We start from the raw sequence: 134,925 nt of genomic DNA on the forward strand, positions 1-134,925 counted from the left end.
GACATTACTTTGCCAACAAAGGTCTAGTCAAGGCTATAGTTTTTCCAGTGGTCATGTATGGATGTGAGAGTTGGACTGTGAAGAAAGCTGAGCCTGAAGAACTGATGCTTTTGAACTGTGGTGTTGGAGAAGACTCTTGAGAGTCCCTTGGACTGCAAAGAGATCCAACCAGTCCATTCTAAAGGAGATCAGTTCTGGGTGTTCATTGGAAGGACTAATGCTAAAGCTGAAACTCCAAAACTTTGGCCACCTCATGCGAAAAGTTGACTCATTGGAAAAGACCTTGATGCTGGGAGGGATTGGGGGCAGGAGGAGAAGGGGACGACAGAGGATGAGATGGCTGGATGGCATCACCAACTCGATGGACATGAGTTTGAGTAAATTCCGGGAGTTGGTGATGGACAGGGAGGCCTGGCGTGCTGCAATTCATGGGGTTGCAGAGTCGGACACGACTGAGCAACTGAACTGAACTGAACTAAACTACCTATCCTTTCATAAACATTGTGTTTGTTCCATACTCGGAACTTAATTCAGAAAAATCCCATACAATCCAGTCCCAACATACAGACACCCTTGCCTTTGGAAGGTTAAATTAGTAACAGTTTTTGAATCATTTAATCTCCCTTGAAGAGATTTTTTTTTTTTTTTTTTGGTCTTCAATATCCATTGGTCAAAGTATCCTAGTGTTTAAACAATAGGTTCAATAAACAGTGGTAATTACAATGATGAAGAAACAATTCACTCAGTCTTTATATGGCCACCCAGAGTTTTTGTTTGTGGTTAAATTTTTAAACAGTGATGAGGTGTAATCTTTTTTGTATGCATATGGAAACCTTTACTGAGTTTTAGTATCTTTACAATTAAAACTTTCTTTTTGAACTGTTTTAAAACTAAAGGACTGACCAAGAAAATAAAACATTACATTAATGGCACAATTTAGAAATTTTTCTTGGTGCAAAGTTTTAGATGTGGTTGATCAGAAATTAAAACAGTTGCAGTCTAAACAGAACTAAACAGTGTACAGTAAAACATTTTTAAAATTGCTCCTCCATTTTTAAATTGTGAAGAGCAGCACACAGCAGTTATAATCAGCAATGCGATGACAAAAATGTAAGATATGCATTTACATTGAATAATCAAATTTGAAGAATGCCAGGAAAACAACAGATGTTGGTCTTAAATGATCAAAGAAATTAAAAGAGCAATGTTCAAATGCCTTGATCATTTTCACCATAAAAGGACATTTGTTCTAAATCAATGGATCAAATAATGTCAATGTTCACCAGCATTGAGGTATTTGTTCTCATTTTTGCAAAAGAAAAATTTTGGAGGATTTTTATCAGATTTAAAAGGAATTTATCCTGAATTCTCTGGTTTATTTATATTAGTGGAATTTTTTAGTCCAAGAAGCATTTTGAAAGCCATTAGGATAGATCCTAAAGAAAGTTTTAAGAATCCAGGAATTGTGAAATGGAATATTTATGAATATCTATGAAACTTAACTTTATTTTCCTATTTGTGTTTCTGTTGCTTTAAATAATAAAGCAATTACTCACTCTACTATGAATAAAGAATGATCAACCTGGCTATGAAAACACCAGTTTTTACAGTCTCAAGACACATTGGCAGAATGTTCAAAAAGAGTACATGTAATGTTATTATTATAGTGAAAGGCCAAAAGATATTTTTCTATATTTATAAAATACACTAACAAAGTATTAATCCACTATTTCTTCCTTTTTGTGTTCCTTTACCATGCTTTCCCATTTGCCATGCTGCCTTCTTAATCTTTCTTGCTTTTTCTTGATTGATCAAATTACTTTTATTGTTTCTTTTCCTCTACCGGTTTGGAAATTACATATTCTGGCTTAAAAAGTATGTATCCTGGTTTTATCTTTGTTATCCTTAACTTCTAAAAATACATAGCTAATGTTATGTTGATTTAACAAAACCTAAAGTTAATATTTCTACCCATCTTCCAAACGCTTCAGATGTATTTGTTACTATATATGTTTTTCTATGTTTACTTATGGAAAAAAATCCTCAATTTCCCAAGTATCACATTCTCAACCCAAATAATTTGTCTTTATTTCAGTATTAGCCATAGATAGGGATGGGGGAGTAAAAAATGTGATTTAGCAATGTAACTTCAGTATTACATACTTGTTATTGCATGCCTATTATTATAGTCACCAGATAATATGTTAAACTTAGACAAGCTTTTAATATGTTAAACAAAGAAGGGACAATGCACATACGAAAGGAGAATGTATTAATTTCATAGACTATTAAAAAGCAAACAAAAAATAGAAATATCTCTGAAATTACTTGATAAAATGCTCAAGATGAATACAAACCAAATATATAAGAGTACAAGAAGTATGTATGCATGTACATCAGAAACAGGGATAATATAGACATTAGAAAACAAATAATCCTAATTTGTCTGTATTGCTTGAAAAATAACAAAAAATATGTTCATTTGTTTTTAAAGCCCAGTGCAATAAGCCACAGCACTTGATCTGTAGCAGGCAATAAAGAACACGTCTGCTCCCGTCACTATACTGACCCCAAACAGCACACCTAAGACTAAAGCCTAGGCAGAACTAGAGACCACCCTCCAGCCCCACCTTTTCAATTGCTTCCTTTCTACTATTTCTAGGGAGAGCTATAGATTTGATATATAGTATACAATGTTACCAGGTCAAAGTGCTTGGATTTTATTATGAGGGCAAAGGGAATGACATAATCCTAACCCAGGTTTCAGTAAACTGAGGAGATGGAGAAAAAGAGACTGGGGAAAGCAGACTGGTTAGAAAACTAGTTCACCAAACCAGGGGAGACATAATGAAGGTAGAACACCAGTAAAACGGAGACCAGCCAACAGTGGCTTCCCTGGTGGCTCAGAGGGTAAAGCGCCTGCCCGCAATACGGGAGACCCAGGTTCGATCCCTGGGTTGGGAAGATCCTCTGGAGAAGAAAATGGCAACCCACTCCAGGACTCTTGCCTGGAAAATTCCATGGATGGAAGAGCCTGGCAGCCCATGGTGCTGCAAAGAGTCAGACACAACTGAGCAACTTCACTTAAACTTAAAAAAAAAACACAGATTAGGGAGATACTAAAAAGCTGGAATTGGTACAGTCTGGTTACTAAAGATACTGAGGAGAGGAAGAGTTGAAGATGATTCCTTGGTTTCTGGTCTGGTCTGGACAACAAGCACATTCCTTAGATGCAGTCTGGGCTAGGAAATATGAAACCGAAGTTTATCAAGTGGAGAAGTAGATAGAGAAAATATCAGATCACTTTTGCAATCAGCCAATAAAAGAATAAATTCATTCTGTTACAACAAACTATAACTGTGCATAGATGAGATCTAAACTCATTTTTAGAGATAAGGGCACCAAGGGTAAGTAGGTTCAAGAATGAATTCCCAAACAGTTCTGGACACACCAAAGCTTCTCAGTGCTGCTCATGATTTAGCAAATATTCACTATCCACTCTAAATTCATAGAAAGGGTTAACATTTCTTCCTTCAAGTCTATTTAAATAGCTAGCATTTAGTAATAGCTAAAAAATAATCCAGATGACTTCTTTCAAATGGTAAGTTAAAAGGATATGATGATATATCTGTTCATCCTTACCCCTTAAATACAGAGGTATTAACACTTTAGTTCTCTCAGCTGTAATGAGGACAGTTTAGGGGTAAGTACCAACTCACCACTCAAGATAAGAAATAACAATACATTCTTGAAGGACCCAAGATAAAGGGGCCAGGCCAACTAAACATGTATCATCATCACAGGGACTCTTCTCAGGTCCTGACAGCAAAAACAAATAACTACGTGGGGGATGAAAATGCTCTAAAATTGATTATAGTTATACCTACACAACTCCATGAATATTTAAAAACTAGTGAATTGTGTGAGGTGAATTAACTCAATAAAGCTGTTATTTGTTTTTAATAAGTGACTTTTTGATCCATCAATAGCAGGTTTTATAAATGCTCTAATTTTACACTAGGCTTTTCAGGCTTACTAGATTTCAAAGTAAGTAGGAAAACAGAGAAAATGTATATTTTATTGGTATTTAGACCTATCATAGTTCAAATAAAATGGAACAGAGCAATTTATTTATTCTAATCAAATAAAACATATAAACAATTCATTTAAAGTATCTGTTTTACCATCAAATGATTGTGTTCATGCAAATACAATCATCGCACAGTCCTTCTAAGCCCATATAGTAGCACCACCTTTTATTGCAGTACTTGATGTAAATTTCATTGTCAAACATATCTGGCTTTAGCAATGTAAACATCTGCTACAAGTAAACTTTAAAAGGTAAAAGTGAATGATACTAATGAATAAATCAAAAGAGAACTGAGCATCATCACATGATAAAATTCAACAAAATATTAGATAATACTGTTTCAATAAGAACTACAACTTAATACAGTTCACGAAATGGAAGCAAAAACAGAAAGTAGTGTGTAAACTCCCAAGAGTTTAAAATACTGAAGGATATAATATAAAACTTACCTCAGAAAAACAAAAGGAAATAACAAAAGCATGCAGTGAATATTAAATTTGGTTTAGAAGTTACAATAGTCTTTTTACCGCAAAGCCTTTCTAAAATGTACTGTGATGAAACTATTTCTTTTCTATTTCCCCTTATTAAAAAAAATATGTTTAATCACACAGTTGGGTCCTTTGTGGGAATTTCACATGTTATCAATTATGGGAATTATCACCCAAAAAAACTTTCATCTCTAAACTATTTTTTTCAAATGACCAAAAACATTAAATTATCTTCATGAAAATTACCATATATAAAGTCAAATAATTCCTAAACAAGTCATCATAAAAATAAATCTGCCTTAACAGAGTAGGTACAGAAGAAGTGTATACATAAGTGCTGAATATCATGGAAAAATATTCAATGAATAGGTTAAATTGTTCACATTTATCATTACTGTTGATTTTGTTTACTTTCTGATTAAAATTAAGAAACAAGTTTTCAAAAAGTCAGGAACATTCAGTGCCACTTTGAATTTGTCTGCAACATACAAATGAGTTATATTCCTGCAGTGCAAGGCAGACTCTATTTTTACTTTTTAACATAATTAAGTTATAAAGCATCACCGACTAGATGGACATGAGTTTGAGTGAACTCTGGGAGCTGGTGATGGACAGGGAGGCCTGGCGTGCTGCGATTCATGGGGTCGCAAAGAGTCGGACATGACTGAGCGACTGAACTGAACTGAACTGAAGTTATAAAGACCTCAAATTTCTAAAACCAGTTATAATACTGTGGTAAGGAAAACAAATTTGTTCGTATTGCTCTTATACTCTAGCTTAATCTACAAACATGAACATTTTTCCAAATGCTGTCTCAAACCATACTAATACAAAAAGAGTCTACAGAGATCTCTGTTGATTTCCAGAGTAAGTGAAAAGAAGAGAAAAAAAGAAACAAATACTATTTCATTCTCTCAATCTTAATAAGGTCAGCACATCAAGCAGCACTTGACACAGCAAGTTTTTTCAAGTGATCCATAAACACTTGCAAACTAACATCATCTGTGAGAATCGGTGCTCCAGACTCCTAGAAGAAAAGAAAGATATTTTCTATAATTAAAAACACAGGATGATACCTTAAAATATATATGCAAATGTGTAAAAAAAAAATAGACAAGGAAATCATTTTAAGCAGAATAATGTCTATGTTCTTGTATAATAAAGAATCTGACTGGTCTTTGTCCCAGATTCCTGAGGGGGAGACTACATCCTTGGAATTAACCGACAGCAGCATCTGTTATTCATGAGCCCTTCAGATCACACTAGACTTTATGCTGTGAGATGAGATGACTCAGGATAGGGACCAGTCACCAGAAAGATCAACCATGTAATTAGATGGCTGGGCTTTAAGAGAGCCTGACCTCCAGGGAGGAAGGGATGGTGTGGGGTGGTGGGGGGCTAGATTTTCAATCAATCATACAAAACAAAGGCAAAGGCAAAAAAAAAAAACCCACTGGATACCAGAGTCAAGTGAAAATTCCTATTTGAGGAATAAATACATCAATACATCAGCTGGGAAAGTGACAAACCCTGATTCCATGGGAAAAGGAATTATCAGTTCTACAATAAAACTGTAATCATAAATACAGTGCTTTCCTGAGTTCTGTGAGTTGTTCTAGGGAATTTCCAAACCTAATGGGGGTTTGTGGGAACCCATCCTCTTATTCACCCCACCCACCCATCTCCCATCTGAACACTCTCCCTTTCTCACCACACCCCACACATGAAATTGTAGCCAGCCGGTCGGAAATGTGGGTAACCTGGGATTCAACTTTCAGCTGGCATCTGAAGTAGCGTAGGTCTTGTTGTGGACCACATCCTTTAACTTTTGGGGTCTGCACTAACCCCAAGTGGTCAGAGTCAGATTTGTACTGCAATTCATCAATTGGCATTAGAATGGCTCCATATCCAATTTAGTCTTTAAAGTAGTAAAGTATTAATTTGTCTTGAATGTATTGGTGCTTTTATCTCTACTAAGAAGTAAGCCTCCCTCATTGCTGCCTGTTTACTAAAATAAAATTTCAATTACACATATTTTAGCAGAACTGCCAGCTGGAAGGAAGAGAATTTATATCATGTTTTAAATAAAACACACATATATTTTCATTCAAGTCATTTTCATTGATTCTTGTGGGTTCTATGTAATTAACAAGAGTTAGGGAAAATCCCTGACTTTTATTTTAATAAAAACCGTGTTGATGAAATGATCTTAATAATCCAGTCCACTAATAATGAAATTTTATTGTAGCAAGAAAGTTTCCTGGAGTATTTTATATCTGGATTTTTAAACTCTTCACCTGATATCCAATTTCTTATTTATAGGTATATATAAAAGTCTAAAATAAGGAAATTCAGTAATTTTCAGAGGATATCAGCAAATTAGTGGCAAACATGAGATAAGAATTTACAGCTCTTGTGGTTCTTATCTGGCATAGCCACAGACATGCCATAACCTCTCCTGAAAAGGAAAATCAATCTTATTATGTGTTTTCATAGGTGAATTCATAAGAACTTGAAAAACTACATAATGAAGGGAGACAACAGCCCTGGCATTAAGAGCTTAGAGACTGGAGCCAGACAGACTGAGCTCAAATCCTGGCTCTGCTGCTTACTGCCTGTACAACTTTGAAGAAGTGACTTAACCTCTTGGAGTCTTAGTTTCCTCATTTGTAAAATATAGATAAGAACAGAACCTATTGCATGTGGTTGTTATATTGATTAAATGAGTTAAATTGTGTAAAGCAAACAGAACAATACCTGACACACGCAGCTGGCCTACAACATTATTAGCTATTTTAGAAAATCTGTTATTTTATAGGCTGAAATACTTCTTATTCTACATTCACAGTTAACATAGGAAGTAAGGTATCAAAAATGTGACTTAAACTAGTAATAAGCGCATAGCTCCTTTTTTTTCTTCCTGTAATTATACCTGATTTTTCTTCCACTTTACACATTTTCCACCTCAATTCACCCAATCCCAGATCTATTTTTCCTAGTAAAGACAAAATATATATGGGTTTTCTACTTTATATACTGTGACCTTATTTGAAATGATAAATACTAAATGCTCAACTCAATCTTATCAAAAATTTCCAGTTGACTGATCTCAATTTTTCAACTGTACCCTTTTTCTCTTTAACAAACACCCAGGATTGGGCAGAAAGGGCCAAGTTTTATATCATTTAGTATATGAAGCACTACAGCATCAGAGGCCTCCAGCACCATCACAGAAGCAGTGTTGCAGCAGTGCCCCCTTCAGGTCATTCATGGATAATACTTACACTGGATTCTTGATTTCTGACAAAAAGAAAACTAATGTATTAGATTTCATAATTTTTAGCAAAATGCTTGGCTATCATGTTAACTCCCTATATTTCAATCATCAATTTAGCTTGATGGTTAAAAATTCGGATTCTAAAGTTAGAATGACCTAGGATCAAATCCAAACCCTTGTTGTCACAGTTTATGTGATTTGGAGAAAGTTACTTTACGAAAGCATCGATTTCCTCTTCTGAAAAATAAGATTAACAGTACTCACCTCACAAGAGTGTTTTAATAAACAAGAGTTTATGAAAATCTTAGTATAATGACTAAAACAGTACAGATTCAGCTTATTATTATCTATAAAAATATTAACATAATTTCTCTTATAAAAGTCATAGTCAAGAAAAACCTTAGGCTCTTGGTTTCTTTCTCACTTCTAATTATCACATTTATTTAATTTTGACATTTCACACAGCGTTACAAAAAAGGGATGCTTTCAAATTTAACAAAATATAAAGACTGAGAAACACTTATTTAAATACTTCAGACCAAAATTTCATTGTTTTTAGACATATAAACTAATTCAACACAGACTGAAAGATCTTTGAAATAGTTTGGAACCAGTCTAAAAGGAGTTGTTTGTTTTGTTTTCATAAGATTCTATTCATAAAAGATAGGATCAAATGCCAGCTTCCCCCAAAGGTGTAACTGTGACTAATTCTTAAATTTTCCTAAACCAGATGCATTTCTGGAAAAGATTATTACATTTTCTAAAATGTAATAATGAGAAGAAATCCAAACTGCTTTTAACTGCCTCTTTGAGGAAAAAACTTTATAAAATAATCTAAGGAGAGACAGACCTGATAACATAATTAAAACTACCATATAGTGTAAGGATATAATTTAACCGAATGATTGCAAATATTTAAACAAGGTTTTATCAAATGAATAAAAAGAACTCCTTTAATAACAACAAAGCATATTTAAGTTTCTCCAAAGATGATGGCTTTCAAAATTGATAGATGGATGGCTGGATGGATAAATGAATGAGTGAATAAGATAAACAATATGTATGTTTGTTCCTTGGCCTGGGATTTCCTTCTCCATCATATTCACTCAATGAAATGATCTCCCTCCTTCAGGGTCTGGCTTACAATGTTAGGCCTCTAATGTTCCTATTTCCAGGCAGTAATAATTAAGTTTCAGTTTAATTATTATAGGTTATATTATTATAGGTTTTCTTTCCTATCTTAAATATCTTTAGCGAGAGACTGTTTTCTCCAGTGATAACAAGGAAAACTAATTACTAATATTTACTGAGTATTACTGGGCATATCAAGTATGTGTTATTAAACTCTATAATAGATAAGGAAAAGAAAGCATATGGAAGTTTAGTAACTTGCAGAGTTTTCAACTACCAGCCCAGAATGACACATGGATTGATGCCTTTCCACCTCAACTCACCCAATCCCAGATCTATTTCTCCTAGACCAGACAAAATATATATGGGTTTTCAAATTTCTATACTGTGATCTTATTTGAAATGATAAATACTAATGCTCAACTCAATCTTATCAAAAATTTCCAGTTGATTGATCTCTATTTTTCAACTGTACCCTTTTTCTCTTTAAAAATATATCCATGATGGTTTTCCACCTCAATTCGCCCATAGGTTATAATAATATAACCTATAATAATTAAACTGGAACTTAATTATTACTACCTGGAAATAGGAACACTAGAGGCATAAACAAGAGCCCTAACATTTAAGCCAGTTCAACAGGTTCTTTATAAGCCTTCCATCTACATCTCCACGTTGTAATTTAAATCCCCCAAAACAAAGAACAAGTCATTATTTCCAAGAACTAAACCATGCTTTCTTAATGCAGAAAATCAGCCACAAGGAGATATGTTTTATTTGGACTTCATAACGTTAGCTCACAACACTTTGTTAATTGAATTACGCGAACACCAACAGTCATCTGGAGGGGAGGAACAACTACTCCCTTTAGAGAAAGGTCTGTGGACCTGCCCCATAAACCCTAGTCTGCCACAGCCCCCCGCCCTCAGGTATCGCTTTCTGACACTGAGACTGACAGGGGCTCTTATGCGCAGCCAGTTTCACTCATTTGCTCACCTACTCCCTACGGGCAATTGATAAATGACCCCTGATGAATACTGTTTTAAAGTATCCTTTAACTTCCCCTTCATATTGATTATTTACTGTTTTCATTAACTCTATTTATTGATGCTATATTTTCTATATCCTGTGATTTTCTTTTCTTAAATAAGTTCCTCTTAACTTGTGGGATCCAGAACCAAAACCAGTACTCAACTGACTAAAGTATAAAAGAAAGGCTAACTCGTGGACATCCTGCAGTCCAAAGTTCCACATCACAGTATTATACTTGGCTTTTTGTCTCCCCCCACCCCCAACCAAGTGGAAGACAGTGAAGGCTGATATTGAAAATCTATATGCACATGTATTATGTGGAGACAAATTTTTCTCACAGGTGCTATGTAGCCTTTGAACAATTTCCAGGAGTTAGTTCCTTTCCTTGCTATTAAAAAAAAAAAATCCTCCTCACTTTTCAGGACTGTTAGACCATGGACTCAATTTATCTATCTATATCACAAAAGCTTCTTAACTCCTAAAGCATCTCCACAGATTCCCCTACTCTGATCTCTGTTCTCCTGTCCAGATGTATTATAGTCAATATGTGCTAATGATTAAGGTACTGTGGAAAGTCAAAAATGAAAGTGACACAGTTTTTACCCTCAAGTAACTTATATTCTAATAGGAAAAATAAGTGCCATCAGAAATGGATGAAGAAAGAGAGCGGGAATGAAGGGTTAGGGATATTCCATAATATCCAGTCATACAATCACAGAAAAAGTTTCATGGAGTCAGTAAACTTTTAAAACTGAGCCTTGAGGGATGGCTGCTATGTGTGACAAGCAGTGACAGGGGCAAGTTACATGCTCAGTATACTCAGAGTGTGGTAGGAAAGCCAGTTTGATTAAAAAGACTAAATAGTAGCTAAAAGTGGGCAAAGCTATGTGGAGCACACTACAAAGGACCCTCCATAGCAACACAGAGCTTTTAGAAACTCAGTAGGGGGTTATTAAAGATTTCCAGGCAGTGCTTTGACTCAGAACTGTTTTAGGGAGACCTCTCTGACCAGTGCCAAAATGGGAGGAAACGGCTAGAGCGGAGCCAGCAGGTAATTCCAACAGTCTATGTGAAGAGTAACAAGGGCCTAACCTTGATTAGCGATGGGGACAGGAGGGAATGGCCAGGGAAAATAAGTCAATAATTAGGGGCAGAAGGGAGAAAATGTACATGACTAAAGTTCCAAGCCCTGGCAACTCAGAGAATGGTAGGCTCCTCTGTAAAAAACCTCCAAGTCAGTAAGTGCAAGATGGTATGAAAGAGCTCAAGTTGGGGCATGCTGCTTATGAAACGTCTACAGGAAACTCAAGTGCTCTGCACCCGGTGGTTATAAACTCCAGCCTGCAGGTCACTGTGAAGCCAAAGCAAAGATGGAGACTTATAAGTTAGACTCAAATGAAAGCTGAAGCCACAAGAATGGATACAATCACCCAGAAAAAATTCTCTAAAATGTAGAGAAGTCAAGGCAAACTTTTGAGGCACCTCTGCATTCAAAGGGCTTCCCTCATAGCTCAGTTGGTAAAGAATCTACCTGCAATGCAGGAGACCTGGTTTGATTCCTGGGTGGGCAAGTGCCCCTGGAGAAGGGACAGGCTACCCACTCCAGTATTCTTGGGTTTCCCTTGTGGTTCAGCTGGTAAAAGAATCCGTCTGCAATACGGAAGACCTGCGTTCGATCCCTGGGTTGGGAAGATCCCCTGGAGAAGGGAAAAGCTACCCACTTCAGTATTCTGACCTGGAGAATTTCATGGACTGTATAGTCCATGGGGTGGCAAAGAGTCGGACACAACTGAGCAACTTTCACTCACTCACTCACTATATTCAAAGAAAAGGGCCTGAATTCCAATTATTGCTTTATTTCTCTTCTAACCAGCCTGGGCCCCATAGTCAGTTGTTTAACAATGCTCTCAAATATTCTACTGTCTTTGCTGTGTCCATCTTTCTTACCTCTAGTTCTAAATTAGCCCCAGTTCTTCTATCTTTGATGCAATGCCTAACTACACAGCGTGGCTAAAGAACATTACGGAACCATGCTCAAGAAATTGTTAGTAAATAAAATGGACCCTCAACACTGCTGTCTTTTATTCATCCTCTATTGTTTTCTTATATTCCTTATTGCTGTTTTTAACCTGTTCTGTTATCCAGTCCTTAACCCCAGCATTTCTCACTCTAGCAAATAATCTATTACTGAAAAGAAACAGGCTTCTCCAATGAGAGCTTTTCTCACCACCTCAAAATCTTTCTGTCTTCACCCTTCTTCTCACTCTTTGCTTTTGCAGAAAGAAATGTCCTGCCTCCCTACCAGTGCTTAAACTCTACATAATGTGATCACACTGTCTCCTTCTGAGGATCTTAACATCCATACAGTGTTCTATTGTCTCCCCAACAATAGCTCCTTACACTTAGTCTACAAATAAGTTTTGTGCCCTTACTCTAATAACAATCACCCTCCTACTATTCATTCAGGCTAAATTTGCAAAATATTCATTTATACTTAATGACCTCCACTTCTTCACCACTCATTAATTCTTTAACAATCTATCCTCTACACAATGACTATATTAAAACTGCTTAGCTAAGGGCACAAATAACCGCCTAGTCCTCAAATCAAGTATCTGCAGCATCTCAGTATTTGTTACTCCCTTCTTCTTCCTTCTGTAAAGTTCTCCCTCACCACTTAGGACATGGTGCTCCTCTCGGTTTCCTTCCACTTCTGATTACATATAAAATACTCCTACCACTTGTACTTCCTCAAGGTTCTATCTCATCCTTCCTTTGCCTCTGTAGTCTCCTTGGACAACCATCCACTGTGATAGCTTTCAATATCACTTGTCTAATCCTTGCCCTGACCACCAAACCCAAATTTTCAACAGCCTACTCATTTGGGCATCTAGATGATATCTCAAACTCAAGGTCTAAAATGTTTTCTTTTCACTCTCATTCTTACTGGCACATGTTCTCCTCAGTTACCCAGGCTCAGAACGCCTCACTCCCTTGTTCTCCCTCAACTATTTTTCAAAAATTCAAACCTTAGAAAGAAAGTACAATGAATACCAACATAGCGCTAAACTGAAAATCAATGATGAATATTTTGCCACATTTTATGTTTGTATCTATTTTTTCTTTTCTTTTTCTTCTTATTAAATCATTTTTGCAAGTTGAAGACATCACAATATTTTATCCCCGAACACTTTAGGATATATCTCCCAAGATCACGGACAATCGCCTACATAACCACAACACCGTTATTACTCTTAAGGATTACTATACTAGTATCTGACATACAGTCTATATATTTCACAAATCATCCCAATTATGTTCTTTATAAGCTGTTTGCTCTAATCCAGAATCCAATCAGAATTCAGACTTTGCATACAGCTGTCTGGCCCCAGAGTGAGTTTTACTTTCCTGCAACTGGTAACCAAATCTCACTGAGTCTCCTCTCGAAATATAACTCAAATCTATTCTTTTTCACCATCTCATCTTCTTTCTCTCTCACTTGGATTACTTCAGCACAAACAGTTCCAACTTACAGACTGCTTCCAACTAATCTTAAGATTCAGCTGTATTATCCAAGAGCCAAAATTGGCCCTCTGGCCAAAAACCTTCAGTGACATTCCATAACTTAGCAAACAAAAATTCAGCTCCTCAGTCCTCAGCCTGGTATTCAAGAGCCGCCATAACTGACTGCACAATTACATTTCCAGTTTATTGTTCACTGTTCATCTTGACATATACTCTTTATCTTAGTCCATACTGTCGTCTACCTAGAATTCTGTTCCCCACACAATTTCTACTTATTGCGATAATAAGCACTCTAAAGGAAATATCTTTTCCTCTGCCATCATGAGACCCTTTCCCCTCCTTCTCCTCTCTCCCTCAGTAACACTTGAAATTTTCCTAAAAGCACACAACCCAATCTGCCTTGTATTTTTAACGACTTAGGTATGTGTTTTATTTCTAATACTAGACTACAAGCTCTTCAAAGGCAGGGATGATAGCTGGGATCCTGAAGTAACCAATACAGAGTCCTGCAGATTGGACAGTTGATAAGTGGTGATATAGTGTACCAAGAGGCAGAATTTCTACCAAATTAAAATATATTAATAATGATGTCCAGGCCTCCAGACTCTCTTGTTCAACCACAATCCCTGACCACTCCCAGCGTCCTGTGGCCTTTTGTGGTTCACAGCCTAGCATTAAGTCTGAATCATCACCTTCTAGTTCATTTACTACACACTTTATTGCTTTTTGTCTCAAGGGAAACATGTTAGCTTGAAATATGAAAAGTTTCTATATATTTGATATAATCACTTTTGTATTTTCCGTGGTGCCACCAAATGCTAATTCTATTTTAACCTCTTTTTTTTATTATTACTTTTCCAACAGAAACCATTACCAAAAACAAAGGCAAAAAATGTAGCTTTCACTAAAATAACGAACTATAAAAAACACAAAGAAATAATTTCCACGATCTGCTATTTACACTTACCTGTCCCCAGGCATACATATTATTATGAGTCTGTGAGGGGTTAACTTTTGAAAGCAGGAAACGAGCCTTAAAAGCAAAGAAGAAATAATATTATCCATCAAATATAAGATTTGGTCAATATAAGCTAAACAAATACATTATGCCATATAAAATCAATTCTATTTAATATATTTTCATAAAATTAATTTTATTAAAATGAAACTTAAAAAAATGAGATAAATCTTGAAATATGTAGACCACTATATGTTACAAATAAGTGTAACCTCTCCAAATCACACATACAGAATAACACTTACAGTAACAAATACAAATTGTAGAATTCAAAACTCGGCATATAAAGAGTATGTGTGCAACAATTATGACAAAGTTAGTGTGACATTTACCAAACACCTGGTCTGAAACATCAACAAAGGTTCAAAGTCTCCAAAGGTTCAAAGTCTCTACATGTTCTTTCACTTTAAACAATGACTCGCAAACTTTTTCAAACTATAGGCTATTCCATGAGAGCACTTGCCTAACATTTTGCCCATCTATCCACCATGCCTTATCATCATGAAATAATAACCAGAATTGAAAAGGAATATAGCAGTACATGTGGTGAGACATCAATGAGAGAACAAGTCATAAATTATTATTTCACATTAAAAGAACAAGACAGTCCTATCATTTGAAATTTAGTACCATACAACATCTTTTTCTACTTCTAAAGAACATCTCGGAGAAGGCAATGGCAACCCACTCCAGTATTCTTGCCTGGAAAATCCCATGAACAGAGGAGCCTGGTAGGCTGCAGTCCATGGGGTCGCTGAGAGTCGGACACGACTGAGCGACTTCACTTTCACTTTTCACTTTCATGCATTGGAGAAGGAAATGGCAACCCACTCCAGTGTTCTTGCCTGGAGAATCCCAGGGACGGGGGAGCCTGGTGGGCTGCTGTCTATGGGGTCGCACAGAGTCGGACACAACTGAAGCGACTTAGCAGCAGCAGCAGCAGCAGCAGCAGCAGCAGCAGCAGCAAAGAACATCTGGATTCAAATCCCAATTCCTCCATCTACAGTTTTCCTTGGCCACAAGTAACCTAAGTCTCAGTTTTATTATCCGTAAAATGGAAACAATAATAGGACTGCTAGAGAATCAAATGAGAGAAGTTATGTAAAGTGTTACCAGCTTTGCAAATTCTCAATAGGGCATAGTAGCTTCTATTATAAATATAGCAAAACCCTAATAATAATTGCTATCATTTCTGAATAATAGTTACTGATATCTACTACCTACTTTGTAATACTGTGCTAGGCACTAGGGATACATCAATAAGGCAAGGTCTGAATTTCTAGGAACAAGTGAAAAAAGCTTATAATAACCTATAATTAATTTATATACCTCTAATAAGAATTAAAAGGCAGCAGTAAAAGTGATTCAAGAGTTGGGCTTTCAGAGTGGCTCAATGGTAAAGAATCTACCTGCCAGTGCAGAAGACACGGGTTCAATCCCCAGTTTGGGAAGATCCCACATGCCTCGGAGCAACTAAGCCCGTATGCTACAACTATTGAGCCTGTGCTCTAAAACCTGGGAGCCACAGCTAAACCCATGTGCCACAACTGCTACAGCCTGCACACCCTAGAGCCCATGCTCCACACTAGAGAAGCCCCTCAGTGAGAAGCCTGCACACCAGAACTACAGAGTAGGACCTGCTCACTACAACTAGAGAAAAACCCGTGCAGCAACAAAGACCCAGTGTGGCCAAAAATAATAAATAAAAAAAAATTTTTTTAACAGAAAAAAAAATGAGTCTATGTTATGGGGTCCTAACTGAGTCTTCTGTAAGGCCAAAAAGGGCTATATGTATGTTATTTAACCCTCATAACTCTAAAAATTACACATCTTTTTATAATGCCATAATGCTTTCCTATTACATGACATTTTCTAGAAAAGTGAAATGATAGAATGAGGAAAACAAAAATTATGTTACCACAAACTTTATATTCACAGACTTTGTCAGTAAACAAAGAGATCTGAGAAAAGTACACTAAATTATTTCCTAAGTTGTTCATATCTACTTGCTCAACTAAAGCTGGCATATCACCAAAACAACACCCTGGCTCTTTAGTAGAGCTGAGCTGGAGGAAGAAGATGGGAGAAACCACCACCTGTAGTCAGCTAGTCAATGATCTTACTGCTCTGCTCTCAAAACTAAGGCAAGAAGAAAGCACACCTTCCCCTGGAAACCATCTACCCATCTCTTTCCTTTTCATTTGCCTGGGGAAGCAGTCTATTCAAACTGTCAGAAGGCAAACAGGAACAACTCATTGTAAAATCAGCAACACACATGCAAACAAACACAGAGTATTACCTGACTTCCACCATGTTCAGTGTCAATGTATCTCGGCATTGGAAACCTGGAGTGAAGGATTTCCTGGGCATCATCCACTGGGGCTTGCAGAAGGTGGCGGAAATTTTCATATTCTGGCATGTCCTGGTATCCTGACTTGCGCCACTGAGCTATGGTCTAATTTTAAAATGATTAAAGGAATTATTACCTTTTTCCTTGCCTAATCAAAAAAAATTTTTTTTCAAATGAAACATTCTTAGAAAATAAGAAAATCACAGAATATTATCCCATTTATTTTTAAGTTACTAATTTTTTAAAGTTACAATACTAATTTCAGCATTCTTGAGTAAACAGATGCAAAATTAGGATATTTCTTCTTTAAAAGTAAAAAGAAATAATAATGAAGAAAAAATTTTAAAACACTACACTTATCATATTAAAGTTAGCTAAAAGGTATCGCTGGGCTTCCCAGGTGGCTCAGTGGTAAAGAATCCACAAATCAATGCAGGAGACAAGGGTTCAATCCCTGGGTCAGGAAGATCCCATGGAGAAGGAAACAGCAACTCACTCTAGAATTGTTGCCTGGAGAATTCCAAGGACAGAGGAGCCTGGTGGGCTATAGGCCACGGGGTTGTAAAGGGTCGGACATGACTTAGCGACTGAACAACAAGAAAAAGGTATCTACCTAAGCTTATGATAAGTAAAGGGGATTTCTGGTACAGAAGATTTCCTAGAGACTTAAAAATTAATTACTCTTATATTATGAATCTTTACCAATGAGTTACATTCTCACAAGATACATAAAGGTAAAAACTTTAATAATAATAGCAATAATATTATAAAGATAATATACCTGTAAAAGAGCATTTGAATCAATATTTTTAGGTAAATGACTCAAAAACACCATTTCATTAAATCATCCAAAGATTTAACCTGGCTTGATTTCTAAGTTAAGTGAATCAATCAATGCATATATTTATATCTCTATATTTAACAGAGGAACAGTCATCTGAATTTCTGATTTCTCATTTATGCATGTTAACAAGCTATTTGAAGAAATAAAACTACTGAAAGACAAAAGAAATAATCAAAAATCTAGCTCTGTCACAGAGCTAGTGTCACAGGCATTATTCTTATAAGTTAAATAGCTCTAGTAACTGGTATCAATTAAAAATAATAATCAATAGGTCTTTAAAAGTCCCATTATTTAAAGTGATATTTTGAATAAGATCTTCCTTGAGTGCATGCGTGCCAAGTCACTTCAGTGACATCTGACTCTTAGCAACCTTATGGACTGCAGACCACCAGGCTCCTCTGTCCATGGGATTCTCCAGGCAAGAATACTGGAGTGGATTGCTTTGCCTTCCTCCAGGGCATCTTCCTAACCCAGGGATCGAACCCTGGGTTATGTCTCCTATGACTCCTGCACTGGCAGGTGGGTTCTTTACCACTAGCGCCACCTGGAAAGCCCCTTCCCTATTACAGTGCATATCTAAAATCATTTACAGTTATAACACTGGAAAAATATATATGTCCAAGTTACCTGAATACTAGACTATAAGCTTGAGTATAAGTTTATGAAAAAGGAGATCTGTATTTCTCAAAGCATCTAGATTTCAGTGCTCTCTTACACAGAGGAAGCACTTGAATACCGCCTGAATGAATAAATACAGGAATGAATAGAGTTATACTAAATAACCTAGATTAACTCAATTGCTACTCAAGTAGTCTGCTCTTTTCAATCATTTACCTATCCAATTAAGTTATAAATTTTAATTAGCTTGTGCTTTAAATGAAATCTTTAAGATCAACTGAAATTTTTTTTTTTTTACTTTAAATACCTTGTGTGGAATATTTGGAGGGTGGGGATGAGGTCTGTGTCGGGTTTTGGTTGCACCATGCAGGCTCTAGCTCCCTAACCAGGGATAAAACCTAGCCCCCTGCATTGGGAGTATGGAGTCTTAACCACTGGACCACCAGGGAAGTCCCAGAATACTTTTTAAATGGATACATGAAATAATAAAAAGGAAAGCCCGCCTACTGACTTTTCCCTTCTAAGTGTCTTCAGGTAAAACCCAAAAGTATGATATGCTCACTCTTACTTTCACAGCTATGCTTTGTATAAAATTCATTTCTCCAATTATGTGCAGAGAGACGGACAAAATAACCACAGACAGGTCAACTGCAAATTAAGTCTAAAAATTCACAAAAGGAAGAATCACATTTTACACATAACTTAATAAAAGTGGAAATAAAGTTTATCATAGAGGAGACACTAGTCATATAGGTAAAGGAAGGAAAGCTTCTAGCAATATGAATTAAAATATGAATTTACTGAAACTACATGCATAGCTTTAAACACAAGGGAATCTTACCTCACCATGATAAATCAAAATCTGGAAAAATGTGTCCATGAGGAGAATACGATCTGCAAGAATGCTGCTGCTATCAAGAAGAACCGGCTGATGTGAGGATAATAATGAAAGAGGAAGAAGGAAAAATTAATTGCTTAAAAATACAAAATTGATCTTTTTAGAATCTTTTAAATTTTTTAAATGTATTATCTTACTACTTAAAACCTCTTGCTATTATGAATTCTTAAAAGATGTTAGAAATTTAATTTTCTGAGGAATCGCTAAACTGAAGTAACAGTTGAAAACAGAGTCTCAGTTCAGTTCAGTTCAGTCGCTCAGTCGAGTCCGACTCTTTGTGACCCCATGAATTGCAGCACACCAGGCCTCCCTGACAATCACCATCTCCCGGAGTTCACTCAGACTCACGTCCATCGAGTCCGTGATGCCATCCAGCCATCTCATCCTCGGTCGTCCCCTTCTCCTCCTGCCCCCAATCCCTCCCAGCATCAGAGTCTTTTCCAATGAGTCAACTCTTCTCATGAGGTGGCCAAAGTACTGGAGTTTCAGCTTTAGCATCAGTCCTTCCAAAGAAATCCCAAGGTTGATCTCCTTCAGAATGGTCTGGTTGGATCTCCTTGCAGTCCAAGGGACTCTCAAGAGTCTTCTCCAACACCACAGTTCAAAAGTATCAATTCTTTGGCGCTCAGCCTTCTTCACAGTCCAACTCTCACATCCATACATGACTACAGGAAAAACCATAGCCTTGACTAGATGGACCTTAGCCAAGTAATGTCTCTGCTTTTGAATATACTATCTAGGTTGGTCATAACTTTTCTTCCAAGGAGTAAGTATCTTTTAATTTCATGGCTACAGTCACCATCTGCAGTGATTTTGGAGCCCCAAAAAATAAAGTCTCACACTGTTTCCACTGTTTCCCCATCTATTTCCCATGAAGTGATGGGACCAGATGCCATAATCTTAGTTTTCTGAATGTTGAGCTTTAAGCCAACTTTTTCACTCTCCTCTTTCACATTCATCAAGAGGCTTTTTAGTTCCTCTTCACTTTCTGCCATAAGGGTGGTGTCATCTGCATATCTGAGGTTATTGATATTTCTCCCGGCAATCTTGATTCCAGCTTGTCTTTCTTCCAGTCCAGCGTTTCTCACGATGTACTCTGCATGTAAGTTAAATACGCAGGGTGACAATATACAGCCTTGACGTACTCCTTTTCCTATTTGGAACCAGTCTGTTGTTCCATGTCCAGTTCTAACTGTTGCTTCCTGACCTGCATACAGATTTCTGAAGAGGCAGGTCAGGTGGTCTGGCATTCCCATCTCTTTCAGAATTTTCCACACTTTATTGTGATCCACACAGTCAAAGGCTTTGGCATAGTCAATAAAGCAGAAATAGATGTTTTTCTGGAACTCTCTTGCTTTTTCCATGATCCAGCAGATGTTGGCAATTTGATCTCTGGTTCCTCTGCCTTTTCTAAAACCAGCTTGAACATCAGGAAGTTCACGGTTCACATATTGCTGAAGCCTGGCTTGGAGAATTTTGAGCATTACTTTACTAGCATGTGAGTCTAGTCAAGAGGAAATCAGAGATGACTCCTAAGTCTGATGGTGTGCAGCACCACTGAGAGGGGAAAGGCTTTGGACAGAGAAAATTTGGAGATGGAAATATAGTTCTGAATATGAAATAGAAGGAAGTGGCCTGAACTGACACAAATTTGGGTATGAAGATGGCAATTAGAGCTATGTAATTAGACTGCACCACTTCAAGGGAATCTAGAGAAGCCAGAGGTTGAGCCTGGAGCACACCAACATTTAGAGTTCAGAAAGGGAGAAGCCAGCAGGGGGAGTCTGAGAAGGAACAGGCAGTGAGGAAGAGGAAAACCAGTAGGTGCTGTAGGCATTGGAGAAAGTGAAAGGTGAAAGTGAAAGTGAAGTCACTCAGTCGTGTCCGACCCTTTGTGATACCGTGAACCGTAGCCCACCAGGCTCCTCCATCCATGGGACTCTCCAGGCAAGAGTACTGGAATGGGTTGCCATTTCCTTCTCCAGGGGATCTTCCCGACCCAGGGATCGAACCCAGGTCTCCTGCACTGCAGGCAGACGCTTTAACCTCTGAGCCACCAGGGAAGCCCTTGGAGAAGCCTAGAGCAGAAGGTTTTCAAGGAGAGTCCTCACTGTGTAAATGCTGTGTGAGTTCCAACAAGACGAGGGCTTGGTGGCCTTGATAAGAGTTGTTTCAGAATAATCTCAGGGACAAGAGTCTGACTAATATAGGTTGAGAAGAGAATGTAACGTGGGAACATATAAACAACCGGAACTCTCTGCATTTAGCTGTGACTGGGACCAGAGCAATGAGGCGGCAATTAGAGACAATGTGAAGTCCAGGGGCTTTTAACAGGAGTGACACTAAGGTTTCTATGTTAATGAGAATGATCATGAGGAGAGACGTGACAATGCAGAAGAGAAAGAGGATAACTTCAAATGCAAAGCCTTAAGAAATGAAAGGGATTCATGGATTAAATGGAGAGTTTGAAATCTGACAGGAGCAGGCAGTGGGATTCCATTTTTCTTCTAAACAGTTTTTGACATTTTCCAGACGTTTACAACTTACATATATTACTATGAAATTTAAAAAAAAAAAGTATTTCTAAAACTTACTTTCCTCATTCAAACAACTATGAGACCAAATGTATAGCTAGACCAATTAAAAATGCATTTTCTAGAAAAGTAAAAACTATGACAAATTACTTTAAAAAATAGCAACAAAATATAACTTTTTACCCACTATTTTTTTACAAAAGTGAATAAAGGCAGCATTAGAGATCATTAACCAATAGATATTATATTCTCTTTATACTGACCCTTCCTAAAGTTATTATTTTCAAATACAGTCATTACATACTTTTAAGTAAACAAATTGCTTCAATCATGAAACAGAAAAACTATCTATTTGAAAATAGGTTAAAATAATTGGGACAGTTTGCTAAGAAGGCAAAATGGATAGCTTTATCATTTTTCTGAGTATATATCTTTACAATCAACTATATCTTATGTTCCAAAAGACTATAGGAGAATGGGACTGTATTAAAACAAGAGGTTTTGTTTATACAGAATGCCCTAATTGTCAGACACTAAACTCTGGAATACAGTTTCTAGAATCATCATCACCTGTAGACATTGGTAAAGACATAAGACTAGTCATGAGCCCTATAGGATTTTTATCAACCCAATGACTAGACAAAATGATCTTTAAAAAGTCTGTTAAAAACTTTTTTTAATAAGTACAAAGTCTCTTATAGCTGTTTATTTTTTAAAATAATTTCCTAATATAGCCTAGCATTTTATCTAGCATATAGTAAGCACTCATAAATATTAACAGTATATATGAATAACAAGATATTCATGTTTGCATTAAATTCTCATATTTAATAAATATATTTCAAGAAAAACCTAGTTGTTTTAATAGCACACAGCACAGTAACAAAACCAATTTCTTTTTCTACCCCTCTTACCTCTGGTGGTCCACTAAAAGAATAAGCATACAGAATAGGCTGAATCATGATGAGAGACTGGGTCAAGTCTTGACGCATAAAGTGGTGACGATAATATGAACTCTCATCAGGACTATTGTTGAAAACTTGCAAGAAAGGAGATCTTCTTAAATGAAACATAAACTACAAGATAAAACATGCAAGATAGCTTTTACTGATTTTAATATGGCAACAGAAGTTTACTACTATGAACACATTTTATTACAACTATGAACACAAAAAAACAACTTACAATAAGAACATTCTAAATTATATTTCTCAGAATCTTACCCATGATATTTATCAGTTACTTAAAAATGCAACTCAACAACAACTAAAAAGTAAAAGAGATGACTCAAAAGAAAAACAAGACTAGGGACAAAAACCCCTTGTTTGGATCTAAGTCAAGTATTTAGACTAAGGGCTTCCCTGGTGCCTCAGTGGTAAAGAATCCGCCTGCCAATGCAGGAGACACAGTTTCAATCCCTGGGATGGAAGATCCCCTGGAGAAGCAAATGGCAACCCACTCCAGTATTCTTGCCTGGAGAATTCCAAGGACAGAGGAGTCTGGCAGGCTACAATCCACAGGGTCACAAAGGAATTGCACATGACTTAGTGACTAAACAACAATAACTTAGACGAATGCCCTCAATTCCCTCACTATTTCCTGATACGAAGTGAGGTCCAAGAATTCTCAAAACACAAAGGGTTGCCTCCCTTAAGACAAGTGAGTGAGTGACAGTCACTTAGTTGTGCCTGAATCTTTTCAACCCCATGGACTATATATAGCCTGCCAGGCTCCTCTGTCCATGGAATTCTCCAGGCAAGAATACTGGAGTGGGTAGCCATTCCCTTCTCCATTAAGACAAGTAGACTCTGCCTTATTCTAATTCTCCAAAATCTCAACCAGAGACTTGGGGAAGTCTCCCCCTAGAAACATGGAGTTTCTAGGTTACAGATCAATAAAATATTTTCAAAAAATAAGAGTATCTCTGAAAAGAAGGTCGAAGCTTTAAACAAAGTTTTTGTGAGGAGCAAAAATTTGAATTTCCGTATCTCAATATTAATCATCTCTCCAGGTTAAGGTAAAATAAAATACCACTTGTTCCATAAAGATATACCAAATAATCCATTTGGAAGGATTCTTTAAAGTTTCCTTTAAATATTGTGTCTCTCTTGTAGTGTTGAATCTCACTTTCTTTTCTGCATTGTTTACATATATTACAGATCTCACCCTTCAAAATGAAAGCTCCTTGAAAACAGAATCCACGTCAACCATCTTTATTCTCCTAAATTACTTGCACTTCGTATATACTCAGTTGAATAAATATTATCTCTATTACTCATCATATAAACCTATACTTTAAAGAATATCTACCAAAATAACAGACAGATAGACTCCACTATCCAAGTAGAAAGGTTCTGTAAGATAAAGGTTCTTTTCTGTTTATCTGGGATGTCTCCATAAAGCTGTCCTCAGGCAACGATACCATAAGACTAGCAGACTGTTAAAATTACTTCCTTCTGGCAGTACTGCAATTAGTTAGATCCCTTTTATCAGATGGAAAGCTAATCTGCTTCATACCAAATTGTGCTCCCTAATAAGGTTCTGGTGTAAATTTCTACTCACCACAAATATATGCTATATTCAAGGTTATCATGAAAATACTACTTACTTTTCACTAACTATTCAATCATAATACTATTTTCTTAGCTATCTCAAAACTTTAAACCTAACCAAAAGAATAATCCTGTAAGATGAGTAATAAAAGAAAACAGGAAAAGTGAGACCCAACACTACTGTCAACACTAAGAACACAGATCTTTTGTCTACTCACCTGTGGATAAAGGGAGAAAGTTTCTGAAAATCTGAAGGAACTTGGATCATCTTTGTGATACTCGCCAAACTTCTGACACTAAATAAAATAAAACTTGTTAGTAATACATTCTCTGGCACAGAGCTAAAACTTCTGCCTATGTGTTTTCTATTTTTAAAAAGTTATTCTCTTTAGGAGGCAGATACTTGATGCAGGATAAAACCGGGATATTATTTATAGACTTACCAAGAGAATGATTACCAAAAAAGACAGAAATTTTAATTTTGGAAGCAAACAATACATTTGCTTCAGTGCAGAACAACTCATCTTAAAAGTGTTTGAATTTTTTTAAACTAAGTGTCTCTGATAGCAAATGAAGAGCCGTGGGTGATGGCCCAAAAAGCTCAATATGTGCCCCCTAAGACCCTACCTAAAAAAGACAACAGTCTACAGACAGAAAGATGTACTGTCAAGATACCATAGTGGTTCTAAAAGCAAAATGATGGTATAAAATTGGGTACACTTGAAAAAATGCCAAAAAGAAAGAGCTACTGAGGAAAAGAAAATCAAGATCAACAGGTAAACCAGTAAAGAAAGAACACAAAGGCAGAAACTAAAAGGCAATAAAGGAGACACATACTCTAGCAACAGGGAAGTAAACCCTCCATGATAATATAACAAAAGGCATCAAAATAACTGAGATAATCCACAGGAGAAAGTGCGCAGCACAATGCCTGACACTAAGCACTCAGTAAATGGGCGCTTCCTCTTTGTTCTTCAGCAAAGTCTCTGACCTGAAAAGTTTCTATAGTACTTATGTAACTGGTCTGCTTCCTGGCAACATCTATCAGTACTTGCATATGATCGAGAGCAAAAATAACAAGCAGAAAGTAACAAAAGGTTCACTGCTGAAAGTAGTACAGAGCTTTCGTAGCCTAAAATGTTCAACTAAATCATTTACATAGCTATCTGTGCCATAAGGAACACATAAAAGGCATAATTGGTTTGATCACATTTTTGGCTTTCAGGAAAAATCATTTCAGAAAAACAGCTATCCAAAGGATAAAAAAGCTGCAGTCGCAGCACTAATCCTCAGAAAATAGATCTTGGTATCTGGGAATAATAGTATTTCTGACACAATGCGCCCTAACAACATTTCACTGATAAAACTTATAGATTAGGATAATAATTTTCACTGTCCAATACGAAAGCCACTAGCTATGATAAATTTAAATTAATTAAAATTAAATTAAAATCCAGCTTCTCAGTTGCACTAGCCATATCTCAAGTACTCAAGAGCCACATGTCGGCAGTAGTTCCATAATGGACAGTGCCGATGACAGAACATTTCTGCCATTGTAAAAGTTCTCCTGAAAGCACTGGTCAAAAATATAAAATATACTTGAGATCTAGAACATGAAACACATTGAAAAGATTCTTCAGAAAAGCCATGTCACACATCGTTTGATTTTATTAAGAGATCAGCAACTTTTTCATGTTTTTCGTTTTCATTTTTATTGGTCACTGCATTCCTTCTTTTGCTAATTCCTTGTCCATGATCTTTGCTTATCTTTTACCCAAATACTACTGATTTGCAATAGCTCTTATAGATGAAAATTTTCACATTTTGCCATACATGTAATAAAGTTGGTAATAAATTGTGCTAATGGTATTTTTAACCACACAGACTTTTGTTTCATTTGAATGTAATAAATCTTTTAATATTTTTATTTATGGCTCCTGATTATGTTTAAAGTCCTTTTTTATTTAAAGTCCTTTTTCATCCAGAGGTTAAATACATATTAACTTATTTTTATAAATATTGCCTATGCCACAGATAACAATATAAATTTTGTGTAATATACACATACATAAATTTCTAATCTTTGGGTTACTTTTTAAAATTTTATTGAACACTCAAATGCCCTAGCATTAATTACTGGAATTGTGAGGAGTTCTTATTTACAACCCAACCAGAACACTACCACAAATGAGAAAAAAAAAAAAACTGAAGCAAAAAGGAGGTATATCAAAGATCCACTGTTTCAGTTATTTAGTAGTAGTAAGATTGGGCAAACAAAGCGACAGTAACACAATTTTCTCGGAGAAAATAACAACACTTGTAAGAACTTTAGTCTTTAATTCAGCTATTAGTTATGCACAAAGCCAGCCACATAAATGGGCCCAAAGGGTCAAAGCCTAGCCTCTATAAGAAAATGGTAATGATGGAAGCAGTCCTTAAAAACAGCACAACTAAAGTGCCTGGTCCTACCAGTATACCAGAAAAAGTCCAGCTTCACACTTGAAAGCTACTTATCAGTGGGTTTTACACAAGTTGATAACCCAAGTTGTACTATCCAATTTTGTGTCATACGTCATAACCTACAAAAGCAGTGACAGCTCCAGCAAAACGGAAAAAAGTACTTCACTACAAATCATAACCATATGACAAATGTGCTGATTACTTCAAACAGCTTTTAGATTCTCAAAGCAGTAAAGTATTTGTTAAAATTACATAGTCACAATTAGTGAACAAGCTCAGGAAACAAGATATTTCAGAGAAAAATTTATTATCTAGAAAAGAAAAAGTCACACAGTGGATAAGAACCTAATAATGACCACATGTAAAATTAGAGTAAGTAAAATGCTAGGATAAGATGAAGTCTGAGAAATTAGAAAGGTTCCATTGTAAAACAATACAAAAAATGAATGCATTCATGACATGTTACATGATGTTGAAGAGGTTTGTATAATTGGCTTAAAAATAACAGCTTCCCTAATCAAGCAAACAAGTCAGTAGATTTCACCAATGTCATGCCAAGTTGCTAAATAACAGTGAAATCGCAGAGGACTTTTCTGCTGCCCTAAACAAGCAAAGGGCAAAACATATTTAATGCTTTGACCTTCTTATATGGAAACCGAAGTCTACCTTGGAGAAAATATGCTGGCATTTGTACTGATGGTGTCCAATTAACGGTTGGCTCCAAGAGAGGTTTTATGACTCTTGTTAAAAAAAGACAGGCTGATGTTGTCATAACACTGCTTTCTTCACAAAGAGGTACCAGCATAAAAACGCCCTCAAAAGCGAAAGAGTGAAAGCACTGGAAGATGCTACAAAAATGGTTAACTTTATTAAACAAAGACTGGTTCCCTCAATAATGTTTTAAATGTACATGAAAATTTAGACAACACAAAAACTTCCTGCTAAAAAAAGAAATTTGATAGCCTAGCAAAGAGAGTTCTCAATAGAGTTTCCAGACTCAAGGAAGAACTGAAGAAGTACTTTCAAGGAAATTATAGGCCAGAATTTGCTGAGTAAATAGGAAGCATTAACTAAGAACTTAACCAAGCATTCTAGGTCATAACACAAGTAATGGGTTCCTGACATGTTAAAGCCCAAGTATAATTATCATTCTTAACAACTTTACTAACATATACTTTGGTAGCCTAGATACAGATAATGAAGACTTGTCTATGTTTTGTATGTTAATGTGTATAAATTTTATATCCTAATTAATTTCTCTTCAAACTTCCACTAAAATAAAAATAGAAAATTAAAACCACAGCAGTGGAGGAAACTATGTAAAAATACAGTAAAAACAAATACAGCAATTAAACTGGGAATTAATTTGGTATCAGTCCCCCCAAATAATAATAGGTTACATCATTGTGACTCCTTCATTTTAAGGAAGAAAGGCATTTTCATTTACTGGAAGAGATCAATGAACTCTACTATTCATTACTATGCCTTTCTCAGCAACTTGATCAGTAGTCCCTCACACAGTCCTTCAGTTACACTGTCAAGTACCTTTGAAAGAGATTATCAGAAAACACTGACCATAAATAAATGCATACCGATTTAGAACAGTATGTTTACTTCTTACCAGTCTAATGAGCTGTCTGTCTAGCCATCTAAGCACATCTGGACCTTCTTCAGTTTCAGCTCTATAAATCGCCAGCCGAGCCATAAGAATGGCAGCTGCCTCCTGGTCAAAAGATGCAGCAATGTTTTGGATCTGAGTTTGAGCATCTGCCCAGCTAAAAACAAGAAGAAAACACAGAATTGCTGCTAAATTATTATGTTCATGATACCTTAGTTGGCTACTACACAGATTTAAATTTAAAAGATACAGAAAATTACTTCAATATTTCAAAATTCCAATATTACCTAGAAAAATTAGGTTTAAAAAAATCACTAATAGTAGTTTCAGTATAGTACTCACTGTTTTTCAGAAAAAAACATCCAAACCTAATAAAATCCTCTAAAATAACTGCATGTGCCTAGGTGCTTCAGTCCTGTCCAACTCTTTGCGACCCCATGGACAGCAGCCCGCCAGGCTTCTCTGTCCATGGGATTCTCCAGGAAAGAATACTCGAGTGAGTTGCAATGCCCTCCTCCTGGAGATGTTCCTGACCCATGGATGAAACTTGTGTCCCTTACTGCTCCTACACTGGCAGGGAAGTTCTTGACCACTAGTGTCCGCAGAAGCAGTACATTTCCAAACACATTCCTTAAAACATTAAGATCATTACACATAAAAATAACAGCACAGGTATGTGTGTACGTATGCACACAGATACACGGGTTGGTATCACAACAAACTATGGAAAATTCAACAGTTAGAACTGGACATGGAACAACAGATTGGTTCCAAGTCAGGAAAGGAGTACATCAAGGCTTTATATTGGCACCATGCTTATTTAACTTACATGCAGAATACATCATGAGAAACGCTGGACTGGAAGAAACACAAGCTGGAATCAAGATTGCCGGGAGAAATATCAATAACCTCAGATATGCAGATGACATCACCTTTATGGCAGAAAGTGAAGAGGAACTGAAGAGCTTCTTGATAAAAGTGAAAGAGGAGAGTGAAAAAGTAGGCTTAGAACTCAATATTCAGAAAACTAAGATATGGCATCTAGTCCCATCACTTCATGGCAAATAGATGGGGAAACAATGGAAACAGGCTTTATTTTGGGGGGCTCCAAAATCACTGCAGATGGTGACTGCAGCCATGAAATTAAAAGATGCTTGCTCCTTGGAAGAAAAGTTATGACCAACCTAGACAGCATATCAAAAAGCAGAGACATTACTTTGCCAACAAAGGTCCGTCTAGTCAAGGCTATGGTTTTTCCAGTGGTCATGTATGGATGTGAGAGTTGGACTATAAAGAACACTGAGCGCCAATGAATTGATGCTTTTGAACTGTGGTGTTGGAAAAGACTCTTGAGAGTCCTTTGGACTTCAAGGAGATCCAACCAGTCCATCCTAAAGGAAATCAGTCCTGAATATTCATTGGAAGGACTGATGTTGAAGCTGAAACTCCAATACTTTGGCCACCTGATGCAAAGAAGTGACTCATTTGAAAAGACCCTGATGCTGGGAAAGATTAAAAGCAAGAGGAAAAGGGAACGACAGAGGATGCGATGGTTGGATGGCATCACCAACTGAATGGGCATGAATCTGAGTAAACTCCAGGGGTTGGTGATGGACAGGGAGGCCTGGCGTGCTGCAGTCCATGGGGTTGCAAAGAGTTGGAAGTCCATGGGGTCGCAAAGAGTCAGACATGACTGAGCAACTGAACTGAACTGAACTGACATGGGTTGGTATATCTGACTTTAAAAATTTATTTCTTCAATCTTATAAAATCTTCAATCTTATAAAAACAGAAAAATGGAAACACAAAAAATAAAATTTTCTCCCAGACTAAATAATTATCATTTCCTAAACTGGAAAATGAATAAAGTATCAGAATTTTTTCTCATTGGTCTTTAATTCAATTATTAGTAATAAAAATTACCTAATTAAAATTATTATGTATTCTTTTCTCTCCATATGACACAATAAAACCAATCAAAAATAAGTAAAATTTTAGTCTAAGTGATTCATTTGCTATTATATATAAAATAGCACAATTTATTAAACTCACCTGTTCTATAAATTTAATCCAGTCAAGCTGATAACAAGGAGACCCAGCAATAGCTTTTGTTTGTTTGTCTAACATTTCACAGGCAGAGTTTTTTAATACTTCAGCTGATCCTGTTCCTAAAGTACCTCACTTAAAGAAATTCTGGCAATACTTATAGCTTCATGAAAAGCTGAACCACTTTTACGTGACTCAGAGCTCTAAGAAGGGATCCCAAGAAAACTCAGGCAGCAGCACTCAAATTCTTCTCCTTTTTCCCTCTGCTTTTAATTTTTTTTCAAGTAGACAAATAATTGTTTAATATTTTCCAGGTGACTTATAGCCATAGATTATCTCAGTGTAACGAAATACCGAGAAGCAGAAAACAATGAGAATGAATAAAGGAATAAGAACTGATAATTTTAAAGGTTATTTTTAGTGCAATTTAAACACTTAGTGATTATACTAATAGTTTAATTACTTTTTAACTAAAAAAATATCATAGAACTAAAAACAAAGCTGTTGCTTGTTTGGCCACGCAGCAGGGCTTGCAGAATCTTAGTTCCACAACCAGGGAGTGAACCAGGGCCCACAGCAGCTGAAGTACCAATGGTTAGAACCACTAGAACACCACGGAATTCTCAAAAGCAAAGTTGTCTTAAACGGGAATTTCCCCAACTTGTACGACCACGATATTCACTTGCTGAAACATTTTTCTCCTGAAAACAAAATGGCTCAGCAGTGAAAAATATATTAGCAAGCAAACACATACAAATTTACTACTTAAAAGTTATTTAGCCATAAATTTAAAATTTTATTCCTAAAGTTTAAAGGGTTTGTTCACATGGCAAAATGTGTCTTCTGTATTTTCAATACTCTTTCACTATGATTCTTACCAGTAGTTTCAAACCAAACTTTCCAGATCAAAGTTATTTTCTCTATACAACACAGGATAACTTGACTGTATCTCAGGAACTTAAGTCCTTTACTTTCATATGGTTTATTCACTTAACAAATGCACTTGCCTCAGCCCCTAAAGTCATATTTCTAATAAAAGGGAGAAAAATAAGACTCGATTATTGAAAATGGCCAGGATAAGTTAATTTGAAGAAGCAGATGCTTTGGTGAGACACAATGATATAAATGGCATCAAAACACATATGGTATCTCTCTACAAATAGCCTCAAAAATTCGAAGCAAAAAAAATTTGAAGATCTATAAATCCATGAAAAATTTCTTACAACAAAAGTTCCCCTTCTCTTGAAAGATTAACCTCTTTTTAAAACTTTTCATTTTAAGAGTATTTCAAACATAAAAGCAATGAGTAGAATGATCTATATATTCATCACCTAGATTAAACAACTGGCAGCACTGTAACATTCTGTTTTGCCATTCTCTCTTCCTTTGTACACACACACTTTTTCTTTTGCCAAACTTTGTGAGAGTAAATTAAAGATAGATATATCACCTTCTCCTTAAATACCTCAGTGTGTCTCTCCTAAGAATAAAAAAGTTCCCTTATACAGCTCCAGTTACAAAATTAATGAAATTAAACACTGATATAACTCCAGTATTCTTGTCTGGGAAATCTCATGGACAGAAGAACCAGGCAGGCTATAGTCTGTGGCATCACAAAGAGTCGGACACAACTTAGCAAATGAACACCACCACCACCACACAATCTGGAGACTAGGATTCGGGGAAATAGTTCTTGATGGAAATTTGGCATAAAATGGAAACTGAAGTGACCTAGCAATATGGAATATAGACTTTTGTAAGAAATTAAAATTTGAGTATAGAATAATAGTTGCAAATATTCAAACAATAAAGTCCTTGGTTAAAGGGAAAAAAAAGATAAAATATTGTTATCCGATATGTAGATCATATTCAAATTGCCCCAATTGTCTCTACAATGTCCCTATAGCAAAAATTTTCCGGACAGGATTTTATCCAGGATTGCATACTGGCTTTAGTTGTAACGTCTCTTTCGTCTCCTTTAATTTGGACAAGTTACTAACAGTTTCTTTGCCTTCTAAGACATTTTTGTTGTATCTAAGCCAATGGCTTTGTAAAGTATCCCTCAATTTGACATGCTCAGTTGTTTCCTTAAGCAAATATTTTGAATTCCAAATTAAGTTATACATGCATGTGGGGGTGGGATGTGTACATGTTGCTAAGTCACTTCAGTCGTGTCCAACTCTGTGCAACCCCATAGACAGCAGCCCACCAGGCTCCTCTGTCCCTGGGATTCTCCAGGCAAGAACACTGGTGTGGGTTGCCATTTCCTTCTCCAGTGTATATGTTGAGGGGGCATAAATAAATTGACCTATTTGCCAAGAATCAATACTTCAAAATTTGTAGTATGAAGTCTGAACAAACATAAAGGAAAGCTCAATTGGCACATTTTCTTCAAAAGAATAATATATTCCCTTAACATTCATTCAAGGATTTTAAGTCAGAGCCAAGTTACAGCAGGACAATATATCTCATCTCTCTACATACTGCCCTCTACTATTTAACAGGTCATCTAACACAACACCCTGTTGAAACATTAGGCTGTGTCCATCACTCACCAAAATAGTCTCATGGTTTTCAGAAATGAAGCTGGAATTTAAATACATTTCAATACAAGGAGAGCTATTTCCTTCAGTGTGCATTTTCTAAACCATACCTAGATCAGGTTAAGTTTATACTGACCAACACTTCCTACCCAGACAATCAAGTCCAAGACAAACAAAAATAGACCAAAAGCCTGTTCACATCTAGACTCACCTCATCTAAGAATTCTTTCCAGACTAACTTCATTCCAAAATGTCATTCAAAATAGGAAGCCAGTTTTGGGAGCATGACACATAAATTAAATCTCTAACAAATACAACTTACTTCCTAGCAATGGTGGTCACTCGTATACGTCTCTGCCCACTTGAATGCTGATACTGAGTCACAAACTGGATTGCACCACGCCCTCCTTGAGGAATTGGAGCATTATGCTGCATAAAAATAAAAGAGCAGAATCTAAGCACAGTCTATTACAGTGTTGTCATATACTCATGGATTGCACATCCTAGCACTAACAATTCATTCTAAAATCTATCAGGAGGATGCTTATTTCAAGGGCATACAGAACAATGGTGATTCGCCACATGAAAGAGAAATATATTGGGGAGAGGAGAAAAATTATGAAGGATAAGAGGGGATTGAGTCAAGCTAGTAAACCAATTTCAAGTAATATATAATTCAGAGAAACATGAAAAAGCAAAATGAAGGGAGAAGCATAAAGAAATTAAAAGATTAAAAAAAAAAGCATATGTGAGGCAATTCTGCCTAACAGTAACTGGATAAAAAGAAATGGAACTAACATAAAAAAGAATGAAATAATGCCTTTTACAGCAATATGGATGGACTGAGATATAATCATACTAAGTAAGAGAGACAGAGAAACATGTATATCATATGATATAATTTATATGTAGAATCTTAAAAAAAGATACAAATGAACTTATTTATAAAACAGAAATAAATTCACAGACATAGAAAACAAATTTATGGTTACCAAAGGGGAAGGTTGGGGTGGGGGATTAGGGTTTGGGGATTAACATAGACACACTACTATATATAAAACAGATAACCAACAAGGACCTACTGTATAGCACAGGGAACTATACTCAATATTTTGAAATAACCTATAAGGGAAAAGAATCTGAAAAAGAATAGAAAAATATATATGTATAACTTTGCTGTACACCTGAAACTAACACAACATTTTAAATTGACTACAATTCAATAAAAGAAAGAGAACTTGAGCTAAGTTCTCCTCCCCTAGGTACATAAGATGAAAACAGAGATTTTAGGAAGATAATCACATGATGAACAGATGACCAACAGAAAACCATTAATGAGAAGAGAGCAACAGTAATACATGATAATAATCCTCAGAAAGAAACAAGACGGTCAAAAGGGAAACTTTCTTCATGCCCTTTGACAACAGACATTCTTGCTTTGTGGTTGTTGTTACTGTCTGTCAATAAGAGCCACTATCTTTTTCACAAATTTTAACAGTTAAAAAAAAATTACTGCATCTATTTTAGGCAGGCTCACTACTAATACTTTATAGTTCATTTTATGCCCCATAACTACTGGTATATCAATATTTATACATTATATCATTCTTTAATATGATAATGTTCTCCTGCAGCAGAACAAAATATCTTTCCAAATATTGACATCTTTTACCTTCCAATCTTTTTCTATAAATTTTGATATCTTAAACTTTCTTTCAAAAGGACTCATATATCAATATATACCTTGTGACACCTAGCAGGAACTAGATACCTACCTACAAAAACGCATAACTAGAACAGAATTTAAGATTTTATTTATGCTACAGTTTTAAAACAAAAGACTAAAAGCTGGGTTCCCCAAAAAGGTTGGGTATTTTCAGCTCTCCCTGATGTCTCTAATTATATAGGAGTGTAGCCAAGAGTGTAGCCTTGAGAAATAGAAAATGACAAAAGAAAAATTTCAAAACAGAATAATCTTTTGGTCATAGCTCTGGAAATACTCATGGCCTAAATTATGTTTTCAAGTATACATTTCAATATTCAAATATAAAAGTCATACCTGATTGACAACTTCAAAATATATGGCTAAGGTTGTAGTGGGACTGAGTCCACATATCTTCCACTGACAAGTGCCACCTGTTCCTATCTCCTGTAAAAATAAAACAGCATATTTGAAAGCTAGAGAATACAATTTATCTCTGGTGGTGGTGGTGGTGGTGGTTTAGTCAATAAGTTGTGTCCGACTCTTGCGACCCCATGGACTATAGCCTGCCAGACTCCTCTGTCCATGGGATTCTCCAGGCAAGAGTACTGGGGTGGGAATTTACCACTGCTGCTGCTGCTGCTGCTAAGTCGCTTCAGTCGTGTCCGACTCTGTGTGACCCCATAGATGGCAGCCCACCAGGCTCCCCCGTCCCTGGGATTCTCCAGGCAAGAACACTGGAGTGGGTTGCCATTTCCTTCTCCAATGCCGGAAAGTGAAAAGTGAAAGGGAAGTCGCTCAGTCATGTCCGACTCTTAGCGACCCCATGGACTGCAGCCTACCAGGCTCCTCCACCCATGGGATTTTCCAGGCAACAGTACTGGAGTGGATTGCCATTGCCTTCTCCAATCACCACTATATATATATATGTACGGGCTTCCTTCGTAGCTCAGTTGGTAAAGAATCTGCCTGCAGTGCAGGAGACCTGGGTTCGATCACTGGGTTGGGAAGATCCCCTGGAGAAGGAAATGGCAACGCACTCCAGTATCCTTGCCTGGAAAATCTCATGGACACAGAAGCCTGGTGTGCTGCAGTCCATGGGGTCGCAAAGAGTCGGGCATGACTGAGCGACTAACACTTACCTATTTATACACACACACACACACACACACACACACACACACATGCATATATATATAAAGGTGGAAACGTAGAAAAAAATACCAGTGGAAAAAATTTACTTCAGGTTTCTAAATAATTCAATAAATGTCAAATGTATGATTTTTTAAGATCATATAAACATGCCATGAAATAAAATTAAGCAGTTTTCACACAAATAAAATTAATTCAAATCTTTGCTAAGTAAATTATAAAAGTATTAGCATAAGTTCCTCATATTGTAGACATTAAAAGTATACTCAATTTAATGAAGTAATTACAGCTAACATTATCCTTCTATCCAATGATTTAATCCACTTAAAGAGATAGTGATTTAACATACGCATATATGAATACAGGTTCTTTGGATCAGAACTGTGTAATTTAAGCAGTCTAATTTCCAAGAAAACATCTTAGATATAAATTTTTTATATACTTAATTAATTTTTAAAGTGTCATTTCAAAGATGATTGCACACTTTATATTTTATCGCATCATTTTCTTCACAGCTATATGATTCTACCATTTCAAAGCACGTTATACATCTCCTAGATAGAATAATAGTAAAGAAAGGAATTAATTCAGCTTGTGGCTTAGCTGGTAAAGAATTTGCCTGCAATGTGGGAGGATCTGAGTTAGAACCCTGGGTTGGGAAGATCCCTTGGAGAAGGGAAAGGCTACCCACTCCAGTATTCTGGCCTGGAGAATTCCATGGACTGTATAGTCCATGGGGTCGCAAAGAGTCAGACACAACTGAGTGACTTTCACTTTCAAAATCTTGAATTTAATTACTCCAATGGAATCTCTAATGAAAAAAAATGGGAGGATTAATTTTGACTTTCAGAAATCTCCAACTTTCCAAATCATAATATTTGCTTTTCTCCCCCCAGGCACAATGGGCAAGGAATAACTTAGGCATGAAAAATAGAAGACTAGTGACAGTGCAAAAGTTCTAATTTAGGGACGGATGGGAAAAGTAGTACGTGGAAAGAACCACCACAAACAGAGGTATACCAATGGAAGCTGAAGCACGTTCTACTGAAAAGCACCCACACAGTCATTTTGAAAGGAATGCTACATACTGCCACCCCAGGTCTCTATTGGATCTGCCCTGAGAATTAATGATTTTCTTTTTAGAAAAAAAGGTCGTGACTTACATTTTCAGACACACAGGGTCCTTTAGAATTGAGAGACACACAGGGTCCAATAGCTCCTGAAATCTTTATTTCCCTTGAGGTCTGCAAAATAAGAATATACAGTCAGCCCTCCATGTTGGTGGGCTCCACATCAGCATCTGTTTGAATGAGAGCTTTCTGGATACATGTGGCAATTTCTTAAAATAAGACAACAATGAAGTTTGCTGCATCAAATGACTCTTCTTTTCACAAGCAATTTCTCTGTAGAATGCAACACTGTTGGACAGCATTTTACCCATTAATTGAACCGCTTTCAAAATTGGAGTGAGTCCTCTCAAACTCTGTCACTGCTTCATCAACTAAGTTTATATAATACTTTAAATCCTTTGTGGTCATTTCAACAGTCTATACAGTATTTTCACCAGTAGATTCTATTTCAAGAAACCCCACTTTCTTTGCTCATTCTGAAGAAGAAACTCCTCTCCATTCAAGTTTCATCATGAGACTGTGGCAATTCAGTCACATCTTCAGGCTTCATTTAAGTATTTATTTATTTCGCTGCACCAGGTCCTAGTTGCAGCATACAGGATCTTTGATCTTTACTGCAGCATGCAGGATCTTTTAGTTGTGGCACGTGGCTTATTTCAGTTTCAACATACGAACTCCTATTTGCGGCATGTGGGATCTAGTTCCCTGACCAGGGATAGAACCTAGGCCCCCTGCATTGGGAGCACAGTCTCAGCCACTGGACCACCAGAGAAGTCCCCAGGCTCTAATTCTAGTTAGCTCTAATTCCCCACTTCTAATTCTAGTTCCCTAGTTGCTTCCACTATATCTATAATTACTTCCTCCACTGAAGTCTTGAACCCCTCAGAGACCCATGAGGCTTGAAACTTCTTTCACATGCCTGTTAAGGCTGATATTTTTTACCTCTTTCCACAAATCACATATGTTCTTAATGGCATCTAGAATGGTGAATTCTCTGCCAAGATTCATCAAATGAATGGCAGCCATGACCTTATGAAACATATTTCTTAAAAAATAGGACTTGAAAGTTGAAATTACTCCTTGATCCATGGGCTGCATAACGGATACTGGGTTAGCAGGCATGAAAACAACATGAATCTCATTGTCCATCTGTATCAGAGCTCTTGGAGTACCAGGTGCATTTTCAGTGAGCAGTAGTATTTAAAAGAGAACCTTTTTTTTTGAGCAGCAGGTCTCAACAGTGGGTTCAAAATATTCAGTAAACATGCGGTAAACAGTTATGCTGTCATCCAGACTATGCTGTTCCACTTAAAGAGCATGGAGAGAAGATTCTTAAGGGTCCAGGGATTTTCAGAAATGGTAAATGAGCCTTAATTCAACTTACAGTCACCAACTGCATTAGCCCCTAACAAGAGTCAAGACTGTCCTTTGAAGCCAGACACTGACTTCTCTCTAGCTATGAAAGTTCTCAATGGCATTTTCTTCCAGCAGAATACCATTTCACCTACACTGAAAACTTGTTTTAATTAGCTACCTTCATCAACTATCTTAGCTAGATCTTCTGGATAATTTTCCTGCAGCTTCTACATCACCACTTGCTGCTTCCCTTGCACTTTCATACTTTCCTTAAACCTTATGAACCAACTCTGTGCTAGCTTCCGATTTTTCCTCTGCAGCTTCCTCACCTCTCTCAGCCTTCCAAGAACTGAAGACAGTTAGGGCCTGCTCGAGGTTAGGATTTGGCCTAAAGGAATGTTATAGCAGGTTTTATCCTCTACCCAGGACACTAAAAATATCCACAATCAGGCTATTTCACTTTCTTTTTGCTATCATTCATGTACTTTTAATTTCCTTCAAGAATTTTTCCTTTGCCTTCATAACTTGGCTAAATGTTTGGTGCCAAGAAGCCTAGCTTTTGGCCTGTCTTGGCTTTTGACATGCCTTCCTCAGTAAGCTTTTGATTTAAAGTGAGAGATATGGGACTCTTTCACTTAAACGCTTTAGAGGCCATTGTATGGTTATTAATTGACCTAATTTAAAATATTATTGTGTCTCAGGGAATAGGAAGGCCTGAGAAGAGGGACAGAGACAGATGGAGTGATCAGAACATATACATTTGCTGATTAAGTTCACTCTCTTAAATAGGCATGGTTCATGGTGCCCCAAAACAATATGGTATTAATGGTAACATTAAAAATCATGGATGACAAATGCAATAATAATGAAAAGGTTTCAAATATTGTGAGAATAACCAAAATGTGACAGAGACATAAAATAAGCAAATGCTGGTGGAAAAATGGTGCTAACAGACTTGCTCCACACAGGGTTGCCACAAATCCTCAACTTGTAAAAAACGTAGTACCTGCAAAGCACAATAAAACGAGGTATATCTAGCCTTAAAAAGTTAAACCCTATATAAACAAAAAATAGAGTCAAAGGAAATTTTACTTACATGATTTTTTCTTGTTTTAACAATTATCTATGGATGCTCAAGTAAAATTTCATTATATGTTTAATAATGAACAGTATTATGGTGAATAAAATCTCTAACTCCAGATTTCAATATAAAATAACCACTATTTTTTAAGTATATATGGAATTTGACTGATGGGATTTTAAAATTATGATCAAGCCTACAAATTTCTCTCTTGGTAACATACCACACATGTCAAGTTCTAGCTCTTACCTTTATTTCTAATGTACCACCAAAGCCCATCTTAAACTGCCCATGCATATCTTTGGTAAAGACTCTTTGAAAGGTCTGCTTGAATAAAGAAGTGTTGAAAGAGTCGCCCATTACCATGTATCCTCTGCATGAAAAGAACAAGAAACAATGTGATGCCAGTACTTGGGTCCATGTGGTAAAACCAGAAAAGCAAATTATTTCTCAATACTACTAACAACATTTTAAAGATATTTCCTAAAATGTGTTTATTAACATTAATTTTAAAAACTCAATTATATGAAAATATTCCTACCCCACAAATAATCTCAATTCTGAGGGTACCTGAGTGCCCCTAACACTTGTATTTGTCCTCAATAATTTTTTAAAAATCTTTTTAAAATAGGTTATACATCATACATTACAAAATTCAGAAAGCACAAATAGGTACACAGTAACATGTGTTGGATGTGAGAGCTGGACTATAAAGAAAGCTGAGCACTGAAGAATTGATGCTTTTGAACTGTGGTGTTGGAGAAGACTCTTGAGAGTCCCGTGGACTGCAAGGAGATCCAACCAGTCATCCTAAAGGAGATCAGTCCTGGGTGTTCATTGGAAGGACTGATGTTGAAGCTGAAACTCCAATCCTTTGGCCACCTGATGTGGAGAGCTGGCACATTTGAAAAGACCCTGATGCTGGGAAAGATTGAGGGCAGGAGGAGAAGGGGATGACAGGATGAGATGCTTGGATGGCATCACCGACTTGATGGACATGAGTTTGGATGGACTCCAGGAGTTGGTGATGGACAGGGAGGGCTGGCATGCTCTGGTTCATGGGGTCGCAAAGAGTCAGACACGACTGTGCGACTGAACTGAACTGAACATATGTGTCTCTCCTACCCCAGTTACCCAGTTCTCCCTGCTAGTGAAGACAGCTCAGTTAATGGCAGGCATTCTCATTTTTAAAAACAAACGTCTACCTGTGTATGTTTATACGCATGTATTTGTCTCTGTGTGTCACAGTAAACTTAACGGTATTATACACAGTAATGAGAACACAGGGATACTTTGGGAGCATTTTCACTTTATGCACTTAAATACTGTTAATTTTTTTTCCATAACCATGTACTTCTGTAAATTTAAGTTTTAAAAAAACATTAATTGTCAAATAGAAACTATCTGAGATACCATTTCTACCCTAATAAATCAGCAAAGCAGTCTGACAATGTATTCTGTTGAGGAGATTGTGGGAAAAGTAGGCACTTTCATAATTGCTGATGGGAATGGAAAGTGATGTAACCCCAACGCAAGGGAATGTGACAATATATAACAAAATTAAATATGTATGTTCTCTTTAATCCAGCAAACACACTATTAGGAATCCATCCCAAAGATCACTGGGCAAACAAAACCAAAAAGCAAAATATAGGCACAAGTCTATTCACTTAAGTATTTTTACAGTAATAAAAGATTAGAAATAATCCAGATGATCATCTGTTGAACTAGCCAAATAAAATACAGTATATCCACACAGTGGAGTAATATACAATTGATCCTTAAACAACACAGGTTTTGAACTACATGCGTTCACTTACATGTATGTTGTTTGTTTGTTTGTTTGTTTTTCAGTAGTAAATACACAGAACCATACTATCCACTGAGGGTTGAATCTGAGAATGTAGAACTGCAAATATGGAAGAACCACAGATAACGAAGGGCCAGCTATAAATTATATTCAGACTTTCCACTATGCAAAGGGTCAGTTCCTCTAATCCTCAAATTGTTCAAGAGTCAACTGTATAAATCTATTTCCAGGATGTGAGTAAAAAATGCAAAGTAGGAAAAAATGCAAATTAAGGGAAAGTGAAGTCGCTCAGTCGTGTCCAACTCTTTGTGATCCCTGGACTGTAGCCCACCAGGCTCCTCTGTCTGTGGGATTCTCCAGGCAAGAATACTGGAGTGGGTTGCCATTTCCTTCTCCAGGGGATCCTCCCAACCCAGGGATCAAACCCCGGTCTCCTGCATTGCAGGCAGATGCTTAACCCTCTGAGCCACTAGGGAAGCCCAAAGTAGGGGAAGGCATGTAAAATTTCTGTTTACATTACATGGGGGATTAAAAAAACAATTTTAATAAAAAATTAAAAGAGGACACATATACTCATAAACAACATGAGTACAAACATTTATAAACATTTTATACAGTTTTTAAATAATAAAAACATTTTGAGCAGTTTTAAATAATAAAAACAATCAAAAATAAAATTAGGCAAAAGAATAAAACTGATGTTGTATAATTAATCAATGGAAATTTTTTTAATGAGATTGTATTTATTTATTTATTTGGCTGTGCCAGGTCTTCACTGAGGCACGCAGGATCTGGTTCCAGGACCAAGGATTGAAATCAGACCCCTTACATTGGAAGTATGGAGTCTTAGCTACTGAACTACCAAAGAAGTACTCAACAGTAATTTTATTTTTAATATTGCTGAAGTCCTAATTTATATCATCTCTGATGCTATCATAGATTATATGTTGTTAAATTTTGTTCGCTCTTTATTGTTGACTCTTGAACAACCCAGAGTTGGGACACAGACCCTTATGCTCTAGTCAAAAATCTATGTAAAACTTTTTAGTTACCCCTTTGTATCCAGGTTCCACATCCCCAAATTCAACCAACTAAGGATGGTGTAGTAATTCAGTGTCTATTCACTGAAAAAATATCCACATATAAGTGGACCTGTGCAGTTCAAATTCATGGTGTTCAAGGGTCTACTGTATTTATTTGTTACTGGTATACAAAAATATAATTGAAGCTTGTACACTGACCCTGATTTTGAAGTCTTGACAACCTAACATACTGATTTTACAGTCGGCATGTACATTTTTTCAGATTTTCTACTTTTGTAAACATACCATCTATAATGATCTACGTTATCACTACACCTAGTTAAGTATCCTAAATTAATGGCAACATATACTGCACCCTATTATCTGCTCCCTTTTACAACAAACTTTTAGGCAAGAGCTGTCTATACCCTTTCTAGTCAGTGTGGCCCTTGATCCATCAACATTAGCATCACCAAGGGGTCTTGTTTGAAAAGCAGAATTTTAAGTCCCATCCTATCCATACTAAACCCAGAATCTGCATTTTACCAAGATATCCTTCTGATGTGTAAATGTGAAATGGAAGTCTGAGAAGTTCTGGTCTATACCAGCTGCTCACAATCCCCTCTCCTGTTCCTTTTCTTATTCATTCTAAGTCAACTTTCAATGCTCTTAGGAAAGTCACCAGTGACCTTCACAGTGATAAATTACACAATCTTATAATCTCATCCACTTTTACTACTTTAAAAAAACATGTAATATTCTGGCAATTCCCACATTTATATCTACAGATATAAATCCAGACCTGTCTTCTGCCTACCAGGTTCTAATATCCAACTGCCTACTCAACTCCTCCAATGGATGTCTACTGGCATATTAAACCAAACACGTTCAGAACTGAACTCCTAATCTTCTCCCCAACTGTTCCTCCCAGTCGTATCCATTTCAATAAAGAACAGCACAATCCCTTCTAGACTCATTTGCTTTTCTCAAACCCCAGATCCAACCTATCAGCAAATCTTCTACCTTCTGAATATATCCAAAATCCAACCATGTCTCACCACCTGTGATACCATCACTTGCTATTCCTGTATCTCACTGCTGAAGACAACTGAAATCAATTATCCTTTTAAAACATTTAGTCAAATCAAATCACTCCTCTCCCGAAAACTCACTAATGACTTCCCATCTCACTCAAAGTAAAATCCAACAAACTAGGGATAGGAACATATTCAACTTGATAAAAGCATCTACAAAACCCACAGCTAACATTATTCTTAATGGTGAAGGACAAAATGGCTTCCCCCCAATGTCAAGAACAGGCAAATCTATAGAGACAGAAAGTAGTTCAGTGGTTGTCCAGGCTGAAAGAGGAGGGCAAGGAAGGAGAAATAGACAGTGACTGCTAATGGGTACAGAGTCTCTTGCTGGGATAATGTAGATGTCCTAAAGCTAAATTATGGTGACAGTTAGAATATACTAAAAAAGTAAATTATATGCTTAGGGACGTCCACGGCTGTCCAGTGGTGAAGACTCTGTGCTCCCAACGCAGGGGGCACTGGATTAATCCCTGATCGGGGAACTAAGATCCCACATGCCGCATGCCATGCGGCACAGCCAAAAGAAAGTAAAATAAATTATATGCTTTAAATGGGTAAATTTTATGGTATGTTAAATTTCACAAAAGCCACTAAATGCAACAATGACTTAAGAGTATCAAGATGGGCTTTTCAAACAGAGCTTGTGCCTTTTTAACCATATTTTAGAAAAAATTTAAAGTGAGCATCACTGAAAGGAGTATAAAAAACTTAACAGCTGTTGCCCTAGAGTGACAGGATGATGACTCAGTTACTTTTTCCAAAACTGTCATTGGTTTATATTCGTAAACTCTCATTATTAGTTTATAACTGCAAAACTTATAAAAATGTGAATACATACCCGGTAAGGTTAGGACAGCATTTCATCTCCAGGAGACCTGTCTGATCTAATGCACATGCATAGACATCAATAACATGACCAGTGGCAGCAGCACGATTAGCCAATGCTTCAAAATGCTACAACAGAATTTTTAAGATCAGAGTAACGTACAAACGTCATCACCCTATAGCTCTTTCACCACTAACAGATCAAGATGGTCTAAGAAATGTTCAGAGTCCACAATAACTTAAATGGGATCTGTCCTAATTTAACGTTCTATAATGTCTCATAAAATAATACAATGAATTCTAGTAAGTCTGGCACTTTCTTTAACTGCTATTCTTTCTAAACTCCTCAATCAAGTTAACCTTGAAGAAAAGCATAGTGAACATCTTGCTCTTCATACATAAAAATAATAGAAGAATCAACACAGAACTTTTTCTTGGCTAAATCTATACCCAAGTAACATCAAAAATAGAGAGACAATAACAAAAGTGTTAAGATAAACAAATATAAAACTTTTTTTGTAGCTCTAAGAAATATTCCAAGCTCAAAAGGGAAATTAGGTGTCAGGAAAATGGTATCCATTAATAGTAACAAAAATTATCTGTTATTAACTACACACTAAAAATTGAATAATGACTACCAAAAAGAAACATGAGACAAAACAGCACAACTAAGCTAAAATTGTAAACTTCAGAGAATTTTTTCAAAAGGGGGATGGTTGGGAATTAACAAGCAGAACCAACACAAGGGTGTCAAGAATCAAAAGTAGTAAAAATGTACTGACACAAACTCAGGTAAAATTGAAGTTTCATGAACAGAGAACAACTTATGAGAAAATGATGGACTATTCAAATTACGAATAATATTCACGTCTAAAGGGCAGCCTCTTGAAAATGAGAATTAGGAAAATTTAAGAAATTCTTCCTTATGGGAAAGACATTGTTTAACATGAATATTAAAAAGACACACAGGTTTTCTCCCAGGATTAATTTTTAAAGAGACACCTACTGGTGTCCACTATTAAGTTTTTAATTAAAAAGTTAATATTTAAATTTAATTTAAAAATATTAAATTTTTAAAGTTTTTAATACTTTGGCTATCTGATGCGAAGATCTGACTCATTAAAAAAGGACCCTGATGCGGGGAAAGATTGAAGACAGGAGGAGAAGGGGACAACAGAGGATGAGATGGTCAGATGGCATCACTGACTCAATGGACATGAGCGTGAGTAAACTCCAGGAGCTGGTGATAGACAGGGAGGCCTGGTGTGCTGCAGTCCATGGGGTTGCAAAGAGTCGGACACAACTGAGCAACTAAACAACAAAATTAAGTTTTTAAATATTTAAAACCAGAGAAAAAATACCCTAAGTTATCAAGGAAAAAAAGACTATCTCTCTAATTCTGAATGGCAGCTATAGGATCATCACAATATCGGATTTATCATCAAGTAATTACATTCCTCCTCCTTCATCAAATGAATTTTTCTAATAAGGCAAAAAGACTTAAAAATCAAACTTACCTTAGTTCCCTTTTTGACATATTTGGCATTGTCTTTTTCAATGTCATGCCATGATCTTATGGGTGTCTTCAATTCATCTCCAACCACCATTCCAGGCCCCTGAGTGGCTGGACCACCAATGAACATCATGATACGAGCACCAGTGTTCGGAAAAGTACACTATCAGGAGAAAGTAACCCATGAGAAGAGTTTAAAGGGAAACATATGGATGCACATTTCTGATAGTGAATTTTGACATATTCTTTCTAAACAACAGGAAAGCACACATATCTCAAGAATAATCAAATGTTTAAAACAAAATTTAAACATAAGATATATCTTTCTTTTGAAATTCTATTCTAATAGCCATGTTTTCCTAATTTTATTTTTTTTTTCTAATTTTAAAATTATCTATAAACCTGATCCCTATAAGCAAGGTTGTTCCTCTAGACAGGAAGGAGTAGGGAAAGAAGAAGAAAACAGGGCACTCTATTTGCTCCACAAATGAATAATATCATATTCAAAATGCTTTTAAATTTCTATAAGCAGTTATTGAAAAAAAATACAGAGTGCATTTTCAAGCTACTTATTCATTACATTCAGAAAAGAATATATCACTTCTCGGGCTTTTGGCTAAGATCAAGTGCAGAAAAGAATGTAAGTGATATAAACTTTAATAATAATTTTAAAAATCACATACTTAACAAATCTAGGGAAGAGCGAGGAAAACTGCCTTTTAATTTTCATTATCATATATCCTTATATATTGTTTGAATGTTTTTATTAGTTATACTTATTACTTATATGACTTTCTTAAATTAGATTAATAAATAAAAATATTCTTTCCATCCTGGGTATCATCTTGCTGATCTAATACCAATCATGTAAAGCTGAAACATCAGTAAAGAAGAACAAATAAAAGTATACAAACCACACATCTTCATAACTAGAACACAAAAAACACTTAAACTTTGAATTACTTATAAGGAAAAAAATAGACACTAAGTTCCAGTGAGCTATCTCCCATGAAAACCTTCACACAGAGCAAGGGCAGTTTGGGGAAAAGTACAGGGAAGAAAGAAGGGAGCTAGCAACCAGCATAGAACAACTGCCAGATTTAAATTAAAACTTAAAGGAAACTGAAGAAAAGCAAGAAAATACCCGAGAGCATAAAAACGAAGTAAAGAAGAATAAAAGGGCAGAGACAAAGTGGCTGAAAAGGAAAACTAACAAAGATCCAATTTATGTGTAATTGGAGTTCTTAAGGAAGATAAAACAATGAAAAAAACTAACGCTTAAAACTATGATACAAGAAAACTTTATAGAAACAAAAGTTTTGAATACACATATAAAAAATGATCACCAGACACTGGAGAAAATTTACCCACAAGACACTGTACTAATGCTATTAAGATAATAAAGATAAATTGCTCAAGACCTCCAAGCAAAATGATCAAATAATTTACATGGGCAAGAAAATTAGACTGGCATCAGTCTTCTCAAAATCATCAAAGCAAGAAAACAATGGAGCATCATTTTCAAAAACTACCAGAAAGAAAGTGAGAAGCAAGGCTTTCTATATCCTGCCAAGTTATCCTTCAAAGATAAAAAAAAAACCCCACAGAAACAGTGTTTAAACACTAGACAGTTTATGAAATTCTGTACCCTTACATCTTCTTAAGAAATTTACTAAAAGACAAATTTCACACAACAAAGGGGCTAACATACTCCGAATATATAGTTTTGTACAACTTTGATTTGGAAGAATGTTAATGTTTCACTACACATATATACACATGCAAAACAAGAATGGGATTTTTTTAAAAGAAATGTACACAATGTGCAACAAATGAAAAACAACCACATGAAGCGGGGGGAGGGTGTGGATAACTAACCCAGTTCACTCGAGTATAGTGTATTTTGTCTCATATATCCTCAGAACGTTAAATAAACATTGAGCCCTAACTCCTAGGCTTTTTTCACAGAGGTCTGAGCTATTCTGGGACCGAGCAAATAAGTAAATATATTTTGAATAGTCACAGTCAGCTTCTCACGGTCAAAGAAAGAATTAGAAATATGCAAAGTGGGAAGGACAGAATAAATCCTGTGGTACTAAATTAGAATTAGATATATCTGAAAGAAATCTTGATTTTTAATATATATAGTGTTTATGGTTTTCATAGAGACAGACATAGATGTTTGCAGGGGAATGTAGATATATGTGTAAATATATGCACACATAACTTAATTATATGGGTATGTGTGTATATATATATATATATATATAAATATATAGCTATAGAGAGAGATGGAGAAGGCAATGGCACCCCACTCTAGTACTCTTGCCTGGAAAATCCCATGGACCAAGGAGCCTGGTGGGCTGCAGTCCATGGGGTCATGACTGGGAGTCTTCACTTTCACTTTTCACTTTCATGCATTGGAGAAAGAATGGCAACCCACTCCAGTGTTCTTGCCTGGAGAATCCCAGGGACGGGGGAGCCAGGTGGGCTGCCGTCTATGGGGTCGCACAGAGTTGGACACAACTAAAGTGACTTAGCAGCAGCAGCAGCATAGAGAGAGAAGGAAACATACATATAGATATATCTACTTATCTTCTTCTTATACATATCTGCTTCTTAGCTCTTTTCACTAGGACATAAAAGCAATGACATCCTAGTAATAGTGAGCACATGAACCATCAGTTCAGTCACTCAGTTGTGTCCAACTCTTTGTGACCCCATGGGCTGCAGTACGCCAGACTCCCGGTCCATCACCAACTCCCGGAGCTTGCTCAAACATGTCCATCAAGTCGGTCATGCCATCCAACCATCCATCCTCTGTCATCCCCTTCTCCTCCTGCCTTCAATTTTTCCTAGCATCAGGGTCTTTTCCAATGAGTCAGTTTTTCACATCAGGTGGCCAAAGTATGGGAGCTTCAGCTTCAGCATCAGTCCTTCCAATGAATATTCAGGACTGATTTCCTTTAGGATGAACTGGCTGGATCCTCTTGCAGTCCAAGGGACTCTCAAGAATCTTCTCCAACACCACAGTTCAAAAGCATCAATTCTTTGGCACTCAGCTTTCTTTACAGCCCAACTCTCACATTCATACATGACTACTGGAAAAACCACAGCTTTGACTAGATGGACCTTTGTTGGCAAAGTAATGTCTCTGCTTTTTACTCTGCTGTCTAGGCTGGTCATAGCTTTTCTTCCAAGGAGCAAGCATCTTTTAATTTCATGGCTGCAGTCACCATCTGCAGTGATTTTGGAGCCCAAAAAAATAAAGCCTGTTTCCATTATTTCCCTGTCTATTTGCCATGAAGTGACGGGACTAGATGCCATATCTTAGTTTTCTAAATACTGAGTTCTAAGCCTACTTTTTCACTCTCCTCTTTCACTTTTATCAAGAAGCTCTTCAGTTCCTCTTCACTTTCTGCCATTAAGGTGATGTCATCTGCATATCTGAGGTTATTGATATTTCTCCCGGCAATCTTGATTCCAGCTTGTCCTTCAACCAGCCTGGCATTTCGCATGTTATACTCTGCATATAAGTTAAATAAAAGCAGGGTGACAATCTACAGCCTTGATGCACTCCTTTCCCAATTTGGAAGCAGTTTGTTGTTCCACGTCTGGTTCTAACTGTTGCTTCTTGACTTGCATACAGATTTCTCAGGAGGCAGGTAAGGTGGTCTGGTATTCTCATCTCTTTAAGAATTTTCCACAATTTGTTGTTATTCACACAGTCAAAGGCCTTGGTGCAGTCAATAAAGCAGAAGTAGAAGCATGGTTATGTTCCAAAAGAAACAGAGCTAAAAGAAACCAGGGCTTCTAAATGGCTGATTTCAGGTCAAGGGCAGGGAACAAGTAAGATGAGCCTTGAACATCTTACTGTATTAGAAAGCAAGTAAATGTTCAAACAGTGATGAGGACATATAATAAGGACCCAGGAGCCAGCTTGAAAGGGCTCCCATTGCCCAAATCTGGACAATTTGAGTTTCAAAATAAATAATGACAGTAAAGGAATATAATCCATTGGATGAAATAAGAATTCACACTGATATAAACATAAATGAAGAACAGAACACTCTTCCTCAAGTAGAAAGTCAATAAATGTAGAAGAAATGATGGAATTAGAAAGTCACTATTTAGCCCCCCTCCCAATAATAATTGATCAAGCAAGAATCAAGAATGGACGCTAAAACTACTGGGTAAAAGTTTGATGAGTACACAAGGAATCTCCCCATAGATACTTACAATGGGAAAAATACAATGCTACATTGAAGAAACCTGGTTGAAACCACTTTGACCAAGTGATCAAATAAGTAAACCAGCAGTAATAAAATAAGTTAACATCACATCATGGACTTCCTGAGATGCTGCACTAAGCAGATCACAGATCAGTATTTGCATTTTTTTTGCAATATTCCTGCCAAAAGTGCAAAGGCTCAATCCACTCATGAGAAAAGATCAGATAAACCCAAATTGAAAGTCATTCTACAGAATAACTAGCCTAAACTAACACATTATAAAGCCATTGTCCTACAATTAAAAATTTCAAAATTAAAATTAAAAAATAACTAGACTGTACTCTTAAAAAATATTAATGTCACGAAACACAAAGAAAAACTGAGGAACTATTAGAATAAAGGACACTAAAGAGACAAGACAACTGAATACAATACAGAGTTAGGATTAGGATAACTGGTGAAATCTGAATAAAGTTTAAAGATTTGGAAAATAGTGTTCTATCAATGTTAATCTCATGACTGTTAAATGAACTGCATTATAAAAGGAATGTTTTTGTGTAATTAAGAAATACACTTAAGTACTTAGAAGTAAAGGGATATATTTACAACTGATTTTCAAATGGTTTCACTATCTATATAAATATCTAGAGAGAGAAGGACAAATCAAACGTAATAAATGTTAACATTTGAGGAATCTGGTTAAAAGATATAAAGGAATTCTTTGAACGATTTTTGTGACTTTTCCATATGTTTGGAATTATGTCAAACTAGAAAGTTAAAAGAAAAACAAAACTGAAAGTCACAGATTATAACTCATATAAAACAGGAAACCATCAACCCACAGTGGTATTAATAAATAAATGAGTAAATTGAAAGTTTGATGAGGAATGGGATATTTTCATGGTTTTAAAGATCCTCACCATCTAACGTTTATTAATCATAAAGGGAAGAGAAATGAGAGTAATTTTACAGTGGAGACTTCTGCCAGACACATTTTAATGAATGATCAAAGTGATCATCATCAATAATGGGGCAAATGAAAATCACATGTCACCTGATAGGCTATAAAAAGAACACAGCATTACTTCTGTGATCTTCCTGCCATTGATCCAAGACCTCAATCTAATTGTGAGGCTACCATCAAGGCAAACCTAATTTGAGAGACGTTCTATATACTGGCCTGAATCTTCCAACATGCCAAGGTCATGAAAGTAAAGGCAGGCTGAGGAAATGTACTCGAGTGAAGGAGACTAAACAGACATAATCACTACAGGTGCGTGCATGCATGCCGAGTTGCTTCAGTCGTGTCCAACTCTTTATGACCCCATGGATTGTAGCCCACCTGGCTCCTCTATCCATAGAATTCTCCAGGCAAGAACACTGGAGAAGGTTGCCATGCCCTTCTCCAGGGGATCTGCCTAACCCAGGGGTCAAACCTACATCTCTTATGTCTTGTGCATTGGCAGGCAGGTTCTTTACCACTAGTGTCACCTGGGAAGCCCAACCACTACATGCCTCTGAATTAAATCTTTTAAGCAAAAAAAAATTGTTGAGATAATCAGTGAAACTTGAATGAGTTCTGAGAATTAGATGGCAGTAATATATCTGTGTTATGTATTGTATAATTCAATGGATATGAACTTGAGCAAGCTCTTGGAGATAGTGAAGGACAGGGAAACCTGGTGTGCTGCAGTCCATGGGGCTGCAAAGAGTCAGATGCAACTTACAATTGAACAACAACAACACAACAACACATCAGTGTCATGTATTGTATAAAACATCAATATATATATATATACTGATATATATATATATCACATATTTTAAAACCTGATTTTAAAAGCTGTATTGTGGTTATGTAGGAGAATATCTTAGTTTATAGAAAATACAGCTAAAGTATTCAAGGAGTTAGGAACATCACTTAATCACAAACAGTTCAGAGAAAAAAGTCCTTTGCAACTTTTCTAGTAACATTTCAAACTTTTATAAAAAAACTTTTTTTTTTACAAAAACTCTTCTAATTATTAAGATAAGCTAAGATATGTCAAGTTTAAAATTTTCAAATTGTATTTTGTAAAATTCTCCTTATCCTGCTTGGGTAAACATTATTCCAGAAGCTTCTCTACACACAAAAGGATATAGCACAGATCAAACTTTAAATAAAATCATGTATGTGCTGTCCCGGGACCTGATTTTTCCACCCAGCATCATCTTGTGCATATCAGTCCATACATACATGTACGTATTTACATTCCAAAATAAAGTTACTGTCACTACCTCAAGGAGTCCTACAGCTATGGAAAGCGCCACCCCAGAGGAGCGCAAAGGTCTCTTTCCCTGTGGTACAGGCCAGGGGTCCCGCTGAAGTTCTCCCAGAAGGTCTGTGAGATTCATGTCTATCTTCTGTACTGGCTGTAAGAATCTACAACACAAAACAAAATAAAAAGCCATTGATAAATGTTTGTGGGTGAAGGTTTAAGAAACAAATTGTCCACTTTCTTAAGAACAGACAAAGAAGCTGAATACAAGGCAGACCAAATGGTTCTCAAACTTTTGTGTCTATCAGAATCGGTGAGAGGGTTTGTACTAATACAGATTGCTGGTTCCAGGGTTTTGTTTCAGCAGGTCTGGGGTAGTGACCAAGAATCTGCATTTCAAGTAAGTTCCCAAGTGATGTTGTCTACTGCTGAGGAACTCGGTGCGTACAATTACTGTAAAGAAAACACTCAAACCAAGTATTACTTTGGGACTGCATCTTCCGTTTACCAATCTAGTAAGTTTTAGAGTTACTGAATCAATTATGAGAAGATATATATTGACTCAATTTTACTAATACCACCTCTGATTAGTTAAGTTTAGCAGAAAAAGCTACCCACAAAACTAAGAAGGCGAAACTAAAAGTTTATGGGGACCTATTTTTGCTTGGCTGCCCTCAAGCACAAAAATTAAATTTTTTGAACTTAAAAATAGAAAATCAGGAATATATCAAAACTACATTCCAGGGGCTTTCCTGGTATCTCAGTGGTAAAGAATCTGCCTGCCAATGCAGGAGACACAGGCTTGATCCCGAATCCAGGAAGACCCCACATGCTGTAGAGCAACCAAACCCCAATGCCACAACTACTGGGCCTGTGCTCTGGAGCCTGCGAGTCTCAACTACGGAGCCCATGTGCCGCAGCTACTGAGCCCGTACACCCTAGAGCCTATGCTCTGCAATGGGAGAGGCCGCTGCAGTGAGAAGCCCTCACACCAAACGGAAGAGTAACCCCCGCTCACAGCAACCAGAGAGAAGTCCATGCGACAACAGAGACCCAGTACCATTCAGACAAACAAATAAATAAAATGCCCCACACAAAGTTAAAAAAAAAACTATACTCCAATATTTTAAAAAAAATTTAAAGACCGTATCAAAACTAAAGTAACTCCTTACATTGTAATGATGAAAAACCAACCATTTCAGCAATGTGATGTTACCACAACTCTTTAAAAAGTATACTAATTCAGTATTTATATTCTTAAAAATATTTAATGGTATTGGATCACTGAAGGCCTGTGTTCAAGTTAAGGGTGAAGACAGATGTATCAACTGTAAAACTGGGAAGTTCTTTTTGCCATATTTATTACCTATTGGAAGGAGGTGGCTGCTGTACCTGAGGACCACGTGTTGCTTGAGTAACTGGTACTTTAGAGAGCCCCAGCATTTCCTGTAAAGAGATTATTTCTGTGATGTCCGTTTAATTACTCCCACAAAGATGTATTAACTATTTATGGCATGGAAGGTGCTTCCATAGACATTAGAAACACAAAAATAAAGAACACAAAATCTCTTCCCTTGAAAGCAAAAGTTCAGTTGGGAAGACTATCAGGTAAACAGTAATACAATGAAATAAACATCGTAAGAGAGCAAAGTACAAAGTGCTATGTGAGCAAAGGTGGGGAAACGAGCTCAGAATACTTCATTTCTAATAGTCAAAATAAACTACTGTGTAATTTGAATGTCTGTATTCTTAACTTGTATTCATTTATTCCTTTCAGCAGCTATATACTTCAAGTATCTGTTATGGGCCAGGTATGTAATGGCGAAAAATATAAACAGTCCCTGACTGTATGAAAATTTAAATCTGGTGAAACCAACAAAAGTTAAAGCATTAGCTAAATAAGTGTAATGACGCTTTTCCGCTAAGCAGCCTGAGGTAATCCCTAAAAATGGTGCGCTACTCACTTGACCCAGAAAACCCCACAAAATCATGCAAATCAAGAGGTTCAAATCTTCGTGTTCACTTTAAGAACACTCGTGAAACTGCCCAGGCCAGAAAGGGTATGCATACCCGAAAAGCCAGCAAGTATCTGAAGGATGTCACTTTAAAGAAGCAATGTGTGCCATTCCGTCGTTCCAATGGTGGAGTTGGTAGGTGTGCACAGGCCAAACAATGGGGCTGGACACAGGGTCGGTGGCCCAAAAGAGTGCTGAATTTTTACTACACATGCTCAAAAACGCAGAGAGTAATGCTGAACTTAAGGGCTTAGATGTAGATTCTCTGGTCATTGAGCACATCCAAGTGAACAAAGCCCCCCAGATGCAGCGCAGCACTTACAGAGCTCATGGTCGGATCCACCCCTACATGAGCTCTCCTTGCCACATTGAGGTGATCCTTACTGAGAAAGAACAGATTGTTCCTAAACCAGAAGAGGAGGCTGCACAGAAGAAAAAGATATCCCAGAAGAAACTGAAGAAACAAAAACTTATGGCCCAGGAATACATGCCGCAAAAAATAAATGCAAATAAAAGTAAAAAAAAAAGTGTAATAATAAATATGATGGAGAAATAATAAGGAATTGTATAAAGGGGGGTTATAAAGTAATAAACATCTTGCATGTCTATGCTCCTTAATTCTCTGACTTATATGAACATTCTCTGCCCTCTCAACTATCTTCCAATCTATGAACATATTTAAAGTAATATGAATATCTCTCAGCATCTATCAAAATATCTAGACAGAAAAAGATTTTGAAAAATATACCAAGATAATCCTAGTATGTTGCACATAACTCCCCCAGACAAGGCTTTAATTTGCTCCAAAGACAAAAATATCCCAGTATATGAAAATATATATATATATATATTCACAGTTCACCTATTAACTTTCAAGACTTAAAATATCTCCCCTTGCCAAACACAAAGTGTTTAGTTCCTAAGTGACATGCAAAGAAACAAAAGTGGTTGCCTTCTCTCAGTCTTCAGAATGACTCTTCTACAAACCTTCAAATCTTTAGTAAAATAGTTTCAGTTTCACTCTAAGTTTTACAGATACTTCAAAAGTGAAGGGTCTTCAATCTCTATGATTACAGTGTAAGGCAAACGAAAGAAAGCTGAGGCCAACACTACATTTAAAGGCTTTGTTATAATATAACCATATTAGTCATTCATAATATTTTCTGGAAACATATATCTAGAAGGCATTTTTAGACATACATAGAGTGATATGCAGAGGCAGGCAAACTACCATTCTTGTTGCTTACCTGCAGTTGTTTGGCAGACAGATCTTTTGTTCCTCTGAAGACATAGCTTTTTGAAATGCCCTCACATCCAAGTTCATGAACCTGCACCATTCTCCCAAAAGTAATTAAGCCAACCAAAGCTGTAGGTGGTAAAAGGCTTAGTGACATCTGCATAGATTCTTTAAGGGCTTGTAAATCTTCATCTTCCATGCAAGTATCAACCACATAGAGGAATATCAAAGGCATCTGAGGACCACGCTTTTAAAAAATATTGTGATTAAAAACATGTTGTTTTAAATGTTGTTTTAAAAGTATAATACTTCAGCTCAATATATAGGATAATCAATAGGGGACTAATTAAATAATGTATTATACGTTTAGCAATGGAATTCTAATAAAGCCATTTTACAAAGGAAATATTATATATCCAATACATCATCAAGTGAAAAATTAAGTTTATGAGCATTAGCCATGTTACAAGAAAGATATTTTCACTTTCAATTTTACTTAACTGCACGAAGTTTCATTTCTTACAACAAGCATTTCTTTTAAAATAAGAAAACAGTAACTTTAAAGCTTAAAAGCAAAATTAGGTGACTTTTATAAAATAATTATCTTATCTGAATTGCATTGTAAGGGAACTAGAAATTAGTCAGAGTGGACAAATTAGTGACAGACTCAAGTGAGTCATATTCTGCTTTCTCTACAACATTCATAAGACATTACCTTAATACTTAAGTATTAAATTATGTAAAGCTGTTCAGAAAGGGAGGAAAAATTATTTTCCTAACAAGAACCAATTCAAGAGTAATTTCATTATTAGAATTGGGGATATATCATTAGGCTCCAGTATCATATTGACCAAGTATCTGTAACTAGCCTTTCAACTACAAAGCAAAATTGATACTTTACTATTTATTGACCTACTTGATACAGCAAATCAAACCTCCCAGCCCAAAATCCTGGCCACCTTTCAAATAACTACAATAAAAATTACCTTGCTCAAACTGACCTTGACAGTTCTTACCTTTGAAATGCTCAATCAATTCAATGTGAGAATGAAGAATGATGCCTTTTAAGTCAGCTCAATTGAATAATTATTTTGGTATAAAGTACTGCTAAATTACTGGATATTTTAAACTTCCTTAAAGAGTTACTCTTATGTTCTTACCAGAACTACATATTCAATGCTAGAAAACTGAGGTAAAAGTTCAGCAGGTTGATTCAGTTCAGATATACCAGCGTAAGTTGGTGGAAACTAGAGGTAGAAAAAAGCAAAATTTTTTAACAAATTATTACCAAGTAATGAAATTTTAACCTGAAAAGAATTATTTCCTGATCACTTAATTACTTAAAAATACTTTAATCATTTATTTAATCCTATAAAAAATTAGTCTTTATTTTTAAACGTGTATTTTCCTGCATCTATAGACCAGTATTGGTATTACAGCATTAACATCTACAGTTGGGGGCTTTCTTACCTGATTCCTCTGATAACAAAAGTTGCAAGCCCAGAGTTTCGCTCGATAATCCACTTGACTGTTTTAAGAAAAGATACAATAGCTCATGATTCAGCTAAACTGTGCAGAAATTTCAATTTCAATAAAATTAACTTCTTTCTGAAAATGAATTAATTCAAACTGACAGTGAAAGCAATCTTTAAAAGCCATGTATCTTTAGGTGTTGCCAATATTTAATTCATACTTTTAACACATACAAGCTCACCAAAATGAATATACTGTAACTTTTAATATTCAGTAAATACCAACAATAAATGAAGATAATCCTATTTTTTTCTCCAAGTGACTCAGTAACTTCTAAACTCAGCTCTAGAAAACACATATTCAATAAAAATATATATAGTTATTGAATGCCATTATTCTAGGTGCTGATGATAAGTAAATGAGATCAAAGGTCCTATTATCATAAAGCTTATATTCTAGAAATGAAAGACAATATACAATAAATGCATAAATGCAGAAGATACTTTTAGATAGTGATAATAAAAACTAAAGATAACAACGCAAGACATGAGAAAGTATTTAGGAGGGCAACTTTAAAGGAAAGCCTTAATTAAGAAACAACTAAAATGTAACTGAAATTAAAAGAAACCAGTTACAGGAAAATCTGGGGGCAAAGCAATCCAGGCAGCATGTATAGCAGCTATTGCACAAAGTCTGTGGTAGAAATAAGTATATCCAAGAATAGAAAGAAGATAAGGTATAATGTAGGTGAAAATGAAGAACATGGATGATACAGATGAAGGCAGAAACACACACAGGCTAGATTATATAGAGCTTTACAGGTCTTGATAAGGGGTTTGGATTTTTCATTATAAGTGTAATTCTCCACTCTTCTGGGTGGAGAAGAGACTGATAAAAGGCAAGAATGGAAACAGGAAGATCAGTTAGGAGGATAATGAAACCACCCAAGAAAAGATTACCATCTTTTGAAGCACCATGTACTAGCAGAGAATGAGAATAAGAGACAGGATCAGTAATGTTCTTGAGACAGAATCCACCAGATTTGCCACTGGATTGAGTGGAAAGAGAGGGAGTAGAGAGAGGAATAAAAGGCGACTCTTCGGAGTCTGGCTTATATAACAAGAAATCACAACATTTTTGAAACACCATACCACTCCATTATGACTTTACAAATGACACAAAATGAGGTGATAGCCAGCATCAGTATCTAGAGAATACTGATAGAATCTAACAGTTTACATACTGACAATTCTGTATTTGGTTTCTTTTTAACTCACTACAACCTGTATGTGTCTAAAATTTTATAGCTCTTTGATTCTACTTTAATTTGAAAAAATAACTATAAACAAAAACATTTTATATAAATGAACAAGTAAGAAACTACATTTTTAAAATCATAAGGACACTTTAGTGTTTTCCATATACTTTAATTACCATAAAGGATTCAAAACTGCACGGCAAGTGGTCCTACTACAGAGAACAGGTTCATATTGAATGGGCGGCAGATCTGGTCTCTCCCTCAGTGGTGTAAATAAGGCTGCTACTGGAACGACCATTCTTGTAGCTTCCAATCGACTTGATGGCCAGACGTTCCAACTAAATCGGACTCCATCTCGTTCTTCATTTTGTTGGATGAATTCCAAATAGGTTGTCATTGTAGAGCTTGATTCTTATTTCTGTAACAAAATTAAAAGATAGTTTTAAATCCTATTAAGAAAATTCAAAGTAAGTATGTTTTTCCCAGTTCCACTGATACTCATTCATTAGAAATCATAAATGAAAGAAAATAATTATCTCAGAAAAAAATTAGCAAGTGAACAATGACCTCAATTATAACAAAATAATGAATGGCTCTACAGAACCCAAAGCTCATTAGGCCCCAAAAGAAGTATTTTTTCCTTTTTTCATTCACTCTTGAAAAAAACTACAGAAAAAATAATAAATGATAAAATTGATGTCCTATTGATTTAGGTCCAAAATGGGGAAAATCCAGGTCCTAAGTTTTCTGTATCAACCTTGTGAGTTACATCGTTCTAATAAACAGATTGTCAAAAACATTAAATTCTAAAATTCACATGCTTTTCTACGCAGAAGGTAGTAAGCTTCCATTAAACTTGCTAAATCACTTCTTTAGGACTCTAGGGCTTAATTTAAAAGCACGGAAGCTGGTAGAGAAAGGCTCTATGAAACTTATCATGAAGACATCTACACACAGGCAATGGCCAGATTTAAGTTTCTACAAGAGGCAACAAGCCTGGATTGCAACTTGACATCCTTACTTTTTATTGAGACATACTTAGTATCACCTGATTGATATTTAAGTACAATTCCCCTCCTCTTCCTCACTGTTTGTCTCCTCAATCGCTCTGCTCTAAGATCATATTTGTTCTCTAAATCACATCTATTTATTTCTTACATTATCACTTTTCAATAGCAGTCTGAAAAATGTCCCACATTTTTCATCTTAACTGGTCCGATTACAGAGACATGCAAAACACCTCCCCAAATTCCCTCACCTTTCCAAGGGAGAAATTAATCTTAAAATCACTCACTCTAAAACAAATCCTGCCAGGCTTGGTCCCATATTCAACAACAGCATATCTGAAACAAAGTCCTTTTGCAAACCAGCTCTTTATGAAATGGCATTATTTGAAAAGCATTCTCTCCCCTCATATTGTCTGTATAAAAGCATAAAACTAAAAAATTTTGATTCAAACACTAAACTAGGATGCAGACAACATACTAGTCATTACATTTTATTAAGTGGTACAAAACATAAAAGACCATTCTAAAGAAATGTCTCCTTTTCAGCACAACTTACAATCATTGGGAATGTACTTTCTTATGGTATAACTAAAAGTAAAGAAACATTAAGTCACTTTAACCTAGCACATCAGATATATGCCCATTAGCCATTTTATAGATAGCTAAGTGAAACACATTGTAAATTGCAAGTAAAATTTGAGTTCCTTCCAATCAGATATATCTGTTAACAGACAATTAAATGTGGCTTTCCCACTTTTCTGTCCTAAAATCCTCAATGAAGTGTCTTCAACTACTTCCCACGACTAGATTTATTATACTGCACAAATAGCTTAACCTCTCTGATCTCAAATTCTCATCAGTAAAATGAGGAGTTTGGGTTGGAAAACTACAAGGCCCCTTCCAAATCTAAAATTCTGAGCCAATTAAAAATGACTGAACTTCCAAAATGATGTCAGTTAAGACTACTGGAGAAGGCAGAAAAGGAAGACAACATAAATCTATAATTAAATCTTAAACTTCTTTTAACCAAGTTCACTTGGCTAGTTATCCACTCCTTTGAGGGATGGACCTTGAGGAAGCTCCCGGATTCAACATACTCACTCCAGTGATTACAAGCGGATTTACTATGACCTTTCCCTTCCCACCAAAACGGGAAAACATTTAGGGCCGAATGGAAGTACGGAAGATGGGTCCAATCTGAAAACTTAAGTCTATTTGTAATCAAGGCCCAAGGTGTGAGCTCTACCTGGCACTTTTCTCCTTATCCCCTTTAACTCCGAAGGCCAAACTACGAGTGTCAAGTCACCTCGGGTCAAAGTCTAGAGCTCTTCTGAAGAGACAAGGAATGAACCAAGAAGCCAAAGTACCCAGAAGCGGCGATGGGGTGGGGTGGGGTGCGGTGGGGAAGGCAGATCGGCCATGAGCGGAGGGTTGGGTGCTGCGAGAGATGCCCTAAGTGCTGTTTTTCACTCGACTCTCATTTTTCACTCCTGATCGGGGGGAGGTGGGTGAGGGAGCCGGGTTCCCAAGGCCCTTACAGAACTAAGCAGAGGTGGTGGGTGAGAAGGTGACAAGTTCAGGGCTCAAGGCAGCCCCCGACGGGCCGGGTCGCAGCCCCAGGGCTCCCCTACCTGGCCCGGGGCACCCGGAGGGCAGAGTGGGCACCACCCTCGAGACCCCGGCCCGCGGACCCGCCGCCGACCTTCCCCCGCTTCCCAGCGAGCGGTCGCGGCCCCGAAATCGATCCTTACCACAGTGCCACCACGTACGAGATCCGCGCCTGTCGCAGCCTCTACCTGACAAATCCGTGCCCTCCGCCGAGCGGGAGCGGCCGTGGCACCGCAATCCGGGACCGCGCAGCCCCGCCCCCGGCCTGCGCACAGACTTCTGCTGGACCAACATGGCTGGTGCCGCCTCTGCCACGTCAAAGGGAGGGGGAGGGGCGGGGCGGGAGGGGAGGGGAGGGGCGGGAGGGGAGGGGCGGGGATGGGGCGGGGCCACCCTGGGGGCGGGGCGACCGAGCCGCGGGACCGCGGCGGAGCCCGGAGGTTGGAGAAGGGGAGGAGAGAGGGGAGGGGAGAGAGGCGGAGACGGAGCTGGAGGGGCGGGGCGACAGTGACAAACCTGATGCGGATACCCGGGAGAGGCGCCGAAACCCGGTGGAACTAAAACTCGACGGTGGGGTGCGTCGTGGCGATGCGGTCTCCTCTCCCGGGAGTCACGGCGGATCCCAGTCCCCGTGGGCCTCCACGATGTACGAACTTCTGTCGCCAGACTCCTCACCTCGTTGAGAGAAACGGAGGTGTTCCCTAGGACATCCTCTCCTCTAGGGCCCCGGTTGATTCCAGGAACAAGCCGCATCTCCCCTGAAATAGCAAAGTGAGAAGTTCGTTCTTTCACTTAGTGCAATAAACATTTACTGAACATTCGTCTGCTTTGTGCTAGGCACAGTAGCGATGCTGTGATACCGCGTAGGCAAAAAAGGCCAAATATTCGATCTGGAAGAACTTACATACTATTTATACACTATTGATGTATTCCCAGTCAGTTTACCTACCCTCCTACACTGCCTCTGCCACCTCTCCCCCCTAAACACACACCAACACACACATACACACCCTCTACAATCTTTGGTTGATTCATCCTGATGTGTTTTCTGCTTCTCTTTTCAAGAAAAGAATTCAGCAAAATGGGACAGAAACTGTCTGGAAAGACACGAGTTTGATGGTCTGAGGCAACCCCACCCTTCAGTGAGGAGTTTGTTGACTAAAAAAATAATATAGTCACAACTTTAAAGTAGAGAGGTATTTTATTTGGTGGGAATGTTAAGGACTTTGAGCCCAGAAGCAGCATCTCACTAGACCTGAGAAAATTGCTCCAAGGAGGCAAGAGGGGGAGTCATGCTATATACAAGTTTACAACAAACTGAGGCAGGCAGTGTGACCATCAAAGATTATTGTGAGGTAAGGGAAAACAACGTTCAGAAAACTAAGATCATGGCATGGCAAATAGATGGGGAAACAGTGGAAACAGTGGCTGACTTTATTTTGGGGGGCTCCAAAATCACTGCAGATGATGACTGCAGCCATGAAATTAAAAGACGCTTACTCCTTGGCAGGAAAGCTATGACCAACCTAGACAGCGTGTCAAAAAGCAGAGACATTACTTTGCCAACAAAGATCCATCTAGTCAAAACTATGGTTTTTCCAGTAGTCATGTATGGGTGTGAGAGTTGAACTATAAAGAAAGCTGAGTGTCAAAGAACTGATGCTTTTGAACTGTGGTGTTGGACAAGACTCTTGAGAGTCCCTTGGACTGAAAGAAGATCTAACAGTCCATCCTAAAGGAAATCAGTCCTGAATATCCATCAGAAGGATTGATGCTGAAGCTGAAACTCACATTCTTTGGCCACCTCATGTGAAGAACTGACTCACTGGAAAAGCCCCTGATGCTGAGAAAGATTGAAGGCAGGAGGAGAAGGGGATGACAGAGGATGAGATGGTTGGATCGCATCCCCAACTGAATGGACACGAGTTTGAGTAAACTCCAGGAGTTGGTGATGGACAGGGAGGCCTGGCATGCTGCAGTCCACGGGGTTGCAGAGTCGGACACGACTGAGCGACTGAACTGAACTGAACTGAAGGGAAATCAGAAATCAAGTTAAGGAATTTAGCATTCTTTGTATGGGAAAATGCAAGTCTCTGGGCTCACTGACTTCATTCCTTTCATATGGACCTCAACTCTCTGGGGCCAAATCCTGTTTCCTGATTGTTTACATCCTTAATTCCTTGTTCACCGTAAGAAGTAGCAAATGTGGCAGATGGCTGCTTCCCCTAGCTTCTCAGCAATCCTGGGGGGTGGAGGGTAGGGAGAGGGGCATGGCAGCATCTGCTGGACAGAAGGCATTGTGTTCCAAAATTGCTGATGTCTGTGACATTTCTTATTTATTGATATGGCAGGAGTCACTCCATGTCACAGATTGTTCATGAAATTATTTCCAAAAAGGACAACACCTAAACTCTTGCCAAGCTTAGCCGTATAAGCATTTTACTGCACAGAGAAAATGATTAAATTTTTTGTTCTTCAAAGCTTATATTCACAAGAAAGAAGATACATAGCAAATACATAATTTACTTTCTCAAAGCTTGTTTTGTAAGATAAAAGAGGATGTCTTTGGTTGTCAGATATTAAACTCTCCTGAAGAGGAAATGGGAATCAAAGGCCAAAATTCTGTACAGACCTGCAAACAAAGTGGGGTCAGTGTGCCACCTTAACAAGGATTCTTGACTGAAAGTACAGCAAGTAAATAGCTGTAGACAATGATATAAAGGTGGAATACGGACATTCACACACAAAAAAACAAGATCTAAGAATGAGTAGGGTTAATAGAGACAAATGAGAGGATCCACTGGGATCCTGGAATTCCATGAGGAATAAATCAAAGTACAGCACCTTTGGTAATTTCATTCATTTTATGGTCCTCAGAAAGGGAACTTTGCCATCCAACTCAACGAAGTCTAAGAACTCATAATGTTTATGTTTTCAGCTGGACAAAAGGCTGTTGTTTCCTATTACAATGAAATAAATGTTAGGATGGGTAACATAGATCTGTCTTTATGTACTTAAAGATTAATGAGTTTAAGAGTTAACCCTTCTACATATTAGGATCTATTAGATCCAACTTTCGTTTTCAAAGATTTCCTCTTCTGGGAGTACTGTTTGTAAGGATTGATTTTTTACAACTTTTATTCTTTCTTAAAGGTCTTCCAAAACCCAAAAATTCATTTTAAAAAATAGGATTAAAAAAAAGGATAAAATTTTATTTTATTTGCAGTAGTTACATGGCTCCATTGAACTCTTGTAAATCTAGGATACATCATGGAAACTTACTGATCTTATTTTTCCTGTCTTGCAACATTCTGCTACTTCATCATCCATGGAATTATTTCATCATTAATGATTAATTGTTCCAAACTATGCTTTAAAATATACTAAAATAATAAGAAAATGGAAAATGATATAATTACCTAAGATGATAGAATAGTGAAGTAAGTCATCATATTGCATTATCCTTCCATTTTCTTTTTGCAATGCTCCAAGTACTGTAACCTTTCAAGATCTTTGTACTATGCCTCTAGCTTTCATTGAATATAGTTGAGAATTCAGAAGATGAACACAGAAATACAGAGAAATACAGAAATTCCTCTCTAATAATGAGAGCAAAATCTTAAACTAAGAATCTTTAGATGACCATTTCCTAAATGAATGTTTCTAAGTAAAGAATTAATGAGTCAACAATATATTTCTAAAGACAAAAACTGTGATATTCTCATTTAGTTATTCATTCAAAAGGAATAACTTCATTCCATAAGCATCTGCATGATCTTATTTTGCTAAGAGCACATATTATGGAATTCTTTCATCTTTTATGATGTTTATATGGATAATTTACTTGACAAGATTCTTAAAGGGATATTTGCAAATGGCAGTTTTGTATACAAAGATGATAAGAAGGAAACAGATAATCAGGAAATTAAAAATTCTTTGAGTTGCTCATTTATTAAACTAAAAATACAAATGTTTTGCAACTAGGTAGCAAAGAAGATATGTCCTCTATTCAACAAAATGACGAGTCTTTAAAGGTTTCAGAAAATTCTTATGTTTTGATGATGCAACTCCAAAAAAAAACAGAAGTAACAATAAGCAATTCATAGCATGCAGTAGATGTATTTGGAATTTGCAGTCACTATATGTAAGATGGATGTGTTCCAGACACATTATTGCAGGCAATGAGGAGGTAGTTGCGTTCAGAGCACATTGCCCATTTGGGGTATATCTTCAAAACCAGGAAAATAGGGAATAAAAACTGGGATTTTCTATGCTTAGATTACTTATTTAAATTTCCAATAAAGTTGCTCTCTATTATCCTTTAATTCTTTTTTAAATAATGACTTTATTGAATATCCCTTTAATCTAAATATGTATCAGTTATTCATGAAATGACTTGAAGATATAAACTTAAAAAGGATAATGAGTCCAGATGGTAAACGATGAAGACTATTTTTTCTGATATATTGAAAGTAAAGTAGTTTTGATCTGAAAAAGAATAGAGAATGGGAAAAAAAATTTTTAATTGAAGTATAGTTGATTTACAATGTTGTGTTTGTTTTTGGTCTGGTATACAGCAAAGTGATTCTGATACATAGGTATAGATAGATATGTGTATATATTCTTTTGACTAGATCAGTCTGACTTAAGAAAATACAGCTAAGATTCATAGTAGAGAATGTTTTGCCTATGTTCTCTTCTACGAGTTTCATGGTATCATGTCATTTAAGCCTTAAGTCATTTTGAGCTTATTTTTGCAAATGGTGTGAGAGTGTGTTCTAACTTCATTGATTTACATGCAACTGTCCAGGTTTCCCAACACCACTTGCTAAAGAGACTGTCTTTTCCCCATTGTATATTCTTGCCTCTTTTGTTGAAGATCAATTAACCATACATGTGTGAGCTAATTTCTGGGCTCTCTCTTTTCTGTTCCATTGATGCATATGTCTGTTTTGTGTAGTACTACCACACTGTTTGGGCTTCCCTGGTGGCTCAGAATAGAATCCACCTGCCAATGCAGAGGATACAAGTTTGATCCCTGGTCTGGGAAGATTCCCTGGAGAACCCACTGCAGTATTCTGGTCTCAAAGAGCTGGTCACGACTTAGCAACTGAACAACACACAGCACTGTTTTGATTACTCTAGCTTTTGTAGTAATGTCTGAAGTCTGGGAGGGTTATGCCTCCAACTTCGTTGTTTCTCCTCAGGATTGCTTTAGCAATTCTGGGTCTTCTGAAGTTCCATAAAATTTTTAGGATTATTTGTTCTACTTCTGTGAAAAATGTAATGGGCAATTTGACAAATATTGCATTAAATCTGTAGATTGCTTTGAAGAGTATGGCCATTTTAAAGAATGGAAAATTTCTTGAGCTCCGAGAAAGGAGTCAGACAATGACTTGGAAAAAGGGAAAATCTCCAAAAACAATCTTTACGGGCTTTCTATTTAATTATAGACATCCCTAGACCAAGGCATTTTAGATCAATATGTAAACCTGAAGGCTACTAGTTAAACATTTACCAACATGCAACTGATTATAACTGTTTCCTTTCAGTTACATCACCCTGTAAGTCCTAGCACAAAATGACTGTTCCCTCAAATATGAATTGAGCATGAAACCTAAACAATTATAAAATACTATTTTTATCATTATCATTCTTGTGTATTTAGATTGATTGTAAAACTATAAAATCTGACATAAACCTCCCCACAGAAAAAGTCTTTTTTAAAAGCAAATACTCCTAAGATAATTACTTCAAACTGGTATTTTTTGAAAATGTCAGAATAGCCTGGCATACTGCAGTCTATGGGGTCATAAAAAGTTGGACACAACTGAGTGGCTGAACAACAGCAAATCAAAAAAAGAGAGGAAGAAGGAGAGGTCTCATGGTCAAATAAAGTCTGGAAATGCCAGTTATGTAAAATAGGTCTCTTAACTTGTCAAGAGTTTTAATATGTTAATATTCATTGTGAATCTTTAAGAGTGGCATTTGTGTACATTTCCCAAAGATGTTTGACCTTGGACTTTTTCCAGGGACTATCTAGGGGCAAGTGTTCTAAACAACCTATGACTTTGTCTTCGGTCATTAGTCACTTTAATCACTAGTTAATGTGTAACAGCTAATATTTTCCTTCCCACTTTTGAACCCACAGGTTTTTCCAAACTGGAGATTCCAGTAGTACAAAGAATGCAAATTTCTTGAAATTGCATAGGGTCACCAGGAGATGGAGCCTTCGCCTCTACTTTTTCTTTCTGGTTTAATCTGTTTTTTGGTTTTTGTCCTGTGGGATCTCAGTGCTCTCTCTGCCCAAGGATTGAACCTGGGTCACAACAGTAAAAGCACCAAACCACTAGACCAGGGAATAAATGAACCACCTGTAGTTTTTTCTAACATGGATTGTCTTCTATTTGTTCAGATGGTGACATTATAAGACACTAGCCAACTATTTTTGGAGTACTCACTAGAAAAAGTAATACTAAGCATCAGCAGAGTGTCCATATATATTGCATATGTGATATCATAGTCCATATAGTGTTGTAGGCTGCACAGACAACTACAACTGTTGTTGTTGTTCAGTTGCTAAGTGTGTCCAACTCTTTGCGACCCCATGGACTGCAGCATGCCAGGCTTCCCTGTCCTTCATTATCTCCTGGAGTTTGTTCAAACTCATGTCCATTGAGTCTGTGATGCCATCCTCTCTCTCCCCCTTCTCCTCCTGCCCTCAATTTTTCCTAGCATCAGTTTCTTTTCCAGTAGGTCAGCTTTTCACATCTGGTAGCCAAAGTATTGGAGCTTCAGCTTTAGCATCAGCCCTTCCAATGAATATTCAGGGTTGATTTCCTTTAGGATTGAGTGGCTTGGTCTCCTTGCTGTCCAAGGGACTCTCAAGAGTCTTCTACAGCACCACAGTTCAAAAGCATCAATTCTTCAGCATTCAGCCTTCTTTCAGGTCCAACTCTAGCATCCATACATGACTACTGGAAAAACCATAGCTTTAACCCTATGGACCTTTATCAGCAAAGTGATTTTAAAAATCTGAAAAATAGTCTTGGAATGTTATATTAACTTCATAAAATAGTTTTCCATTATACTGTTATCTAGTTTTAAATCACCTTGAATGATGAATCCTTTTCAATTTCAGGATTTCATTTTGCGTATTCTTATTGCAGTATACACATGATAATAAATTTTCGTTCATGTTTGACCTTAATGAAAATGTAGATCTATTTTATTAGTTCCAAAAATGGGCAGAAGACCTAAATAATCAACATCACAATTTATTAGAGAAATTCAAATCATAGCTACAATGAGGTACCACTTCACACCAGTCAGAATGGCCATCATCAAAAACTCTACAAACGACAAATGCTGGAAAGGCTATGAAGAAAAGGGAGCCCTTCTACACTGTTGATGGGAATGTAAGTTGGTGCGGCCACTGTGGAAAACAAGATGAAGATTCCTCAGAAAACTAAAACTAGAGTTACCATATGATCCAGCAATCCCGCTCCTGGGCACAGATCCAGACAAAATTTTAATTGAAAAACATACATGCAGTGCTATGCTCATAGCAGCACTATTCACAACAGCCAAGACATGGAAACAACCTAAATGCCCATTGACAGATGAATGGATAAAGAAGATGTGGTACATACATACAATGGAATACTACTCAGTGATTTTAAAAATGCCATTTGTAGCAACATGGATGCAGCTAGAGATTATGATACTAAGTGATGTAAGTCAGAAAGAGAAAATCAAATAACATAAGATACCACTTACATATGGATTCTAAAATATAACAAAAATGAACCTATCTATGAAACAGAAACAGAACCAAAACACAGAGAACAGACTGGTGATTATCAAGGGGGAGGGATGGAGTGGGAGGATGGGGCCAGCAAATACAGGCTTTTATGCATAGAATGAATAAACAACAAAGTCCTACTGCATAGCACAAAGAACTATATTCAATATGCTATGATAAACCATAATGGAAAAGAATATTAAAAAAGAATGCATAAATATATACATATAAGTATAATGAAATCACTTTGCTGTACAGCAGCAACAAACACACAATGTAATTCAACTCTACTTCAACAAAAAAATTGATAATCTTCAAAAAAGAATTATACATGAGAGTTATAGAATTCTAAACTCAAACAGATCTCAGTGATCAGTTAGTCTAATCCCTGTACATAACAAATGACTGTGAGGATAATAGAGTTTAAGTAACATATCCACGGTCAGGGTGTTTATGTCCATTTAACACCTAGAGGACTTAGTATTAGTTTCATGCCCATCATAGCCTCTTTAAATGCTGGCGAGACTTGGCATTAAAATTTTTAGCTCTTGTTCAAACAGCAATTGTTTCTATTCCACAGAGTGCCCCACCAGTATTATACTTCAATATCATTTCATTCTGCCACTCTGACCAAATCCATAATTATTACTAAGAGTACACGTGATCAAACAAAACAAATGAAATTGTATGATCTGTTCTTCATTCAGTTATAGCTAAAGAAGCAGAACATGGTTATTTTTAAATATTTTTTAAAGTTTTTTTCCTTTTCTTTTATCTAATGTTTATTTGATTTCTAAAGAACATAAGAATTATTAAAACCATGTAGCAAAGACGAGAACTCCTACTTTAAAGGGAAGGACCTAGATTTGTATTTTTACTTTAAAAGAGGAGTAAAGTTTTGGGTTTGGGGTTTCTATAATTAAATTAGACCTTGCTTCAACTTTCTGGCATCAAGTAAGCTTTGTGGATCTGGATTCAAAAACTTACAAACAGCATTCTCAGAGATAGAGACTGACTGTTCATGCCCAAAGGGTGTGACCTTGCATCTAATAGAATTGCCTCTCTCTAATCTACAGCCAGTTCCAGTTCCAGTTCTGTCGCTCAGTCGTGTCCGACTCTTTGCGACCCCACGAATCGCAGCACGCCAGACCTCCCTGTCAATTACCAACTCCAGGAGTTTACTCAAACTCATCTCCATTGAGTTGGTGATGACATCCAGCCATCTCATCCTCTGTCGTCCACTTCTTCTGCCCCGAATCCCTCCCAGCATCAGGGTCTTTTCCAATGAGTCAACTCTGCATGAGGTGGCCAAAGTATTGGCGTTTCAGCTTTAGCATGAGTCCTTCCAATGAACACCCAGGATCTCCTTTAGAATGGGCAGGTTGGACCTCCTTGCCATCCAAGGGACTCTCAAGATTCTTCTCCAACACCACAGTTCAAAAGCATCAATTCTTCGGCTCTCAGCTTTCTTCACAGTCCAACTCTCACATCCATACATGACTACTGGAAAAACCATAGCCTTGACTAGACGGACCTTAGTTGACAAAGTAATGTCTCTGCTTTTCAATATGCTATCTAGATTGGTCATAAATTGCCTGCCAAGGAGTAAGCATCTTTTAATTTCATGGCTGCAATCATCATCTGCAGCCCCCAAAAATAAAGTTGGACATTGTTTCCACTGTTTCCCCATCTATTTCCCACGAAGTGATGGGACCAGATGCCATGATCTTCATTTTCTGAATGTTGAGCTTTAAGCCAACTTTTTCACTCTCCTCTTTCACTATTATTAAGAGGCTCTTTAGTTCCTCTTCACTTTCTGCCATAAGGGTGGTGTCATCTGCATATCTGAGGTTACTGATATTTCTCCCGGCAATCTTGATTCCAGCTTGTGCTTCTTCCAGTGCAGCGTTTCTCATGATGTACTCTGCAGAGAAGTTAAATAAGCAGGGTGACAATATACAGCCTTGACATACTCCTTTTCCTATTTGAAACCAGTCTGTTGTTCCATGTCCAGTTCTAACTGTTGCTTCCTGACCTGCATATAGGTTTCTCAAGAGACAGGTCAGGTGGTCTGGTATTCCCATCTCTTTCAGAATTTTCCACACTTTATTGTGATCCACACAGTCAAAGGCTTTGGCATAGTCAATCAAGCAGAAATAGATCTTTTTCTGGAACTCTTGCTTTTTCCATGATCCAGCGGATGTTGGCAATTTGATCTTTGGTTCCTCTGCCTTTTCTAAAAACAGCTTGAACATCTGGAAGATCACAGTTCATGTATTGCTGAAGCCTGACTTGGAGAATTTTGAGCATTACTTTACTAGCACGTGAGATGAGTGCAATTGTGTGGTAGTTTGAGCATTCTTTGGAATTGCCTTTCTTTGGGATTGGAATGAAAACTGACCTTTTCCAGTCCTGTGGCCACTGCTGAGTTTTCCAAATTTGCTGGCATGTTGAGTGTAGCACTTTCACAGCATCATCTTTCAGGATTTGAAATAGCTCAACTGGAATTCCATCACCTCCACTAGCTTTGTTCATAGTGATGCTTTCTAAGGCCCACTTGACCTCACATTCCAGGATGTCTGGCTCTAGATTAGTGATCACACCATCATGATTATCTGGGTCGTGAAGATCTTTTTTGTACAGTTCTTCTGTGTATTCTTGCCACCTCTTCTTAATATCATCTGCTTCTGTTAGGTCTATACCATTTCTGTCCTTTATCGAGCCCATCTTTGCATGAAATGTTCCTTTGACATCTCTAATTTTCTTGAAGAGATCTCTAGTCTTTCCCATTCTGTTGTTTTCCTCTATTTCTTTGCACTGATCGCTGAGGAAGGCTTTCTTATCTCTTCTTGCTGTTCTTTGGAACTTTGCATTCAGATGCTTATATCTTTCCTTTCCTGCTTTGCTTTTCACTTTTCTTTTCACAGCTATTTGTAAGGCCTCCTCAGAGAGCCATTTTGCTTTTTTGCATTTCTTTTCCACGGGGATGGTCTTGATCCCTGTCTCCTGTACAATGTCATGAACCTCTGTCCATAGTTCATCAGGCACTCTGTCTATCAGATCTAGTCCTTTAAATCTATTTCCCACTTCCACTGTATAATCATAAGGGATTTGATTTAGGTCATACCTGAATGGGATTTCTTTGGAAGGAATGATGCTAAAGCTGAAACTCCAATACTTTGGACACCTGATGTGAAGAGCTGACTCATTGGAAAAGACTCTGATGCTGGGAGGGATTGGGGGCAGGAGGAGAAAGGGACGACCGAGGATGAGATGGCTGGATGGCATCACTGACTCGATGGACTTGACTCTGAGTGAACTCTGGGAGTTTCTGATGGACAGGGAGGCCTGGCGTGCTGCGATTCATGGGGTCGCAAAGAGTCGGACACGACTGAGCAACTGAACTGAACTGAATGGTCTAGTGGTTTTCCCTTTCTTCAATTTCCGTTTGAATTTGGCAATAAGGAGTTCATGATCTGAGCCACAGTCAGCTCCTGGTCTTGTTTTCGCTGACTGTATAGAGCTTCTCCATCTTTGGCTGCAAAGAATATAATCAATCTGATTTCGGTGTTGACCATCTGGTGACGTCCATGTGTAGAGGCTTCTCTTGTGTTGTTGGAAGAGGGTGCTTGCTGTGACCAGTGCGTTCTCTTGGCAAAACTCTATTAGCCTTTGCCCTGCTTCATTCCGTACTCCAAGGCCAAATTTGCCTGTTACTCTAGGTGTTTCTTGACTTCCTACTTTTGCATTCCAGTTCCCTATAGTGAAAAGGACATCTTTTCTAGGTGTTAGTTCTAAAAGATCTTGTAGGTCTTCATAGAACCATTCAACTTCAGCTTCTTCAGCATTACTGGTTGGGGCATAAGCTTGGATTACCATGATATTGAATGGTTTGCCTTGGTAATGAACAGAGATTATTCTGTCATTTTTGAGATTGCATCCAAGTACTGCATTTCAGACTCTTTTGTTGACCATGATGGCTACTCCATTTCTTCTAAGGGATTCCTGCCCACAATAGTAGATATAATGGTCATCTGAGTTAAATTCACCCATTCCAGTCCATTTTAGTTCACTGATTCCTAGAATGTCAACATTCACTCTTGCCATCTCCTGTTTGACCAATTCCAATTTGCCTTGATTCATGGACCTAACATTCCAGGTTCCTATGTAATATTGCTCTTTACAGTGGGTCATAAGGGCTCTCACAAGAGATGAGCTGTATCTTGTGGAGTATAGTAATTTTTAGAGCAATGGTCCATTAATCTGACTACCCAAGATGGACTCTCACCTCCATCCACTTCCTAGCTGTATGATCTGGGCATGTTATATAACCTTTTCTGAGCCAGTTTCTTCATCTGAAAATAAATATAATAATTGTACTTACCGCTTAGAATAACAAAATATCATGATAAACTATATAAAACATTTAGCCCAAGAAAGAGAAAAGCAGTTTCTGAGAACCTGAAATTAGCCTGGCTCTATCTCTGGGTCGGGAAGATCCCCTGAAGGAGGACATGGCAACCCACTCCAGTATTCTTGCTTGGAGAATCCCATGGACAGAGGAGCATGGCAGGCTACAGTCCATAGAGTCACAGGGAGTCAGACATGACTGAAGCGACTGAGCATGCACACATGGTCAGGCCTAAAAAATCACATATAAGTATTTAACCAAGGAACAGGATTCATCAGAATTGTCCTCCTCAAAATTGTCCCTATTTGCTAACAGCAAACCTCCACTGTCCCCACATTACCTAATAAAGCCCAAACCCTACGACAGTGTCTGACACATAATAGAAAACTGATAAACCTAGACAGCATATTAAAAAGCAGAGACATTATTTTGCCAACAAAGGTCTGTCTAGTCAAGGCTATGGTTTTCCAGTAGTCATGGATGGATGTGAGAGTCAGACTATAAAGAAGGCTGCGCACAGAAGAATTGATGCTTTTGAACTGAGGTGTTGGAGAAGACTCTTGCAAGTCCCTTGGACTGCAAGGAGATCCAACCAGTCCATCCTAAAGGAAATCAGTACTGGGTGTTCATTGGAAGGAGTGATATTGAAGTTGAAACTCTAATATTTTGGCCACCTGATGGGAAGAGCCGACTCATTGGAAAAGACCCTGATGCTGGGAGGGATTGGGGGCAGGAGGAGAAGGGGACAACAGAGGATGAGATGGTTAGATGGCATCACTGACTCAATGGACATGGGTTTGGGTGGACTCCGGGAGTTGGTGATGGAGAGGGAGGCCTGGCGTGGTGCGATTCATGGGGTCGCAAAGAGTCGGACATGACTGAACGACTGAACTGAACTTAATTGAAACGTTAATTGGATGACTGAATTTATTAAAGTTTATTAAAGTTTAATGGTATAAAAGGGATCAGACTGTGGCCAACGGGAAAAGAACTGACAAAATATGGTAAGACAGAATTCTAGGGTATGTGCTAAGTTGTTTGAGTCATGTCTGACTCTTTGAGAACCTATGGATTGTAGCCTGCCAGGCTCCTCTGTCCATGGGATTTTTCAGGCAAGAATACTGGACTGGGTTGTCACACCATCCTCCAAGGGATCTTGCCAACCCAGCGATCGAACCCATGTCTCTTATGTCTCCTGCATTGCCGGGTGAGTTCTTTACCACTAACACCACATGGAAGCCCCAAATTCTCGGGGAGTAAATCTTAAAGAATAACGAGGAAAAGATAAAATGGATGGACTAAACTATGTTTCTCACTTGGAATGCTTATGAAAAATTTCAGGTTCAGAGTCCTACAGCCAATAAACAGAGTCAGAAACTCTGGAGGAGAGAGTTATAGGACCCAGGAGTCTGTATTTTAAAGAATTTCTTGCAGATAATTCTTATATACACTAATACTTGAAAATAACTGAGCTGCTTAAAAGGACATAAAGTACAGGGACAAATTTTTCATTTAGCTCTGCAAGTTTGACTTAGCAGATGCTTCTGTCATCAATAAACAGACATTCTGTGCTCACAACCTTCATATTACTCCCACAGCCAAGTACCAATGTAAGAAACATTGAAACATAAAAATCTTTCCACTGTAAACTGAGAAGTGACTGGAAATCTTTAAAAACAGGGCCTCAGAAGCAGTTAAGTATCTTAGAAATAGTTCTTCCTAGGAAGAAATGGTTATTATAGTTTTAGAAGTTCAGATTTCTAAAAAGTTAAGTTTTTCTTCAGAATAATTTCATCAACAAAATAGAGTTTCTTCTCAACTGTCTCATATCTCAATCAAAACATTCAAAAATACTTAGTGCAGGGGACTTCCCTGGTGGTCCAGTGGTTAAGACTTCACCTTCCAATACAGGGGCTGTGGGTTCTATCCCTGGTCAGGAAGCTAACATGCCTCATGACCAAAAAACCAAAACATAAAACAGAAGCAGTATTGTGACAAATTCAATAAAGACTTAAAAAAAATACTTAGTGCAATTTCCTATTTATAACCATATTAAACGTGTTCCAAAATTCATTCCTTAATTCTTTTAAGCCAGATATGTTTTAAAGACCAGACAGTAAGCCTTATAAATGTTTAATTAATTTCCTCTCTCTTGAATGAATTCATTCTTGTGTATTTAAAATTTTAGAACCATTTCAGAATTATTGATGTCCTTTATTACACACTTCTTTTGAAAAAATTTTATTATTTCCTGGGACAAGCTTTGTTCCATTTTGTTATCTCTATCCTTGTTTCCTTCATCCATGTGTAGTTTTGCCATGCACTTATATATGGAGTCCAGTATTAAGAACTGTTCCCTTGTGGTTGACCTAGTAGGTTCTTTTCTACAGAAAAATGGGAGGAAATTGCTAATAAGCTAGTTTCCAAAGAAAAAAGTATGTGTAAGAAAATCCAGAAATGACACATTATAATTTCTAATTTATTCTTCATCATCACCAAAATGTTCGGTGCCAGGAGTGTTTCTCCGCATCTCTTATAAGTTTGTTTCTTCTAAAAACAGTTAGCAAGATTTTTTAACCAAATAACTTTTTAGTTTGCAGCCAGGCAGTTTCTTTCCATGTCTCCCAATTGTTTAGTTAGTATTTATAAGCAGTAATTCTTAAGCACTTAACCTAAAGATTGTCCTTACTTTATCTTCAGTTTAGAAAGTTACATTCTGGTTTTAAAATTAATTGCACTCAATCTAAAGACTGATTTAAGAACAAACAAACAAACAAAAGCCTGAAATTAAACAGACCTTAGAAAACAATTGTATTCACTCGGAGCTTGTTTAGAAAAGACCGAGACATAGTACTTTCATTGTTTCTTGCAAGTTGTGACCTAGCATAAGTTAACTTAATCCATTTCTGCCTTGTTTACTCACTTGTAAAGTGGAAATAATAGGACCCCCTCACAAGATTGCCCCTGAGATTAATAGTGATAACTTCTGGGTGTTGGCATTAACTTTGTTCTTTGCACTATTTAAGAAATCTCTCTTAAAAGGAAAAAGGGATGGCTACTCTATTATACAGTCAACAAAAACAAGACCAGGAGCTGACTGTGGCTCAGATCATGAACTCCTTATTACCAAATTCAGACTTAATTGAAGAAAGTAGGGAAAACCGCTAGATCATTCAGGTATGACCTAAATCAAATCCCTTATGATTATACAGTGGAAGTGAGAAACAGATTTAAAGGACTAGATCTGATAGATAGAGTACCTGATGAACTATGGAATAAGGTTCGTGACATTGTACAGGAGACAGGGATCAAGACCATCCCCATGGAACAGAAATGCAAATAAAGCAAAATGGCTGTCTGGGGAGGCCTTACAAATAGCTGTGAAAAGAAGAGAAGTGAAAAGCAAAGGAGGAAAGGAAAGATATAAGCATCTGAATGCGGAGTTCCAAAGAACAGCAAGAAGAGATAAGAAAGCCTTCCTCAGCGATCAGTGCAAAGAAATAGAGGAAAACAGAATGGGAAAGACTAGAGATCTCTTCAAGAAAATTAGAGATGTCAAAGGGACATTTCATGCAAAGATGGGCTCGATAAAGGACAGAAATGGTATAGACCTAACAGAAGCAGAAGATATTAAGAAGACGTGGCAAGAATACACAGAAGAACTGTACAAAAAAGATCTTCACGACCCAGATAATCATGATGGTGTGATCACTAATCTAGAGCCAGACATCCTGGAATGTGAGGTCAAGTGGGCCTTAGAAAGCATCACTATGAACAAAGCTAGTGGAGGTGATGGAATTCCAGTTGAGCTATTTCAAATCCTGAAAGATGATGCTGTGAAAGTGCTACACTCAACATGCCAGCAAATTTGGAAAACTCAGCAGTGGCCACAGGACTGGAAAAGGTCAGTTTTCATTCCAATCCCAAAGAAAGGCAATTCCAAAGAATGCTCAAACTACCACACAATTGCACTCATCTCACGTGCTAGTAAAGTAATGCTCAAAATTCTCCAAGCCAGACTTCAGCAATACATGAACCGTGAACTTCCTGATGTTCAAGCTGGTTTTAGAAAAGGCAGAGGAACCAGAGATCAAATTGCCAACATCCACTGGATCATGTAAAAAGCAAGAGAGTTCCAGAAAAACATCTATTTCTGCTTTATTGACTATGCCAAAGCCTTTGACTGTGTGGATCACAATAAAGTGTGGAAAATTCTGAAAGAGATGGGAATAGCAGACCACCTGACCTGCCTCTTGAGAAATCTATATGCGGGTCAGGAAGCAATAGTTAGAACTGGACATGGAACAACAGACTGGTTTCAAATAGGAAAAGGAGTATGTCAAGGCTGTATATTGTCACCCTGCTTATTTAACTTCTATGCAGGGTACATCATGAAAAACACTGGACTGGAAGAAACACAAGCTGGAATCAAGATTGCTGGGAGAAATATCAATAACCTCAGATAGGCAGATGACACCACCCTTATGGCAGAAAGTGAAGAGAAACTAAAAAGCCTCTTGATGAAAGTGAAAGTGGAGTTTGAAAAAGTTGGCTTAAAGCTCAACATTCAGAAAAGGAAGAACATGGCATTCCCATCATTTCATGGGAAATAGATGGGGAAACAGTGGAAAGAGTGTGAGACTTTATTTTTTGGGGCTCCAAAATCACTGCAGATGGTGACTGCAGCCATGAAATTAAAAGACTCTTACTCCTTGGAAGAAAAGTTATGAGCCACCTAGATAGCATATTCAAAAGGAGAGACATTACTAAGACATGCCGACTAAGGTTCATCTAGTCAAGGCTATGGTTTTTCCTGTGGTCATGTATGGATGTGAGAGTTGGACTGTGAAGAAGGCTGAGCGCCGAAGAATTGATGCTTTTGAACTGTGGTGTTGAAGAAGACTCTTGAGAGTCCCTTGGACTGCAAGGAGATCCAATCAGTCCATTCTGAAGGAGATCAGCCCTGGGATTTCTTTGGAAGGAATGATGCTAAAGCTGAAACTCCAGTACTTTGGCCACCTCGCGCTTAGAGTTGACTCACTGGAAAAGACCCTGATGCTGGGAGGGATTAGGGGCAGGAGGAGAAGGGGACGACAGAGGATGAGATGGCTGGATGGCATCACTGACTCGATGGACGTGAGTCTGAATGAACTCCGGGAGTTGGTGATGATGGACAGGAGGCCTGGCGTGCTGCGATTCATGGGGTCGCAAAGAGTCGGACACGACTGAGCGACTGAACTGAACTGAACTGAACTCTATTATTACTAGATAATTTTGGATAAATATAAACTGATCTTTGGCACAGCCAAGTAGAAGAAATTCCTCTGGGAAACTAATTTTACATTCATTTGGCATCAGATAAATCTGGGTTGGAATCGGCTCTTCTCTTTTGTCGTTCTTGTTCAGTGGTGTCTGACTCTGCGATCCCATATACTGAAACACGCCAGGCTTCCCTATCCTTCACCATCGCCCAGAGTTTGCTGAAACTCATGTCCCTGGAGTTGGTGATGCCATCCAACCATCTCATCATCTGTCCTTCCCGTCTCCTCCTGCTATCAATCCTTCCCAGCGGCAGGGTCTTATCCAATAGGTCTTCCTTAGAAGAAAGTTACAATTGTCCTTAACCCCTCTTTCAGTCGATTTCCGTCCCCACAAACTTTGCATAATACCACTTACTTTAAAAGACAGTAAAAATTAAATGAGGAAATGCAGGTGATGTGAATTTAAAGCTCAAGAAATGATCGGTACAGTAACTGCTCATTAACTTAAAAAGTACTTACAGTTCCCTCAATACTAACGATGCATAAAAGTTAATAACCCTCAGTCTTAGAAAGGTATAATAATAAAACCCAGAAAAACTTCAGAACCACTTCTACAAGGAACCAAGTTCGCAGTCTTCACTACAGCACCGGACCCTTAAACTCTGGGACAAGCTTCAGGTTTGCTCATGCGCAGTTACGCCCCCTAAGGCCGGCCTCTTGCTCAACTCCGCGCCTAACGCGCCTCTACGTGCGCCTGCGCTGTGGCCCCAGCTCTGGCGCATGCGCTGGGTGGGACGCTCTTCATTGAAAACTATGGCGTGGGTACCTGCGGAGTCTGCGGTGGAGGAGTTGATGCCACGGCTTTTGCCGGTGGAGCCCTGCGACTTGACGGAAAGTTTCGATCCCAGCGTACCTCCGAGGACTCCCCAGGAATACCTGAGGCGGGTCCAGTGAGTGTTGGACCCTGTGCGGGTGGGCCGGTTGTCCTTACGCCCTTGGGCACATCGCCCGTACCCCGCTCGACCCCAAAGTGCGATAAAGCCCCACTTCTGTTCCGTCCCCATATTCGGTCAGAACAAAATCCCTTGATTACATCTTCGTGTGAGCGAGTTTCTGTGAACTTCATTTTATTAAACCTGATTACTGATGACAAGATACATGCTCTTAGATTGCTTTCAGTCCAGATAATTTCAGAAATTTATTGTTTAGAGCTTCCATTGCAATTCTGAAGTTTGTAATTTTATATTGAACTGTAGAAGTTGGATCGCTTGTTATACTACACATGAACAATAGTAATCACGTTTTTTTGCATTTATCACTTGTTTGTAGGATCGAAGCAGCTCAATGTCCAGATGTTGTGGTAGCTCAAATTGACCCAAAGAAGTTGAAAAGGAAGCAAAGTGTGAATATTTCTGTGAGTGTTATTACGCATCAGGGGATTTTTTTTTTTTCCTCCCCGCAAATTAAAAGACTGAGGCTCACCGTATAGTGTCAGAAAGTATCGGACAGGATCAGTTAAAATGTAAGATTTTATTGCTGTATGTTCAGTTAGACAGTTGCTTGTACATTTTCCCCCAAAAGGACAGCTGGCGTTTACTATCTGCAGAGAGACTTTTAGTAACCCTGACATTCCTGGAGCTCGTAACACTTTAGGAGCATGACCCGATCTTCATCGAGTCTTTAAATAGGTTATTTATGCTAGCCTTTATTTTTAAGGTACCTTTAACCAGTTCACAATTATTATTGGGCTGGTGTTTAATCTTAGAGTAGTTTGTATGTTTCGAATTTGACTAGGTTTTGTTTTTTAAAAATAGAAACCCAAGTATCACACTTTTCTACCTACTTGCCCACTGTGAACCTTTTCATTCATTTATTTATCCAGCACATTTTTTAACTAAGCAACTTGTGTGCCAGGCACTGGGAATACAACAGAGGATGAGACAGAAAGTCCCTACCCTTGTAGAATTTGCCCTTTCTCCTGAGGAAGACATTAAAAAAACAAACCGTTATATATTATGTCTATTGCTGTGAAGAAAGTTAACATATAGCGACCAGTAAGTAACGGAGAACTAGTCTGGATGGAGTAGCCACAGAAAGTCCACTTGATGCTGTTTAACCTATGGTGGAAGGAGAGCAGCAGTTTTTAAATTATCACAGTTCCTTTTCCTTTTGTGTTCTAAGTAATTTGTTTATCTGATGTTTATTATCAGGAGATTTTAACTCAGACACTATAATGTTTCATATAATTCCTTTACAGAAATTTTTAGTTGATGACAGGTGGTATCTTGTATACCTGACTTTTGAAATGTTACCATACTCAGTTTTATTTCAAGGCAATATGTGATCAGTTGTGACCTATGTGCTGTTTTAAGAAACAGAAGTAGCCCTTGTAAAGTCAAATGCTTTTAATTATTTGCATTCTGCTCATACCAGAATGTTTTATTTGCATTATGTCTTTTTGCTTCAAATAGTTTTGCTATTATAGAAAGGTAGTACTGGGTTATATCTTTAGGTCTCATACTTGGATTTTGTAGAAACTCCAACTATAAACTGTTCCAGATTGCTTTTACTAAAGCAACTATATAAGGATCTTTTCTTGATGTTTTAAACTCAGACATAAATGAATTGCATCCTTTTTTACATCTGCAAAAAGTACTTCCTTTCTTGTGTAGTCTTACTTGCTTTATTTCTCATTTTTCCTCTTGATTCTGCTTTTACTTTGCAGAGGCCTGAGAGTCTAGTGGTAACACTTAACATTGATTCTAAAATTTATGAACTGATCTCTAGCTTTCAGGATGCCAGCCTGCCCCAGAAGGATACTCCCCCACTCTGCAGTGGCAACAGCAACAAGTGGCACAATTTTCAACTGTTCGGCAGGTAGCTGTACTTTAATCATTTAATCAAATTAAAGCCTTCCTTCAGATTTATTTCTGTTCTTAGACTGTAGTTGGAAAAATTGGGGCTGCTAAATATGTAACGATAAGAATATTCATGAATCAATTACCAAATTATTATTATTATAATCACTTGACATAATACAATTTGAAACATTTTCCAGGCTTTAAGATTGTTAGAATGTTGTGCAGCAATTGATTTCTTTTGAGTTATCCATTCTATGATCATTTGTCTGATTTCTCTTCCTTTAGAGTGTGAACAGACATAGAAGTCACTGGAAATCACAACAGTTGGATAGTAACGTGACCATGGTATGTAAGTTTCTCTCTTTAGATCATAACTATTATAACTATTGATTGTAACTATTATAGCTATTTGAAATACTCCATATTTACTTCCAGTTCTTAAAGATTCTCGTTTAATCCATATTATTTTCATTCTCTCCCATCTACTATTAATAGTAACAGTTCCATTGTCTTTTCGCCTGAAAAGGATAGAATAAGTAATGCAAGTTATGTTTATGACACCCTTAATCCACATCTTGAGAGACTTTGGATCAGTCTCTACAAGTCTGTAAAGGTTCTTCTAGACATTTGGTTTTCAAGAAAGTAAATACATTTTCAGTATTTAGAAAAAGATTGAATAAAGGCTCCTTGGATTTCCTTGATGAGGTAATGGTGCCAGTACCAATGATTGACTTTTTAGTAAAGTTTGTCATGCTTACTGGAAAGTACCATTTGATGTTTTATCAGCTTAGACTAATTTTTTAAAATTTGTAATTGGAAGATAACTGTTTTACAATATTGTGTTGGTCTCTGTCCTACATCAACATGAATGGTTTACATATGTCCCCTCCCTCTTGAACCTCATTCGCACCTCCCACCCCATCCAACCCCTTTAGGTTGTCACAGAGCACCTGATTTGAGTTCCTTGTCTCATCCAGCAAATTTCTACTGGCTATCTATTTTACATAGTAATTTATATGTTCCATGCTGCTCTCCCAATTCTTCCCACCTTCTGCTTCTCACACTGTGTCCACAAGTCTGTATCCTATGTCTGTATCTCCATTGAAAAAGTGAAACTGTTTGTCACTCAATTGTGTCTGACTCTTTGCAACCCTATGGCCTGTAGCCCACCAGACTCCTCTCTCCATGGGATTTCCCAGGGAAGAATACTGGAGTGGGTTGCCATTTCCTTCTCCAGGGGATCTTTCCAACCCAGGGATTGAAGCCGAGACTCCTGCATTGGCAGGCCGATTCTTTACTGCTGAGCAACCAGGGAACCTCTTTAACCTCTTATGGAGTCTCATATTCTGGAGAATCGAATGAAAGCTGTTTATTTTCAGAGAGGGGAAAACACACCTATTCATACAATTTTGCTCAATGTTTCAGGTGGTTCATAGATTTCAGGGGGTTCTTTTGGCCATGCTGTGCTCCCCGTGGGATCTTGGTTCCCTCACCAGGGATCAAACCCATGTAGTGTAAGCATGGAGTCCTAACCGTTGGCCCACCAGGGAATTCCCCACAGATTTCAGATTTTAGAAGCTTCTTCCAGGCAGTGCTTCCTAACATGTTTTAAATGGTGTCACTTTGGGATAAATAGAGGAAGCTGTTCTCATGGCCTAAGACTACCAGCTGCAGTCTGAGAGATTCAGTGTAACCTCTCTATATGCTTCTGTGTACTTGTTGGATGCTCTGCTCTAGGAAACGTGTGAAAGACACTAACATCACTTGCCCAAGATCATTTAACTCATAAAACGTATAGCTGAGATAGAGACCAAACTTTGTCTGATTTGAAAGCCTTTCACTGTACGGTGAGGTGTCCTGGTAAGAAGGAGAGGGTGGTAGGTAGGTAGATACATTTTTTCCTTGCTCAAGGTACGGACTTTTGGGTACCTATATAATTCAAAAAGAAGCTGCACCAGTAACAGGATGGTGATATAATTTTGTCAAAAGAGAAATGACAGCATAATTAATTGATTTAATAAATGAAGATCCTCCATGAAAACAATGGAATATTACATAGCAGTAACATATATATTCATCATGGCAGATGTGAAACATGTAAATAATAAGATGAAGAATTTTTAAAGCAACCTCTGAAGGCAACTATGTAAATATGAACATTGATTGATTGATTGATCTAATCATTTGTTAAACACCAACCATATGTAATAATTAGGATTTTCAGTGCTACCTGAAGCAGAAACAGTCTCTGACCTAATGGAGTAATGGGAAAACATTGTTCCAGGACAGTAGGCTTTTACCTTTTAGGGGTTTTGTTCCCCTGAGGATCTAATGAAAGCTCTTTATCCTCAGGGGGGGAAACTGCATATGTATGTAAAATGATTTGTGAGGTGATGTGCCCAAATAAAAATTGTTCTGTTAACTGAATCACTTTGCTGTACACCTGAAACTAAGTCAATGTTATAAATCAACTATAAATAAATAAAAAATTTTAGGTTCTGTTAAGGTTGAGCTGAAAGGTCATGCTTTTTTCATCTGACAGTGTAGAATAAATCTATTCCCTCTTTGATTGGACAGCCTTTTATGTGAAGTATGTAATTATGTCTCCTTCCTTGGGATAAATAGGCTTCATTCTTATAAGCATTCTTAGTGTATTTTTTTTTAATATCAATTTTACGTCTTTATCACCCTCTTTTGAGCACGTACTCGCTTGACAGTGTTCATTAAAGTATGATCCAGACTAAAAGTGTCCCACATATGGTGTGACCACCTGGGTCCTGTACTGGTTTGCTAGAACTGCTGTAACAAACCACCACAGATGGAGCGGCTTACCAAACAGTAAGGTATTTCTCACAGCTTTGTGGGTTAGAGGGCTAAGATCGAGGTGTCAGCAGGTTTCTCTCAAGGCCACTCTCTCTCTGGCTTGCAGATGGCCATCTTCTAGCTGGGTCCCCTGTGTGCATACACATCCCTAATGTCTTTTTATCCAAATTTCCTCTTTCCCACAAGAATGTCAGTCAGATTGGATTAGGACCCACTCTACTCAACTCATTTTAACTTAATCACTGCTGTAAAGACTCAGTCTCCTAACCAGCACATGCTGGAGGTGAGGATCTCAACATAGGAATTTTGAGGGGACACAGTTCACTCCATTACAAGCACTATATGTTTGTGTGAGGTGGTGGGAATATGAAGGAATCCTCACTTGTTTTTTCATTGTTCAGTATTGAAGAAAATACATAAGTAAATTCTTTTTTTTTTTTTTTCTTTTAGCCAAAATCTGAAGATGAAGAAGGCTGGAAAAAATTTTGTCTAGGTGAAAGGTTATGTGCTGAAGGGGCTATTGGACTAGCTGCAAGTGAAAGTCCTGGAATTGATTATGTACAAGTAAGTGATACTGTGACTAAACAAACAAAAAACAGGTCATAGTTTTGGTGCAAGATTTAGTATAGAGACTTAGCAGAATATAGCTTAGGCCAAATCCAGTCTCCTGACTGTTTTTGTAAGCCCATTTGCTAAACATAGAAGCATAATAGCTTTTTTGTTTTCCAAGGTTGTAAAAAAAATTTAAAAAGCAACTAATATATGACTGATGTATAACAGCCTGTTTTCTAAAACAGTGTGTGCTTTAGCTGTTTAATAATTTTTTGAGCTAGATAGGACTTTTTTTTTAATGATTAGGCAAGGGTCAAACAGTGAGTTCTGAGTAGTCAGAGAAACAAAGGAAAACTCAGGTGCTTAAAAATGCTTAATAAATTGCAAAGGAAGGGTCAAACAGTGAGTTTTGAGTAGTCAGAGAAACAAAGGAAAACTCAGGTGCTTAAAAATGTTTTAATAAATTGCATATTCTGGTGGTGAAATGTTGAGGCTATATTTAATTTATATTTTATAAATATAAAGATTATTTATATTTCATATGACTTTAATAATAAAGTATGTGGCCAGCTGCTTCTTGTCCTTCAGGATTCACCTGCCCCCAAGCTTACAGATGTTCATACATCTGCATTACTAGTAACTCCCTGTACCATGTTGTCTGTTCTGTTGAATAGGTATTTATTGTTTTCTCTTTGGTGCCACGTTTTGTTTTTCTCATTTAAAATTAGTTTATCCCCTAAATGTAAAAGCTCTGAAAATCACTAAAAAAGATCCAAGACCTCAATTTAAAAAACAAAAACAAGCAAAGAATGTAAAGAGACATTTCACAGGAAGGAAATGCAAATTGTTCTTATATGAGAAGATGCCCAAACTCTCTTAAAATAAAAACATTACTTACATCTCCACTGAGCTGGCATTTTTCAGTTAACATTGGTAAAACAAGTTTGACACACTGTTTATAAGGGCTGGGGAAACAGGCAGCCTTACTGCATGGTGGTGGGAGTGTAGAAAGATTCAGATCTCTGAGAGCTAATTTAATGCTGTCTCCTATACAGCATTTCTTCTATTGGACTATAGCCCTAGTGTATGTTACTTTTCAAAATGTTTTAATTTGGCAAAGAATATATATTTATTCAGTTTGTTATTGCAAAATACACTTTAATGCGTGTCCACTTAAGTTTCTCGAAAGTCAGTACTGTTTTCATAATCAAAGCTCCCAACATTAAAGTCCAAAATAACTTTTTTTATTTAAAGCAGATTAGGTTTGAAAGAACTCATTCAAGTACCCTTACTTCCCCAGAATGTTTGCTTAGCTAAAGATTTTTGAAAGAGTATGCACAACTTATTAATATCATACTGTTTTTTATTACATGCTTTATTTTAATATCTTCATTACTCAAATCATTCTATATTTTTACATTTATGTATTCAAATGTCAAGACATTGTTTTCTTGGGTATTATTAGCATAGTAGTTCATGGAATGTTTTATTGTAATATATAATGAAGGAATTTTATCTATGTTTTGTTTTCATAAAATAGCATGTTGAGAAATTCACCAATTAAAAAAAAAATGAAGCCCACCCCCCCGCCCTCCCGCTTTGTAATACCACTTAGTAAACTTCAGTCTCATTTTTCTTTCAGATTGGTTTTCCTCCCTTGCTTAGTATTGTTAGCAGAATGAATCAGGTAAAATATAGCTAATAATAATAAGAATATATGCATTCTTATGTTTCCAGTGTGTGTTAAGATATTTGAATACATTTATTTAATATTTACAGCATGTAAGACCCTGTCCTAAACTCTTTAAAATTCTTATTTAATCCTCACTACAACCTTATATGGGGAATTATTATTAATACACTTTTTTTTAATAAATGAGGAAACGGTTGGCGATTAAGTCATTTGTAGGTGGTTTATTGGCAAGTTTTAATGGCAGCACTGGAGTTCAGTCCCAGGTTGATCTCACTTCAGAACTCATGCTCTTTATCATGGTGCTAAACTATTCATACATTTATGTTTCAGTTATAAGTCTTAGATTATGGGGTTTGAAAAAAATACTAAGGTTAGATTGCTATTTCTAGTTCAGATGTTGGGCACACTTCATTAAGAATGAAATTTGAATTTCTTGGGTCGAAAGGGAAGCAATATGAATTTTAGTTGTTCGGTCTCTCAGCACTAGGAACTCTGTTGCCCACTTAAAGAGCAAATAAAACTTTGATGGTTTTGTATTCACATATATTGGATACCCTTGGAAGATAAATTTTTTTAACAAGTCATACTCTTGTAAATAATATACTGGCCTACAGTTTTACTTACTTGATCATTTACATTAAGATACTCTAATAATTATACTAAATTCAATGAGAATGATTTTTGTAAGTGTCCCGTCTATATTACGGAGAAGGCAATGGCACCCCACTCCAATACTCTGGCGTGGAAAATCCAATGGACGGAAGAGCCTGGTGGGCTGCAGTCCATGGGATCACTAAGAGTCGGACACGACTGAGTGACTTCACTTTCACTTTTCACTTTCATGCATTAGAGAAGGAAATGGCAACCCACTCCAGTGTTCTTGCCTGGAGAATCCCAGGGACGGGGGAGCCTGGTGGGCTGCCATCTGTGGGGTCGCACAGAGTCAGACACAACTGAAGCGACTTAGCAGCAGCAGCATCTATACTAGAATAAGCTAGAGAATTTGGTAGATTATATTTCTCTAGCTAACTTTGTATTTAGATTTGTACTTTGATTTAATGAAAATAAGCTGAATTTATGCAAAGACTTTTTTTTAAGAGAGTGTGGAATTAAAAAAAAATAGTTCTGAACTAAATTAGTAGTTACTAACTAACTCCTAGGATTTAAACTGTGTTGATAATTGAAAATATATAAAAATATTTGTCGAAAAAGCCTTATCTCACTGAGTGTTCCGTCTAATCAAATTACTAAATAGAGTCAAAGGTTTCTCTCTAAGTCTAAAGAAGTCCATTTTAAGCAGTTGTTTTCTCACTGAACTTAATGTAACTCAGCTTGAACTTGTCAGTGCTTTATTACTAATGCTGTTCTTCCCTCTCTTCCCCCTCCCCCTTTTTTTAGGCAACAGTAACTAGTGTCTTGGAATATCTGAATAATTGGTTTGGAGAAAGAGACTTTACTCCAGAATTGGTAGTACTGCATCTTTTTCTTTTCATAATGCAGACAGAATTATATATACTTACCTTATATGTAAGCTATGGTTCTGTATTATTTATATATATGTATGTGTTACTCATCTATATGTATAATGCAGACAATGCTTGTTTGCAGTAAAATAAGGAACTTACAATAGACTGTTAATCAACATAGTACTTCCTTCATTGAGAATCTTGCATTGAGGAGAAAAACCATCAACCAAATAGCTGGTTTATATCCTGGGAGAAGCTGCTTATCTTTTCACAGATCAGTAACAAACAGAATGGCTACCAGTCTGCAGACCCCATTTCAAATAGTCCTGGCTTAGAGAAGTTTGAAATGCATTTTCTAAAATGGCTTTGAAATCCAGTCCACTAAAGAATATCAGAAATAGGAATGATAGCAAATATATGTGCCAGGCTTTGTTCTAAGGATTTTATGTATAATAACTCCTCGAATCCTTGAATAACCTATGAGCTGTTATTTCCATTTTACAGATGAGGAAACTGGAGCACATAGGGATTCAGTAACTGGCCTGAGGGCACACAGATTATAACTGGCAGAACGGAGACTCATGCTGGGGCAGTTTGGCTGTACTCTGACCAACTCTACTGTACTGCCCTTCTGTTTTATTGCTTTACACTCACAGCTTAAAAATTTTTCACCTTCAAAATTGGGTAAATTCGATAGATGTTATGTAAATGAATTGCCCACTTAATCCCCTAATAAGAAATTTTATCATCCTTTGCAGTTAGATTTGATTTTAAAAACAAGTATTTTTCACCACTGAGGATATTTGCAAAAAAGAATATATCTGAAGCTTCAAGGCTCCCAGTCATAACACAAGATATAATCTTTGCCGTCCAGAAGCTTCTGGTCAAATTTAAATGTATGCTTGCTCTTTTCACATAAAAGAGAATCCCACTCACTCTTTGTGAAAGAAACCTGGATGTGAATTTTTTTGTTCAAGAGAAAGTCGTTGAAATAAAGCTTGAATAGAGCGAAACCATTTTTTTTTTTTTTAATGGGAAAAAAAGCCATTGACTTGGAGTTGCTTAAGGAGCTAACTTAGTGTGTTGTGCAAATTGCTATTTAAACTTCGTTCAAATACTCTTGCGTAGTCCCTGGAGTGATGTGTTGCTCCAAATAAACTCAGTCGTGCGTACTACTGGTGGAATATAACTTGATAACAGCCTTTCTGAGGTACAATTAAGTGATTATAAATTAAACTTATGGTGTAGTTTGCCTACTTATTACTTTCTTAAATCCTGTATAGGGAAGATGGCTTTATGCTTTATTGGCTTGTCTTGAAAAACCTTTATTACCGGAGGCTCATTCACTGATTCGGCAGCTTGCAAGAAGGTGCTCTGAAGTGAGGCTTCTGGTGGTAAGTTCAGACTCACTATTCCACATCGGAAGCACTCAGCAGCTTCTGTGGTGGTAAAGAACAATTTCAGTGAAGTAACAAAAGGTGGACTATATTGTTAGTCAAGATTAGATTTAGCCGCGTGGTAGAAGAGTCCAAAATAACATTATCTTAAATAAAATGCAAGTGTTTTTCTCAGACAAAGGGAGTATGAAAGTAGGCAGATTAGATCTAAGGTGGCAGTAACCCAGGCCTTCGAGTTCTGCCACTTGTTGTTTCCCTCCCCAAGCTCACTTCATAATCCAGGTTCCGCCAGTATGTTTCACTAAAGGAAGCTGGGAAGAAGAGAAGGTTCTCCCCTCTAAAGAGCCTTTCCAGAGCCTCTTACAAGCTCATCTGGCCAAAACAGCTCATTGGCCAGAATTTGGTCACATGACCATAAGGAACTATAGGAAATGTTTATTTTAGTTGGGTGACAGTGTACCCATCTAAAAATGAGCTTCATTTGCTACATAATATGGGGAATCAAGAAGCCACAGTGGTCAACTAACAGTCTCTGGCATAATAATGGTTTTGAATTTTTCCATTTAGACCCTTTAACTCATGCCTGCAGCATTACGATATAAATTAATTCGATGCCAGACTAAGCTGATTTTTTTTTTTATTCCTCCTTTCACCTGCACAAAATAAATAAGTGTTCTCCACTGACTACTCCAAAATAGTTTCATTAAACTTCCATGAGATGGCACAGACTAATTTAAATGGCCTGTACTCCGAGCAAAATGTAACTTATTACTTGCTATATATTTAAAGTGAATTTTAGGAAATGTATAGTTCAGGAACAACTTCCTTCATCATTGAGAACCCTGATCTGAAATATTTTCTTTAAAATATGTTCATGTATGTTTTTTCCATTAGTGTCCAGTTAGGACACAGGCTTTTTTCAGTCTTATAGTTGGAATCAGGAAAAGTATCTCTCCCAAGTTATCCTCCTTAGAGCCCTCAACTCTTATTCCTTTCTAGGATCTATTCAAGAGCTTTAAAACAAGATCTTAGATGTTTCTCAAGGAATCATTAACTCTACAGTTTCTCTGTTTTCTTTGGCGTTTTCTATATCCATGTCATTATTATTGTCATCTAATAAAATGTTTATGTTTTGCACCGTGAAAGGAAACTTCCTTCAAAAGTATTAGGTGGTTGGGACTTTGCTGGCAATCCAGTGGCTCACAGGGAGCATGGGTTTGACCTCTGGTCAGGGAACTAAGATCCCATATGCTGCGAGGCCACAATAAAAGAAGAAGGAAAAATTAGGGGATAACAGTCTGCATTTCAAGCTTTTTTTTTTTTCTTTTTGCCTTTTAGGACAGCAAAGATGATGAAAGGGTTCCTGCTTTGAATTTATTAATCTGCTTGGTTAGCAGGTAAGTAATCCTTGACTTCTTGCTTTATAATAGCATTATTAATGGTGGTAGAAAGTATTGTTTCCATTTTACAGTGAGGAAGTTGAGGCATAAGGAAACAGTATTATATGTATCACAATTCCCTTTATTTCTAGTGTTTCTCTGTAAATAAGGCTGCATTGAAGATTCTTATACATACAGCTCTATTTATTGCCTAAGGGGAAATTCCTGGAAAGAAATTAAAGGGCTTGCATGTACTTGTAAAACTGAGATATTTATTACATTTGCCTTCTAGAAAGATCATACCACTCTGGGTTCCGACTAAAATGTTGGTGAGAGTGCCCATCTCCTGTTATTCAACACTGAGCGTTTTCAGTTGATGTAAATATTTCCATTCTAGTAATAAAAAGATGCAGATTAATTGTATTTGCTTTGTATGGTTATCCATAAGGATAGAATATGTTTCTTTTTATTGCAGTTTTTTTAAATTGCTCATGTCCTTTTATCATTCTCAGTTATTTAGTATATTTTTTATTTCATTTCCTACATTAAAATTCCACCTGGAATTTACATGAAAATGTCTTCATATTCTAAATTCCTAAATGTGAATATGTGTATACACACACACACATATTTATTTTAGGTGTCTTTCTGGAGTTGCTATTTTTGTTCATTGGTCTGTTTTTATTCCAACACTAATAACTTTTTAATGCTTTATAATATATTTAAATACTGGGATATTAAGTAATACTGTGTTCATTTTTCCCATTGCCAAGCGAGATACTTTTTCAAAATATAAACATGTTCAGCATGTAGTTTCTTGATCTATAATAATTATGCTAATGATGATAATTAATACTTACTGGTCAATTTTTGCCAGGCATTTTTCTTAGTGCTTCAAAATAGGAACTCATTTAATCCTTTGAAGGTAGGGCAGAAGTTTCTGAGGCTATAGACTTCACTTAGGAAAACCTATAGGTTATAGCAGGTTTGAAAACCAGATAACATAGGCCTTGACTCTATTGTAACAGCTTCAGTGTAAGTAACTTACATGGTTATAAGTCTTCTGTGTTTTTTGTTGTTGGTTTTCTTTTGATAGCTTTAAGGCAATAGCTGCTAATTCATAGAAATATCCTATCAGATGAGTAGGATCCCATTCAAACAGGATCCAATAACTGTTGTGCGGGCATAGTTGCTTCAGTGTAGTGTCTGACTCTTTGTGACGCTATAGACTGTAGCCCACCAACCTCCTCTGTCTATGGGATTCTCTAGGTAACAGTTGTGGAGTGGGTTGCCATGCCCTCCTCCAGGGGATCTTCCCAACCCAGGGATCTAACCCAGGTCTCCTGCATTGCAGGCAGATTCTTTACTACTGAGCCACTGGGAAAGCCCCCCAGTAACTGTTAGGCATCTTAATTATTTTACCAATCATAATTATTTTTTATGCTCCTTATTATAGAGGTTTTAAAACACATAAAAATATAGTAAAATAACCCCCCCAGACCAGTCTACCACCCAGGTTCCGCAGTTACTAACTCTACACCAGGATGTTTCATTTATCTGTTTTGTTAATATATTTTAAACAAATATTGGACATATTATTTCTCCTGTTTCAGTGTATCTGACTGATAAAGGGATTTCCGGTAAATTTAGTGATAACTCAGTATCATCTGATGTCCAGTTGTGTTTCATATTCCCTAATTGTCCTAAGAATGTCTTTTTATGTTTGAATTGTTCAAACCAGGATCCAAGTAGGATGCACTCGTGGCGTTTGTCTGGTATGTCTGTTAAGTACCCCCACCAGCCCTTTTGGTTTTTTTCTTTGCTATTTATTTGTTGAAAAAACTGGATCCTTTGACTTGTAAAATTTCCCGTATTTTGGTTTTGACAGCTAACTGCATGGTGGTGTTTAATGGTTCATTTATCCTGCATGTTTTCTGTAAACCGGTAGGTAGGTCTAGAGGTTCGATTATATTTGATAGTGTGTGTTTGTGTGTTTGTGTACAAGACTGTGTGCTCTCGTGTCACATCAGGAAGCATACAGTGTCTAGTTGTCTCTCGTAGAGTGGTGTGAGGTTGATCTTCACGTTCAGGTAAAGGGATATAGCAGTCATTCTTTTTGATGCTCAAATTGGTCTATCTTTGGATAGTGGGAGCCCTTCAGATCAGTTCCTGTGCTTTTTGGTCTATAACCTCAGTGGTCTATCAAAAGAAAGCTATCAAAAAGCTTTCTTACTTTCTGCTCTGCCAAAATGACTCAGTTATATCTTGGGCACTTCTGGCTCCAGATCTGGAATTAGTCTCTTCTCCTGGGAGTGCTGGTTCCTCTTTCAAAGTAGAAAATGGTATCTAGAGTCTACAATTTGAACATTAGGGAAGCTAGGTGTTTTGGGGTTGGTCATTGCATTTAGGCCTTTTCACTGAACAGAGCTATGAAGTATGTATTTTTTAGAAAGAAAAATAAAATCATAGGTCCAAGTTGATATTTCAGTTCTAATTTAAGATTACTTGATTTTTCTTAACATAATTATTGACTTTATCCTACAGTATGCACATGGTAGTTTCAGAATAACAATATGGCCAGTTGTAAAACTGTTGAAGTCCGTTTAAGAATTCCTTGCAGTTCTTTTTGTCCATGGTATATCTTTCTAGTTACATATATTGGAACATCATGTTTAAGATTACTTGGAATTATTCTCCTGTTTGGTTTATGCCACCAACCTAGTATAGAAGATGCATTTAGTGGAGTCTGGTTAGTGATTTTATTTTTACTTAAACTTGTTTTATAATTTCATAAAATGCTTAAATTGTTCCAAAGTTAAAATTGTAATTTGTATTGGAGCATTTTAGAATCTACCTTTATCCTCTGTAGTCTCTTTTCTCCCTTTTGTAGTTATCTGTTTTTTTGTTAATTTTTGATTTATCCTCCCATTTACTGTTTCTTTTAAAAAATATAAGCAAATATATGTATACTTTGCACATGCTTACAAAACATAGCATACTTAGCTTTCCATTCTATGCTTTGTTTTTTCACTTACTGAATCCTGGGAATCACATGGTAGCAGTGTAGATATTTTCCTCATTCCTTTTTTTAGAAAAGCTTTGTAATCTTTCACTGTGTAGATGTGCTGTAGTTTATTCAGCCAGTCGCTTTATTAATGGATATTTGGGTCATTTGTGGTCTTTTGCTATTACAGAAATATTATTTTTTATAGCTGAGTAATATTCCTTATATATGTATATAGATGTATCTTTTTGAATGTGCTGCAATTAATATTTTAACTATACATTAATTTTTTTTATTGAAGTATAGTTGATTTACAATGTTGCATTGGTTTCTGGTGTATGGCAAAGTGATTCAGTTATGCATATATATGTATACATATTCTATTTTCAGATTTTTTCCCATTATAGTTTATTACAAGATTTTGAATATAGTTCACTGTGCTGTACAGTAGGACCTTGTTTATTTTGTATGTAGTAGTTTGTATCTGCTTATTGGAAACTCCTAATTCATTCTCCCCTGCCCTGCCCCTCACCTTTCTCCTTCAGTTACCATAAACTTGTTTTCTATGCCTGTGGGTCTGTGTCTATTTTGTATCATTTTGTTTGTTTGTATCATTGTTTAGATTCCACATAAGAGTGACATCATATGATATTTATCTTTGTCTGACCTACTGCACCTTGTATGATAGTCTTTAGGTCCATCCATGTTGCTGCAAATAGCATTATTTCATTATTTTTTATAGCTTCGTAATATTCCTTATATATGTGTATACACGGACCTTTTTAGCATTTTCTCCAGATATATGAACAGGAGTGGGAGTGCTAGATCGTATGGTAACTCTATTTTTAATTCTTTTTAGGAACCTCCGTAGTTTTTCCGTAGTGGCTGCACCAATTTCCCATTCCCACCAACAGTGTAGGAGAGTTCCCTTTTCTCCATACCCTTTCCATCATTTGATGATGGCCATTCTGATTGGCATGAGGTGATACCTCATTGTAGTTTTGATTTGCATTTCTCAAAAAATTAGTGATGTTGAGCATCTTTTCATATGCCTGTTGGCCAGCTGTATATCTTCTTTGAGGAAATGTCTGTATAGGTTTTCTGCTCATTTTTTTTTATTGGGTTTTTTGGTTATTGAGTTGCATGAGCTGCTTTTTTTATTTTGGAAATTATACCTTCATGGATCACATTGTTTGCCAAGATTTTCTCCCAGTTCATAGGTTCCCTTTTCATTTTATGCTTTCCTTCGCTGTGCAAATTCTTTTATCACCAGGTATTTTGACCAGCGTGACTTAGCTGATGAGCCATCCTGATGAAGCTCATCTCTCAGAGACAGAGGATACTTGTGATGAAGACGCCTGAGTCTGAGGAAGTGCAGTGCCAGTTAAGTGCAGATTGCCTCACATTTTCAGCACCATGTGAAGAGTCTTCAGTTTAACCTGTGCAACTCAGGTTGATCTTCAGAAGATAGATTGTATTGTTTTGAATATCTGAGGTATCTGTGAAAGATCTTACCCAATTTTTAATGAATAAGCAGTTTTCTGTAATCACGTGCTTTTAAAGCAAAAGTGAAAGATTTACTGATGAAGCATCCTACACAGAAACTGTATGGTGAAATTGTACAGAGATCTTTGGTGCTGTTTTGTTGTTTATTTACATGTACACATATAAAATTTTATTGAAAATGTTTTGGTTACTAAATTTTGTTTGACTCTTAAACAAAAGACAACAGACTAATGTCCTTAGTATTAGAATTAGGATAATCTAGTTTATATGGCATGTGTATTCATAGTTAGCAACAAAATTAGTCTGATGTTTTCTCTTTAAGCTCAGTACTTTTATTTTTAAAAGCTTTCTTACATAAACGCAATTGTTTCTTTACAGATCATTTTCTGTAATACTGTAAAAGGTCAACTCTTCTAATTTTTATGCCACATCTTTTATCATATCGTTTACAGTTTTTCTACTTCTCTATCAGGTGGGAGTGTTTCATACTTTAAGTGACAAAAGATCCAAGTAGCAATGGTTTTTCAAATAGGGATTTATCTTTCTCATATAACAAGAAACCTAGAGGAGCTAGCATCCGTTCAGTGACTCCACTTTACCAAGGTGTTAAGTCTCTTAGTTTTTCCTTCATAGTAAGATGGCCACTGCAGTGCAGAGCAGTGTGTCTGTATTCAAGATAGAATAGTTGAGGAAGGAGGCAGAGCCTCCCACATCTGATCCTTTTCTCATAAAAGCAAAACCTTCTCCAGAAATCCACAGCAGACTTGTGTTCATCTGTTGGCCTTGAACGTATAAAATCATTACCTCTTGCTCCAAGAAGAATGGGGAAATGAAACTGTAAGCTTTTCCAATCTTTCTAATGGGAAATGGAAAAGGAAACGAGGATTGGGAATAAATGTGGATTGGGCAACCAATAGTTTTGCCACTAGTTATAAATGGAGTAGATATAATTTTGTATTTTAATCTTTTCTACCACGTTGTCTTCCAAAAGTTGGTTTTGGCAGTGGGGGAGGGGGGTCGCACCCACTGGCTTGTGGGATCTTAGTTCCCCAACCAGGGATTGAACCCCGGGCCCTCAGCAATCAAAGCAAGGAGTCCAAACCACTGGACTGCCAGGAAATTCCCTCAAAAAACTGAGTTTTAAATGGTAGCCTAGTAGTCTTGTGTTTTACCAGAATTTAAACATTCTCTCATTGTTGGATATTTAATGTTTTCAGTGCTAATCCAATATAGAAAATATCTTTTATGTACAACTTTTTCCTTTCTTTGACCAGAAGTTCCCGAGAGTAGGATTGAAAGTCATGAGATTCCAACAGTTAAGTATTGCTTTTGCAACTTAACTGAGGTTTTAAAAATTAAGAATTTTTTTTTCTCATTAATTCTGGTTTGAGAAGTTCAGGGCTGGTATAGCGGCTGTCTGTAACAATATCTTAAATATCCTAGGCTACATCCAGATTTATCTTTCATCAATCTTAGAGGATAGTTTTCATCTTTTTAGTCATGATATGGTTGTTTTATCTCTTTGAATCTACATTCCAGGGAGGATAAAAAGGTATCACACTTCTTGATGTCTTATCAGGGGAGAAAACTATTACAAGAAATCCTCAACTTACACATTATTTGCCAGAATTATGATATTTTCTACTTAGAATGAAGGCTGGGAAATGTAATTATTGGTGAGCACATTGTCACTCCTACCAAAAATGGTTCTGTTAGACAAGTGTTGAGTAGGCAGCCAGCAGTGTCTACCATGAAGAGTTTAGATTTCCAACTAATAACCACAAGTAGCCTTGTAATAGACTCATGTTCTTTGCTATTTGATCTTTACTGGGTAAGGCTAGGGACTGATTTATTAATAGTAAAGGTCTAAAGTGGCAGTTATTGTTGTAACTAATGTGTAACTTTTCCATGGCTAGTGGCTGAGTATGTATTTATGGTCACTACTCTGGTGGCTCAGATGGTAAAGCGTCTGTCTACAATGTGGGAGACCTGGGTTCGATCCCTGGATCGGGAAGATCCCCTGGAGAAGGGAATGGCAATCCACTCCAGTACTATTGCCTGGAAGACCCCATGGACAGAGGAGCCTGGTAGGCTACAGTCCATGGGGTTGCAAAGAGTCGGACACGACTGAGCGACTTCACTCACACAGAATTAACATTCCTGAGGACTAGAAACAAAAAAGGCAATTTTGCGTGTACAGAAGACAAGTGGTATACGAAATTATTTTAATGCTGTTATACCTCTGTTTTCCAGCAAGTTGTAGGTCTATAATATTTAGCTGAAAACTTATTTTTGTAATAACTTAACTTGGCATAAGGATATTTTTCAGGAATACAGAAACAAGATATTTTAAGTCACAAATATATTTAGGCAGACTACCAATATAGCTGAAGGGTTTATCAAGTCTTTAACAAATAAAAGTATCTTCTGATGTTAATGAGAAATTGAAGAGGAAAATTTTTCCAACTCTTTGACACAGAAATGTTTCAAGTTCATTGAGAAATTACACATTTTAAATACAGAATTTAGAGGTAATTATTTTGAAAATAACAGCTACCATACAGTAGTTTAATCAGGGCTGTGGGGGTATGGACCAGATAAATTGGATTGCACCTATTTTTTTTTTTTCATATAAAGATTCATTACTTCTTTTGGTCAGGAAGACATTATGCATTCATTAAATTGTTTGTACTTTTATTGTACACATTTTTTTTAAGGTAAGATTATTTCATCTGTGTCTCTTAGCAGAATAAGTCAATTAGAGACTGAACTAGATGAAAAGTGGTTTAAGTTACCAGTTTTACCATCTGGGGACAAAAATAATAAAAATGTGTTAGAAACTGAGAAAGATGAGTATAGCAGTATATAGTAGACAAGCAGCCCAAATGGACCAAGACAGGTTCTGATGACATCTCCAGGCTTAAGTTCCTTTATAGAGGTTTGGCTAGTAGACAAGGGTTCAACTGTCATCATGGTTAGTATAGGCCACTGACTATAGTTTATAAAAAATAGTTTATAAAGCTACCTCACAGTTTGTCATTCATACAGTATGTTTACTTTTGAAACATACATCTGCTCTTCAAGACAGGTTTACTGTTCACTTAGGGCTGTTGATGACTATAATTAAAATATAAAGTTGTACAGAAAGATACCAAAAAAAAACTTTACTGTGGGATTAATCTACTGTACAATTTCCTTACAGCTTTCAAGTCTTTTGGATATACTCAGTCATGTATATTTATAATATATTTTATATATTGCATGTGTAGTATCCTCTAAGAAAACAAAAACTTTCTCTCTTAAGACCAATTAACATCATTCCATGTAGTACATACAGCTCTATTTCATCCTTTTTACTGGCTGCACATCCTTGTTTGCCAGTACAAATCAAGTGCCATCAATGAATATAATCAAATAGTGAAAATCCTTATACATACAATGAACATTTAGGTTGGTTCCACTTCTTGGCTATTGTTAATAATGCTGCAGTGGACATGGGAGTGCAAATAACTCTTCAACATCCTGATTTAAATTATTTGTAATAAATACTCTCTCAAGTGGGATTGCTGGAATATATAGTAGTTCTACTTATAAATTTTTGTGTAATTTTTATACTCTCTTCCACAGTGGCTGTATCATTTTAACATTCCCACTGAGAGTGCACAAGGGTTCCAATTTCTTCATATCCTTGCCAACACATATTTTCTGGTTTGGGTTTTTTTTAATGGCCATCCTAATTGCTGTGGGGTAGTAACTAATGGTGGTTTTGATATGCATTTCCCTCATTAGTCAGGATACTTAGCATCTTCATATACCTGTGTATGGTATAAGGGTCTATTTCCATTCTTTTGCATGGGGATTATTCAGTTTTCCCAGTACCATTTCTTGAAGATATGCTATTAATTTTTTCTACTATTTTGCTTTATTTGATTTTCTACAAGTCTTGAAAAGGCCTTCTCTACTACAAGATCATAAAACCTCATATTGTCTTTAGCACCTCATGGTTTTATTGTTTTAAATGTAACCCTTTGTCTTTCCCTCCCCCTACAGAAAAGAGAAAATTCAGTATTCCCATACTGTTTCTTGTATAACCTAACTTTTGCCTCACCTCTACCAAGACAGGCTTATATTTTGGCTACAAGTGGTGGCACTAATGGTAAAGAATCTGCTTGCCAGTGCAGGAAACACAAGAGATGCAGGTTCAGTCCGTAGATTGGGAAGATCCACTGGAGAAGGAAATGGCACCCAACTCCAATATTCTTTCCTGGAGAATTCTGTAGACAGAGGACGCTGGCGGGCTACAGTCCATGGGGTCGCAAAGAGTCAGGCACAACTGAGCACACACACACAATAAAATACACAAAAGGGAGACTGAACAATACAAGGAATTTATTATAAAAGTCCAAAGGTATAGTAGTTCCAGGATTGGTTAATTCAAGAGCACAATTCAGGTGCTTTCTGTCTGCTATCCTCAGTACGATAGCTTTCATCTCCATGCTTGTCCTTTCATGATCATCAGATGAAAGAAGAGATAAGATATACACTAGATGAGCACTGACCTCAACCCACAGAAGCTTATGGGCCCATGAATACTGGTGTGACTATCGATTCATCCACCCTTCTGCCCTTGGGGAAGACTAAAAGTAAGGGGAAAAAATAGAGATGTTAGAATCTTCACCAGCACTTCCACATGTGGAGAGAGAAACGGAAAGTCAAGACTGTAACAGGAGTAAGTATAACATTTCCTTCCTCAAATACTATTATTCTTTGGCTCTGGGGTCACTGAATTCACATCTGTATCCGACTTTATCTAGATTATATTTTACTTTATTACATTAATGTAGCTTTCAAGAACTGAATTATATGAAAGTAAAGTTTTAAAGCAATTTAGGCAGTTAAATATATCACACACACAACACACAATGTATATAATGAAATCCTTATACATGCATAAAAACTCTTAGTAATAAATTATAAGCAATAAGACAAAGTTTAGTGTACTATTTGCTCTTTTAATAACTAAAATTCATAAACCAAAATTTGTTCATTTTTACACAAATGATTCTGATTGGTGCATACTTTTCATTACACTAATTTACCAAACCCTGAGTTTTGCTTCTCCATTTCTGGTTAAATATGTATCACTCTAAGCAAATAAAAATGTTTAAATAAGGGTCCTGCATTGGTGTTTAGTTATTTGAAATTAGGTTTTCATTCTGAATAGTTTCAGTAAAGTATATGTTATAGTAGAATGTCTCTACCTGCTTTAAGGTCTATCTTAAATTGATAAAATACAACCTTCCTCCTGCTTAAGAGTGCATCTTTCATTATACAAGTTAGCAAATAGCTTATATCAGTACAAATGTCCAACAATGTAATTAAATCATTGCCATCTGAAATACTTTATACAGGAATAATTTATCTCTTTACACTAGTAAATCCTTGCATTTCAGTAGGTTCTATAGCTTCTGTATCATCACTTGAAATTTACCTAAAAAGGAAAACATGAAAATCATTTTGATTTCAGGTAAAAGGTAAACATGTCTAAACATCCATTTTCTGCTGTATTTAATAAGTTGTTTCAATCAAGAAACTTGCTATATCAAATGACTTCGCACTATTTGACAGTCAGTTTCATTTTTCTCATGATTATCTTGTTTGTGAATGAGTGCCTTTGTTTCTCTGATTTCTATATTTTATGTATTTCATTTCTAATTACTATGAATAGAAAGGAAATACAGTGATGCTCAAGCCAATTCTTGGTTAGTAGCTGTGGTGAAGAGAGTTTTGAAAAGGAGTTTAGTGATGACTAGTTGGCTTTATCTAGTTTTAAATAATAGATGTATTTGAGAAAATTTTAAAAAATCTTCAACATTATAAGGAAACTTGCTATCTTAAAATTTTCCTTTAAAATTAAGTCACCCTTTAAGTTGTCTTATAAATTTACATTTCCTTAGCACATTTTCTTAAATCATTGTCTATTATGAATTTAAAAACCATTGACTATAAATATAAGTATGCTACATATTACTACATTGTGTTAAAACTGACAAAATGAAATGGTTTTAGCATTTTAAATGTCCTCTAAGTAACAAAAACAGGAAACAAATACCACCAGACCTGATAAATAACTGCTAAAAACATTTGTTAAGAAATATGAAGTCAACTTACAGGCAGGCATTGAAGATACTTCAGCTGTTACAATACTTTTTATCCCCAAGTTTGATAAGCCACCTCTGATTAAGCCACATGTAAATGCTAAATACTAAAAGGAACAAAAGTATAAAAAGTATTAAGGATTTACTAAGACAGTAAAGGTATTGATAAATATGACATTTAGTTAAACCTTGATGTTAATAAGTCACTTATTTGGAAAAGCTGTATAATAATTTTTCAAATTATTATAAATTCTTACTAGATTTCCCAGCTCCTTGGCAACTAAACATGGACACATGACTTAAGTTCATCCAACTCACTGGTCTAGTCCATGACCCTGAATCTACGAGTGACAGAAACAAGCCGGAAAGAGGTTAGAATTAGTTCTAGAGACAGCAAAGGTGGTTTGTTTCTACCGTCAGTGCTGCTTGAAGGATTCTAACTAGACTCTCCTTGTGGAGTGACCTGGCTGCTTTAACTTCCCATGGTGTCTTTTTTCCCCTCTTTAATTTTGGCCACACCATGTTGACCGCTTGTGGGATCACAGTTCCCTGACCAGGGACTGAACCTGGGCCACAGCAAATCCTAACTACTAAACCACCAGGAGATTTCCCTAACCATGGTTCTTGCCTGTTTTCTGAGCCTTCCCAACAATTCTGTAAGCTAACTAATATGATTCCATTCAATCAAGATTGGTTTCTGCTTTCTACAACCAAGAATCTTGACTTGTTCAAGACGTATAGCCTGCCACAACAAAGACTTATCCAGTTTAAAGGATCAAAGTGCCAATGTTGACAAACTCTGCTAAGGAAACAAGGAAATGGGACTAAGCCATAGCAGAGACAGCACAAAAATGAGAACCAAAAAACCAAATAGTCCAAGGTATTTTATCCTCTAGATTTTTGTATTGCATGATATTCAACAATATGTATGAATAATAAATTATTTTATAATATACATAAATGGGTACTGATAGTTAATCAGATATGGAATCATGAAATTATAAACTGGGGGAGAACTTAGAGATTATTTATAATATATTGTTACACTCAGTTTTATTAATAAGGAAACTAAGGTCCAGAGGGGATCTGTAAGTTGTGGAGTTAGCTTAAAATCTAGATTTATTTGGTCCCAAGTTCATACTCTTCCCACTACACTAAAACTGCCTTTGTGTTAGATAATTTAGGTGTGGACAAATTATACAGATAAAAAGCAGCTTTTATATACTGTCCAATGTATTTTAATCATTTCAAAGGAACCCTTATATTAAAACTTGTCAGCTTTTCTGTAATACATCTGGCCTATTTATTGATTCCTACTTGAGACTGAAAAAAAAATAGAGGAAACCCTGAAATGCACATATGCTTAATACAAAACATATTCTTAGAAACAAATATTAACTATACTAAAAAAATTTTTTATTTACTGATGGATAAATATGAACTCTGAGGTGAATAATTTTGTATAGCTAATACCAGTTTTTTAAGCTTGAGTATCTTTTCTGATGTATCCGTACTATATTTGAGAATCTTATCATCTACCTTTTTAATGGCATTTAAACTAGAGTTTCTTGAATTGGTCATCATAAGCCTACTTAGTTACAAGTTAAACTATTTCAATATGATAAATATCTTTCTATTTCATAGAGCAGTATTTAGGCAAAAGGAACAATTTAAAAACATTTTGAATTCAAGTCTGTGATTAGCATTGTATTTTTCCCTACATTTCTACTTGTTTCATAATAAAAAAACCAATCTTTTATTCCATTAAATACCTTTGATGCATGTTCTAAATATTGTTTTCCTGCAGACATTTGAGTAAGCAGGCGAAATTTGTTGTCCTGAAGTACATAGATGCCCTGTCCCAAAAATAGAAAAACATCCAAAGTCAATATAATCTGTACTCTTCCCTTCATAACAATTTAAGAATTTTTAGAAGTTATTAAAACGCTCCCTTCCATTGGTCAAATTTTCTTTATACAAAGAAGTGTTGCAGTGTTCAAGTTGAAGAGTTGTTCATCATTTATAACACTAATATTTACTGAATGCTTTAAAGATAATGAAGATACAAAGATACATAAAACAGTTCCTATCCTTAAAGAATTCAGTCTAGTGTGAAAGAAAAATACATTCTAGGTGAAATTAGCAGCTATATATAATTAACTCATACCTAGAAAGCCAATAATCAGTCACTTTTCCCTGTAAGTATTTCAAGTACTTCTAGGTTAAGGCTGATGTTATCTGAAAAAATGAATTTTACTGGTAGCTAAGAGATAACATTATTTTCATTTTTTATACTTCAGTAAATGCCAAATATATTCTAAATATCGCCTAGAATTTTACAAAATAAGTCAATTTTTGCATAATCTCTCAGGCAACCTATTAACTTTTAGATTAACAATATTTTAAGAATAAAAAATACAATGGCAACTAAACCGGCAAGAATTACAATGAGACTTCAGGAATTACTTGAAAGACAGAAATGTGATATATCTGTGGTTCTGCATATTATCACCACTAAGTAATAATAATGAAAGAACCAAGTCCTAAAACTGTTATCATTCTGATATTTGCTACTTTTAAAAACTTAAAATTTTATTGAGAGAAAGGGACAGCTGTCATTATAGATAACTGCCCTTGTCTTTATTCACTATACCCTATTAGAGAAAAAAAATGATGTTTTACTAACGTAGAAACATTCCTAAGTTTCTGAGAAATTAAGTTTTATATAACAAGTAAATCACTAAAATAGGACATTTACATTAAGATAAAGGACTTTAAAAACTAGGCCTTAATTTATCTAAATACCTGATGATTTGTCCTTAGATTGTCGATTTGTTTCTTGAATACTGTAGTCCAGAAATCTTTACAAATGAACTTCATGATATCTAACTCATCCTTGAACCTTGCAGTATCTTTTGTAAACCTAAAAAGATCAACTAGAAGTAATACAGTACTTTTCATCCCGAGAAAGCAGGAAGGGCAAATTATTCACTAATTTCCAAATGCCACAATAGCACTGAACATTTACTGACAGTCATAAAGTGATAAGCACCAAGCAAAGTAGTTCCCACTTCAATGAATTCACATTCTGTTATATAATGATGGGGCTAAAATTAGTCTAACAGTAAGCAATTTTAGGTACAGCTGACATTTTTTTTAAAAAAGCTGAGCATGATCATGGTACTGTTATATAAAATATGAAAGAAAGAGAGGTCGCTGAGTCGTGTCCAACTCCTTGTGGCCCATGGACTGTAGCCTGCCAGACTCCTCTGTCCAAGGGATTTTCCAGGCAAGAATACTGGAGTGGGTTGCCATTTCCTTCTCTAGGGGATCTTCCCAATCCAGGGATCGAACCCAGGTCTCCTTCATTGCAGGTGGATTCCTTACCACCTGAGCCACGAAGGAAGATCAGGAAAATATGAGTTCAGTTATTTCAGATAGTGAGAAAGGAATACTAGAAGAAATTGACCTGTAAGTTTGAAGATGATCACATGCATAAGCAGAGACTAAGGTACGCATTTAAACCATATTCCATTTAGGATAAAGAATCTACTAGCTTAAGTAGGAAATGCAACAAGATTTTAGATAGTTGTTTCAGCACACCAAAGTTTTGAGGAAAAAAATTTAAAGCAAATACATATTTTCTTCAAAGTCTGAAACATGAAAGTTGGATAACTGACTTAAAATAGCATCAGACCTAAGAGGAAATTTCAATCTGTGAATAAAGAACAGAGAATAAATAAAATTTAGGAATTAAAATGAAAGTATCTCAAGTTTTATTCAATCTTTTGAAATGGATCATCTTTGTTCATAACCTACCTGGAAGAAAATTTTCAAATCCATACTGCTCACCTTTCTATCAATCCTTGTCCCACTCGAAACCCCATGTTTTCCAGTTTAGTTATACAGCGTCCATTTTCCTATTTAAAAAAAATAATAGTTTTGAATAATTTTAGAATGCCAGAATGTAAATATTTCACTGAAACATTGTGAGAAAAAGTGAATTACAGGTCACATTTGAATTTTCTTAATCATTTTCATAAGGCAGTAAGATAAACAGAGAACTGTTACTACTTTTCAGAAATGCCAAAGCCTCTTCCCAATTACTTTTCCTGCTTTCCCTGGCTTTTTCCATTTTCAACTATTCTTTCCGATATAAAACAGGTCAAGGTATTGCCTTTGACTTTTTTCTGTCATTCCCTTTGTGCTGTCACTAACTTCTCAGTTCTGCTTCAAAATGTTTCTTAGAGTCAGCCAAGCTTTCTATTTCCTAGTGTATCTTAGTTGGTGACCCCCCATCCTATTTCTGGAATCATGCAATTGCTTCACTCTTCCTTTGACAACCTCATCCACTCTTAAGGCTTTAAATAAAACCTATGTCAAAGACTCTCAAAATTCTCTGGATGACCTACAAAGCCCTATACAATCCAGACTTCTGTGCCTCTCTAACCTCACCTCCTCTTCTTCACTCACTCCATCCAGCTTCACTGATTTCCTTGCTGTCCTTAAACATGCCAGGCAGGCTCTAGGCAGCTCTCCATCTAGAAACTCACATGACCACCTCACTGGCTTTAGGTCTTCACTCACATGTCATCATCTCAATGAGGCTAATTTCAGTCTTTTAAAACAACAGTATCATTCCACTTCAGAAACTACCTAATGATTCCCAAAGTGTGTCCCAAGACTAGCAACATCAGCATCACATGGGAACCTGCAAAACTACAAATTCTGTAACCCCAGCCCCAATTCAGTGACTCAGAAACTGCAGGTATGGATCAGTAACCTGTGTTTCAAGAAGCCCTCCAAAAGTGATTCTGATGCTCTGATTTCTCTGCCTAATTTGTCTCCAAGGAACTTCTTTCACCATTTAACCTAATATACATTTTACTAATTTTATACTGTTCATGTTCCTCCATCCCCACCTAGTAGAATACAGCAACAAGAGGGCAAGAAGTTTTATATATTTTGAAGCCTTTGTCTTCCATTAACACCACAGGCCTCGTTATCTGCTGAAACTTCTACTAAGTACTCCACTAACAGGGATAACTACTAAATCTTTAGTACAGATTTTAGCAGACACAATCATCTAGTGGTCCCACTGTGTGCGTGCTCAGTTGTGTCCAACTCTTTGCGACCCCGTTGACTGTTGCTCATCAGGCTCCTCTGTCTGGGATTCTCCAGGCAAGGATACTGGAGTGGGCTGCCATGCCCTCCTCCAGGGGATCTTCCCAACCCAGAGATCGAAGCCAGGTCAGATCGAAGCCATGTCTCCTGCGTCTCTTGGGTTGCAGGTGGGTTCTTTACCACTAGCGCCACCTGGGAAGCCCTGAGGTCCCACAGGCCCCTTAAATATGGCATGTTCAAAATGATACTATCTTAGCATCCTCAGCTTGCTCTGCCTCCAAAATTCTTTAACCTCATTAATGGCACCACCATCTATCTAGTTACTACGACCAGACAACTTCCATTTCCTTCACCTCTGTGCTGCCAAGCCTACACGCACACTGCAGTCCTGTGGGGCCTATCATGTACGTGCTTTTCCAAATTGATCTTCTCTCCTGACTGCTTAAATTAGCTCTTAACCTTTCTCTCCTGGTCTTCAGTTAGAGCCTTCCAACTGATCTCCTTGTCTCTCTAGTTTTTTCTCCTTTGATTTATTTTCTGTATTTATGGTATAGACTTTCTAAAAACCAAATCGTGTTGTTTCTCCACTGGACCATACAGCACCACTCTGTTAATTTCCACACCCATTTCCAAACATGCTCAGGTAGAATGACCTGTAAATCATGATGCTCTTTGTGAAACAATCTACTCTTTGTACAATCACCCAGGAATATATTGATAAGCAGGAAATATGCTTATATGCAGACATTCTCAAATCTTAACTATGAATCACATGAACTTTTGAATTAAGCCCTAGGAAAACCTTCTGATGTTGCTACCTGTTCATTCACTTTGGCATCTGTGAGTGCTCACCAGTAAGTACCAAATTTTTAAGAAAAACTTAGGAATATTTTATCCATTAATGTAAAAAAAATTATTCCCAATAAATTGCTAAATGTCCAGTTATTCAATTATTAGATTTAATACCTCTTTGGTGCAGTTGGAAAATTATTGATTTGAAGTATGAGAACATTAGTCTTTTCCTTGATTTCACTTACACTTACGACTTCATGTCTAAAAAGATATATAAAGACCATCCCTGGATGATAGAATTATGTCTTTCATTTACATTTATTATGAAAAACTGGAGGCACACTCAAAGTAGAGATGTTAACAAACCCTCATACACCAAGATGCTAGTATGGATTCTAATCATCGAGCCTACTACATAACTTTTTAAAGATATTTTTTGCTTATATGCACTTATAATTTTTTCCCCACCATACACAAACTGCAATAGGAAAAGAAAGTTATTTTTAATGATTCAAAACTTTTGGATTTCCTTTCTCTTATAGGACTAGCACATCTCTCAAAATTATCAGTCACGATTAGAACAACTGGTTTTGTTTTAGTTTGGCTAACCCATTGAGCGGGGGAAAAGGATTTTTAAAAAAGGTTTTCCTGGACAAGAGCTGAAAGAGGGAAAGAAGGTAGGAGAGTAGAATGAAGCAAGCTGATGCATATGTGGTGGGGCAGGGAGCAGGGATTTTATGATAAAAGAGTAAAAGAGGTGTGTTACTAATTATTCTCTGGGGAAAAGGATTTAAGGAACGCTAACTCAACACAAACACAAATGTCTGCTATTAAGCACTAGCACTTAGCACAGATGCTAAACATTAACTACTGGTTGTTAATGATGTTAAAGTCAAAAGTTTGTAATTTGGAAAAAATCTCTTACTACTGATGGATCTGAATAATAGACTTTGTGGGATTCCCTGGTGGTTCTGTGGTTAGGACTGCTGAGGGCGTGAGTTCAGTCTGGGAACTAAGATCCTGCATGCTGCAAGGTGTGGCCAAAAAAAAAAAGGATAAAATTTGCTTTATTTCCAATATTCTTCCTGATGTCTTCCTATTAATGTCTCTAATGCATAATTAATACCAAAGACTGAATGTATCTCCCCAAAATTCGTATGTTGAAATCCTAACCCCCAGATGGTATTAGGAGGTAGGGGCCTTGGGAGATGATTCTGTCTTGAGGGTGGAGCCCTCAAGAAAAGCATTAGTGTCCTTATAAAAGATACCCCAGAGAGCTAGCTAGTCCCCTTTCACCACGTGAGCACACAGCCAAAACACATCTATCTATAAACCAGGAGGAGGCTTTCACCAGACACTTAATTTTCTGGTGCCTTGACTGTACTTCCCAGCCTTCAAAACTGTGAGAAATGAATTTCTGTTGTTTATAAATCACTTTGGCATCTTTGTTACAGCCCCCTAAAACAGAGAGTATCCTGCTTATAGTTCACAAACTGACAGTACCTCTTCCTGGATGTCCTAAGGTGCCACAAATTCAACCAGTCCAAAATAATTCAGTATCTTCACCTCTTCTCTATTCCTTCTCCATCCAACCCAGTGGCTCAAGCTAAACACCTGGGGATAATTTTCAATTCTCATTCCTATACCTAATCAAATCTTAGAGATTCAGCCTCCTCTCTCAAACCATTCTCTTCTCTTCTCTTTATCCAGATCTTCTTCATCTCCTGCCTGGACTCCTCCAGTAATGGAGCTGCTCACTACAAGAGCTTCCCTCTCCAGTCCAAAGGCTACTTTTATCTTTCTGAAATGCAAATAGACTGTATCATTCTTTTTAAAAATCCTCCACTGAGAAGGTCCATGTTTTTAATCATAACAAGGTTCTTTCTAGCTTTAGGTTTCAATACTTTTCACTCTCCACCTATTCAATCTAGTCACAGTGAATGCTCATATTCACTCGTAAATATGTAGGTATATTATAATACTCATAAATATGTAGACATATTTAAATACTCTACACCTTTCATTCCACTTTGACTTTACGTTTGCCTAGGATGCTTGTCCTGCCCTTACTTTCTACCCCTCTTTATCAACAGCATTATAGAAACTAGAGCTTCTGACCTAAGCGACTTTAGAATACTTTATATATGAAATCCTACAACTCCATTATTTCATACCACCCAATACTGTTAATTATTCATTGAACCCACATTCCCCAATGAGGCAGGGACTTCATCTTATTAATCTAACAGTGTCAGGCCCACAATACACTTAACATATTTTCTAAATGAATCAATTAGTGTGAATGAAGACTCACATACATTAGAAGTAACCTCCAGGAGGATGGGGCCATTGTTTCCTTCATTACTATATCCCCAGCGACCAGCTCTGACATATAATGCACACTAAATTTTTTTACGTTGTGTCTCCTAATCATAGTAACACATGCAAAGTTTCCTTTGCTTCGACCTCAAATCCCATTAACCTTCTTTCTCTGAGTTTCCTGGAGTGTTAGTGAGGGTTAGGGATGTGGATGGAGGGACAGGATTCTCAGGCTAGGAGAGGTCTGTCCAGTGGACAGCTGGGCAGTGCTGGAAGTGACAGTGGAATTAAGTCGGGGTGCCAACATCAGCAGTTAACTCTGCCGCAAATCAGGGCAGGGGCAACACATGGAAGGGACAAAACTAAGAAAATCTGTGGCCTGCCAGACACAGATACAGGACTGGACAAAAAGATAGCATAGACTAGAAAATACGAAAGAGACAAGAATGCAAGACTGGACAGCTGACAGGTTCTAAGACTTAGGATACCTGAAGGTGGACCAATTTGTCTACACTTCGGGAGGCGACGCGTGGCATGCGACGGGACAGGGGTTGAAGGAAAGAGCTGAGTGGAAACAAGGAGTGTCAGGGCGTGTGGCAGCACTCACCACCTCCCCCTGCTCCGCGGACTTGTACACTCCAGACACCATCTCGTTATGCAGAAGCAAAAACAACGCCTCGTCCGCCATTTCCTGCTTATTCTTCCAAGCTCGAGGTTTCGGCTCCCGTTTGGGTCCGGCTTGGGGATTCTGGATAGCGCCCCAACTGCTTGGACAGCTACGCGGCCGGCTCAGTCCGAGGCCAGGCCCTCGTTGCTAGGAGACCAGGAATCCACGCCGGTTCCTAAAGGCTGGTAACGGAGCGAGTCTGGTCCCGGGGCGAGCTCACCCCAGGGCCACTCAGCCCTACGGCTGAACGGGAGAGTCTGACAGCAACGGGAACCAAACCCAGCCGGCGGAGACCCGATCCGGCCCCTAGGCGGGGAGGTGAAAAAAACAACATCCGGTCCCCTCTACCCCGGCATTCCGCCAGCTCTATGGTCGCAGAGTTGCTTGTCCGGGGTGAACCACTGGCGCTGATAGGAGGAAGGATTTTTCGTGTGCTAAGTGGGGAAGTTGGTAAGATAAGAGAAGAGCTCCCGCTGCCATCTCTGTTAATTCGTTTTGTTAGAACTGACAACGTTGTCTAATAGTTTCATTAAAAGCTTCCACTTCTGCTATATGCTCCTAAATATGAAAAGTTGTAAGGAGTGAATAAATCGTAAGTTTTCAGGCTATAAATTTTAGGTTGGTGATGGACAGGGAAGCCTGACGTGCTGCAGTGCATGGGGTCGCAGAGTCAGACACGACTGAGGAGTGAACTAAACATAAATTTTAGGTATATTGAGAAATTATCCCAATCCATTTTGGATAAGCCTAGGTATAAGATTTAGAGCCATTTTGGCTGCCAGGAAGTTTACTGGGAGTAAGGGACAGGGTGGATGGAATAACAAAAGAACAGGGAAATTTTAATCAGAAAATGCAAATAAAATCAGAAATGCGACGTCACTGTGGGATGGAGTTCATATAAGAATCTATGGTGGATATGGGACAACTGCTGCACACGTGCAAATACAAATGTTAGATCATATGCACATTTCAAAGTTGGCAAACTTTGGCTTAAACGTGTCGCTGCGCCTATGATTAGTTCTTTTCTTAGTAACTTACAGAGATTTTTTGCCCAATGAATTCATTGCTTCCCTCAAAAGTAATGCTGAGTTTCTCAAATTGTTAACCTTTCAACTCTTCATATCCTTTCATAAAATTTAAGACCATGTACCATAATTAGAATTGAGGTGGGTTTGTTTTTAAACATGTCCCTTCTAACGTTTCAGTTTTTTCAACCACCACAAAAACAAGCATATGTTTCAACCCTTTCAAAAAGGACTAATTTTGAAGAGTATTTTGTAATCTTAATCTTGATTTTTCCAGCACTAAAATTTCCCATTTGTGAAATCAGGTCCTTTATGTCCAATTGTATTCTCCCTCATCACCACCAGCAAGGTCAAAGATTAGGCAAAAAATTGGTGTCTTACTAAGGGCAATTTCTCAAACCACAATAACGGTGTCTCCGGATACTCTGGAGACTAGAGGGGAAACTAATACTTATTGAGAATTACTAAATGTTGGACGTGGCATTCTACTGATTAACCCCCGTAAATGAGACTTCAATTTCCCCAGGATGATAGTAATAGATTCTAAGGAAGTAGGACTAGATCCTACCTTTTTGGCTGACTCTAAAAGCATCTTCCCATGGAAACACTGTTACACTTCGTGGCACTATTACCACACTAACATTCCAAGTACTACCTACTACACAGTATTGTGATAAGGATCAATGAGACTAAGCATGCTCACAATCAGTTCAGTTCAGTCACTCAGTCGTGTTTGACTCTTTGCGACCCCATGGACTGCAGCATGCCAGGCCTCCCTGTGCATCACCAACTCAAGGAGTTTACTCAAACTCATGTCCATTGAGTTGGTGAAGCCATCCAACCATCTCTTCTGCCTTCAATCTTTCCCAGCATCAGGGTCTTTGCAAATGAGTCAGTTCTTTACATCAGGTGGCCACAGTATTGGAGTTTCAGCATCAGTCCTTCCAATGAATATTCAGGACTGATTTCCTTTAGGATGGACTAGTTGGATCTCCTTGCAGTCCAAGGGACTCTCAAGAGTCTTCTCCAACACCACAGTTCAAAAGCATCAATTCTTTGAGGCTCAGCTTTCTTTATAGTCCAACTCTCACATCCATACATGACTACTGGAAAAACCGTAGCTTTCACTAGATGGACCTTTGTTGGGATAGTAGTGTCTCTGCTTTTTAATATGCTGTCTAGGTTGGGCATAACTTTTCTTCCAAGGAGTCTTAATTTCATGGCTGCAGTCACCATCTGCAGTGATTGCTCACAATCAGAACCATGTAATTTGTTTTTTTTTCCATACCACAGCTGCAAGCAGTTTAGTTCTCCAACCAGGGATCAAACCTGAGCCCCCTGCAGTGGAAGTTCAGGGGTCTTAACCACTGCACCACCAAAGAAGTCCCAGAATCATTTAGTTATTTATCAAGACTCATCCTTCTTGGCTTCCCAGGTGGTGCTAGTGGTAAAGAACCTGCCTGCCAGGAGATCCTCCTGCAGGAGATCCCTGGATCAGGAAGACTCCCTGGAGGAGGGACCAGCAATCCACTCCAGTATTCTTGCCTGGAGAGTCCCATGGACAGAGGAGCCTGAGGCTATAGGCCAAAGAGTTGCAAAGGCATGACTGAGCACACACACATCCTTTTTACCCAGCTTTACGTTTTCTTTTTTTGTATAGCACTTAACCCATTTCTACCACGTTTTATAATTTACTTATGCTTTTATCTGTCTCATTTTTCCCATCGCCAAACTCCTTGTGGGCAGGTATCTGTATTGTACACTGACTATCCAAGTGCATGGCACATAGTAGGCATTTCATAAGTATCTGTCGAATGCATAAGTACAGGAAGCATCTTTGCTCCCTGAGAAGCGTACAAACTTCGTGGAAGCAGAAACCACAGCTATCTGGTTCCAGGATTTTTCCAGAGTCCAAGTTAACAGATCAAGAATTTTAAGGATTGTTATATGAATCTAATAGTAACTCGGATTAAATACTGCTGGCCCGCTAAGCTTAGTGCAAGGATGCCTGGCTAACGAGTGAAGGATAACACAAAAATTATCCCTAATATTGTTCCTCAGAACCCATTTTAAACCAACCAGCTGCAGCCTAGCTGTAGAGGCTAATACCCGTTATCGTCACTTTTTTTAGTACAGCCCTGCACATGATCTGATCATTATTTTTGTAGTACAGTCTGGCACTGGTCTGATCATAGAATGATTCTGGACCGGCGTGATTTAGGACAGTTACATTATCTCCAGACTCAATTTCCTTATCAGTAATAACAAGCCTGAATAACAAGCTTATTCAAGCCTTTGGCTTGTGGGGGATAATGTATGTAAAGTGTTTCACAGAGTACAAAATAATTGTTAGCTATTAGGAGGAATGACTTTTCTTTCACTCTCTTCCCTCCGCTCTTTTAAGGTTTAACCTAATCAAGAGAAGTCTGCGCCCCTCCCACCGACTCTCTGAGCATGCGCACCAACGGAATGGCCGCACCCTTTCCTAATCAAATCATTTACCGCGGAAAGACGGGGAAATAGACTCGCCTGAACCCTACTCTGAGGGTATCAGGTGGTAAAATGATAAGAGGCACGTTCTCTACAGGTTAAAAGGGCCAGGAAGACCCCGCTCTCCTCACCAGAAGAGCTGGGCCGAGAACCCACGTCTCCGAGGACCCAGGTACTCAAACCCGCCCCAGCTCTGCGCTAGAAGCGGAGCCCAGCCACCCGCAGCTAATTGGGGAAGGAGGAGACCCCTGCCTCACTTTTCATTGGCCCAGAGTCACAAAGGCCGGCAGTTTCTCCCCCTTCCGGTTGCTGAGTGGTTGAGGCCGAAATACAACTCCTTTTGCCATTGGCTGAACCCAGCTGTCAGTCTTCTGGCGTCTTGCGGCGCGACACAGGCAGGCGCGGCCTATAGAGCAGTCTCGAAGCCTGCTGCAGGGAGAAGATGGCGGTCGCAGTGAGAACTTTGCAGGAGCAGCTAGAAAAGGCCAAAGAGAGCCTAAAGAATGTGGATGAGAATATTCGCAAGCTCACCGGGCGGGATCCGAATGACGTGAGGTAAGGAGTGGATGGGAAATGCTGGCTACCAGAGGCGGCCGTGAAGCCGGGGTGAATTGGGGGCGGGGAGGGCGGTCAGCCCTGAGAAGACTGGAACATCGAGGCCTGTTCGCGGGCAGCCGTGGGACCCTGTCCTCGGTGAGGTGGGAATTTCCAAGGCCTTCAGCGTTAAGTCCTGGGTCTTGGGTGCGTGAGGAAGGAGAGCGGAGCCTGGGTGCGCCGGGATGGTCTCCGGTCCTGTGGGAAGGCCGGGACTGCCGATTCCCGCCCTCGGCCCCGCAGGCCCGGAACTGCAGCACAAAGCCTTCCTCCTTCGCGGGCCACCCGATTCAGGGCTGGCCCTGGGACCTTCCGGGGACGCGGTCCGCTGCCTCACCCTCCGGCTCTTGCCCACGTGCAACTTTCTTTGGGTTGGTGAAATTTGAACCTGACTCAGGCCTGTTAACGTGTAGTGGTGTTACGATAAATACAATTTTGTGAAACTGGTCTTGGGAAAACGAGGAAGTTAGTAAAGTGCTTCTTGACGTGTTTCGGGTTTGAAACCGTCATCTTAAAACTTTTCTGTTTATTTTCTCTTGATGGTGAACTGCACCCGTTGAAGTGTTTGGGGCTGTTAGAAACGATTGTTGGACTGATTTGTAAATTATTTTGTAGGCCCATCCAAGCCAGATTGCTCGCCCTTTCTGGTCCTGGTGGAGGTAGAGGACGTGGTAGTTTATTGCTGAGGTAAGATTTCCTTAAAATTTAATCTATTGGTACTGTACTAAATTAATGAATCGGTTTAAACAAATTTCTTGCTAGAGCCAGTGTTAAGAAAAGTTTGATTTGAAGCTGTGATTAGCTGTAGTTCTCTGTATAGTTAATTTACATTTACAGCTAGAGATTGAAGAATACAGTAACTATATCAGTTATGTGCAAACTTAATATATTCTCATAGATCTAAAAGAAATGCTATAAGAACATCCATCTTGAAGTAAATGTCCATTTGAGGTTACTTTATTTGGAAGAGGAGTTTTTAATAACAGCAACTAAATTATCTTCTTAAATAGAAATAACCATTTTTCTTAATTTTCATGTGCTTTATGTTGGACATTTTTATTGCAGGCGTGGATTCTCAGATAGTGGAGGAGGACCCCCAGCCAAACAGAGAGACCTTGAAGGGGCAGTCAGTAGGTATGTTGGAGGACAAGATTCTGGAAGCATACTTTATTTTATGAGGTAGAATATAAATATTTAATATGGTTGAATTGAGTTGTATTAGGATTGAGTAGTATATCACTTACTCTGAGTCTTTTCACTTGGTATTTGACTGAACTGAGATAGCCAGTATCCCTCAAAACTCAGTTCTTCATGGCAGTAACAGAAATCTTAGCACATGGAGAAGGAAATGGCAACCCACTCCAGTATTCTTGCCTGGAAAAGTCCATGGACAGAGGAGCCTGGCAGGCTGCAGTCCATGGGGTTACATGACTGAGCATGCATGCATGATAGAGATTGGAGGGAGATGGGTTGGTAGCAGTAAACTGGTAGAACTAAAAAAAGAAAGCACAGTAAAGGTCAGGAGAAAGATAAGATGGAGGAGATTGTCTGTCTGTGTTACTTTCCTGTCTTACACTACAAAAGCTTAACTGCGTTGAGAGCTGCTGCTGCTGCTGCTGCTAAGTCACTTCAGTCGTGTCTGACTCTGTGCAGCCCCATAAACGGCAGCCCATCAGGTTCCCCGGTCTCTGAGATTCTCCAGGCAGGAACACTGGAGTGGGTTGCCATATCCTTCTCCAATGCAAAAGTGAAAATGAAGCTGCTTAGTTGTGTTTAATTCTTAGCGACCCCGTAGACTGCAGCCTACCAGGCTCCTCCGCCCATGGGATTTTCCAGGCAAGAGTACTGGAGTGGGCTGCCATTGCCTTCTCCCAGGTTGAGACCTATAGGAGATCAAAGTTTGACTTGGCCTTTTAAAATTCCCTTTCCTATGTCAGGCTGGGAGGGGAGCGTCGGACTCGACGAGAATCACGCCAAGAAAGCGACCCAGAGGACGATGATGTTAAGAAGGTAATTGAAATTAAAAGAACTTCATAGAGGGTGAATATAGTATTTTCACCTGACTACATTTAGTAGAGTGCTACCTGTATGTTAGTTAAATTACTGAGATTTCTTTTCTCCTGCAGCCAGCTTTGCAGTCTTCAGTTGTAGCTACCTCCAAAGAGCGTACACGGAGAGACCTTATCCAGGATCAAAATATGGATGAAAAGGGAAAGCAAAGGTATCTTAAGTATCTTTCTGGATGAAAACAACTCTTGTTAAATAATGCAATTTTAAGAAAATTTTAGGAATTGTTCAAGTGTCTATACTGTGCTTCTTTTAGGACATGGCAGGTTTAAATGAAGTAGAATGTTTTGAAACTAGATTTTGTTTTTCTTTTCTTTAGGAATCGGCGAATATTTGGCTTGTTGATGGGCACCCTTCAGAAATTTAAACAAGAGTCCACTGTTGCTACCGAAAGGGTATTTATGCAGTTTTTCTTTTGCTTCCTTTATTAACCTGTCAAAGTAGTTGATTATGTGTTAAATGTTTAAAAAAAACTTAAGATTTAATTGCAAAATTCACAAAGTGAACTGATATTTCCTAAGGAGGGAAAAAGATTTAATTGCCAGCCTAAAATGAAGCTAAGGAAAAACTTAAAACTTTCTTAAGTTGTTATTAACTGGTTCTTTCTGAGGTGCTGTTAAGTAACTTAGTGAACTTTTCTTTTTTGTTCAGTGAGCCTAATTTGACTCAGGAGAACCTGGATTCAGATTTCAGCTCTATAGCAATCTCATTTTCAGGTCTTGGGCAAGTCTCTCCATGTCTTCAGGCCTTACAGTACTTTCTTTCAAACAGCAAGTTGAACTTGTTAATCATTGTAATTTATTAAGTAATTATAATTTCTAAAACACACTCAGGTACTCTAGAAGCAGAAGCATAAATTATATTCCCTGCTCTCCAGAGTTTATTTGTCCTATTTGCGAAAGTTTTTATTTTACTGAAGCTACAAAATTGTGTCCTTGGAGTTGAATACCAAGTTACTGCTTCTCAGAGGAGAAGGGAGATAGCAATTCAGTTATAGGAAGTTAATAAAGTTATTTCAGAGAGTGACTAGTTGTCTGTTCTAGGATGTCACTTGTCTCCAATTTTTTGCTTTGGAAAGAGTACCTGAAAATAACCTATAAAGACAGTACTCTTCTCCTTCAGGTGAACTTTCAGGTTATTTCATATATTGTGTTGGAATGGAATAGTAACTGATATTACAGCTAGTAGCTTTAAAATTTTTACATGAAAAGGCTTCAGTCCCCATTTCCTGAAAAGGAAACTGCAGTCTGCTTCAGATGCCAAGTTTGAATTAGCTGGTGTCCTGAATTACAGGTGTGACACCTGTTTGCAGGCATCAGTAAAGTTGCAGTGTTTCACATCAGGGTGCATAATAAGCTTTTAAAGGTTATTGTTTATTCTTAGCAAAAGAGACGCCAGGAAATTGAACAAAAACTTGAAGTGCAGGCAGAAGAAGAAAGAAAACAGGTTGAAAATGAGAGGAGAGAACTGTTTGAAGAGAGACGTGCTAAACAGACAGAACTGCGGCTTTTGGAACAGAAGGTTGAGCTTGCGCAGCTGGTGAGTATATTTTGGAATTCTAAGATTGGTAATCCTTGATGTTGACAAAAGCACTAACCTTTTACCTTTTCTTTAGCAAGAAGAATGGAATGAGCATAATGCCAAGATAATTAAATATATCAGAACTAAAACAAAGCCCCATTTGTTCTATATTCCTGGAAGAATGTGTCCTGCTACCCAAAAATTAATAGAGGAGTCTCAGAGGAAAATGAATGGTAAGTGTAAAGAGGAGGCCCCTTGAAATTTCCTTAATGGGTAAGGTAACAGACTCATACATACATACATACTTATTTCTTTCATGTAGCAGTCGGAACTCGTTAATGTTTTAGAACGATATTCTTAAGGTGCTAATGTGTTCAGAGTACAGGATCATTTGTTTCATGACAGATGTTAGATACAGGAAACTTAACATATTAGGTGGTGCTTAACGCACGTTTGTTTCTAAAGCATTTGTGTGAACTGACTTCTTTTTTTGCTTGATATTCTTAGTAGCCAGGTTCAAATGCTGATGAATCAAGAAAAAGGTGAAGATTGATGTAGTCTATAGAGGAAGTATATACATGGAAGGGTAGATACTACTAAGATTGTGATTAGCTCACTTGTCTCTCTGGGATCAGAAAAATTAATTCATGATATGATACTATGAAACTGATTGTTTAAAAGAAGTTTTGTTCTTTTTCATTTAGACTGCAGTAAAATAGCAAGATTGTCCTGTTTTTCCATCGGTTAGATAATGTGTAGTTTTGTCTGTTACTGATTTCTTAAAGTGTTTAGGTTTCCAGTGTGCTTTTGTCATATCAGTTTGGAATTACTTACTTGACATAATCAGTCTTGTTATCTCTTTACAAAAAAGACATTTAGATAAAACACCAATGACATTTTGTGACCAGATGTCAAATTGTGACTTTGAATTTTTTAAATCTTAGTAAATTTTACACATGTAAATTTTTATTCTTTAGCTTTATTTGAAGGTAGACGCATCGAATTTGCAGAACAAATAAATAAAATGGAGGCTAGGCCTAGAAGACAATCAATGAAGGAAAAAGAGCATCAGGTGGTGGTGCGTAATGAAGAACAGAAGTCGGAACAAGAAGAGGGTAAGGTGGCTCAGCGAGAGGAAGAGTTGGAGGAGACAGGTAATCAGCACAATGATGTAGAAATAGAGGAAGCAGGAGAGGACGAGGAAAAGGAAATTGGTATAGTTCATAGTGATGCAGAGAAGGAACAGGAGGAGGAGGAACAAAAACAGGAAATGGAAGTAAAGATGGAGGAGGAAACTGAGGTAAGGGAAAGTGAGAAGCAGCAGGATAGTCAGCCTGAAGAAGTTATGGATGTGCTAGAGATGGTTGAGAGTGTCAAAAATGTAATTGCTGAGCAGGAGGTAATGGAAATCAATCAAGTTGAAAGCATAGAACCTTCAGAAAATGAAACTAGCAAAGAATTGGAGCCAGAAATGGAATTTGAAGTTGAGCCAGATAAAGAATGTAAATCTGTTTCTCCTGCAAAAGAGAATGTTAGTACTCTAGAAATGGAAAATGAGCCTGAGGAAAAAGAAGAAAAAGAATCTGAGCCCCAACCTGAGCCTATGGCTCAACCTCAGTCCCTGCCTCAGCCCCAGCCCCAATCTCAATCCCAGTCTCAGCCCCAACAAGTACTCCAGCCCCAGCCTCTCTCTCAGCCTGAGACTTTGCCGTTGGCTGTTTCACAGCCACCACCTCAGGTTATTCAGGAGCAAGGGCATTTACCACCTGAGAGGAAGGAGTTTCTTGTAGAATCTGTAAAACTCACTGAGGTGACAGAGCCAGTGCTGATGGTACATTCAGAGAGCAAGAACAAAACTAAAACGAGGAGCAGAAGTAGAGGTCGAGCTAGAAATAAAACAAGCAAGAGCAGAAGTCGAAGCAGTAGCAGCAGCAGCTCTAGTAGCAGTTCAACCAGTAGCAGCAGTGGAAGCAGTTCCAGCAGTGGCAGTAGCAGTAGTCGAAGTAGTTCCAGCAGCAGCTCCAGTACAAGTGGCAGCAGCAGTCGAGACAGTAGCAGCAGCACGACTAGCAGTAGTGAGAGTAGGAGTCGGAGTCGGGGCCGGGGGCATAACCGAGATAGAAAGCACAGGAGGAGCGTGGATCGGAAGCGGAGGGATGCTGCAGGACTAGAGAGAAGTCACAAGTCTTCCAAAGGAGGTAGTGGTAGAGATGCAAAAGGATCGAAGGATAAGAATTCCCGGTCTGACAGAAAGAGGTCTATGTCAGAGAGTAGTCGATCAGGCAAAAGATCTTCAAGAAGTGAAAGAGACCGAAAATCAGACAGGAAAGACAAGAGGCGTTAATGGAAGAAGCCAGGCTTGCTTAGCCTATTCTTTGCAGCAGAAGATTTCTTGATGAGTTAAAAGGATTACCTTTCCTTGTAAGGAGAATGCTGCCTTAAGAATTGCATGTTGTAAAAAATTTTTTGGAAAATACAGACTGTTTGTTTACCAGACATTCTTGTACTTTTGCATAATTTTGTAAGAGTTATTTATCAAAATTATGTGAGGTTCCAAAATATGTAAAAACAATAATAATAAAAAAAGATTAACATCCCTTGTCATCTTTTTTAAATATCCTATACTCTTCAGTAAGAGTCTGTATATTTTAATAGGTAAATCTTTAAGTCTGTTCCCTTCTGTATCATACATTGCTTTTGTAGAAATAAATGTGCATTTGTTTCATTAGCTTTGGGATGTCCTTGTTGACGCTTGTATAATAAATACCCTCTTGATAACAATTTCAGCTTTTATCACTAGATACTAAACGTGATTAGAATGTTTTTGAAGGTTTCATCACTTATTTGCCTTAGACAATTATTTTGAGTTGTCAAAGATCTTTCCAGCTTTGATGGGAACATAGATTGTTCTCCTTCAAAATCACTTAGCACATTTTTCTAATCTCCCTTGTTATTTTGATCTAAGCATTTCCCCATTTTTCCTGTTTTCTCATATTTAAACCATATATTTGGTAGATAAAACAGTGGCTGGCATTTTCTTTATGATTATGGGAGCATCTTTTGTCTCCCATGGTTACTTCTGTGATACAGCATATACATCTGTTAAAGAAAATAATTACTTTCTACGGGAAGGAGGTAGAAAAGTATTTTCTAAAACTTGGATTTTAAGTTTGTGGTCTTGTCCTAACTTTTGTGTTGGCCCTATCTGAAACATGCCAATATGTGTTTTCAAGAATTTTTGTTTAAGTATTTGTGTGAAAGTTTACAAAATGAAGGAACTTCATCTACACTTGAATCTGTAAGCAAGATAACACGCAAGTGGTACCAAATGATTATTTGTTGTTTTATAAATTTGTATGAATTTGGAGTATCTGTTGCCCATTACTATACATGTGCAAATAAATGTGGCTTAGACTTGTGTGGCTGCTTAAGACTAGTACTTGTATTAACTTTTTGATGCTTTATACAAGAGAGCACTTAAATTGCAGATGGTCTTTTTTTGAGTTCATAATTTTTTGTTGTGACTGTAGCTTTAGGCTTAATTTTTAATATTCATTATGCCTTCTCGACAAGAAAACGGTAAGAGTTAAAATGTCAACACATTCACAGCATTATATAAATGTTAACGTGGTAAAAGAAAGATCTCTCTAAATAATCCTTTCTTGGAGCAGTTATTAAATAGTAAACGTGTAGATCTCAAGCTGCAAAGCTAGATACCTGCCTGCATCCCTGGGCCAGTTGTTTCTACCAAGAGTCACTTTTACCTAGGAATTGTAATGCTTTTCAGCATGCAGTATAAGCTTTATTTTCTTGTGTGCCATTATGGGGAGAAGGTTGGTAAACACTTAAAAGGGATAACCATAGGGCAACCTGATTCTTTTCTTAAAGCATCCTTGTTCGATGAATCTAAAATACTTACATGTATTAAGATCTTGTACAAATTAAATGTTCACTCATTTTTATCCAGAAAATTTGAACTGTTGTCATGGTGCTTATACAGAAGATTATTTTGGGATTATAATGCATGAGGAGAAAAAAGGAAAAGATCTTTGGAATATGCAGAACAATTTTATTTTGGTTAAGCTGTACTGATGACGTATATAAAGAAAGTTCTAATAACTTTGTTAGCTTTTTAGTGGTATGCATTTATAAATTAGGAAGTTTCATTTTTAAAATTGGGTTTTGCTTTATTCTTGTAAATGATATTTTAAGGAATTTATGTTCAGAGAATCGTGTAATTGGTTCCTTACAAAGATACAAGAAATGTTAGAAAGTAAAAGTAGTGACAGTTTCTTAGGGGAAAAAGACATACAGGAATCCTATTAGAAATTATTTTTATGGGAAAATGCAGAAGCTTAAAAGGGGTACATTTACTGACCAAGGACTGCAATTAGTTTGGATCTCTTAATTAGAGACCTCTAAGAGGCTGTTAAGAAAACGCTTTGCTCTAAGAGTCCAAGGTTAGGTATGGCCACGGAAATTAGAAAATAATATGTATCGTCTTCGATAAGCTGTATCCAGCCTAGGGCTTGTCCTTGCACTATCTAGAACTCTGGTAATCATACACATGTATAGTCTAGTCATTAGGGCCAAGCACTAATGCACCAATTGAGCGAGTTCATAGGCTACTGAATTGACAGATGATTACATGGGATAGTAATGTAGGCCAGTGCCCTCAGAATAGCAAGTTGCTAGCACGTTTGGGTGGAGAAGGCAATGGCACCCCACTCCAGTACTCTTGCCTGGCAAATCCCATGGACAGAGGAGCCTGGTAGCCTGCAGTCCATGGGGTTGCTAGGAGTCAGACACGACTGAGAGACTTCAATGCATTGGAGAAGGAAATGGCAACCCACTCCAGTGTTTTTGCCTGGAGAATCCCAGGGACAGGAGCCTGGTAGGCTGCCATCTGTGGTGTCGCACAGAGTTGGACACGACTGAAGCAACTTAGCAGCATATTTGGGGGTTCCATTTCTTAACATGAGTTTTTTAGATCATTTTTTTAAATCCTTGAATAAAAGTGAAATCAGTTTCCCTTGAGATAGTGCCATTAAAGCACTTAGCCCAGCAAACCTGTTTCCTGTCTACATGTTTGGACTTGGCTTGTGTAAGAAATCAATGGGGAGGATTGCAGTTTGGCAAACCAGAGGTAGCTGGAAATCTCTTAAAACACTACTCTGTCTCACCTAGCATAATACTTCCATTGCCATTTCAGGACCTTATTTAAGTTTATAACACCCTTACTATTCTCTTTTCTTTATTTTTTTCCATAATACTTAGTATTATGTCGTTATATTGTACTTTGATATATTGTATATGTCCTGTTAGGATTCAAACTCCATGAGTGATTTTTTTAATCCCATTGCTGTAATTCAGATACCTTGGATATGACCTTGTTTATTATAGGCAATATCATGAATAAATTATGATGGGTAATTAATGTTTGTGTGATTTGATCTTTTTCTTTCCAGTTTATGTTGCCTCCTATCACATTAAAATACGCTTCTTTGAAACAGTGAACTGTTTCAAATGTACCAGCCATTGTAGCTGGACCCAAGGAGACATTTCTGGCGTAAGTTCTTCAGCTTTTATTTATGGCATGTCATTTGAACAAAGAGGTTAAATGATACGATTTAATAGAATTACTCTGGCTACTGTGCTAAGTAAAGACTAAATGGAACCAAGGCCAGTGACAAATGGTTAAGGAGCTACTCTAATTAGGCACGATGTAGTGACTTGGGGGTGGTAGCAGTAGAAGTTGTACCAGGTTCTGGATATATTTTTAAGATAGTCCTTTCAAGTGAACTGTATGTTGTGAGAAGTCAGGGGTGATTAAAGACTTTACCTGAACTGAATTGCTATTAACTGAAATGGGAAAGAGCAGATGAATAAACAGGTTTGAGGATAGTGAAGGTGAGTGGGTCAGGAACTTTGAGATTCCTATTGCATATCCAAGTGACAATATGCAGAAAAGAAGCAAGACATTTTACTGGAAGTGAAAGTTGATTCGGGGGATGCTTTACTGGAAATAAAAATTTGAGAGTTCTGAGTGTATCCATGGTAAGATCACCAAGGGTAAGAATAGAAGAATTGTAATGAGAGTCCTGGGCGTTTCAGCTTTTAAGAGAATGGGGAGCTAAGGAGAAACCAGAAAAACAGGGAAGTAGAGTGGAGTGGCGTTTTTGAAGGTCAGGGAAGGAAGCCTTTGCAGCAGGAAGTAGTATAATGTGCCAAGTGATGCAAATAGGTTAATGAAGAGTAAGAATCCTTGAATTTAGCAACAGGTCACTACTAGTGAACTTCAGAAGGACAGTTTCATAAAACAGGCCCTACTATATATATAGCACAGTGAAACTATATTCAATATCCTGTGATAGAAAAGAATATAAAAGGTACGTAACTGAGTCATTTTGCTGTACAGCAAAAATTAAACTATTTGAATAAATTTTTCAGGAGAGTGATGGGGTAAGAGCATGATGGAAAAGAAATGTATCATTTCCAGTTAAGGTAGTTACATTGGGGCTACCTATCTCCCCACTGAGAACTAGAAAATCTGTGATTGATACATAGACATAGGTATGTATGTATATGTCTCTATGTAGAGAGAAGTAACATCTGAAGCCTTCAGAGAACCACTAAGGTACTAAAGAATTATAGGGCCAAAATCTGAGAAAGGAAGAAAAACAAAGAGGTGCTTGGTGTTTGGGGTTACTTCCCCCCAGGACCTATTCTGGAAGAGGCTACCAAGAAGCTGAAAACATGTACAGAATCAGGTGCCAAACAGACAAAACCTTGAGTTCAATAGTCACCAAAAAAGGGAGCGCTCTTAAGCCACCCACGTGCCAGGGTTTGAATTGGAACCCCAAGTTAATACATACTCTAGGAGTAGGTTGAACCAGAAGTATTAATTGACCAGTTTTCAAAGGGACTGAATGAACCTTACTGGATTGTTATCTGAGATTCAGAGGAGCAAAGTTGGTTTGTATGAAGATGGCATCACCAGTGTTTCAACTTTTTGTGCAATTTTTTGTACATGATCAAATATAACCAGGAGTAAAAAGAGATAAAGACCTGGTCAAAAGACAACAGACACAAAGGTGACAGGGTCAAAGGGAATCCTGATAATGGTGTAATCAATCCTGGACTTTTAACTGCTTAATATATACAAGGAACTAAGGGAGGATGGAGAATTTAACAGAATGGAAAATTAGTTTTTAAAAAAGAGCTAAATGGAAATTCTAGAACTGAGAAACACTTTGAGATCAAGAGTTCAGTAGCTAAATTTAGTAATAGATCAGAGACGGTCAATGAATAGTGGCTGAGGATCTTCCACAACTGAGGAAGCACAATAAGGCCATAGTCTTGAACCTCAAGTGGAATAAGTAAAAAGCACTTAAGCACTGTAAAACTTTTCAAAACCAAATACAAATCCAAATGTATGGGAATTTTCTAGTATCTTTTTATTATTGATTTATAGTTTAATTCTGTCATTAAAGAGCTTATTCTATGTAATTTCAATGGATTAAATTTTGTTGAGAATTACTATTAGGTTAGACCTTGCATATGTTTAGTTGAAAACTATTATGTGGCCTTGAACAAAATGGTGATTCTGTAGCTATTTGCAGTTTATGTCAATTAGATTCTTTTTATTGGGTGTGTTGCTTAAATCTTTTATATCCTTATTTCTTTATTGACTTAGTCACCAAGAGGTGTGTTATAACTTGCCAGTAAGTTCATGGATTTGTCTTTCTCCTTTCGTTTTTATGTATTTTTGAGGCTGTTTTAGTGCATATAAATTTTAAAATAGCTTCATCATCTTTGTGAATTGACCCTTTTAGAATTTTCAAATGTGTTTATCTCTAACAATATTTTTTTTCTTAAAGTCTACTCTGATGGCTACTGCAGCTTTCTTCGGGATAGTGTTGGCTTAATTTCTTTTCCACATTTTACTTTCAGGGTTTCTGTAATTCTTGTATTAAAGATGTGTTTTATAAGCAAGATATTTCTAAAAACCAATATGATAGCCTTTGTCTTTTATTTGGAATAGTCTGCCTACCTTTAATTATTGACATATTTAGGTGTAAATCTTACCATTTTAATAATCAATTATTTTTGTTTCCTATTCTGTTTTTTTATATTTCTTGACTTCTTTTGAACTGAATGAGTAATTACTAATATTTTATTTTCCTGCTCTATTAGCTTGATAGATTCTTTTAAAGTTTTTTAAGGGTTTCCCTGGTGACTCAAAGGTAAGGAATCCATCTGCAGTGCAGGAGACCTGGGTTCGATCCCTGGGTCAGGAAGGTCCCCTGGAGAATGGAATAGCTACCCAAAATATTCTTGCCTAGAGAATACCATGAACAGAGGAGCCTGGCAGGCTACAGTCCATGGGTTGCAGAGTCGGACACAACTGAGCAACTAATACTTGAACTTTTTCAAGTGGTAGAGTCCTTGAATTTACAATATGTATCTATGCATGAGGCAGTACCCTTAGAACATTTTGCTAGTTTTTTCACATAGTTTGTATATGTTTTAAGCCTCATAACACATTGTTATAGATTCTTAACTTTCATATTCATTTACACCTTCCATTGCTTTTTATACCTTCCTGCACCTTCAAGCTTTGATCTGGGATCATTTTCCTTCTGCCTGAAGAACATTCTTTAGTATATCCTTCAGTGCAGGTCTTCTGGTGATATAGTCTCTGTTTTTATTTATCCTAAAGTTCTTTTATTTCATCTACATTTTTGCAGGATATCTTTGCTCCGCATGGAAGTCTAGGTTGGTAGGTATTTTCTTTCTGTATTTTGAACACCTTGTTTTATTGCCTTCTGTATTCATTGTTTCTGTTGAAGTCAAATGATGACCTTATTTTTGCTCCTCTGAAGGTAATCCAGACCTTGCCTGAGGGGAGAGGGAAACAACAGAGGAAAAAATTCCAGGCCCCAGTTATTTCATCAGTGAATTCTATCAGTTTTGCACAAACCCTTCCAGAGAAGAAGAGGAAACACTTCTTAGCTCATTTTGTGAGGCCTGTATAACACTGATAGCAGTATGACACACGGATATTAGACAAAAGGGAAAATTACAGTGCAATTCACTCTCAAACATAAATGTAAAACCTTAAACTATAAGAAAGTCAAATCCAGCAATGGTTAAAACTGATAACACAGTGGTAAAATATTCAGCACTTTATCCTTGAGATTAAGAACAAAAAAGGATATTCACTGTCTTCACCTTTATTCAATGTTTTACTGAATGGACAATTCTAGTGCAATAAGACAAGAAGGAAAAATAGATGGTAGGAAGATTGGACAGGAAAAAAAATTGAAAACTACACAGAAAACTAAAAGATTACTGAGAAATTTTAGAAGAATTAAGTAAAAGAATGTACCAGATTCAATCATTAAGATTCTTATAAAAATGTTAATTTCCATCAAGTTGATCTATCAATTCAATATTATTCTAGTATAGGTTCCACAAGTGTGTGGGGAAGGGAGAGGTGGGGTGTGTAAGGATTGACAGGGGTCCCTAAAATGTATATGAAAATAGAAAAGATAAAGAACCTAATCCTTGAAGAAGGATATCTGGATATCTACCAGATATCAAGACTTTTTATAAACTAAAGTAATTAAGACTGTGATATTGCTGCAAGTATTGTCAAATAGACCAATGAAATAAAGTCCAGAAATAGATGGTCACCACAATAGCTAAAAAAACAGGAGTGACAATGCCATGTACTGGTAAGGTATGGAGTAAAGAGAACTCTCATAGAAATGCTGGTGAAAAAGTAAGTTATATAACCACTTTAGAAAACGCAATATCTGCTGAAGTACATTTCTCTGCAGATCCTATATCCAAGCAATTTTATCACTGGGTAGGTATAAATCCAATTAAAAAAAGACTGGGAGCTGACTGTGGCTCAGATCATGAACTCCTTGTTGCCAAATTCAAACAAATTGAAGAAAGCAGGGAAAACCACTAAACCATTTAGATATGACCTAAATCAAATCCCTTATGATTATACAGTGGAAGTGACAAATAGATTCCAGGGATTAGGTCTGATAGAGTGCCTGAAGATTCATGGACAGAGGTTCATGACACTGTACAGTAGGCAGTGATCAAGACCATCCCCAAGAAAAAGAAGTGCAAAAAGGCAAAATGGTTGTATGAGGAGGCCTTACAAATAGCTGAGAAAAGAGAAACTAAAGGCAAAGAAGAAAAGGAAAGATATACCCATCTGAATGCAGAGTTCCAAAGAATAGCAAGGAGAGAAGAAAACCTTCCTCAGCGATCACTGCAAAGAAATAGAGGAAAGCAGTAGAATGGGAAAGACTAGAGATCTCTTCAAGAAAATTAGAGATAGCAAGGGAACATTTCATGCAAAGATGGGCGCAATAAAGGACAGAAATGGTATGGACCTAACAGAAGCAGAAGATACTAAGAAGAGGTGGTGAGTTTACACAGAAGAACTATACAAAAAAGATCATGAGCCAGATAACCACGATGGTGTGATCACTCACATAGAGCCAGACATCCTGGAATGTGAAGTTAAGCGGGCCTTAGGAAGCATCACTATGAACAAGGCTAGTGGAGATGATGGAATTCCGGTTGAGCTACTTCAAATGCTAAAGGATGATATTAAAGTGCTGCACTCAATATGCCAGCGAATTTGGAAAACTCAGCAGTGGCCACAGGCCTGGAAAAGGTCAGTTTTCATTCCAGTCCCAAAGAAAGGCAATACCAAAGAATGTTCAAACTACTGCTCAATTGCACTCATCTCACATGCTAGCAAAGTAATGCTCAAAATTCTCCAAGCCAGGCTTCAACAGTGTGTGAACCACGAACTTCCAGATGTTCAAGCTGGATTTAGAAAGGCAAAGGAACCAGAGATCAAATTTCCAACATCTGTTGGATCATAGAAAAAGCAAGAAAATTACAGAATAACATCTACTTCTGCTTTATTGACTATGCCAAAGGCTTTGACTGTGTGGATCACAACAAACTGTGGAAAATTCTTCAAGGGATGGGAATACCAGACCACCTGGCCTGCCTCCTGAGAAATCTGTATGCAGGTCAAGAAGCAACTGTTAGAACTGGATATAGACAGTCCCTTGGACTGCAGGGAGATCAAACCAGTCAATCCTAAAGGAAATCAACCCTGAATATTCTTTGGAAGGACTGATGCTGACGCTGAAACTCCTCCAATACTTTGGCCACCCGATGCGAAGAACAGAGTCATTGGAAAAGACCCTGATGCTGGGAAAGATTGAAGGCAGGAGGAGAAGGGGACGACAGAGAATGAGATGGTTGGATGGCATCATCAACTCGATGGACATGAGTTTGAGCAAGCTCCAGGAGTTGGTGATGGACAGGGAAGCCTGGTCTGCTGCAGCTGCAGTCCATGGGGTTGCAAAGAGTCAGACATGACTGAGCGACTGAGCTGAACTGGTAAATCCAATAGGAAAGTATGCAGTCTTCACCAAGATATGCACATAATATCTTTAGCAGCCTTGTTTATAGATGGCCCAATCTGTAAAAATCCAAATTCCCTCAACAATGAGATGAATAAATTGTGGCATAATCATATGATGGAATGCTGTTCAGCAATTCAAATAAATGAACCACAGCTACATCATCAACATGATACCTCCTACAACTGCAATATTGAGTGAAAGAAATCAGGGAGGAATACATATTATGTGATCCCATTGACACAAATTTCAAAAACTAATCCACATACCAAGACACATACCAAAAACACACACCACATATGTCTATATAGGCAGTCCTTGACTTACTAGGTTCAACTTAATGATTTTTTGATTTTATGATTTTTTTTACTTTACCATGGTATGAAAGCAGTATATGGTATTCAGTAGAAACTGTACTTCAAATTTTGATCATTTCCCAGATTTAACAGTATCTGGTAGGATGCTCCATCATTCAGTGCACTGAATAGTCATCTGCCCAAAATACAGACCTTCCATTTTGGCTTAAATAGTATGACACTCTGAAAAAGAAGTTAATCATGATAGCAATAGAACAGGAATCGGAAGAAATCAGATGAAAATGCACTGCCAACTCCCACATTACTCCAGAATTTTCATAAAGATATTCAGCAACATCTGAAAAGCTAGCCGTGGAGATACATCTATAAGGATGTTTGCCACAACATGACTCATTTAACATGGCATATTTTTAGAAGCCCATACATAGTTTGTAAGGTTTGAAAGCAAAAATTTCCAAGCTTTTAAGTAGCTCTCTATTACTGTGAATTTATAATAGTCTGAATTTTATGTGCAGGTCTATGAGAAGCAATACTTTGTAATTTGATATTTCTAATTATTTGTGTTTGAAGTATTGCTTGATTACTGTAACCCGACATGATTTTCCTATTGAGAATGAAAAATTAGGATCTAATACTGGGGATGGAGATATTAAGTCTTTTAACGTGTACCATTTAAATATTTTTATGCTCTACAATACAGGGAAAAAAAGTGTTCTACAAATGTGAGGAAAGCAGACAGGCAAAAAAGGCTCTTTGGCTGACATTTCACTCTTCACACGCTTCGAGTTGAAGTTTTGGAGAAAAGAATTTTTTATTATCACTAAATTTTGAAACATACGTATGTAGCTCTAGGTGCCAATTTTGCTGTAATGGAGTCCTAAAGAATGGGTGGAGGCGACATGAATTCTCAGCACGACTGCTGTGGGGTGGGGCTTGAGTGAAAGTAAATATGTTGGATCTAGTTTACAGTACTCTGTAGAGTGTAATCCTGTGTAAGACAGGTCTTGACTTTTATATGAATGGCTGATACACCAACATGAACTTTCTTATGAGGCAGTTCTCTGGCGTAGGCCCAGAAAGCAGTCCTAGAGCAAAAGCCCTCCAATGTCTCTGAATTGTTGATCCTGAAGAAGAAAAAATACACCTTTGTCACTTGAAAATATTATTTCTTTTAAAATAATTATGGAGATAATTTTCTGTCAACAGGTTATATAAAACAAAATCTGCTCAAGCATGGTAATATGTTTATTGATAAGACTATGAGCATTTTGACAATATATTGGCTTTGTTCCAGTATCATTCTCACACCTTGTCTGAGAATATTAGAAATACAGATCTAATATAAAGTTAATCTCAATCCCCTGATTACAGTGTGGGTGGATTATAGCTTTTTGTAACACACATTCAACAATGCAAATTTAATCAAAAGGATCACTTGACTTTTTTTGAAATGAGAGAAAGAAGCAGTTGAGCCTCACAGCTGAAGATACAGTTTCATTTAGTAATGGGGCATGACAAACCTTGCCCTTGAAAAGAAATCAGTTTGTGTATTCATTCAGGAATGTATTTGTTTATTCACTCAATAAAAAGTTGAGTGATGTATTCATTAAGTGATTTAACTTAAGATACTTGAACAATAAGTAGGCATTAGTAAAGCAAAAATGTGAAGTTATATATAAACACAAATATTGTCAGTCTCTTCCTTAAAACTTCCTATGGCATCCCTCTGCACTTAGAACAAAGCTCATTCATTTCCAAAGTCAGAAGTCCCTACACAATGGGACCTGTGTCTCCTACTTCATCTCTGACCACTCTCCACCTGCCTTTGATTATATATGCCAAGTTAGTTTCCACTTTAGAGCCTTGTTTCTGACATACTATAATGCATTCAATGTGCCTTTTTCTTTCTTTCTTTTTTTTTTTTTGCTTTACATCTTTGGTAATCAAACTTCTGGAGAAGGGAAAGGCAATCCACTCCACTATTCTTGCCTGGAGAATTCCATGGACAGAGAAGCCTGGTGGGCTACAGTCCAAGGGGTTGCAAAGAGTCCGACACGACTGAGTGACTAACACACACGCGCAATCAAACTTCAGACAATGAAGTACGACTTTCTCATTAATTCTCCCCTCTGCGCACAATGTTCTGCCTTCTACTCTCCCATCTTAAATCAAATGTCACTGTCCAGAATGCCTTTCCTTACAATTTTATCTTAAGCAGACTTACATAACAAGTTATCACTACTTGGAGTTATCCCGTTCATTTATTTGCTTGTTTGTTCTTGTCTGTCTCTCTTCACTAGCATACAAAGTCCTTGAGAGCAAGGACTTTGCTCTGTTCATTCCTGCACCTCCAGTCCCTAGCAGAGTGGCTGGCACATCACAGGCCCTCAATCAATAATACCTATCCTGGAACATGAGATTTTCGTGTGAAATATTAAGCTTATTGATACAAAGCTGGTGTTCAACAAACTTTAAATTCCTTTCCTACCCACTGATGAGACTTAGCCAATTCAGTCCGCTGATCAGCAAATATCACACACTTACCATCTTGACTATAGAGGATATTGCATACTATCATTCAGAAACACACACTAAAGGAATAATGACAGCATGGAGGGTATTATCTTCTTCTCCTCCCAGTCCACTCTTGGCCACTCCGCTCTGCCTCTCTAGAACACAGAACTTTAGAATGGCTTCAAAGAGTTCCCTATTTGCTAGCTTCTGACTGGGTTTGATGGATTGGAGATACAATCAGATCAGAAAAAGAGAGATTCTCTTGACTGAGTTCCTTTACTGAAGGTTTCAAGTTTGTGCTGGGCAGTCCTTTCCTGGAGTTCTCTCCAGGCTGTGGTTACTGTTCCTGCATGCCTGGGGATGTTACATCCCCTGCTGGTCTTTCGTAACCCTGCCCCCGCCTCTGTTATTAGAAACTCCTCAGTCCCTCAAGAGTGCCTCCCTCAAAATGGAATACCCATCTGTCTCCTGGCAGAACGCTGACTGATAGAATAAGAGGAAATGGTCAGGATTAAAACGGCCTTCAGCAACACAAAAACAACAAAAGAGAGAAGAGCCATGGAGTGACTAGCACCAATAACAAGTCAAAGTGCGCACATTCTGCCATCCCCTCTTTTTGCATCTGTGGATCACTAGCATCTGAGATTGGGTCCTCCAGGTAATAAATACCGAGACGGAGTTTTGCGTTCAAGAGATTAACAGCTACTAAAGAAGACTTCCCTGGTGGCTCAGGTGGTAAAGCATCTGTCTACAATGCGGGAGACCCGGGTTTGATCCCTGGGTCAGGAAGATCCTCTCCTGGAGAAGGAAATGGCAATCCACTCCAGTACTATTGCCTGGAAAATCCCATGGACAGAGGAGCCCGGTAGGCTACAGCCCATGGGGTTGCAAAGAGTCGGACACGACTGAGCAACTTCACTTCACTTACTTAGATTCCCTTCCCATTTAGATCATCACAGAGCATTCAGTAGAGATTCCTGTGCTATACAGTAGGTTCTCATTAATTATACATTTATATATCAGACTGTGTATATATCCATCCCAATCTCCCAATTCATCCCAGCCCCACTTCCTCCACTGGTAACCACAAGATTGTTTTCTACATCTGTGATTCTATTTCTGCCTTGCAAATAAGTTCATCTGTAAATCTGTACCATTTTTCTAAAGTCCACTATAAGTGATATTATACAGTATTTGAGGTTTCTCAGGTGGCTCAGTGGTAAAGAATCTGCCTGCTAAGGCAGGAGACGTAAGAGAGGCAGATCCCCTGGCATAGGAAATGGCAACCCGCTCCAGTATTCTTGCCTGGAAAATTCCATGGACAGAGGAGCCTGGGGGGCAATTCATGGGGTTGCAAACAGATGGGGACGACAGTTCACATATTTGTCTGTCTGTATGACAGTCTGTATGTCAGTCTGTATGACAGTCTCTAGGTCCATCCATGTCAGTGCAAATGGCATTATTTCATTCCTTTCTGTGACTGAGTAATATTCCATTGTACGTATGCACCACATCTTTATCCATTCCTCATTTAATGGACATTTAGGTTGCTTGCATGTCCTGGCTATTGTAAAACAGTGCTTCAGTGAACATTGGGGTGCAGCATCCTTTTGAATTTTTTTTCTGTATATATGGCCAGGAGTGGGATTGTTGGATCATATGGTAGCTTTATTTTTATTTTTTTAAAGAATCTCCATATTGTTCTCCATAGTGGCAGTAATAATTCATATTTCCACCAACAAGGTAGGAGGGTTCCCTTTTCTCTATACCCTTCCCAGCATTTATTATTTGTAGACTTTGATGAAATCTATTCTGACTGGTGTGAGGTGATACCTCATTGTATTAATAGTTTTGTTTTGCATTTCTCTAAAAATTAGTGATATTGAGTATATTTTCATGTGTTTTTTTGCCATCTATATGTCTTCTCTCTCCAAGCATTTCTTATTGTACAAATTTAATGCCCTTTCCATCTTAACTAAGCATTTATCAGACATTGTGGGTGTAACTTTTGCATTTTGAAGTGTGATAGCAAAACCAGCACAAATTTCTTTTTTCTTCTTCACAATTTCACAGATAGATTTGTTTCTACCTTAGATCTCAGCAATCTCAGCATATGATTTTTTTCCGCTTATTGTCAAGTACTTTCCCATTTTCACCTAACAGAAGTGCTTTATGGCTTATCTTTGGTGTTTCCAAATTGCCAGCATTGTTACTCCTGTGTTTGGGGCCATTTTTAAGTAAACCAAAGGTTCCTTGAACACAAGCACTGTGATACCTTGACAGCCCATCTGATAACCAAGGTGGCTACTAAGTGACTGATGGACAGGTTGTACTGGACAAAGGGATGATTCCGAGCAGGAGGGAGAAGGACAGCAGGAGATTTCATCACACCGCTTAGAACAGTGTACAATTTAAAACTTGTGACTTGTTTGTTTCCGGAATTTTCAGTATAATGTTCTCAGATCTTAGGTAGCAGAATCCATGGAAAGTGAAAATGTGGGTAAGATGGGACCACTGTAATTAAGTTTCTCTATTTTATAAACTGCCAGGGTAACAGGCAGCTAACTGAAGAAGTATGTTCCCACTTGAGGAAATCTGAGGTACTAAGAGAAAAAGTAGTACCACACAGTATCAGAAATAACATCACCAAGCAGTAGAAATGCAGCATTCATGATTATGTCTGTGTATTCTCACGGGAAGGTCTGCTTTGTCATATTACCTCTAAGATACTGAACATTCGTGGCTTTGAGGATTGACTCTTTAGCTCAGCGCAGTAGCTACTCTTATATCCTGTGTGGTTTCTGAAGAAAGCTATTGTTGTTCAGTCACTAAGTTGAGTCTGATCACTCAAATGTAAACCCTATGGACTACAGCACACCAGGCTCCCCTGTCTTCCACATCTCCCAGAA

The 134,925-nt window shown here is 37.4% G+C and overlaps 4 protein-coding genes across 8 annotated transcripts; 2 read left to right on the top strand and 2 right to left on the bottom strand.

Moving 5' to 3' along the window:
• Positions 1–4,501: 4,501 nt before the first annotated feature.
• Positions 4,502–61,075, bottom strand: SEC23A (SEC23 homolog A, COPII coat complex component). Of its 3 annotated transcripts, XM_052659430.1 has the most exons (21): positions 60,944–61,075; positions 58,362–58,603; positions 56,925–56,982; positions 56,615–56,701; positions 55,465–55,701; positions 53,569–53,648; positions 52,222–52,366; positions 45,717–45,875; positions 44,213–44,328; positions 39,695–39,818; positions 37,042–37,122; positions 35,084–35,173; positions 33,347–33,453; positions 29,265–29,309; positions 28,439–28,592; positions 24,576–24,653; positions 22,720–22,881; positions 19,215–19,301; positions 16,861–17,016; positions 14,511–14,576; positions 4,502–5,605 (listed from the first exon to the last, which is right to left on the bottom strand). In XM_052659430.1, the coding sequence occupies exons 2-21, from the start codon at positions 58,580–58,582 to the stop codon at positions 5,516–5,518; spliced, it is 2,343 nt and encodes a 780-aa protein (XP_052515390.1). In that variant the 5' UTR covers positions 58,583–58,603; positions 60,944–61,075; the 3' UTR covers positions 4,502–5,515. The 3 variants fall into 3 exon arrangements, with proteins under 3 accessions (XP_052515390.1, XP_052515392.1, XP_052515391.1); XM_052659432.1 differs by lacking the exon at positions 56,615–56,701; XM_052659431.1 differs by lacking the exon at positions 29,265–29,309.
• A 17,981-nt stretch (positions 61,076–79,056) lies between these two features.
• On the top strand, positions 79,057–95,100 carry GEMIN2 (gem nuclear organelle associated protein 2). 2 transcript variants are annotated; one of them, XM_052659562.1, is made up of 11 exons: positions 79,090–79,226; positions 79,606–79,690; positions 81,064–81,153; positions 81,423–81,482; positions 84,411–84,524; positions 86,155–86,199; positions 87,604–87,672; positions 88,955–89,065; positions 90,407–90,465; positions 92,189–92,222; positions 94,725–95,100. In XM_052659562.1, exons 1-11 carry the CDS (start codon positions 79,090–79,092, stop codon positions 94,731–94,733), a joined length of 813 nt encoding a protein of 270 aa, XP_052515522.1. In that variant the 3' UTR covers positions 94,734–95,100. The 2 variants fall into 2 exon arrangements, with proteins under 2 accessions (XP_052515521.1, XP_052515522.1); XM_052659561.1 differs by lacking the exon at positions 92,189–92,222 and having other exon boundaries at positions 79,057–79,226.
• Positions 95,101–99,961: 4,861 nt separating this feature from the next.
• On the bottom strand, positions 99,962–110,290 carry TRAPPC6B (trafficking protein particle complex subunit 6B). 2 transcript variants are annotated; one of them, XM_052659564.1, is made up of 6 exons: positions 109,958–110,290; positions 104,968–105,035; positions 103,921–104,038; positions 102,888–102,971; positions 101,129–101,222; positions 99,962–100,448 (listed from the first exon to the last, which is right to left on the bottom strand). In XM_052659564.1, exons 1-6 carry the CDS (start codon positions 110,036–110,038, stop codon positions 100,417–100,419), a joined length of 477 nt encoding a protein of 158 aa, XP_052515524.1. In that variant the 5' UTR covers positions 110,039–110,290; the 3' UTR covers positions 99,962–100,416. The 2 variants fall into 2 exon arrangements, with proteins under 2 accessions (XP_052515524.1, XP_052515525.1); XM_052659565.1 differs by having other exon boundaries at positions 109,839–109,971.
• A 3,684-nt stretch (positions 110,291–113,974) lies between these two features.
• On the top strand, positions 113,975–120,301 carry PNN (pinin, desmosome associated protein). Its single transcript, XM_052659735.1, has 9 exons — positions 113,975–114,087; positions 114,742–114,813; positions 115,192–115,260; positions 116,064–116,136; positions 116,253–116,347; positions 116,513–116,588; positions 117,577–117,732; positions 117,809–117,947; positions 118,692–120,301. The coding sequence occupies exons 1-9, from the start codon at positions 113,975–113,977 to the stop codon at positions 120,056–120,058; spliced, it is 2,160 nt and encodes a 719-aa protein (XP_052515695.1). The 3' UTR covers positions 120,059–120,301.
• Positions 120,302–134,925: the final 14,624 nt, after the last annotated feature.

This window comes from Budorcas taxicolor, chromosome 21 (genome assembly GCF_023091745.1).
Source record: "Budorcas taxicolor isolate Tak-1 chromosome 21, Takin1.1, whole genome shotgun sequence".
NCBI classification, from domain to species: Eukaryota; Metazoa; Chordata; class Mammalia; order Artiodactyla; family Bovidae; genus Budorcas; species Budorcas taxicolor.

Bases quoted from the DNA above. Each gene is read 5' to 3' on its own strand.
- SEC23A (XM_052659430.1), bottom strand. From the start codon at position 58,582: ATGACAACCTATTTGGAATTCATCCAACAAAATGAAGAACGAGATGGA. The intron at 29,310-33,346 runs GTAAGTTGTATT...TCTTGATTCCAG, and splicing joins GTGACCACCATTGCTAGGAA to CTTGTGTTTCTTCCAGTCCA. The intron at 5,606-14,510 runs GTAAGTGTAAAT...CTTTTCTTCTAG, and splicing joins ATATGTATGCCTGGGGACAG to GAGTCTGGAGCACCGATTCT.
- GEMIN2 (XM_052659561.1), top strand. From the start codon at position 79,057: ATGCGCTGGGTGGGACGCTCTTCATTGAAAACTATGGCGTGGGTACCT. The intron at 79,227-79,605 runs GTGAGTGTTGGA...ACTTGTTTGTAG, and splicing joins GAATACCTGAGGCGGGTCCA to GATCGAAGCAGCTCAATGTC. The intron at 84,525-86,154 runs GTAAGTGATACT...TTTTTCTTTCAG, and splicing joins CTGGAATTGATTATGTACAA to ATTGGTTTTCCTCCCTTGCT.
- TRAPPC6B (XM_052659564.1), bottom strand. From the start codon at position 110,038: ATGGCGGACGAGGCGTTGTTTTTGCTTCTGCATAACGAGATGGTGTCT. The intron at 101,223-102,887 runs GTATTTAATGGA...TGTTCCTTTTAG, and splicing joins ATTTAGAACATGCATCAAAG to TATTTAGCATTTACATGTGG. The intron at 100,449-101,128 runs GTAAGTTGACTT...TTTCCTTTTTAG, and splicing joins AGTATCTTCAATGCCTGCCT to GTAAATTTCAAGTGATGATA.
- PNN (XM_052659735.1), top strand. From the start codon at position 113,975: ATGGCGGTCGCAGTGAGAACTTTGCAGGAGCAGCTAGAAAAGGCCAAA. The intron at 116,137-116,252 runs GTAATTGAAATT...TTTCTCCTGCAG, and splicing joins AGGACGATGATGTTAAGAAG to CCAGCTTTGCAGTCTTCAGT. The intron at 117,948-118,691 runs GTAAGTGTAAAG...TTTATTCTTTAG, and splicing joins GTCTCAGAGGAAAATGAATG to CTTTATTTGAAGGTAGACGC.